At 38.7% G+C, this 144,179-nt stretch overlaps 1 protein-coding gene across 7 annotated transcripts; it reads left to right on the top strand.

Moving 5' to 3' along the window:
* Nucleotides 1-76,594: 76,594 nt before the first annotated feature.
* Nucleotides 76,595-138,513, top strand: LOC120806894 (ephrin type-A receptor 5). 7 transcript variants are annotated; one of them, XM_040158429.1, is made up of 19 exons: nucleotides 76,595-76,896; nucleotides 83,405-83,469; nucleotides 92,475-93,195; nucleotides 107,812-107,967; nucleotides 108,099-108,437; nucleotides 117,648-117,772; nucleotides 118,704-118,793; nucleotides 119,079-119,148; nucleotides 119,328-119,430; nucleotides 122,784-122,851; nucleotides 124,163-124,288; nucleotides 125,164-125,349; nucleotides 126,668-126,729; nucleotides 130,145-130,212; nucleotides 130,304-130,445; nucleotides 131,890-132,039; nucleotides 134,898-135,091; nucleotides 136,379-136,543; nucleotides 137,205-138,513. In XM_040158429.1, the coding sequence occupies exons 1-19, from the start codon at nucleotides 76,797-76,799 to the stop codon at nucleotides 137,314-137,316; spliced, it is 3,042 nt and encodes a 1,013-aa protein (XP_040014363.1). In that variant the 5' UTR covers nucleotides 76,595-76,796; the 3' UTR covers nucleotides 137,317-138,513. The 7 variants fall into 7 exon arrangements, with proteins under 7 accessions (XP_040014363.1, XP_040014365.1, XP_040014368.1 ...); XM_040158431.1 differs by lacking the exons at nucleotides 107,812-107,967; nucleotides 108,099-108,437; nucleotides 117,648-117,772; ... (11 more) ...; nucleotides 136,379-136,543; nucleotides 137,205-138,513 and adding exons at nucleotides 101,249-101,352; nucleotides 101,460-101,727; XM_040158434.1 differs by lacking the exons at nucleotides 107,812-107,967; nucleotides 108,099-108,437; nucleotides 117,648-117,772; ... (11 more) ...; nucleotides 136,379-136,543; nucleotides 137,205-138,513 and adding an exon at nucleotides 105,546-105,828.
* The last annotated feature ends 5,666 nt before the right edge of the window (nucleotides 138,514-144,179 follow it).

Genomic DNA, 144,179 nt, shown 5'->3' with positions numbered 1-144,179 from the left:
TTGAATGTTTCAGCACCTTGGAGAGAGACAGAGAGAGACTGGGTTTGAATGTTTCAGCACCATGGACAGAGATATGTGGTTTTCATTTTCTATTTACGTATATCAAGCTTAGATTCCAGACATATTCTGGGATTTTGTTCAAACCCACCAGTAAAAGTCTCATATGCTGCCCTTTCTTTGACCATCTTATCCTCTTTTTTGCTAGCACACTGTCGGACCCCCCCCCCCTCTACTTTTACTCTTGAAGGCACCACACCAGAACTCTCCTCTCACCCCTTTTCAACTCTGGTCTGCTATGTTTTCCTATTCACCCCGTTTCCTTTTCTTTGCTTTCCCGTTTTTCCTTGCTGAGATTCCCAAGTGACCCTACTTGTCAGGATGCTGATTCACGACTCCTTTCAAGTAAGATGTCTTTGTCATTCTCCCCTTTCACATCCTCGCTTTTTACTTTCTCTTTCTTTCTGACAGACATCCAATCTCAGAAGGCCTTTTGCCATCCTTCCCCTTTTCTCCTCTTCTTCTCCTCTGTCCTCTTCTTTTGTGTTATTTGAAAAACCTCTTTTGGGTGCTCTCATCCCTCTTATTCTATCAAGAAATCTCAGATCAAGAGCAGTCAAATATAAGCACAGAGCTATGTTGTAACTCATCCAGACAAAGAAAGATTGCACAAAAATATACAGTACACATCCACATTTTTCCTTTCTTGTAATTTTTAATAGTATTTTTATTGTTATTCTTGTTACTGGAAACATGAGTACCATGGTGAAATTCAGTGAAGAATTCATGAAAAACGAAGAGATTAAAAAGATTACAGGATTTTTTCCCTGCATATAAATATTGAATTTTAAATACAGAGGAAATCTATTTAATCAAATTCTCACTAAGAAGTGTTATTAAAATGTTGTTTTTAGGAAAGAGTTCTCTGATTCTGCAAACTTTTTTACCTGCCCATGTAGTCATCAAACTGACATCTCACTTGGTTCAAGAGGGTTCAGAAACACTCAAGAGGGGATCAAAAATTCAGTTCTGCCATTTCAAATTTTAACGTTCCTGTTGATGGAGCACACAGGGCAGCAACAGCTGAGCTGCCCTTGACAAGCTCTTCTTGTCTGGCACAGTCATTTTTAGACCCTTTGGTCTCCTCTGCCTCATGACAGGATTTGCTTTTAACTTAAACAAGAGTATGCGCAATAGCATTATTGAAATAATCCTCAATCATATATCTGTTCAATATGGTTGAAGTACAAACACATTGTAACAAAGATGAACAACACAATAACCTACTGACCTCGGATGGCATGTAGTAGACCGCATACCTCCGCCAAGGTGAAAAATGCAGCAAAAAATCAAAATTCATAGTAAATGATCCAGATTTGCCTCAAAATTGAATAGGTTCTTCCCTGACCCATGCCCCATCCCTCCACCAAGTTTGGCGCACATCAGTTTAGTTCTTTTCGCATAATCTTGCTGACAAGTAAACAAACAAACCAACAAACAGACATGGGTGAAAATATAACCTCCATGGTGGAGGTAATAATGGGAACATGTCACAATCCCATTGAAAGGAAGACATCATGATCAAATGATTGTAATTTAAGTATTCATACAATGCAGCTGGCCATAATTATCCAGCTGCATTCATTCTCCCTTCCCCCTGGACCCCAAACAATGATGAGGGCTACTGGATAACCTGGGTAACAAAGAGCCCGATTGCTAGCTCTAACAAAGAGCTAGTTTACCCAATCAGTGGCAACTCTTTATTTTGCAGCTGGTGGTTTGAAAAATAAGGAGTGGATGGAATATCATGGTACATAGCATGTAGTATTTTGTTATTCTTGCCTTAAATTAGGCAGTTTACAGCATTTTGTGGTTGTTCAAATCCCTAAGGCCAGAGCTTCATTTTAGTTGACATCTAGCGGCCATGTGAATTATGATTTTTGAACAAGGGTAAGAACAAGAATGGGATTAGTGTGACATTATTAGTGCCACAAATCTCTCTGAGATTGGGGTAAATGGAGCAAACAAAGCTTGTGACTTTGACATGGGAGAGTGCTGTTTGTTTCCCATTTCACACCAACAGTCAACATTCCTTTCAACTATGACAACAATCTCTCCCTAACCTTGACTAGATACCATGTGTTTCTTTCAGCCAAGATGAAATTTGTTCCTTAACTTTAACCAATGATTTTTTTTAACCCCAACCATGATCTTTCCCAAACCTTAACAAAGTAAGTTTTGTGTCTAAACGTCACCACACCGTAACCATAGATTTGAAAATGATCATGTGAATATTTTTTGTAGAGAATGTGGGAATGGCACTGACATATGTTATCTTCTGCCAAAACAAGCATCACATAATTATCATATGTGTAGTTTTTTTTTAAGGTACTGAAAACAATCTTTTTTGTTGTTTTCATGGGAGGAGTTGTTGACACATACAGTACAAGCTTTATTATCTAAGTAAGGGATATTACTTAGGGGCACTTGCCAACAAAAGTAAAATGTAATTAAATTAAAAATATCATCACTTTATTTACTTATATAACAAATTTTAAACTCACTTTCCTGGTTTAAATATCATAAAATATAATTCCTGGGCCTCAGATTTCCTGCTATTTGCATTGCTAGGTGCGATGGACATATCCACACTTTAGTTGTAAATTATTTAATAGATAGACTATTTTGTCCTGTTTCATTTTAAATACAGTGGAGTTGTTAGTGTTTAGCTTTTATGTTACCCCTTTGTTTCAAAATGGTCTGCTGGTCCCTTCTTTTTTCAGTCAGTACAGTCTGTTCAGTTATATTCAGTTTTTGATAAGTTAATATTGCCTGAGTCGAGTTTTGTTTAGTTGACCTCTTTTATAGGCCCAGATCATTAATGTATATTTTGTAAATAGTTAATTTATTAATTTTGGGTAAATAAAATCCTCTTTTTTTGAAAATCCACGTGACTACTGTTGCCTGCCAGCTCGCTCTCTCACACTACGCAACATCTAGGTAAATAGGAAGAGGTTCACAAAGCTGATAGAATAGTGAATAGTATTTAATTCTGCTACACAATATACTTGAAATAGAGCCTGTCTCTCTCTGCCCTCCTCTGCTATCCACTATCTGTCACAGACACACGCAGAGGCGTTAGCTCGCTGTCCATCATTCCCTGTCAGTGTCTTACCTGAGACTTTGCCTGAACTCTTTTTTTTTCTGTTCAGTTTTGGTTCATTTTTCCGCTCTCTTTTACCCTGAAGCTGTTCCTCAGACCTATGGGATGCAGCTTCACCTCAGTTCCTTCCTTCCTTTACCGCGGGTTTATTTGGATGTACAGTTTCCAGATTCATGACTGAAAACACATTTCCAGTTATATTTGTGAGGTTTTTAATGAGAAGCTATTTAGAGCTGCAAACAAACACCTGCATCATATGTGTGCTGTTACTAAATGTTAATCCACACCTTCCACCAACTGAGAATTCATAGGCCATGGTGTAAAGTGGAGTATACCAACTTGATTGTTTTATGCTAAGTCTAAATGTGTGTTATACACTCACCATCCACTTCATTAGGAACACCTGTACGCCTGCTTATTCATGCAAGTATCCTATCAGCCAATCATGTGGCAGCAGTGCAATGCATAAAATCATGCCCATACACGTAAGGACCTTCAGTTAATGTTCACATCAAATATCAGAATGGGGAAAAAATGCGATCTCAGTGACTTTGACCATGGCATGACTGTTGGTGCCAGACAGGCTGGATTGAGTATTTCTGAAACTGCTGATTTACTCAGGATGGTGCCAAAAGCAAAAAACATCCAGTGAGCAGCAGTTCTGCAGACAGAAATGCCTTGTTGATGAGAGAGGTCAGAGGAGACTGGCCAGCATGTTTGGAGCTCACAGAAAGGTTACGGTAACTCAAATAACCGCACTTTACAACTGTGATGAGCAGAAAATAGTCTCGGAATGGTAAAACACCAGGATACAATGTCAGGTTCCACTCCTTTCAGCCATGAACAGAGAACTGAGGTTGCAGTGGGCACTGGCTCACCAAAACTGGACAGTTGAAGACTGGAAAAGCGTAGCCTGGTCTGAAGAATCTGGATTTCTGCTGAGGTACACAGTTGGTAGGGTCAGAATTTGGCATCAACAGTATGAATCCATGGACCCAACCTGCCTTGTGTCAACATTCCAGGCTGGTGGCGGTGGTGTAATGGTGTGGGAAATGTTTTCTGGGCACACTTTGAGCCTCTTAATACCAGTCAATGATGGTTTGAATGCCACAGCCTATCTTAGTGTTGTTGGTGACCATGTGAGTCCCTTTATGGCACCAATTTACCATCTTCTAATGGCCACTTCCAGCGAGATAATGCACCTTGCCACAAAGCAAATATCGTCTCAAACTGGTTTCATAGACATGACAATGAGTTCAGTGTACTTCAGTGGCCTGCCCAGTCGCCAGATCTGAATCCAATAGAACAACCTTGGGATGTAGTAGAACGGGAGATTGTCAGCATGAATGTAGAGCTGACAAATTTGCAAAAATGATGTGCTGCAGTCATGTCAACATGGACCAGAATCTCAAAGGAAAGTTTCAAACATCTTGTGGAATCCAGGCCATGAAGAACTGGGGCTGTTTTATGAGCAAAAGGAGGCCCTACCCAGTATTAGTATGGTCTTCCTAATAAAGTGCTCAGTGAGTGTATTCTGCTGCAGTGGTGTCACCTGAATATTGTGTCTTGCATTAGCTGCAATTCAGTAACATAATGGAACAGAGTGATCATCTGTGCCTGACCCTGTGTAGTGAGATGTAGGACCAGAAGGTTATGCCTAAAACAGCTCAAAAGTTCAAAGTTTAATTCATCTAGATAATCTTACTTGAACATACTGTTGAAAAAAAGAACTGAACTGCCCACAGCTGTTTTCAACCAGTATTCTGAATAAACCCATGTGCAAGCAAAGCCAATCCTAAAATTCTCAATGTACACATAAAATTGGCCATGTCTGAATGAGAACAGATCAACTGTGCCCATCAAATTCTGCATAGGACCTACATAACACATCCCAAATCAAGTGCTACAATTAAGGTGTTTGATTTAAAGTTTAAAGACCACTTTAATTATTTCAACTTTCATTAAGGATGCAAAAAAAAAAAAAAAAAAAAAAATGTTTATACAGATGTCAGGCCACAATGGCAGATTGAAGAAGATAAACCCCTGCATTCTCTTTCTCTGCATGAAAGCTTGTCTCACAGAAAATCGGTTGTTTTCTTTGCTTATTTTAAAAGAGCCATCTTCACTTATATATACTGTGTGTTTAACATCTTTTTCCATAGTAAAAACCTTTGGTCTCACATTATAGCTCTACCTATATCAAGATCTATGTTTCTCTTCATTTTAGGAATTGTACTGAAATTTAAAATAAAAAGAAATGCTGTAATCTTTGCTGAATAAATCTTTTTTTTCCCTTTATATAGTAAAGGGAAAAATACTATACTATACTTGAAATACAGCATTTCATTTAAAGCTTGCAGAATAACTGATTTAAGAAAACAGTTAGATTTCATGCAGCCTTAAAGGGAAATGCTAAATCTACTCGCACTTAATTTATTTTTTAAGATTAGCAGGGGAACATCTCCTTTGCATTCATACAGCCAACCAATTAATTTATGTTGGAAGGTTTTTACTTGAGCAGAAAAAACAAAATAAAAAATTGACTATGCACTATACTATCTCTAATGCAAATGTCTAATAAGCTCACTGGAATGCTGTATCAACACAAAACTCAACCCTATTTACTAGAAATTAAGTTTCTATACAACTTAACTGCAAAAACAAATACGTTTTTTTAGGAAACATATTCATTGGCTTGATTATCTTCAAAGGCAATAATTTTTTTTGAATGACTGAAGTGCTACATTTATTAACCACTGCAGAGGTTGTTGGGGTAGATGGGGGATGTACAAAGTGCACAACTGCCACACCAGAGACTGGGGTTTGCATCCAGAGTTGTCTGTGGTTAGGTTTAGGCAACAAAAGCACTTTGGGTATTTTGACAAAAAACAAATCCGTTATCTGTGAATATTTTACTGATATGTATCAGTGTCAAGGTGTTTGCGACTTGCCACATTAATAACATGTCCTCATTACGTTAACAGAAAATGTAATCTGGTCCCAAGTGTTCTACAAACATATTTGCTGTTGCATATTATTTAGATAATTAGATTATTTTTTTTTTACTAACAGTGGGCAGAATAGATTTATTCAATAAGATATATTGGAAAGCACTGTCATGGTGATAGGCTGCTTTGCTGTTGGCATTTGATTTGGCAGTGGACTTGATGAAAAAAAGCTAGATATCTTTTAAAGATTTAAAGGCTCAGGCACACACGCGCACGCACACACACACACAAACACACTGCAGTCTAGCTCCTATCAAACACACTTATTGTAAGTAAGGGGCCTGCATGGCTGTGGGTGCACTTTTCACACTTTCGTATAAATTACCAGCTACATGGCACACGCACAAACAAACACACGTACACACTATAGTCAACGCTCTTCTCTTCAAACCTACGTATTAGACAGGCACTTTGCTATTGGCTGTCAATATCTGTTTCGGCAAACTCTCGCAATACTTTGTCCACAACCAGGCCCGTGCCCTCTGGCATTAAAAGTCCCACAGACAGCAGTTTGCGTCCCCAGCCGAGCCCAGCATATTAGGGCTTAACACAGGTTCAGAACGTGTCCAGAGAGGAAGGAGAAATACTGAGCCGGACCACTGAGACAGGAGATTCATGACTTGACCAGACCTGTTATATTACCGGTTGCTTTTATTGTCTTATGTAATAGACCTCTGCCAAGTATGGAATTCATACAATTCTAGCACGAAGCACATCTGTGCTTTCTCTCAATTACGCCCCCCCAATTTTTCTCCCAATTCCAAATGACCCTGTACACCACAGTTGTTGTCTCTGTTTAACTCCCACTGTTGTTCCGTGGCAGCGTTTGGACAGCTACATGTCTCCCCAGATAAACACAGAGTTGACAGCTACTTCTTTTCACCTGGCAGAGTGGAGCTTCCCTGGGAGGATGTGACGCACACAGAAAGCTCATGCTGTCCCCTTAGATCCTGTCACTTTTCCCACAGGTGCTCCAGCCAAGCAGTTGAAGCCGCTAGCGCAGTGACAAGAACATGATCCTTCACCAGTCTCCCACCACTGTCAGTTACATTTAATGGATCACTAACTTGATGGACCAAAGCATTTTCTTTTAAATAATTTGTGTAATTAAAAGACTTTGTCAGAGATGCCTTTCCATCATATTCTCGCAGATGTTGGTATAATTGGTGGTTGACAGTTCTTAACTTGAGTCTCACGTGTTTTATTCATGGTGTTCTTAAAGTGATCCATAAGAGTATTACTTTAATGATAGGTTGCTGTTCAGAGGCCATTGCTGTAAAGTTTTCCCACTGTCCTTCTCAGAGATCACTTAACAATCACCATAATCAAGAGTTGGGGCAGGATGCAGTAGCGAATTAGGAGGGTCGAGTATTTTAACAGGAACACATGTGCACAGATGTTACTAATATCAGTAATGATTGCTCTGTTCCTTTTTGATGTCCCAGTAAGCTGTATCAGTGGCATGGCATGAACAGTGTCTGGGGTCTGGAACTGACACACCTAAACGGAAACGCAGCCATATTTAAAGTTATTACACCTGTGTTTGACAAGTCAAACGGTCCACTGTGACAAAGGTCCATCATTTGCAACATTATACCCTGTCTACACAGGAGGCGTAGTATGAACTGCATGTTAGCAGAGCAGTAACAGCAGCTTCAGTGCGCCGTATGTGTTCACACAGGATGTGTCCTGGCACAGCACTGAGTTAAGTCACCTGCGTTTCAGCATCATTAACAGTTCAATGTACACGCATTGTAGCCGCAGGCTACAATACGATCCAGAAAATAGATCCAAATCGTAAAAATACACTTTGGGGTTGCTTTGACTTGTGTATGGCATGAGTGAGCCTGTGTAGAAAGACGGATTATTTAAAATAGGGTTTATCTGTTCCGTCAGATGCTTGTGAGATGGAGGATTGAAGAACACGGCTGAAACATTCTCTGCGTAGACACACTGTACAAGCGACCAAAAGCAAGCCACATTAACATTGGTCCTTACGGATGGAAGAAAAGCTTGACAAAAAGTTACCAAGGGCTCTAAAGATTTTTAACTTTAGACACAAAGTTGTTAAGTCAGCAGAAGTGGGTTCATCCCCTGTGTACAGTAATGTTTGTTTAAAAGGTATGTTCTTGTGGCTAAACTCACTTAGATTTAATTCAACCAGTGAGATAATTAATGCCTCAGTAGCAGCTCATGCTTTAAAAAATGTTTCTACAAGCCTAGTTAAATTTGTGTATTGGGAAGTGCGTTTATCTGTCACACTAGTGGTTCTGCTGTGTATTGGTTTATTTGTTCTCCCATTTTTCTGTCTTTGTGTCTTTCACCCTGTCATCCTGTCTGCAAGACCGTCTATAACTCTGAGACTTTCAAATGACATCTTCTGGTCCAAAAGTCAGAACCTTGCCCTTACAGTTCAGTGGACTTAGGTTTGTAGAGCCCCCGAGCTAGATGGATTTGTGTGTGTTTGTGTGTGTGAGTATGTGGCTGTGTTATAGTCTAGGGGCAGGGGGAGGTTGGAAAGGGTCACTCTTGGTGATAGCTGTAATCATAAAAGGGCTTTGATGGGTGAAATCTCATTAGTGCTAATACATGATAACATGAATCTGCTGTGCACACATTCCTCACGGTGTCTTCTCAATTACGAGCACACAAGTACACACACATACACACACAAACACACATATATGCATGCCACTTTTAATGAGCTCATAATGACAGAGTGTGCTAATATGATTTACGTTTAGGATTAAAAGGACCCACTGTAATAACCAAAACAAAGATAATTCTAGGAGTTCCTGGCCTATTTGGGTTCAAGATGTTAGGCTTATGTAGGCAGATTATGAACTTGTATTCCTGGTTTATAACTTACCAGTCTGCCCATATTTGTTGCCACAGCATGTGGTCAAAGTTAAATGACAAAAATACATTGTTTTAATAAACCACCAGACTGTAAAAATATAAGCGTTTTCAGATCTGGGAAACATCAAAGTTAAAAGAAACCAAACAGGCTTCTCATAGGAAACAGGACATGAACAGCAATCCCCCTGTTTCAAAGTCTAACATTTTGTTGACCCGTCCAACCACCCCAACCTCTTTCCTTTGTGGCCCTGTTACAACTTTACATTCTTTGCTCCTGACGGACAAAAGTAAAGGTTCCTATGGCCGCTAATGGCCTTGTCATTTGAACATTAACACATGCTGTTTTTGAGTCTTAGCTGAAATGCTGAAATATGACCTCTGCACACATAAACAGATCTATACTAAGGCCCACATGTAGCAACACACCATTGCAAATACACCACCCTAACAATGTATGAAATTTGCTTATAAACAGGGATAACACAAAGCACAACAAGCAAACAAGGCTACAACACTCACACAGTCTGCGCCGAACTTTGATTGGGAGGCTGATCAGTTTTTGATTGTCAAAGTTCCTCCACCCTTATTTGTCTATAGAAGAGCCTAAACTACTGTATACTCAAACTTTGCTTTTATTACATAAGTAGATGGATTGACTTCCATTGGGACTCATTAATACATCTGACTGCAGTTCTAAAAACACAAGCAACTTTGACCCTGCCCCTCAGCACAACTGTCTGACAAACCTGGCTTTCCGTCGAAGATATAAGCTTGTTGGACAGGTACTATATGTGAAGAAAGATGGAGGACATTGACAAGTACAAAACAAAGCCTTTTCTTTTCAGACTCTGGCATGTTTTGTTTCTTTTCACAGAGCATACTGTCAACTGCTGTTCCAGAAAACTGATTTATATCCTTGTCGCATCTTTTTTATGCTGGTTTGGATGCCTGTTGTGATAAATCTTGTATCATTTCCATTTGATTCTCGCTATCTCTTTGCCATATAGTACAGACAAAAGTCCCACTGAAGGACATGTTTTTACACCTGTGACAAAAAGATTAAATCAAATGGATTTAACGTAAATTCCAATGTTGGTTATTGTCACAGTATAATTCCTGGCACAGTTACACTCATTCACTTCTGCTTTCCATTACTTATTATGTTATCTCACCTTACTAAGGGCTGGTTACATCTTTCTGCTTTGAACACATGCACACGTTTTTGTTTTTTCTTTCTTTTTTCTCATTTCACTCCAAGACTTAAATCTGTTAGAGACTATATATTCTTTCACAGATATATTTATATGCATATACTGTATGCTTTAGAAATGTATATTAAAAAACAGAAAATATATGAGGAACAAATGAATGAACTGAACTGCCCTACTTTTTACTTGTTCTTTCAAGTTGAAACTAGGTGATTGTTTTTCTTGTCCTGTAATTTGTAAACCAACAAAAAGATTGTTGAGATTGTAGAGATTATGAGTTGATGTGCTTTATTTAAAGGGGCACTCCAGCTGCCTCTTTCCTAATTATTGCACTTCCATAAAGTCATGGGACTTGCAAAGGTCAGATTTTTTTAAAAAGAAAAATCAAAATCAAGGCAGCAGAGGCTTGGATATACAAAACTTTTGCTTTGTAATATAAGTCAACATCAGACACACTGGGTCCAAAATATCCCCTATACCCATATCCAAATTCAAGTGCATTATTCATTGGACTGCTCCCTCCCCGTTAAATGGCCTAATCTTTCAAACTTATTCATACCCTCAGTTTAGAATGCACCATAAAAGTGTCATTAAGTGACTTAAATGCGTAGGGTTATATGGGTAGAAAGTTCTTCTGTGTTCCACCGCCACTTTGTAATTTAGGCTGATGAGACCAGAGCATTTTTACAAAGAAATCTCTGATTTGTATTAGAGTGCATAGGAGCCTGCGGCTAAAACAACATTAGATTGAAGGAGAAACTATTTGTGGAAACCGAGGAACATGAATGGATGGGACAAGGAAGTAAAACTGCAGGAACTTGGGTCAAGCCCAGTACATGCTGAGATATTGAGAGAAGTTACTAGAAGGAAAGTATTATAAATTTTTTTCTGAGTTCACCTTTTAAAAAAAGGTAAGGTGAACTTTTTCTATTTCCTTTTAGATAAAAATATTTCAGCTTTTATAATTTAATTCAACAATGTTATTGCTTACTAAATTGATTTGGGAAGGCACAGTGGCTACCAGCCAGCTAATGCCCACTGGTTGTTCTTGGCGTTTGGTCAAATACCCAGTGGATCAATTGACAACTGTCCCCTGCATCCATCCAAAACGTGTCATGGCAGCGGATTAAAGAAGGAGAAAAACAAGTCTGAACTCTAAACAGTCCGACAACTGCTTCAGATATGGCAAACATTTTCTTTCATTTTCCCCATCTCCTGCTTTTAATTCTGCTTTTTTTTTTCTCTTGCTTCTCTCTGAGTTTTAAGTCCGTGAAAGAGCAGGTGACACCACAGCACAGCAGGACTTTGTATTTTTAATATCTTTTCTCTTGAAATGGGGAATTTTTGAGGAAGGTTCAGTTCTGGCGAATCCACGACTGTCCTGAAATTCTGAATTTTCCAGTCTGCTGTAAGACAATGTGTGTGTGAGGGAAGGAGTTGGGCGTGTTATTGTGAAGCAAATATCTGCATCATATCAGTGTCAGCATGGAGATCAGTGAGTAAAAGAGCCCAGACAAAAAAATTCACACATATAAATATATATATAATATATATATATATAAATGATATATATAAATGACCATGTATAAAGACAGCGAAACGCAGCTCTGCCTAAAAAGAAAAAGAATAGGGAGACGATAGAGCTTCTTTGACAGTATCTTAAATTGGCTTGATGGCTACAATGAATCTTGTGTTGAGATACATTACAGAGGCCGCATGAGATAAATAAGTGTGTGTGTGTGTGCGTGTGTGTGTGTGTGTGTGCACAAAATGGCTATTTGATGTTTTATTTTTGTCTGGTTGTTTGTTTGTTTTTTGGTATTCTTATTTGCTGAGAAAACACAGTTTTATTCTGGCCTCTAATAGGATATCTTGTTCCAGTACATTCATGAAGTACACTTGCAGCAGTCATAGACAGCCGGTGCACCTATCATTGCAGTGTGCTTGAACGTTCCAGAGTTCTTGTGCACTATGCACACATTACTTAATACTCATCTCTATAATATAGCTATCAAAAATGCCATTGATCATTTTTGTTAAATTAATCTTCAAATATTTGTAAATGTTGCCAGTGTATATACATAAGTACTTGCTGTCTAAGGAGGCAACACACTCAGAATACATGCTTTAAAATTAAAATATTTTGGGAAAAAAGTCAGTCCAACAGCACTCAGAAAAATTAACAACGCAACTATCGTCCCCACAGTGTATACCCATAATGCTGTGTGTTTTTATGATCATATCACCACAATTTTCCACTTTAGATTGACATTCCCCTGTTACACTAAGGTTGGCCAAGTTGTTGGAAACACTGAACCTGTGGTTGAGCCAGTGGTATATGTTTTAACCACCTCTGAAAATATTTGGCTCTCCAATTACCACCATTAGGGCCAAGGTAAAAAATACAGTAGTATAGTCCTACCCTATTCAGCTTCGCACAGTTCGCGTAGGAGGCAAATTTATTCCTAAAAAGAATATTATGTGTTGTTGACTGTTGTCAGCCACAGTTGCTTATGCTGTATGCAATCACACTATTGTCCTTCCATTCTTATTATTCTCCCTGTTTTTAGGTGCTGCTTCTCCTCCTACAGTTTTTGAGATTTTGTTTCCAAACCAACTTAATCACGTTCAGCTTGTTCCCAAATAGTGCGCTTGTCCACAGCTTTTTTTGAAATGTCATGCGTTCTTCAGTAACGGCTATTTATGTGCCAGAAATGTGCACATTGAAAAGCAAAGGATTTCCAGTCATTTAATCACCAGCTATAACCGGACCAGAGTGGCCTTTCGGTTGGACGTTTGGCAATTATTTGTCCATGTTTTGACTCCAGGTGTTTTTTCTCTAGCAAGAAGTCAGCAAGTATTAATTGAAAATGCGTCCAGTTGATTTCCACACGTATGTGGAAATGTCATATAGTTATTTCATACATCTCATGGCTAAGGTATTTTCATTAGTTGTAATATTTTTATGTATTATATGTTTTTTATATGTTGTATTTGCTGTATAATTGCTTTTCAATCTGACTTGCCTAAGCGTATACCTGCTGTTCTGTCAGCCCTGTTTCCTATTTAAAAGCCCATAAGGCTGTCTTTCTACCTGCACGTCTTCGACTGTCTTGTCTGCTCTGCTGCCTGCATTCCTTCTGGTGGCTGGTCATCTCGTTTCGCCTGCTTTAGCTGACCGGTTGTCCATGTATAGTAATGTTTAAGTATTCCAGCTGTGCACTGGAGGAAACTGATATATGAGGCGCAGTTAGTGCTGTTCTCTGCCTTCTGGGGCAGTTAATCAAAGATAGTGACTTTTTTTATGCCCTCACTTTACAGCGTAAGGTTTCTGCACTTGCACTGTTATGAGAGTTTCATCATGTGATCATCAGTGTTTGAGTAAGTGAGAGGGAGAAAAAGAGATTTAGTTTTGACTCCTTTTTTCCCTTTGTAGAAGTAATTTAGAATCATTTAGTTTTATCTAAGTGTGACTTCGGGTTGTTCTGTTTGGTGTGATTTTTACCTTCGGCCTGCAATGCTACTTTAATAAATGTGATAAGAAATGATGTATGGCAATAGTGGGGGAAAAAATGGGCCCTATGGAGTTTGCTGTGAGCATAGAGCAAGATCCACAACACAGGGATAAACATGGGTACTACAGGAAGCTATATATTAAACAGTCATGAAACTGTCGCTGCAAATTAATTGCATGTGATTTATGAAGATAGAATATGAACCAGAAACAGAGTCTCTCTTGTCTTTATATTCTTCTATTTTTTCTTCCTCTCTTTTTTTTAATCATTATTTGTAATAGCAATAGAGTAGCAGTAACATGTGCTGTAATACTGTGACAGCTGATGTCTTTCAGAAACTGCCTTGGGATTTGTGATTCCACAACTGAGTTGTAAAACTGAGTATGAGGTTGTTGGAGGGTGAGAGACATAGAGAAAGAGTGACAGAGAGAGAGAGAGGGAGAGAGAGAGAGAGAGAGGCAGTGAGTGTGTCCGTGTCAGTGCAGGTGTGCGTGTCCCTGACAGTGAGCATAAATCTGGGAAATATATGCGTGCTGACACAACACTAAGGCTTCTGCCCACACACAAGCATATGATGAAACACACATACATACGCGCTCGCACACGTTACCCCAACCTCGGCACATACGCACACTCAAGCACATATACACCAATGATCCATCCTATGCAGTCAGTCTACCACTAGACCCCTTTTAAGCTAATTGGTTCTACAGCGGTGATGGAGGCAAAGCTCATTACAGGCCATCTGACACAATCACTTTTTGAAACATAAGTCTCTGTTCCTTAGGTATGGCACAGCCAAAAAAAAAAAAAAAAAATGTACATAACCTGCACATATAGTAAAGTCATTTTGTATCACTATATTTTACATACTATCAGTCAATCAATATTATACTATTATGGTATATACTGTATTATAGCTAATCTGTTATGCAGAATAACTTCATTTCATCCTTCACCCAAAAGATGAATCTATCACAGCATCTTTCCATTGACCCAAAATGATTAATTGACTGCAGTATTTTTTATGTTTACGTAATGTTTAAGCATGTAGTATCTCCTAAGGTGACCATCACTGTGTAATTTGTGTAGTAGTAATTTCAAATTGTACATTATTTACTATGCAGCAATAGTAATGCCATAGTGTATTCATCTAAATCATGCTGACATCCTGTTATAGAAAGCACAAAAATGTAACGCAGTCCAAAAAAGAGAAAATCAAAATTTATGTCCATTTATATAAAAAGGTATACTTTTTAAAAAAAGCTATAGCTTTTAAGGAGATGTCCATTTCTGACAAAAGCAGACAGCTACTTAAGCAGTCCAACGTTCTGAATTCTCCAAAACAACTGATTCTACTAAAAGTTGTCAGTCTCCTCAAAAAGTGACTTATAATAACCAAAGGTTACTTTTTTGGCATTTTGTAGATCATTATGTTAGTATCGTCTTTTGTTTGTTTGTTTGTTTGTTTTTTTTAAAAAGGAGGTTGACATGAAAGCACCCAGTCTGCAACTGCTGTCTTAGACAGACATCAAGTCCCTCACTGTGATTGATTTTCATTGATTCTCTGATCATTGCCTCCATTACTTCATGCTTTGCAGAGAACTGAACTATGATCATTGGTTAGGTTTTCTTTCCATATAAATAGCATCAATATTTCAACTGTCAAGATAAACTTAGATCAGCGCTCCTAGTTTAAGATCGTTAATCCACTTCTCCTCCTCATTCTCATGTTCACTCATCTGATCTTTTAGGTTTCCTCTCATACAACCATTTTCTATGAAGCACTTTCCCTGTTTTCCCCATTCTCAACTGCTTTTACTTTTGTTCTTAACCCCGACCCTAACTCCTGACCCTGTCCTTCAGAAACATGACATTTCTAAAAGTGGACAAAGTGGAAAAATAGTGTTATCAAAATGCTGTGAAATTCAGCAGCTCATTTTAGCTGCTGGTTTGAAGGGCCATCACTGCCTGACAGTCTGTTTCTGAATTATGCAAAGTTTCAGGATATGATAAAACAAATCTAAAATAGGCAGCCTTCAGCAGGAGTCTTTTACATAAGTATGTGGATAAGAAAAGTAAAACATAATGCACAACACATTAAGGGCATGTGAGCCATACTCCTGAATGAGTTAAACTGTGTATGAACTGTATGGCAGAGATTTGAGACACTAAATGTAACAAATAAAAATACTAGTCCCTCCAAAGCTGGAGATGTGTAAGAGTAGACATCCTTTCATTCTCCTGTGTATCCTCCTCTGTCTGACATCTCCTCTTATTTCCTCTTACCTTTCCTTTACACATCTTGTTTGCTCTTTTTCTTCTCTCCTTATCCAGTTTTATTTCACTCATGTCAGCACTTTCCCTCACTTCCCTCCCCCTTTTCCAGCCCTAGTCTCCTTCCAGTCTTTTTTTCTCCTTCCTCCTTCTCCTCTTCTCCCCTGCTCGCTTCACTGTGTGTCTACCTTCGTGTCAAAACATTTGCCCCTTTCCTGCTGTCTCCATCGCCCCCTTCCTTCACTCCTTGTCTCTTGTCTTTCAATTGACATATAAGTTTAGAGGTTTACAGCCGACATCCTTGTCAAGATTAGACCTTTCTAACTGTCACTCTGACTGCCCACACCTCCAGCAGAGGATGCAAGGAAAAGCTGACAGGCTGACAGTGTGTGTGCATACAGTGCTGCATTAATAGTGCTGACAACCTCTTGAAGACTTAGACTAGGAATTAGATATGAAAACATTTAGAGTGGTTCACATTTTTACTGTACATAAAACAGACATGAAGACATGATATCTGGTTTTTAGTCATGTTTTTAGGGATGGCAATGTCACTTTGTCACTTTGTTCCAAATTGAAATACTATCACAACAACTACTGGATGGGTTGCCATGCAATTTTGTACAGACATTCATGGTTCACAGAGGATGAACACTAATGACTTTGGTGGTCCCCTGACTTTTCTCGAATACCACCAAGAAGTTGACATTTTTGTTTTCTGGAGATATTTTCACTATTGGATGGATTGCCGTGGAATTTGGTACATACCCATGGTGCCCAAAGAATTAACCCCAATGACCTTTGTAATCCTCTGACTTTTAATCGTACTGCCACCATAAGGTTTTCATTTGTGGTTTGGAAGGGAATGTTCCTTCAAATATTGGATGGTTTTGCATGAAATTTGGTACAGAGGCTCATTTTCCTCTCAGGAAAAAAACATTAAAAAAAAAATCCATCTTTTGACTTTGTCCAGTACTTTGGTTTATGGCCAGATCTAATAACCTTCACATTAACCTCAGCTCTAGTTTGTGCTTAGTGCTCATTAACAAACGTCAGCATGTAGACACGCTAAACTAAGATGGTGAATATAGTAAACATTACACCTGCCAAACATCAGTATGTTAAATGTCATTATGAGCATGTTACCATGCCATTCACATTAGCGCTTTGCTCAAAACACTGCTGTTCCTAAGCAGAGCTTCACAGAGATGCCTAGCATGGCTGGAGACTTTTAGTGTTGTTGAACAAATAAACTGCATTTCATGTTGTCCGTGTGTTGCAAAACCACTTATGCAAAGAAACGTTACTCATTGTCCTGGAGCTAAGCAGTCACTAAAGCCGTATTACAAATGGTACAGAGGCAGGTTGTTAAGACATTATCAACCAGATAAGAAAAGTCGGACGTTATTGGTGATTCACGATTCTTTCAGGTCATCATAGAGCAATAAAAGAGGGGGTGGGTGTTGATGTATATGTGCATGACGACGCTGTCTGCCTCTTACATAAATCAGCATTTACTTAAATGAGCATTGTCAACACAACAGTATATCAAACTAAACTGCTCCTTCCTACGCTAATTCTGTTTTGTCTTTTGTTCTAATGACCTCTAGCTGCGTTATGCTAATAGTGTTAGTGGCCCCTCTATACAAGAGCAGACTAATATTGTTATAGCCTTTGTATCTAATTAGCATAGCTGCGACTGTGAAAGGGCTGTATTGACAGAAATCAAAGAGAAAACCCGATTAGAGGAGTGCCCTTAGACTGCGCACAGATGTCTGTGCTTTGTACTGGCTTGCATTTGCATTTGAGCGCATGTGTGTGTTTCTTTGCGCTCCTGTGTATGTCTGAGTGTGGATATGTGGGCTGAGGGAAAGGTCATTAGATACTACTGCATTTTCTATCTGTCAGGCAGTCATCAGCTCAATCCCAGCTTAATCACATAATGGCTTAAAAGGCTGGCAGAGTGAGAGGGAGAGAATGGATAAGAGAGCTGCATGCTTAATTGCCCTAAGAGTAAGACATTATCATCGTATCACTGCCCCATCTGGATCACAAATACATTCAATATTCAACCAGTCTCCACAGAAAATTGGTATTTCATAATCACATTTATTCCTTTCAAAGTGAGAGACTGTAGTCTTCATAAATTATCATTTCATCCAGTAGTTGTGAAAAACCCCAGCCAAATTTCGCCACAAGGCAAAATTGTGGTTGCAGAATTCAAAATATACTGTAATTTTCAGTCTGGAAAGTGTTTCAATTTTAGGAAAGGTTTAGGTTTTAGAGAAAGGTCTAAGGTTGTGTTCAGATTGACACTTCCGGAAAAAAACACAGCTCCTCATTTCAATCTTACTGCCAGACAAGAAATTCAGTATTGGACAGTTCTGCAAAACACTAAATTATGTTCAATGCCAAATACATTTTTTTCCCATGTCCAGTACCCATGCTTTTAAAATCCTTGCTTTCTGCAATATTTGCTAATGACAGAATAGGAAGGCGAAGGTTGGGGAAAGATTGTGTTTATGGCATATAAAATATGGTAAACATATGTTTAGGGTTTGAAAACTGAAGGACTTGGTTAAGGTTAGAGAAAAATCATGATTATATTCAATAAAAACGCAAAAATTAATCTGTCTGTGACAGGAGATGAACTCTGGTTTCCTGCATTTAAGTCAAACTTGCTACATGCCATTCCCACAGCCCAACCTCCAGTGCATAGTGTTATGTATGTAATGTTGTAATGTTTCTGTGGGGAAAACATGTCTAGTTAAATAGCTCTAGGTTACTGTAAATTATGTAAATTTTAACCATGGATATTTCTTTTTAGAAGACTGCTTCTGTCTGCAGTGTTGTGTAAATTGCCCTTAATTAACCCCAACACCAAGTCCCGATGGCAAACAGGGCGACAATAGAGATACTAATTAATGAGTTATCATTAATTGATGTGGGGTGGGAGGTTGGATTTGTTTAGAGGTGGGAAAAAATTATCAGCCAGCTACTTATCAGTAGATTCTCTGAATTATAGAGTACACCAAGCTGCCTTCATTAATAACACAGGCACAATTACAATAATTTAACAGGGGGCGGCTTTTAGCAAAGTGTACTGAACAACTGGTTCCTCTGATGATTTCCAACCAAGCAGCAACCACAGATTTTTGGTGATTCTAAGAATGATTGTTTGTAAAGAGAAATATTTTCTAGGGTTATGTTTGCCTTGATTGACAAGCTATCACATGCACCCGTGGTTGGTTGTTGCTGGTTCAGTCTCCACCATATTGCCCAGATTTTGTGCGGTTTATTTGAAGGTTGGTTGAGACTTTGGAGAAATGGGGCAGTGGACCTGTGTTCTTCCTCAGATAGTGCACAATTTATTATTTATGTGTGCTAATGTGTTTTTTGGACATCTCAGGAGAAACAGAACTGGCAATAAGCTTCCTCTGAGTTGCTCTGTGGCACTGAGCCAAATGACACATACTGAGAACTTTGCAATGTCTCTCTAAGTCTGTCTAAGTGTCAGTGTCATAAAAGTATTTTCCTTTTTAAAGAAGAGGTCAAGGGACAAAAAAGTTGATCAAGTCTGATGTCAGGTTCATGAATTTGTCAAGACCAGGCCTTCCTGCTGACAGTGCATATTTCATATATATGATATACTTTATACTGTATGTCTTGAAGCCCTGAGCTTGTGATTTAGCTCTACTATTGCGTTGTATCAGTCCAATAAAAAAATAAACAAATAATAAATTCAGTGTTTCCCCACCAAAATGTTATTTCTGGCACCGTGGAGAAGACTTTGAAATAGCATTTAAATCCTTGTGTAGGGAAATTAAATTTTCAGAATGATGAAATGAACAGCTAACTGAATGAACAAAATAAGAAAAAAATCAAATCATTAAAGTTTAGTGTTCTTTTTCCTTCTGGTCAATATTGCATTGAATTACTATTCGGTGTGTGTCCATGTAGATGCATGTGTGTGACTGGGTGATGGGGACAGATGATGCAGATCCCTCCCTCACAGCCTGTCTTGTCCAAGGACAGTCTATTCTCACCGGATCGGTGTTTTTCAATCCGTCATTACCCTTTTACTGTCAGCAGCATTACAATCACTAATTCTGCTTTCTGCTTAAAGGTGTGTATGGCACTCTCATACTCTCCCACACACAGATACACACACACTGTTTATTTAGTTTCTTGAAACCTGTCTTTTCCTGGCTGTCAATGTGACCTTGTCTGTTCTCTAATCCTTACAATTCCTTCTCTGTGTTTAATGGGATTATTGCCATTTATTTCCTGCAACACACATTGTCATTTATCTTCATTAGTGTTAGAATATCCCCTAAGCATAAACTGATTAAGGTTGATTGTAAATGATAATTATTCAATATAACCATTGATTTCATTAAGTCTGTTAACTGTGGACATCATGAAATTGAACTCACTGGATAAATATATTTCAGCTATTATTATGGCCAGATCTACTATCAGGGCATCCTTGGTATGCACCCAGGGGTCCAACATGCCAGTGGGAAATGTAGAGGAGTAAATGAAGAAAAGTCATTTTAAAAATGTTTACATCCCTATTACTGACTTGGGCATAAACACTCATCTTTACTATATTTTTATTGGTGTAAAATGTAAATAAATAAATGGCAGGATTTTTTTTACACAGACCCAGGGTCAGTATTTTGTACCCTATGAAGAGGACGTTTTATGGAGATATAGGTTTTGAAGAAGAATATAACGTTAAATATTATAATAAACAAAACAGTGAGAAATCTCCACTTAAAAAGGCTTCAAAACATAATTATCCTTTCACGAACAGCTTGTTTGTTTAAGGTATTGTTAGGCTGGGGAGTTTGACAACACCAAGGGACCCATTAAGCCTTAATCCAGTCATAGTGTTTAGATATTAATCCTGATGCAGACACATGGGGAGGAAGAAGGCTGATTGGATAAAGTAACAGAGATAATATGAGATATAAAGAGGTGCAATGATTATAAAAGTTATGATGATTTTACTCTGAAGCAACAGCAAATGGTAAACCTCCATTTGAAGTTGAATTAAAAGGGTCAGCACAGGGTATCCTACCTTACCAAAGGGTGAACAAAGGGTGTTATTCCTTGGCAGTATGTTAACAACTTTGGACAACACAAATGTTTTTTAGATGGTATATTTGGACATAAAACATGTTAAGATTGAATACATTAATATGAGACTGTTATTATACCAAAGCAAAGAAACAAAAATGAGAATACACCAAGGACGGAACAGGCCAAAGTTTTTAAAAGCGAAGGCCAGAATAAAAGGGATGAAGATAGAAAAAGGGAGAGATAAATGATCAGGTGGATAGGAAATAAAAACTCAGGCGAAAGTAGTTGAAGGGCAACTTTTTAAAGTTTTAAGGACATCATTATTAATTACCTTTGACCCTCTACTCCATAAATAAAAATGTAAATAACAAGTCCTCAAACCTGAACGACCTATATGGCCGTTTGTCCCTACCCTCTGAGATGAACCATAGGAGCCTCAATTTCTTGAATTAGCAGCCCTATGGTTGCAGGAAATATGCAACCAATAAACTGTTAAAAATGAAGAACTAACCTTTTTATGATGTGACAATGTTGTGGTAAAGGTATGTTTAAATTTAGGCACAAAAACAACTTGGTCAGGTTTAGGGAAAGTAAAATAAGTACTTTGTTAAGGTTAGAGGACCATCATCATCATGGTTACAATAATAAACACACAGTTTAAGTTATAGTACCTTTAAAAGAACATTGGTTATAGGAAAAAAATGTTGACAGTTTGAAATTGGAAAACGAAGAGCAGCCTCCCATGTTAAAGTCCAATGTTTTGTCCTACCCATTCACCCTGACTTCTCAGTAGCAACGTCACCTGACTTCCTCCTTTGTAAGTACTGCAGCTGCTAGAGGGCTCTGTCACTTAAATGTAAACATGTCCTTTTGCAGCATTTGCTGAAAAGCCTGAAGCTGTCCAACATGACTAACAATAAAATGTAACTATGGGTTGTAATAAACTGCTTGGATAAGCAACCACTGAGTATTTTTTTATGGGGGGAAAGTCTTATCTATAGAGCTGCAGCAGCGACAGGTAGAGATTGATTGAAATAAAACATTTATTCAAAATAAAACAATACAGTGTATTTTGAATGTTATGTTTCTGTGACATTAACTGTGGAGTTTGTATTGCATTGCTGCCTGAATTTTAAGATGTTTTAGGTAAGTTGCTGTGGGACAGCAGGTATTCTATGACTTCCTCGAGGTGCCTCAAGTAGTACTGTCAAGTCTGGACTTTTCAGCCCAATCAAAGGCAGACAGAGGGAAACACACACACACACACACAGCATTATAGAATTATAACAACACAGCTAATGGAGTAAACATGAGAATTAGTTTTAGGGCGTAACCTGTAATGAGTGATACTGAGAAAAGGATGTGTCATACTTCGGTTTCCTCCTTTTTGGATGGGCCAGTACCCTAACAGTGGACACAGACCCATTCAGTCGTCCACCAGTGCAGCATCTAGGGTGCAGAATGTAGTGCTCCACATTCCTGTAACTCGGCTTTGTCAAATTCTATGAACATTCAAAACTCAGTAGTGATGAAATATTTATCATCGGGGATTATGGAAACATTTACATCCGATTGAATTAATTTTAATTAAATTACTTATATTAATTTCATAAGAGGCCAAGCCTACAGTTTTTACATGACAGATTCAGATAAGCCGTATGCAGTGCTATAATATGACATATACACTAATATCACTATGCTATATAGCTTTTCATCTGACAGCTGACAGCCAGCTGACAAAGTCAAAAACAAAGAAACAAAGACACACACAAAAACAGTTGACCGGCCCAGTTTTAGACCATTTTATCCCAACGCCTACAGTGTAATCTTTATTTGGTAAAATAATCCAAAATATAGAGCACACTTTGTTATGCGAAAACATGAAAGGCACAGGTGTAACCAATAACATTAGCGAAGCATGCATTTCATTAAGGTTTTCCAGTTTTCAGGGCTCTGATATTGTGCTTGCTGGCTTACTGGACTTAGACACTGAGAGCTGAGCGACCGTTAATGTTGTTAGTTACACCTGTGATTTTCCATCTTTGAAAAGTCAAATGTGTGCTTTTTAAAGGGTTCAGCCAGGACAAGGCAAACAAAGAGGGCAAGTAGAAGGAGTCTAAGTGCAGACAATGGGCAGGTGGGGTAAGGCATGTGGCAGGGTCCTTCAGAGGACGTGAAGGCTCGGCTGAATCTGTGGCTGCTCCAGAAATGAGATGGTCTAGCCTCACACAGACCTAAATTAGTGGTGCACTTGTGCAACGCCTTCTAATATCAAACATTTCCAAGTTCATCACTAGAGAGCTGCCTTTAAAAGTAAATGCTGGGAAACTGCAAAATATCATGAAATCCTAGTTTAAAGCACTGGGGTACCAGTCAGCGATAATTTAGACCAAGCAGTGGCTTTTTTATTGTTCTTTCTCAGGTGATATATTTCGATACCTGTCTGCAAATACCTGGTAAACACAACATTGGAAGTTATTATTTCCAAACTTTACAAGTTGATGAGGATCACCAGAATGGTCTGCTAAGGATGGACCGTTTCTGTCCTCCAAATGAGGCTACATTTTTGAGAGAAAACAAACCTTGGCAACACGTTATGACATATTCTGTCTGCAAATTTGGAATTTGAAACATCCCGCCCTTGAAAAGGGACACAGTAAGAGATTAATTAGATGACCTAGAGGCAGAGGAGATGGAACACCTGTCGCCACGACACATTGTTCACATGGGTGGCCTCATTTGGGATTGAAGCTCTAACCCTGCAGGATTATTGACAGTCTCTACCCATTGAAAAATACTAGCAATTCATTTGATAATGCAGTTTTTGGGCCACTGATTTCTTAAAAATATGATCTCCAGTATTCCAAGGCGTTAGATGCAGAATATGCAGATCTTGGACTGGTTAATCAGCCCTCACATTTATGAATTACACTGTAAGTCACACCTAACCGTAGGTAAATTGAAAACTGATCCTGCAAATGTGCAGAAAAACACTGTAGCTGTGTGTGACTAAACTGATGTGTTGAGTCGTGCAATATTGTGCATTGCAGTGCAATCTATTTAAGTGTGTAGTGTGTGTGGATGATGTGGATTTGTGTGTGTGCCTCTGTGTATATGCATGAATATATTTGCGTGTTATTTACCAGCCTGGAACAGCTGCTCAAAATGACTGACAAATGACACATCAATGACAATCCTGGGACAGGAAGAGAGTTGAGAAACAGTGCTGAGAAGTGAGGTAAAGACTGGAGTGGGGAGAGGAATAAAAGCAGCAAGGAAGGAATTCGCTACGAGGGTCAGAAAGGGAAAAGGGAGCTAAAACAAGTGCTGTAATCCATTGATGAAATTAGTGTAATCTGGTGAGTTTACAGGAACAGGCATTTGTCCTGGTATCAAGTCTGAAGTCTCACCCAGATTCCTAATGGCCAACTGATGTTTATATCACCCTGAAGGCAAGAGGAAGGGATGTGGAAAGATAGATGGAGAAGGTGTGGGGGAAGGATGAAAAGAGGAAATTCAAAGAGTAGGTGGGAGCGATAGAGAGATTGGATGTGTGAAGAAGAGTAAAGATGAAAGGTTATGGTATAGGGAGAGACAGAAAGAGGACAACACTAGAGGGGGAAACAGATAAAAAAAAACTGCAGAAAGGAGGATTGGAGAAAGGGAGGGTGGTAGATGGAAAAAAGGAGGGAAAAGAGTTAGAGAAGGGGAAATGGTTGATACAAATGAGGGAGACTGATCCCACAGGAAATAAAAAGCCAGGAGAAAATCATCATCTCTTACTTACTACTGATGCATTTCTTTCTCACTCTCTCTCTCTCTCTCTCTCTCTCTCTCTCTCTCTCTCTCTCTCTCTCTCTCTCTCTCTCTCCTTCTCTCTTTCTCTCTCACACACACACACACACACACACACACACTGACACACAATACAACACACACAGAGACAGATAATAAACACATGAACCAGACTGTAGATAATTGCCTCATGGGAGAAAGAGAACCTCGGCTCTGGATTGACAGGTGGACTGGTGTGCAGAGCAGCAGAATGAGGAATGATTTAGATAGCAGAGCATACACACGCAAGCACAAGCAAACTCATAGAAATATATAAAAGCCCATCATGCAAACTTATACACAAACACAGCTAAATGAGTGCAAGTGAGTAACCTTTTATGTAAGCTTAGTTAGATTTACACATTTGGCCATGCAAGAATCTCAGTATTGACAGTATCAGTATCAGTTTGTCAGAGTGCATATACGCGGCTCATCAAAGTGTCATTACTCTGCAAACGTGAAACCCATGCAGCAGTTTGTTAAATATTTCATTCGTTTAGGGTCAGACTGCCAAATTATGAATTCACCAGGGATTGTAAATAAGAGTCACATGGAGTCACAAGCAGCTTGTTCATTGGACAGTTTTGGTGACAGGTAATCAAAAAATTTCTAATAAGGTATGATTACACACCTTATTAGATATTTTTGTCTGCATTTTTTCCCAAAATTTTGATATTTTGGAGCCATTTCAATTCATCTTGTCTAAACGTATACCCTAGCTAGTCTTAAAAGTATGATTTACTGCTTGTTCTTACGTGTCAACATCTTTCTTCCTCAACATACACACTCAGTGTCATTAAGTCATTTCGTGTAGTTGGATTGGATCCTATTCTACTCCTAACACAACATTTTAAGTCATGTGGTTGCTTTCACACCTTAGGTTTGGTTCATTTGGCCATTTTTGCCATTATGAACGGAGTAGGACAGAAGCACGATACACTTCTGTTTTAACTCCTTTTCGCGCTCTGATTTATAAGGGAAAAACTCATGTGGTGGCTTGCATGCATGTTACCAAGGATACCAAATCATCCAAGCTTTCAAATTCATGTTGAAATCACATACTACTTTAATACCAGTTTAAATGAACCTTACCACACTGGCAAATGTACCAGAGATCACTTGAACAGCACCAAACAAGTTAAGTGTGAAAGCACCTTTGAGGGACAGACATACACATTTTTTGGCATTTCAATCCTGTTATATAATACCACATAATTCAGCTTCACTCTGTCGTGAACAAACTAATCATAGTGACGTTAATAAATGCTTTCTAGTTCATTTGAAGTACGCAGTCGACACCCGGGATCCTTGCTCTTGGAGAATGGGGGTCAGGCAGTAACCCCTTATGCAAATGTGGTTAACTTTTATATAAATAGTAACATCAACATCAAAGAAAATTACTGTCACAGCAAAATACCAAATTGACCCCAATTTAAATTTTAAACATATAATTAAAAACACGCACAGTTTATCTGTCTTGGCACTGTTGGGTCTAATAATGGGGCTGCCACCTAGTCTTGTTCAAATAGTGTATGCTTCATGCCAACCATTCCACATAGACCTGTCTGTCTAGTTTTCCCACGGATGTGACTTCATTTTGCAGACCATGCTTCTGTATGGTTGATGCAAAATACCTAAGCACAATTATTCAAACTTTCCTTCCCCCTATTTGAAAAACTGCAGTTTCCTATAGCTAATTCACATCGCGATCTCGTTTCTAACAAAGCATTTTGATCTTGTTTAGATATTTCTCCTGCAACAATTTCAGTGCCATTCTTTGGTCCCACTGCGGTTCAAATAGTATATTTCTCAGCTGGTCGGGCAAACTGATCAAAAGGAGGAAACGGTAAAGAGTTCAGAAACTGTTCATTCCAGTGTGAACACATCTTAGGAGTCACCAGGGAGGTTTACTTGGACAACACATTAGACAGGAACTGACATTATTATTTAATTTAAAAAAATATATATATATATCTGTCATCACAAACAACTTCAAAAATTGGTTAAAGCACAGAGAAAGAGACTCACAAAGAATTAGAGAAAGGAAACATCATCAGAAAGAATGAAACCGACAGAGGCGTATACAGAGAAACAAAAAAGAAAGGGTAAAACAGAACAGGAAAGAGATGCAGAAACGCTCTGAGACAGAAGTTTAGAAAGAGTAGGAGTGAAATAAACAGTGAACGTAAGACAAATAAAGAGAGAAAGAGCTGTTAAATACTGGTAGTTTTAATGTCTAAAAAGATGTGTGGTAGCTTACACTGTAACATAATATTGTTTATTTGCCCTAAAAAAAACTAATTGTTGGAGTTTTAGACCAGAAAAAAACACAGATCAGTTTTTTTTGAATGGTAATATTGGTCATTGCACTGACTGTCTAGCTGTTTTTGTTATTTCAGTAAAAGGATTCATTGGACATTTACCTCATCTTTTCTCAAAGGACTATAGATGAAAATGGGTCAATCTTGACTAACTGGGGCACATTTACATTTTTCTTAATATTGAATCATTTGCACCGTTCCTGATTAATAAATAAATAGAAATAGAACATAGCAGTCGATAAAGAGAAAATGAATTCACTTCATTTGTGCTTCATCTATTAATTATTATCAAATGAATAACATGCAGGTAAGCACCCTAAGGGGAGGAAAAAACACAAAGGTTGGTGTAGGTTGAGCAGTGGAAACATACAGTGTGTGATGGGCTCTTCACTGCTCATTGTCAAAATCTTCCACTGCTGGCCAGGATTCCTGAACTGAAACTCAAACATTTCTTCAGTCATTCTGTCCGGAACGAACACAGATTTTCTAAGCGTCACTCCTGTATGCACTGCAGTACCTGCCACATAAGAGGAGAAGCACAGCTGTCATAGAAAAACATGTTCCAATAGCCTGGATACAGATGGAAACACACCTGAGCCCCTGCTGCTGGTACAGGCCAATGTCACATTTCAAAAATGCTCATATGTGTCATACAAACTCAAATACGGTGGAAACCGCTTATAGTCTTCATCGTTACAGTGGTCAGCCACTTATATGGATCAAAAAGCTTGGGACAGGATCATTCCTATACATTTTCTGTTTAAATAATATGCTTATAGTAGTAAAGTAGTCCACTTACAGACTTCAATATGGGTCTTTTTCTACATGAAAAGATGTGGAAAAAGAATTTAAAATTGTTGTAGTCTACGACTGCAAGCTGTCATATGCTTAGGCTCTCTTCTAACTTATTTGTACGAGGTGTATAACTACTTTCCCAGCCTGCTCTCTCAACATAAATTCACTGTGTGTGAGTGTGTATGTGTACTTGTGCTTGCTGTGTGCGCTTGCGTGCCATCTGATATTTTCTTCTAATTACAACACCATGGTTCAGTGACTTATTTCGCCCTCTGGTTACTGCTCTGCTTGCATTTTGGTACTTTTACAGTGTGTAATTATCGTCCCCACTCTCTCACAGCAGCAGGTACGTTACATTACATTACTTTATTTTCATGCAATAAATATAAAAATGTCAATTAGATGGCAATCTGCATTAGAAATAAAAAAAGGAAAAAATTGGTTATAATAATCATCTGCCTATAGTGATCAATTTGACCTGAACAGATGTGATCACTATAAGCGGTTTCCACTGTAGTTTTATTCAAGTTTTTATTTTTTCATTACGTAAGTGGTGTATTGAAATACTTCCACTACAATGGGCATGAGCAATTGTAATGATTATCGTATTAACCTTGGGCAAAGCTGCTAAAATATTGCATGGAAGGATTGCTTTCCAATTTTCAATTTACCTGGAAATTTCCTATCAAAATAAAATGAATGAGACTGTCCTCTTAAAAAACAACAACAACAACAAAAAACAACCCCATAGGTAGTCTGTGCAACTATTTGAACCCATAGTTAGGGTTTGTTGTTAGGCAACCTCTAAGAGCCATAGTAATTATAAGGGGGAAGTCTGGTGACACAGAATAGAGAGAGACAAAGTCCATGTTAAGAGTATGTTGGGGTGGATGAATGGATCAACAAAACACAGGATTTCGACAAAGGAGACTGCTGTTTGTTTGTTTCCTGTTTGAAACCAATAATCAATGTTCCTTTCAACCATGACCGTTCACAACCTTAACTGTATGATTATTATTGTAACCGTGACGATGAAGATCCTTTAACCTTAAGGAGGTGCTTATTTTAAACCCAAACCAAGATCATTTCCTAAGCTTAACCAGGTAGTTTTTGTGCCTAAACCTATTCAAAATTTGTCTGTTAATTGCAAAAGTGTCACACCCCGGTGTAATGTAGACAGGGATCCTCCATTTCTCTGATCCACATGGGTCAGCCCTGTGTTTGGAAATGGAAAAAAGGTGGTGTAAAGGGGGTACAAGAGAGAGACAAACACACAGGAAAAGTAGACGGATGGAATGATAGAGAATTTAAATAAGGATCCATTTATCTTGACCATGATTCATTCTTGATCTTGAAAATAGTAGTTTGACCAAAACACAACAGCAACAAAAAGAATTCTTTTGAGTAGCTATAAAATGCATTCTCAATCAGTGGATGGATTTGATTCAGCTGTCATGGACATAGTTTGGTTGACATTAGGTCAGGTGATGAGAACTATCACCATGGCAATCAAGCAATCTCTATCTGTTGTACACCGTGAGATACGATTGAAAGCTCCTAAAAAAGGTGTAAGTGGACATTGAGAAAGTTTTTTTCTCATCAAACATTTTATCCTATTTACTTCTAGACTCAGCCTTTAACTTGCTGTTTTTCAATAATCAGAGAACAAACTCAAACAAAACCAAAAACACGACATCATAATGGAAAAATTGAAAAAAATAACAATAGAGAGAAGGTGAAGAGTGATGAGGACAGAATAGTGTTAGTTTTCAAAGAGAGAGGTATCACATCACCAGCAAAAATAAACAACTGACCACCGGTCAGCATGAAAAATAAACAGGTGGAAAAGATGTCTGCCGTTCAAACATTCAAACAATTACACTTCTGTCATCACACACACACACACGCACACACACATATGATGCTTTCATTGATGAACTCAGACAGAAAAAATTGAGTAAAGGTATAATCAAGGTAACTAGAACCCACATGTGCATGCACACACACAAACACATCGTGAACATAAGTTGGTATGGACAAGGCACTGGCAAATGCAAACACATGCACACACAAGTCACCTCAGTGAGGAACTTGTTTCTTCTGCTGACGCACCTGAAGTGTAATTCCAGATTAATTACTGTCATATGAGGCCATTCACAGTCAAGCACATCTGGATACTGTAAACTCACATACTTACAGTTTAGTAAAAAGGCAGACTCACTCAAATGCAAAAACAAAATGTAATGAACCTCAGTACTCAGAAGTGCTGCGTTTTCAATGTTCTGTAATCTGAAATATTGCAACCGTTAACTCGGCTGACATTTTTTCATGTTGAGACGCTCAATAAGTGTTGAGACAGGAGCAGAGCACTGTTTAAATATTAATATCTCAAGAGAAATATGATTAGTAGGACTCACTAAAACCTCTGCACACAAGTATTTGTATTCGAGGAGTGCGGGTATATGTGTGTGTACAAGGTGCATGAGCCTTTTCAGCTCTATCTATCCACCCCTCTCTGCATCTGTTTCCCTCTGTTACACACACTCTCTGTAAATATGCATTACGGCTCTTTGTAAAACTTAGATCAGCTCTCCTCCCCTCACTGCCTGCACCCTGAACACTGCTGCATGTGTGGTACGTGCTGATGAAGCCGCCTTTGTTTCAGGAAAGCTTTGATACGCCGTTTGGGATACTGTTGATATATTTCTTTATTCCGCAGAGTTTGACAATAATATTGGAAGTCAGGCTCAGTTATACAGTAATCGTTCTTTCTTTCTTCCCTTTCTGTGTTCCTTTGAGTGTGAGGCACTTGAACACGTGCAGTCCCTCGATATGTGGTATTCCAAAGGTTGTTCTGAGTCACTCATCAAACTCAAACGAAGTGTGTTTACTTCAGGGTTCGTTAGTTGTCATAAGGTAACATCTCAGTCTCTGCTACCCTCTGCTACCCTCTGCTACCCTGCCCCCCTCTTCCAAATTCCTCTTCTTCCCCTGCTACGGGGACATTTCAATTATATGACGCATTTAAACTCTTATTGGGCGCTATGCATACATTTCCTCGTGTAAGTGTGTAATTGGATGTGTGAACACAAATACTGTATTATGTACTGAGGAAATCATTTGGGTTTTAACTCTACTTGTCATATAATTTTTGTTTCATTAAAAACTAGTTGAAATTTCTATTTTAAAAGATAAAGTGAATACAAAAGCTTGTCAAAAGCACATAAAATATACTGCACAGCGTTGGGCAGTAAAGCAGTACTTAGTACGCATTACAGTAATGTGATTAATTTTTTCATTAACAAGTAGTAAAAAGGATTACAATTTGACATTCAGTAATTACATATATTACACAGACATTAATCCGAGTAAAACAGGTGGCTTCAACAATTCAGGGGTCAGCTTATTTGCCGTCTTACAAAGACATTGACTAAGGGGTTGATATTGATTCCATCTCTGTGTGTTCAGTGTCAGCAGGCTGGACTGGGACATGTTAGCCTGGTGCTGGGGTTGTGGGGTGGGAGGCGGTTAGCCTCTACCAAAAGAGGAGAAGAAAGGCTTCTATATGAAACTTTAAAGTTGTTTGATTTACATGTTGGGTCCTCTTGCCAGAAAATCATTTAGCTGATTCAAATGTCTTTATTCAGTACAGTTGAAGGATTTGTAGTTTTCTACTATGTGGTTTATTCACTTGTTTTTTAGGCTAAGTGAACATAATCACCATTCGTAATGCGGCAACATTCAGTGCTCATTCAAGCTATCTTCTGTTTGGCTCAACCTGTTGTGTTCAGTTCAGTACAAAACCAGGCGTATACAAGCACTGTTCGTAAGGTTAATATCTCAGCAGGCCACTATTTGCAACAGAGTTATCACGACATGATAGTTTATCTTATTGTTTCATAGGTTACAGCAAATATGTACATTTTATATTTCACTTATATATTTAGCAATTTAAATGATTTACCTTGAACTCTTTTCTATTTTTAGTTGCAGTTTGTTATGTGTGAATGCATCGTCAGGATTGCTACTCAGTTTCGTTGTATTCGGCAAGGACAATAAAGGAATCTATCTATGAAAAAAAAAAAGTTTTTAAAAGGAAAATACTTTGAATCATGGCTGAGCTGACAACAGTACCTTCAGTCACAAGTGAGGGGACCTCCACAGATTTGGTCAGTGACAATGGTGATTCAGTATTGTCAGTTCAGTTTAAAGATTCAGTGTTAAAGGTTAAAGATTTGACCTTACATGCGCTGAACACCTTTACTTAGCTGGCTTGTTAACATTAGCCACTTGTAAGTCATTCAGGCATCTCCTGGCTGTTGTTCACAGTTTAAGGTTACAACTTCACTGTGAAGGCTGGACTTCTGGAGTGCTGAATGCACTCAACGGGGCTAATGTTAAGCTAGCTGCTGTGTAAGTATCTCCATACCATAGGTTGTTTGTTAAACCAAATGTCTCATTCTTTTTCAACACCTGAATACAAAAGATGCATTACTTAAGTAATTAATGAGTAGTAACCGGCCTAATATTGAATAAATATTCTGTATCTTAACTGTCAATATTTTTTTTCTTCTTTTTTAAGTTATTTATTGCTTATTTTGAAGAACTGTTATGGATAATCAGCAGCTTTTGTGATATTTCTCTTAAATAGACATTATCTCACGCATTTTGCTGAGCTGTCAGTGTCACAGGAGAGCGTTATTTACCAAAAATGAGGACATACACAGATAAAATACATTTGTGATGCAAGAGAGCTGAGCAGGAAATGCAATGAAACATGCTGATTGGTGTTGTAATATGTCATGTTTGCTTGATTAAATGCAGAATGCATAGCTTGAGAATAATTGATTTCTATGATAAAATGAGTAATGTCATCAAGTATTCTGCATCATATGACGTCATGCCTCCTTGACCTGTAAGACCTGCCAATGACAGAAAGTGAGAGAGGCAGCAAAAAGGAGCAAGGCAGCATGAGATTAAAGTGGAAACATATTTTTTTTCCAAAATGAATAATCTACATTCCACAGGAAATGATAACCTCTCTTACACTGGGATTGATAGCATGACTTAAAACAAATGATTAATTAAAATAAATAGTGTACCTTTAATTGCCAATGTAACAGTTTCACAGATAAATACCTCAATCTTTTAAGATACTGAAATTTCAAGTAAGGTCTGATGCATGCCACATTGGAGATCAATCATTTGAAAACTAAATTATTCTGATTTTTCTTTCAAAAAGGATAAGGCTCTTAGTACACTAGCTCATCACCATCTGTGTAAATCAGTTAGTGGTTTGGCTTCTGCAGCCATTACCAGCTGGTGACTGATGGATCTAGTATGCTGGTTAATGAGGATTGACTTCTCACTGAAGAAACTGTTGCACTGGGGTAGCCATATGTGTATTTTTTTGAGCCTGAACCTGCGGATGTTTGAGAGTTTGCTTGTAAAAGTGCAATTCTGTGTGTGCTCTAGTTGGAACACAGGGTCGGTCAGGTAGTACAGCACCCCTGGGGAAAATAAAGATTTACCTCTTCAAATTCTTTGGATGTTTTGGTGAGTCTATCATTAGATTACAAATGTGAACAAGCATTTTTTTTTTCATTCACACTGGAATGTATTTGCAATTCTGGTATTACCAATGTTTCCAAAGATACTGTACCCATCATTGTGAGTCATGCTGAGTACTGGGAAATGTATGCAAAAATTATGCACAATAGATCTGAAATTTTCCATTAGGTTTAGCAGACCAGCCAAAAAAGCCTTTTCAAAGAAATTTCGTAGAAAAATGGATTGCAGCATCATTCTTAACCGTATGAAGTCTACACACTCCTCGAATACAAATGTAAAAATCACATTTAAGCTCCAACAAGAACATAGATTATGATATAAACCTTGTGATTCCTATATCTAGTTTATATAGCATACAGCCCTTCAAGAACCCTGCTATAATAACATGGTATTTTCTCATTCGCCAGAATCAATACTCATGGTTGCTCTCAGATTGTTTGTTTCCAAAATAGTTCTAAATGATTTTTCTGAATATCTTAGTGTTTTGAGAAAAATGCTTTGCTCTTTTCCACGCTTTCCTTTCTCTGTTTTTTTCCCTCCTCTCTTAAAATCCGTATGTTTTACTGCATTCCATCAACTCTCCCTGTCTTTGTTTCCTTCCTTACTCATTTTGTGATGCTCCTGGTAGCTTTCACATTCTCCACAAGTCCACAAGTGCTATATAACTGACCAACATAATCCCTTACATGTGAAACCCTCAAGATTTAATCCCACCAGGGACCCCTCTCCAATGCATGCAAATACACAAATTGCCTTTGCACACGTGTAATCAAAACCATATTGTGTATTTTGTGCCAGCCAAGCACAGTTACACTGAGAAATTAACATGAATATATACCAAATTGAATGGAAGGAATAAATTGGTTTCTTGAAGAGAATTGGGTGACATGAATAATGACTTAGCCTGGACTAGTCCTTGAAGTCCCTGTTGGAAACCAGGCCAATGTTTATTCTCCCCAGCATAGTTAATAGATTGGCTGGTTATGACATCTAGTGGTGAATTTAGCAATTGCAATGTGGTGTCTGCTGTGCTTTATAGGTAGTTAGACAATGAACACAGTAATGGGTTGAATGAATGACAAAAAATGGATGGATAAATTAATATTTGAATGGATGGATGAATGCAGAGCTGTCATGTAGGAAAAGAAAAAGAAAAGAAAAACCGCCTTTGTTCTGTTGGGATATTCATACTATACTATACTATACTATAAATTAAAAACTGACCTCATGGCCCAGTGTCATACCGCAAAAACAACTACACTGCAAATTTGAAATCCAATGAAACATTATTACTGTGTTGTATTAATTAGCAAATTCTCCTAACCTGAAGTCATACTGGCCCCTTCTTTTATTAGGGATCAAGTTTAGTTTTAGAAGTGGTGCATGGGGTTCAGCAGTTAGTGGTCCGGGGAATGGCTACATTCTTAGAGGGGCTGACTAGAACTACAGTTCTAGATTTGCTTTTAGTCTGACCCATCACCTCAGACCAATTTATCTTCGGTGACCCTACCAGGAACTGTTGCCCTCAGTAGCAACACTTTCTAGTGTCATGGAGATATACATACTCCTCGACCGCTTATTAAGGTGGTGATGGAGGAGGTTGAGGTGGTTTCGGTATCTGATTAGGTATCCCAGGTATGTCCAGCTGTGAAGAGACCATGTGGCAGACCCAGAACATGCTGGAAGGACTACATATCCTATCTGGTCTGGGATTGGCCCCCGCCAGGAAGAGATTGGGAAATATGTATGTAAATATGTATGTATGTATATAATATAAAGATGAACACAGGACCTGTATTCGGATAAACAATGGATGGATGGGACTTTGAGCTCAAAGTACATCATTGATTCCACAAGCCCTTTAAGAATTGTTCAGAAAAGAACCTTGAACTTGTTCTACATTTGGTATGTTGTCTATAATACTGGTTCTGAAAGGTCCCTCTATTTATTTTGGAGTGTGATAGGAAAATCTCTTTTTTTTATTTTCAAAGTTGCACTTTGATTCCTTTTTATAGGTTTGTAGGTTCCTTTTAAACATTCAACTTGAGCACTTTCAAGCTCCTATTTCAACAGTTTTGTTGAGATTTGATTGTTTCATTATGAACTGTGAACATAAAAAGTGGAGAGAGAGTGGAGACGAGCCAAATGGATCAGAATGCCGTTGTAGATCTTTTGGAACCTTACTTTAAATGCAGGGGGAAGCCAAAGAAGGAATCCTAATCTCCAGGGACTAGAGAACTATGCAAATGAGTTAGATAGTGGATAGCCACAGTACATTGAAGTCTCCTGCTCAGTAAAAGTTCCCATAGGTCCTGATATGTTAAATAGTATCAAAAAAATAAACACGGCTTAAAGAGAATGTGCCCATTATAGTTGACAGCCAGGCAGGCTCAAAAGAGTTTCCTCCTCTGCATAATTGGGTAACAATGAATTAGTGTCATAATACTTTGACATGAACTGAATTTATTTAGTATGCCTTTTTAAGCCTGGCAGCAGAGCCACATAAAATACATCACCGTATCTCACCAGAGAGGGCAGCAATTAAAGATGGAAGCTTATAGGGGTACTGAAACAAAAATGATAGAAGGTCCTCTTTAGAGGGGAATCGAGTTAAAAAAATAAAAAATAAAAAGTCACAAGGGAATTAAAAGACTGGGGACAATAAACCCCAAGCATGTGAGTGATGGGAAAGACATTATATCTGATTACAGAGGGCAGTGATGCATATCAACAGCTGTTGGTAATGTGCCATAAAGTTATATAGCCCTAGGATGGACTGTGTTCTGATTACACAATATTTTATAGTTTAAAAAATATATATTAAAACATGTCAAAGGCATGTCAGTGCTATCAGGTGTTGTATTTGTTAGTTCTTCTTATGTGCTTGCATGCACTTATGTACAGTGCAGTTTTAGCTTGGCTGCTATTAATTTGTTTTAAGTGTCAAGTATCCTCTTTAGAACTAGGCTCACATATTTACCTATTTTGAAGATAAAAATGTGTATATTTGGTAAATATAACCTGGAGTATTGAACATGTGAAACCTCATAGAGTTCCAGCAGAATCATAAATGTTAATAAAAAGCACATGAAAAGTATAATATCAGTCTACTATAGCATATCTACAATTTCTCACTGACTGCCAGAATAAGCTTTCACTATACTTACAATACATGTAATGTACAATATGTAAAAGACAGTAAGGCCCTTTGTAGTGCAAAACAATGGTGCAGTACATAAAATAGACACTAAATAGCATTGCCTATAATGTACTTTCCATATGACAAAATGACAAGGATCAACAAAAGAACTGCATCTTCATTTGTCATATGGCACAGTGCTACAGTTAACTATGTAACATGTGTCATCTTACCAGAAGGGGGGGTAGTTGCATGTACTTTAATGACCTAGCTCCTTACAGGCATTTTACTCTGCCTGTTCAGGCTCATTAAATGTACAATAGATATACAAATGTGTATTTTCTAAAAATCAGTTTCACTAATGAATGGTTATCACACTGCACACCAATTTATCTATGTTCAGGTGCAGAGTTTATTAGCAAGAAGACTTCCAAATCCTGCGCTAATCTGTCTCCCGCTTGACACTACGATCACCCTCTGCCATTAACCTTCCTGCTGTCATATTGCTCAGCAATCACTGACTTATTGTATCTGCATTAAGTCAAATATTGCACTTAAAGTATGTTTTAACAAAGCTGATTAACGCCCTACTTGCTCTTTGTCACATGAGCAAAAATACCAATTACAACCAGTTGCTGCTGATTTTTGATATGTTTTCTCTTGTTAAATCACTCTTATGACTTTTTCTAAAACTTGAAGAAGACCATTTGTGGTTGACATGTCCATGGAGAATTAAAGAAGAACTGTTAACAAGATGGCAGTATGCAGGTATTTTTTCTCTTATTTGCTCTTTCCAGTGCCTCCCACCACTCAACAACTACTATCATCATGACCACAGGTTTGATCACAGCCTTTTTATTAGGAGAAAAGTATTGGTAAGCAGCCACTTTGAATTTATTATATTATATTATATTATATTATATTATATTATATTATATTATATTATATTATATTATATTATATTATATTATATTATATTATATTATATTATATTACTTTGACTTGACCATTCTGACTCATAGTAATTAGCCTTTAATATAAGAAAATCATCCCAGACTAATGTACATTGGTCTAAAATGAGACATATATGACACATATGTCCAACACTCTAGAAATACCATTTCATCGCCATGAATCTCACTGGACTGGGCTAATTAATGGCTCTAATTAGTATTTTATGGTTGAAAGCAGGTCAGTGGCTGATCTTCTCAACAATTGACATGGACAATGATCAGCATCATAGTAATGTTCTCAAGAGATCTGTTCTTATTGCACATGATATCATATAATGGTTATATAATTATAAAATTATATTTAAATCTCAGAAGAACTTTATATGAATAAAACATATGGCCAAAGCCCACAAGGTTTCACGTGGAATCCAACAACTCATAAAGTAATTTTTATAATCTTTCAAGACATTGAAAGATTATAATATGTGCAAGTCATTTTGAATCGGTGTTAACATAGTGACTGCATCTGTGATTTAAATATTTTTTGCTCTGAGCTTAAAGGCCCAATACATCCATGATACACTTAGGTGGCGTCGCCAATATTTTACCTGATTAGACCTTTTCTGGACTCGATGTGTACAGATCATGATGGATTTAAATCTCTCTTACTTACTTACTTACTTACCAGTTGAGGCCGGACAACTTACATTTTTATCATTTTTATTGGTTTGGCAACTGGGGCAGAGGTCTCATCAGCTGTACCTGAAAACACCAATGTGGGTGTGCAGGCCCTTTAAAAATGGCCCCAGGAGTAAAAATTAGTCAGGTAGCTAACATTACTTTTTAAATTCAAATTCTATAAATACAGCACTGACATCTGCTTTCCTGTGGTTCACAAACATGTCATTGTAAACACATTGACACTACAGACTGAATATATCTCACTCTATAACTAGACTGGCAATTCTTGTGGTTGATTTAAAGGTGCATGCCTGTCTTTGTTCTGTAATCTTATCTTGGTTTTAGTTGGTTCAAGTTTTATTGCTAGTGTAAACTATTAGCTGTGCCAGTTTCACAGCAGCTTAAATGATATTCAAATTGTTGCATTATTAATTAAACAGTGCTTTTAAATAATAGTCACATGGGCCCCTAAAACGTTCGTATAAAAAAATGGCTGTCACTGTGGTCTCAAAGATATTCTACTCATTGGCTGTGCATTGATGGTGTGTTTTTGTTTATGTGTGTGTGTGTGTTTCTGTGAGTGACAGTGTGTCCGTGTGTTTACGGTTTCAAGTGGCAGTTAAAAGGCCCAGTGAAGAGCTCCATCTGGATGAATGACATATGAGCCAGCATTTCCTTTCCTTTGTGTGTGTGTTTTATAAATATGATTAAACATGCCAATTACCCAGTCTCAGTGTCTTCAACACATAGATATTGCAAACTGAGAATTATAGGAATCTATGTCCTCAGACATTTACATCTGTCTTTCTTCTCTGCAACATTGATTATCTCACCTTCCAAGTTGGAAGAAGAAAAAGAAAAAAGAAAACAGGGCATTCATCATGAGCCTGGAGACATGGGATAGGGACTTAGACACAGGTGAGCTCTGGAGACATAGATGGATGATAAATGAAGAAAACCTGTTATAATATCTACCTATTAATATACCTTGAATATGATATGTTCCTACGTGTTCCTCCATCCGACAATCCTGAGGGGTTAGAAGATAATTATGCCTTTACTGATGGACAATGTGATTGGGAGTGGGGATCGCACAGTGGATGAAAGAATGGGAAGAGAGGTAGAGAAAGAGAAATCCAACCTTTTGGGTATCAGGACATTAATAACCGTGGTCACACAGAGCCAGATATCGCTCGAATATAATATATTCTACCTGGACACGAATGCACTTATCAGACTTTGGTCACATCATCAGTTGATGAGCCAATCAGTCTGAACTGTTAATGGAGTTGACCCAGAAATGAAGAAATCTTTGTAGAATATCCTTAAGAGTGGATGGACTAAGTTTTCTTCACTGGAGTTTAGTTCAGTTTCAGACTTGTAGTTCTTAGCTTCTTTCCTTCATGTGACACATTATTCATGCCCTTAAGATATTGTATGACAGTTTTTTATGGTAATGACCAGTGCATTGGCCACTCACAGTGGTGTAACTGTTACACAGAGAACCAGCACAATTGCAGGAATGTCTCACATTATTATCTTTTCCACAACAGCAGCACTGGGTGAAGCCTGTAGGCCAATATTCTATTTGTTTGGTGTTCCGTTGGTCATTCCACCACTTTGGTCCAGACTGAAATATCTCAATAACTATTAGATGGATTACCATAACATTTTGTAAAAACCATTGTGGTCCCCAGAGGATGAATCTTAATGACTTTGATGATCTCCTTACTTTTCCTCATGCATTGCCATGAGGTTCACCTTCAATGTTTTGAGTGAAATGTCCAACCCTAACCCTAACTATTGGATGGATTGCCATGAAATTTGTTTGTAATCATTCATGTCCTTAAGCTGTATATCCTAATATCAAATTCTCACCTTGGTTATATTATATGATATTCACTTAAATGCTAGCTTCAGCCATGGAGTTATTCAAAGTCCAAAATGGGATTATCCCTGTGGAAGCATGAACATGCTCATGAAAGTTAATGACAATCTGCCCATTAGATTATTAGATATGTGCAAAGTTGATTCTTTGGCTTGAGGACCATAAATATACTATACTTAACGAATTTTATGCACATCCCGCCATTTGTTTTTGTCGAAATGTCAAGAGGTACTCCCAAGTCATTAAAAATTATCCTCTGAGGGTCAAACATATACCACATATATGAAATTCATGACAGCCGTGCTTGTACTAGACTGAGAGATTCAAAAGCATCACCATTGTTAAGCACTAACCCAAGCAACAAAAATTACTTTTGTGACAGTAATCACAGTATCAGTATTTGTGACTCTAATAACATGAAAAGTGGCTCATTGATTGCTATAATTTTTTCAATATCTATCTACAAACACACAATGTTTGGTGCTATCCACAATATTTGGATCTGCAGACTTGCATTAGCCTTAATTAGACGGTTTGACTCATCACCCTGACAACCACACCACAATGTGATATCATCAGTCATCACTATCCAAGTCTTTGCTGTCGTCTAGGAAATGCTTCTTGTGTCTTCGTGGAATGATGGAGCTGTGTACAGAGACAATAGGCCCAAGATGAGGCATAACATCAATTACGCACATTGTTAATTCAATGCTTTCAGAAAATAACAAAAAAGTCTGTTAGTTTGTCGTTGAAATATGTTTTTTTAGATCACAACATAATTATTTTTTAATACAAGAGATCAGTTTTCATTACTTCATTATCTTCACATAAGATGCTTGTTTTGTTGAAATAGAACTAATTGTATTAAAATAATAAGTATTTGGTGACTTAACTGTAAGGAAACAAACAATAAATGAAAAGCAATTACATGGGTGGATTCAGCCTTCCATAGGTAGCATTCTTAAGAAAGAAAAAAACAAAAAACAAACAAAGAACAAGCAGAAACAAACAGCCAACAATTGGTACACTGTGAATGAGCATCTGTTATGGGAAATACAGGCCTATTTAATGAACACTGATCAGTGTCCAGAAGCAATTAACATGCTCCCAGAGAGACACAGAGAGCTTTACAAAGGAAAGGGAAAGTGAGAGCTCACAGGCAATTGCCAAGCCTGCAGAAGGAGACAACACTCACCTGAGACCCAGCACAACATACTGTGGAGGAAATTCATAGTTCACACTCTTCTCAGATGACAGGAAATGAGGAAACGAGGGTAAAGAAACAGAGGAAGTTAGGGGCTGAAACAAAAAGCAGATCGAGAGACAGGGAAAGGGAGAAGAGAAGGATGAAACACAAGGAGGAGAAAATGTCCCCAGATGGCAGGGCATACGGTGAGATGTGTTGCAGACAAAGCTGGCAGGCTGATATGATTTGGAGAGGAATAAAGGGACAGGGATTGTGTGTGTGTGTGTGTGTGTGTGTGTGTGTGTGTGTGTGTGTGTGTGTGTGTGTGTGAGTGCCCGTGCATGTGTGAGTGCATGTGTTGAGGTCTTTGATCATTCCTCAGAGAAGCATCATTCTCCATTCCCTAATCTCTAATGAAGATCTCCATAGAAAAATGAAAATCATATACAGTAACACAATGCCTAAATAATGCTTATAAATCCTGCCGTACAGTATATATCATATAATACACTGTATTTATTTTGGAATTAAAAGTTACTAACTTCTATCTATGTGTTGTTTTTATTAGCCTGCAGAGGGCAATGAAACACTACACTCTTCACATAGTTCGTTTTAGCTTAATCATTCTTTCAACAGGACTTACTTACACTCAGAAAGAATCTGTGTTATTTATTTGCAATAATCTGTGTGTACGTTTGGGCACATAGAAGCGCAAAGGCATTGTTGGTTAAGTATGGATGTGTTACAGTTATTGACAATAGTAACATTTGTCCTACAACTCTTGACATCCACAAGTTTCTCTGCAACAAGGTGCGGTATAAACCATTTGTTAAAAGCAATGCAGACAAAAATTAAAATTTATTTCCTTTATTTTTTCTGTTTCTCTCTTATTTCTCTCCATCCATCAAACCCTTTTCTTGATATTTGTCTGGGGTATATTTACCAGCTTGGTCTGACTGCCTGCTGTACCGTAAAAACAGAACCTTTAATTGATCCAACACTGACTGACTGCTGGCTAATTAATAATAGATCAGGTTGACTCATCTTCTTTGCTCTTATGTGCTCTGGTTAGCCCAGCTGAAAACAGAACTCAAGACCTGAGTTGAGAGTGGAGTATTTTTCATCACCAGACACCCTATTTACCTGGGTTACACCAGATTTATATCAATTTAGGTCAGATGTATGTTAAAAGAATCTACTAATGTCTACAAGTCTAAATGTGTCAGTGATTTTTTTTTTTTCACAAGTTCAGTTATTATAACTATTACTATTCAATTACTATAACTTCAATTTGTCAAGATGAATCCTATTCAGGTAAGATTATGTACAAATATAACAGCATTTAAGATTTCCTTTTTGAACGTGGAGGTGATGTAGTTAGCTATCTCTTGGCATATAAATAGATATTATGGCTATGCCACAAGTGTGACAATACATGGAAACAAGATGAAAGATGGGTTAAGAATTCCTTTGGAATCAATCTGAGCTGCATGGATGAGCCCCTGGAAATTAAAAGAACCCTGTGGAGTAGCACTATGGAGCAATGTTTTTATGAGTGGGTCCCTGTTTTGTTTGTATTGTGCATGAGGACGCACATCTATGCACAAAGAGATGCATGTGCACATTTATATGCTGCCATTAGTATTCTGCTGATCAACAGTTGATGGCAGTGATGCTGCAAAAAAAGTAGCTATATGCCAACAAAGGCATTGACGAGGAGGACTGCTAGCAAACATGTTTGTAAACATTCGACAATTTAAAGTATTTTTAAAAAACTCGCCTTTGCAAATGCTTTATGACAAATGAAATGCATTCCACACTTTAAGGATACATCAAGGATACACACAAAGTATTGTGTTGAATATTAATATTAACATAATTTTTTTGTTTACAAGAAACGCCACAGGGCATTTTTAATTTGGAACCAAACAAACAACAGGCAGCTGAGAAAGAACTACAGTGTCTAATACGTCGTATCTTAATATCAACACTGTGATTGATCATCAGATTTAAGTGCCACAAATTGGGTCGAGATTTACCCATTTCAAAATTCACTAGTTTTTGTAACTTTATTAGCCTACCTTTTAGGTGATGGTAAAAGAACTTTTCAGGTAGAGTTTTTTTCTTTTTTGTGGACTGTCTTGTCTGACTCCGCACTGAGATGAAAGGTCAAGTGGTGTCAAAGAGGCCAGGAAGTGGTGAAACCGAAGGCAATTATTGACTAAGCCAGTGTATTGATATGGATACAAACACTCCAGACGGCTCAAGGACTGGGTTTATGTCATGTATATAAAGAAGGGAAGAGAGAATAGTTGTTTTTCATTCTTCAGTTTTTGGTTTTTTTTTTGTCAGTGTGTCCACTGGATTGTTGATCTAATGTCTGGTATATGTATTTTGTTCTCGTTAAAATGTACAAATTCATTGTATTCAACATGTAATTTGATAATGAACTATATGTCAACATTCATGCCAATAAAGCTTAAATTAAGCTTTTATTTGACATTGTTATTGAACACAGCACAGTGAGCAAATGTCTGTGTCCTTTCTAGAACTTGAGGTCTATTTTTTTAATGACTCTCCACACCAGATGGAGGATCATGCAAATCACAGTGTTAACTATGAGTCTTTATAGCCCCTGCCTTTGCAGCCATATAGTCTAAGTGCATAGCAGCAAGACAGTCCAGCCTCAGTGTCATCCTTAGTGGAAATGAGCCTACAAATGTGGAACACGATGGAAATTCTTGAAATACCCTCTTGAAATCTCCAACCTCTATCCCTTCCAGTAATTATGCTTGGAAGTAATTTGAATGCTATTGAGATTCTGAGCTGCTGTGCTTGCTAACTGACATAAAGCTAATATTTTTTGATAAATCCAGATGGTTTTGCACCTGTCTCTGCAAGCATAACCGGTTGTATTATCATGCAGTGTCATAAATTTTCATCAACAACACATTTTAATAGTAATGTTGACAGTAAACAAATTTGAAATACAAGGTTTGTTTTTGGTATCAAGTGATACAGTTGTGATTTGGTTGATTGTATGCAGTTGAAAATGAAGTAATCATATAAGATATACTGCACACATGATGCAGCAAGAGGCTTATATTTCAACATGTTTCCATAGGCAGAAAATTGAGGCGTATGATGCCAAACTGAGCAGCTGTGAACGTCATGCAAACCATGCAACGACATTTAGGAATCATGAAGAAGATCAGTATGTGAACAAACATGTTGGCCAGGGGGTTCAAGGGTGTGCTTGTGTGTTTCTGATGAATTCATGAGACATCTGGCAACCCTGAACCCCCTACCCTCTTACCCAACATACACACACACACACCCACACACACATACATACACATACACACCAAGACCTGAATAATGAGGTGTCATGTCTCTCTCACACCCTGGGACCTCCATTCAAGCCTCATCCATTCACGTCATCTTCCAAATCCATCTCTTGTGCTGTAACTCACCCGTGTTTCTCTCCCTATCACACGGTAACACACAGAAAGGCGTCAGGATGGAGGTCAGGTCATGGTGCTAAGAGATGAGACTTCTATTGAGAATAATTACAGTTGAGGATTGGCTGCTCCCTGGCCTCTTCAGTATAAACAGCTCCTATTGGTTAGGTTGGCTCATGTCTGGCCTACCAGCTGCCCTGTCTGTCTCAGGTGGTAAAGGCTATTATTATGATTAATGAATATATTATTTATCATAGCAGATAATTTGACAGCAGAGCTGGCTCTAGCTGCTTTGCTACAATAGCTCCCTTTGTTAAGGTTCTCATAATTAATCTACTCTGCATCTGTCTTGCATTCTTTTGTGAAAATCACAAAACTTCGAGGTTTTATGAGAGAATTTTCAAAAGCATTTTTGAAAAAGGAAACATCTGCTAGTTTGGTGCTTGGTTATTCAGCTTATTTAGGTAACCCATTGCTCCATCTATTTTTACTTAGTGCTGCATTTCAAGACAGCGCCCAAGAAAGGACACAGTAGACAGCTCTCTTACAAAAGTGCAACTATGCCCTGGACTATCTTAATATAAAAAAGACCCATGGTCACTGCATCCTTAAAATTCCAGACAACAGTGACATGAGACCAGCCGCCACAGTCTTGTCTGTGGACTGGTCAACGATGCTTTTGTATTTATCAAGGATGTAATTTTAACATTACTTTGTAAGGATTTATGTTTTCAGTACACAATTCAATAACAATTGAATTGCGTGCTTTACAGGTTTATACAGTACATACAGTATTGAATATGAATTAATATGTAATTTCTGTTTACTGCACATCTCCAGAATCACAATCTCCAATAACTGCACATAAGTCAGTATTATTACAATAAATTGCAGTCTTTACTATTGTATAATAAGCTTTCTTTTTTAGAGTAGTAAAGTAGACACTTATTTATCATAAGAGTATAATTTCCAATTTAACTGTCACATGATATGCCATTGGTTCTTGCACAAACCCAATGACTATCAACTGAAGAAACATTTAAACAAAGCTGTTTGTGAGATAATATTTGCTAATAATGTTGCTACATGCTTCCAGAGTGGGCTTGTAACTTTTTTAAGTGTAGCACATATCTATCCACTCAGAGTCAGAGCGTGTACCTTATTAAAGAAATACAGTGTCATCGAAAATTGAGCCACAGAACTGCTTTGAATCACTTCTCATAGTTACCTTCATTGTTTAAATATTCAGGCTTTTCAACATCAAAAATTCACAAAGGAAGCACAAATAATACATCAAAACTATGTCAACACTGACTGTGAGGCCATTAGAAGATGTGTGTTCTTCCGTCAAAGCTTGGGAAGTTTTTCATTTTTTTTTTTGAGCATCAAAAACTGTTTCCCTTTAAAAGTATCCCTCTGGCTAATGGAGTGGCCATGAAATGATCTCAGTTCCTGTGCATGTGTGTGTCCTTAGCTTTAGAGCCATCAATAACAGCTCAGTGATTTGGTAAGTAAAGATGACAAGGACACGTACACATTACACACACATTCATGTGAACATTCACTTCCCGTTCTGTAACCCCGATTAACTACTGGTTGTGTCTTGCTGATGACAGCTTTATAACAGTGCTGAGACAGGGCAAAACTCTCAACATTCGGTGTGTGTGTCTGTACACGTGTTGATTTGAGTGCATGGGTATAGTTGTGCCTAAAATGACGAGGAGACAACAAAAATTAATGAGTGGTTAGACTAATTCAATTAATTCCTATTTTTCTCCCATTCCTTTTAGTTGGGCAGCTCAAATATTGGGACCAAACAAAGACGGAGAAAGTGATAATAAATAAAAGAGCAAACAAGTGAGGATGGACAGGAGGAGATGTGAGGTACAGATAGAGGGAAGGAGGTAGCAGACTCAGGTGTAGGAGGGTTATGAGAAAGGATTGGAGCAGGATAATTTATTCAGCCAGTATGTAAATACTGTGAAGTATAATGCTATTAGCTGTGATTACATTAGGCAGCTATTTCAGGAAAGAATCTGCATCCAGCTGCTATCACAGATGTTAGCGGAGAGGAGAGAAGAAGAGAGGAGAGAAGAGATTCATGAAACTTCCCATCAATGAAACTAAAGGATTTATTTAAGTCAGAGAAGCCATATACAGTATGTATGGGTATGAATGTTATTTATCACGTCTGTGCTCATATATAAAAAGCATCTATTTAAAACAAGATGCTCTCCTTGAGGGTAAGTGCATGTGTGCTTGAATTCCTGATTGTGTGCGGTTGTGTGTGTGTGTGTGTGTGTGTGTGTGTGTGTGTGTGTGTGTGTGTGTGTGTGTGTGTGTGTGTGTGTCTGTACTTTCTGCATATGTACGTTTTTCTGTAAAATCACGTATTCACACACAAGTCAGCTGATCCAGCATCTGTGTGCGTTTGTGCCTGTGTGTTTGTGCTCCCTTGCCACTACTTCCAAGCACCCCCCCGTTCCTATGTTGAGGTATCCTTGTTCTCTGTATTGTGATGTTTTTATCTGTGTGTGATTGCTACAGTTCCCCTCAGCCAAAACACACAGCTCTCTAAAGGCACACACAGTGCCAGCTTTAGCTGCCCTCTGAGGAGTATACGTCAATAAAATATGAACCCCGGCATACACACAGCCTAACAAACACTCACGCGAACCCACACATTTACACTCACACTGAGGCCTGCCTCGGCTTCTGCATTTACACTGCTGTGAACATCAACACTAAGTGGAAGTTTGCACGCAAACATGGCGGCCACGGGAGTTACCTCAGGCCAGCTGCTCTGTCATCCGGTGAATCAAGCGCACCCCTGTATTCCCTGCCCATCATCACTTAAGCTGATTTGACTGTTGGGTATGTTTACTTAATAAGCACCATTTGTCCTTTTAAATCCTGGCCCAATCTTTCAAGACCTTCCCATCACTCCTACCCCCAACAAAGAAGGCAAAGAAGAAGACTGAGGAAGAGTGACACGTGTTAGAGAGAGAACAAGAGAGTGGTTCCCACATGGGAATGTGCGTGTTGGTTTAGTGTAGTAACTGTTGGTACAGCAAGCTTGTTTGTTGGTGCATCAAATGACAGCAACAAACTTCATGTGAGAGTTCTTTGGGCTGAAAGGCTTTAAGTGGGCATCTCAGCACAGCAAGGGATCAGAGAGATGAGCGGGCATACGTGGCATTCACAAACACACAAACACACACACCTAGTTCATGTACACGTATATTGCAGCTACTGACTATTTGAACCTGAAAAGAAATACTATAGAAAAATATAACAAGCTAGACTTTGCCATTGTACTGTAGATACTACCAAAGAGTTGTCACAAGATAAAAGCTGAACCAAATTATTTTACCAGCTTTGGTTGGAAAAATTGGTGAGATCACACCAACCAATGACTTTTCAATTTTCATGCTAAAAGCATTGGTACTGATTGGATATGATAAAGTTTAGGCTCAAAGCAAGTCTAAAGCATCTTTTTAAATAGCTGTTGAACACCACCTTTGTGTTGTTTTTTGATTACTTTTATTTTTTGGCTGGGTAGACGTAAATGTCTGTCACTGACTGACTGACTGACTGAGTGATGAAATTACATCAATGGTCAGCCGAATTCCACGTGAGTGAATGATGTAATTACACCTTTGGTTGGCCAGTCAAGTGTTGGAATTTCCCCACTGGTCCTTGCTCTTTTCAAAATGAAGAAAACAGTTTCAATTACATCATCAGGGGGGCATTTACAGCAAGTCTTGCAAACTTAGCAACTTTTATGCTAGGTTTACTGAGTTTTCCCCTTTAGCATCTGTTTTTCAAAAAAGCAGCTAGCGACAAATCTAGCAACTTTTTGGACAAACCTTAGGCCTTTTGACCTAGTCTTGTTCACATAGCTCTCTGACCCTATCTTTTATTTCCATTTCCTTGCCAATGATTCCTTTTCCTCATTCTTTAACCCTCAATTAGGCTTTGAAGATGCCTCCTTAATGTCCAACTGACTGTCTGCGTCCTGCCTTAAGTGGGAATTCAATAAACTAGTCCTGTAAATGCTCATTTACTTCACATCGAGCTTGAAGCTGAATTCTAATGGATTGGACCACCTGGAACAGTCCATGCCAGAACTGGACCCTAGCGAATAATCTCCAAGTGTCACCAGATGTGTTCGCCTTGAGCTCCTTTCTTTCACTCATTTTGAAGTCCTGGAGCATGAATTTCAGAGGATCCCAGATAGAGTGACAATCATTTTGGCAACAATACCATGACTCCCAGAACAACTCGACGGCCATCAGGTTCATTTTCCTCTCAATTTACCAAATGCTCCATGTTAGGGGTCCATTTTTGGGCTGCTTACACCATTGGTAGGTTTAGGAGACAGCAGTGTGTCCCCTCTGTAAGACAGCCCATTTCCTCTATGCACAAACCCTGACAAGTTGCAAGTACAGTGACAAGTACATTATCTCTCAATGACTTCCCACACAGTCGGTCGTGTTTTGTTGGAACACATGATCCAGTCGGAGGTACTGCTGCTGGCAATATGAGTTTGTTTCCCCTGCTCCACCCATGTCTCCGACTTACATTCATTTGTAGGAGGTTTTGAGAACCTATCTTCATTACCAGTTAGTCAGTTGTCAGTTACACCCTGTCTACACTCGACATGTTCCAGTCACAGTTTCAATTTTCCATCTCACATTTGTCTAACACCAATTTGCTTAAGTTTTAATCAGCACTGCTGTGCCATGTTAACAGCTTTTGCATCACATGTGTAACTGTGAAGTATCATTTTAGGTTTCGAGTCTATTTTCTGCCAACTTACACTAACTGTGTGTTGGAGTATGAGCTTTGTCAAAACACCTGTGCAGTGTATAGTATATACAGTAGTAAAAGTATAAACATATACAATATATAGGCAACACACCCAACTCAACAAACTTTGGACCCTTTTAGCCACAGAAATTCTTTGCCTTGCTCAAGTTTAAAGCTCTGTGCCCTGTAACAGTTCTGTCAAACTTTGCTAATTAGTATTGACAATGAGAATTGGATTTATATTAATGAATGTGTTATCATTTTAGATCCAGACTATTGGGGTATTTCATGGTCTGGCTGGGGGGACATCAAGCGTGGATTGACGTTTGCAGACCTTTATGAGCTGGATGCTAAGACACAAATTAAGCCACAGAGATTGAGTACAGAGACAGTTTCCCTACCATAATTCAAGTTTAGTCAGACACTGAACATTTTAGGTCATCAAGATGATTAATAGTCATCTTATTAATAAATTGTGAAATTACATTTTGATGCGTGGAATATGACTTGTAAACCACAATATTTTACTTTTGTTAACTGTCTAAAAACTATTCTCATAACTGTTTTCTCTCATCTCTGTATTTCACTCTGACCCCCCCCCCATACTTTCCTCTCCTTTCCCTTTCTACCCATTTGTCTTCTCCTTTCATTCTTTCTCACCTCTCTGTGAATGGACAGGTGTGCTTATTAAAGCCATCCTTTATCATTTAATGAGGCCATTGGATTAGAGGTGATGTGTTGACCAGTCAAAGGGGAGAAGTGAGGAGAGGCATTTGGAGCAGGTAGGAGGTGAAGGAAATCAGCTGCTGGTAGCACCAAGTGAAAATGTATTTGATCGATACTAAGAAGTCTTTACAAAATAACACCTTAATTTATTTAGTTGCGGCATGGAGACAAAGCTATGATTAAATGCAATTGTTTATTTTTTACTTGTCATAAGAAAGAAAAATAATATTTCTATAGTAGAAATTTTGTACTTTTATGAGTTCAGGAAAAGACATTCTATTCCGATCTCACACAGATACATACACTTTCTACATTATTTTAGTCTGAATGTTTGATCTAAGTTATAAGAATATATTTCTTTCTGTGAGAAAAAATCTTTATATGTATCTTTATATATCTTTAAATCTCTATATGTGAAGGGCATGATTTAAAATGTTCATGTCTTTTCTTCTGCCAAAAATACATTTAAACGTATAATTTCAATATATTGCAGTATATCTGAATTACTCTTAAAATGTAAATTCAACTTCAATCGTTAGTTTTCCAAAACTTTAGTATAATACTAATAAATACAAAAAAGGTATTCTTCAAGAAATATACTTGAGTATTCTTTGTTTAAACTTCAAAACACAACCCCCTTCCTAATATTGCTGTTCATTCTCCAAAACTTAAGTGTAGAAAGTCCAATTTCAGCAAACTGAAAGTTAAGCATTAAAAAATGACAAACTTTTTTCTGTGACTCTGGTTGCTTGTAAGGAGGAGCAGTAAAGAGCAGATATTGAATCTGATCTTCATATTCAGACCACGTAAGAAAAAGTTTTGATATTCAGTTTGAAGAAGAGTAGGACTTCTAGCATTGTCCTGATGTCAATCCTTGGGGGGGATAGAAACATCAGTGAGGTGTTGGAGCTTTTAAGTGTGGATGCGGCCTGTGTTTGTATCCTCCTGACTCCATCCAAGGAGACTGTACTGTGCGCAGCTAGCTGTGTCAATATTGAGATATCTCTCAATATCTTAAAAAGACAAAGAGAGGAGGCAGGCCCATCTTGCTCTGTTCTTTTCCATCTATATTGCTTTTGAAGTCTCTTTTCTTTTTTCCCACCTTGTGCTTCTTTTACTTCTTCTTCTTTCTTTCTGTATTGCTACTTTCTCACTTGTTGCTTTTTCCATCTGTCTCACTGTCACTTACCTTTATCGCCCTGCACTCATTCTTACATTCTATACCTGGCCCTGTCCCTGTTTCTTTTTTTACCATCCTTCTGTCTCCCATTCTGATTTGTCAGTGTTTGTCTTGTTCAATTCTGTCGTGATGGACAACCCACTTCCTTTCTTGTGTGCTCTCTCTTTGTTTGGCCATTTCTTTTTTTTCCTTTCTTCTTTTGTTCTTCTTTTTTTTCTACAGCGGAAAGCACGAGTTGAATGTCATCATATCCCAAGTCAAGGGGAGGACGGCAAACTGAGCCCAATCAGTCAGCTGACACCAGCAGGTGTCTGAACCTCCTGTTACTGAAAATCAGGGAAACAGTGAGGCTGAAGACACTGAATATAGCAATTTGTCTATGTTTCAATGCAGTGAGTTATACAAGCTGATTTGGGAGAGCTGATTATCGCAGAACACTCATTGTTCTCCAGAAGTTAGTGGTTTTAGACATTCTGAAGCAGAAAGAGTAAGTTACTATTTTAATTAATAAGTGTAAAAACCAGAAAACAGAAAAGAATATGAAAATATATAAGTAACGCAAAAATTATTTCTTGTCACCTAAATTTGACAACTGTAAATTAGACACCAACATAGGTAAGGTGAAGTGGGACCTACGTGGTCATTGATCAACTTCTTAAAATGCATAAATTAAGCCAGGATCAGACTACATAATATCATCCCGGTAATAAACCAATCCAACGGCATTCATGTGTCAGGAGAAGAATGAGAATAGTGTGTCCTTGTCACCACGTCACACCTCAAAAGGTCCTTCCTAACATTCTCTCGCCTAGTTTGAAAATACTATGATGAGCTCTGTAACACTTTGGACCCCAAGGTTGTTCACATTCAGGATCCCGAAAGTCTCTGTCTTGGCCCGATCATCTTTGCATGTCCTACAGCTTTTGAAAAATTGCAAGCTATGATTAGTTGGGGTTCAGTCTGTAGTGTTAAGTGATACTGCATGTCTCCCTTTTCAGTGAGACATGCAGCATCACACTAGTAAGCAGAAATTTAAGGTGCTGTGATAACTGAATCTGATGTAGTGACCATCTTGAAAGACATAAATGTCATGCAGTGTGATTAAATTCTGACATTAGTTGATTAGGATGCAGTAGCTTTTCTGTATTTTTGGGCACTAGAGGAGACTTTGCCTACACATAGGATTCACTCAGATTCAAAGGCCTGCAAAAACCGAGGATGGAGAACCTAGTTCTGTCAGAGGGGGTCTGAGACTGCGGCTGCAGGGATTCCTGGGCCCTTTGGTGACAGTTAAAATGATCTAATGCAGTGCATGAAGTCATGCGTAAAGAAAAGATGACTCAACAGTAAGTCTTCCCTAGCATACTTTTGCTCTATGAGCACCACGCTGCCAGCTGTTTGAACCAGAGCACCTGCTAGTGGGCAAACTGGACTTACACATGATCCTTTGGAACATTAATGGTACAGTCTTGATTCTATAATGTTGGGAGATGGTATGGAACGAAAGATTTTAAGACTTTATAACCCGGAAAATTAGTCATATCCTGGACAGAAGGTCAAGATTTGCGACTGCTGCCTGCCGCACTTTTGATTAACCTAGATAATTATAGGGTGTGTGCTGCCAGGTGCTTCCACAGTGCAATCATGGGCAATTGTCCTTTCTGTTCATTATAAGCAAAAATGTGTCACTTCCTGTGCAGCTCCACTGCACCTACCTCATACACCACAGATGAAAAAGCCAAATACTTTGTTACATCCTGTACAAGTCAACTACAGCATTGATAGAAATTACAAGTTAATACCATACAACGAAAACTGTAATCATAAAGATATTTCAATCCCTATTTTCTAATAATTTATTTTATTCTTCTTCATTTTTGTGTGGGATGAGGTGTAGTAAATGCTAATCCTAACCTATGTGCTAATGTCCAAAAAAGTGAAAAATTATTCATGTAAATTCTATTTAAATTTTAAATTCTCTCTCTATTCTCTCTCTCCATTTCCCTCACTTCCTTTCCTGTCTTTCCCCCCTCTCTTCTCTCCACTTTCTGCTCACCTTCCCCCTCTTCTCCTTTTTTCCCACTCTTTTTTCCCCCATCCTGATCCTATTCTCTTCTGTTCCTCCTTCCTTCATGTTTCTCTCCCTCAGTCGCCTCCTCTCTCTCTCTTCCATCTCTCTCTCCCCCCGAGTCTTTCCGCCCCTCTCTCTCTCTCTCTCTTCCTCTCTCACCCCCCAACCCCCACCCTATAGGGATAGAGACTCAATAGAATTACCATCCTCTTGATCTATAATTACCGCACAACTCTCTCTACCCTTGGCTCTCTTTTTCCTTGCTTGCTTGCCAGCCAGTCTCAGAATGTACACAGGCTACATACATTATCATTTAAACATTTTTTTCTGATAATAGCAACATCCTGCTTGTGTGAAAGAATACAAGAATCACTGGGATATTCAATGGAGGATGTTGGACACATACTGTATGACAAATGCATGATGGTATGAGTTATGGTATGAGCCATTCAGCTATCTCAGATGTATTTCATGTCAGCTAACAACTAAATTTTTACGGATACACATGATCCTCTCTCTTTTACGCTGGTTCATTGTCCAATCCCGACATAGTCAGTTATTAACCTCTTAAAAAAGTGTACAAAGCATGTATTTGCCTCTCTTGCCCAGATTTGTAAGAGTGGGTATTATAGTAGTGCACAGTCATACATATCTGGGGTAAGCGAGAGATATTTTTTGCTGAAGTTGAAACATTGGGTTAAGTATGCACTTCTTAGAGTGCATCTTCTTCAGTTTTGTCCTTTCTCAGTTCACATCTTTTTTTTTCGGTGTTTCAGGGCAGAGTTGAAGGGGAAGCGTAGTGGTTTAGAACATCAGAGTCTGTTAACATGTGTTTGGGAGTACTACTGCCCTTGTAAAAAAAAGTTGTCTAATGCCCTTTTTGGCTTTAGAGGGAGCTGTGCAAAATCTGATAAATCACTTGAGGCTCAAGCTACAAGTTTGAAAATTAAAAAATCTGGGGTGTGGAGTTAAAAGGAAATGAACTTATCAGAACTCTGTCGCCCGCTCCTCATCTCTGCTGGAGGCTAGTAGCTAGAGGCAACATTAGCCACTACTAGAATAAAACATCTGAATCTCCGGCCAAACTTCAGTGGATGAGTTGCATTGTGGGTAAAGTATGCACCAGATTTTCACCAAGAAGAAGAATGCATGGAATAAAAAAGACGGTGTCCCTGGTTCTGCTGCATCAATTTTGTGTCTGTCCAGTGTGAGTCTAACTGTGTTACAGGGTTAGTGCAATGCTGAACCGGTTGACTTCTCTTTTAAACTCTTGGGTATACACTATCAACTGAAATACTGTAGGAGCCGGTAGATTGCAGCCTGATAAGTTCTGTAGGAACACAGTATCTTTCACCCTATGTCACACAGTGACAAAATAAGTAATATCGTAAAAGTAGCGTGGCCACTAATAGCAGCTCAATATCTTTATATCCACATTGGACGACTCTGTAGTACCAACATTCAGTGCCAATGCAGGAAGTAGTGTGCAGGGAGGCAGAATTAAAGAGTGTGGTTGGGGTGGTGGATGGGCATGAAGAACATCAGACTTTCATGTAGAGGAGCGGAAGTTGTATCCAGTCACAGTTACAAAGGCAGTTAACATTTGTCTTTGTAAATGCAGTTTTTCCCCAGCCTTAACCAAGTGTTTTAGTTACCGAAACATAATGACACCTGAACCACAGTTTTTTTGTCATGACCACAATCTTTACCACAAACATGTGCATATATAGTAGATATTGTCTAACACTGAGGTTCTTGTTAAGTTGCACTCATAAGAAAATCGGTTTGTTTCATTTTTTTATTTCACATATGGTTGAAAAAATGTCTTCTCTTGCAGTGAATTGCTCAGAAGCTATAAACTATAAGCAGGTAATCAAGAAAGAACAAGTCACTTAATGACATATATCACTGCATTTATATAGCACTTTAATCCAAAGCGCTTTACAGTTTATCTGTCGATCAACGATTCACGCACCACCAAACATTTTCATCCACGGAGACTGTGGGTGAGTGCTCTTAACTACGCATTGCTAACAACTTGGTCATTCAGTCAGTTAGTCACCCTTTAAAGAGCAGCAGAGAGTGTAAAACATGGCTTTTAATCTAGAGCACTTTGACCTATCATCTACTGTTAAATCTGGAAAACTGTGTACGGGAGGGAGGACAGGATTTTCTCACATAATAGTGCTGATTTTGGGAAACTGCGAGCGACATTTTTTCATGGGTTAGAATCTTAATAAAGTCAGTCAGTGTTTTGTATGCATGATGAATGATGTATGATGATGTATGTATGATGAAATCAATAAAGTCGAATGAGGCAGTGATCCAGTTTACTGTACTTACACGTCTATGGCAGATTTGAGACAACAGTGGATTCCTGTTTTTAACTAGTGTGCTGCTTGATAAGATCAGTCAGTCAGTCATTTGTTTAACTATGATGAAATTAATAAGGCAGTAGATGAGGCAGTGAGAGTAAACACAGTTTGTAACCTACACTTCTATTCTCCTCAACATCTATTATTCATCGGCCAAGATGATTCTTTCATGAGGCAAGCGAGTTGCACATAATTCATAACGCAGGCTGTGGAAACTAGGACAGAGTGAGATACAGGCAGAGAACGGGGAAGGGAGAGGAAGTATGAGAGGGCTGAGTGAGAAACAGGGTGACAAAAAGAATGGAGACAGAGAGAGTGTCAGGATGAGAAGGTGAGAGAGAAGAAGAGGAGAGAGGCAACAGGATTTGGGTTAAAGGAAATGCAGTAGAATGAGGGGGAACTTGCTGCAGAGTTCACCACAGAGAGAGAAAGATGGGAATTGGTAGATTAAAGGCATGAGAAAGAGAGATGGAGGAGAGAGAGAAATGCTGAAGAATATAGGAGCGAAAGTGCAAGAAAGATGGGAAGAGGGAGGGAAAGAGACCGAGAGAGAGTTTAAGACAGGGGAGGGGGGTTGCGTCTAGCTGATGTGACAGACATCTCTATCAGGCAGTGGGGGGGAGGAGTCTGCAGTAAAGAGAGAATTTTATCATTGGTCCTTTGTTTTACCAAAGAAAGAGGAGAATACATTTCAAGCTTAACTGTGCTGCCTTGTGAGGAGACAAATGGTTTCCCTGCATGTTTTTCCCAGACTGTATAGCAAGCAGAATCCATCTTAAAAAATGCCCTAGCAACAAAAGCATTCTAAATGACCTCCTTGATTCTGTATCAGACTTTTTTGGGGAAATTCTCCTAAAAGAAATTGTGTTTTGATTTTCTTCAGAAGTACAGCTTGCGTGGCTCATTTAAAATATCTGTTTAGTCTGAAACTTTTCAGTCCCTTCCACCTGTGACTAACGCTGCCAAAGCCTGAGAGAAAGAGAGAGTGAAGAGAGATTTAAATAAGGAAAGAGACAGCGGTAACACTCTGGTTGAAGAGGTGAGACACGGAGACAAAAGATTGAACCACTTTTCTCTGTTCTGGTCCTCGGAGCAAAAAGATCAAAATTCAAACATCATTCAGCGGCGGTGTGTGTTTGTGTGTGTGTGTGTGTGTGTGTGAGTGTGTTTGAGAGAGTGAGAGGGACAGACAGACAGAAAGAGAAGAGAGAGAGATCACAGAGAGAGTGTGCACTTTCTCCCCTGCTATATACTATAGCTCTGGGCCATGTAAACAGCAGAAAGGCACGACCCCAAAGTACAGTACATGGTCTGAATTCCAATTACTTTTTGACTGAGATACAGCTTTTGTGAGTGTGTGTGTGTGTGTGTGTGTGTGTGTGTGTGTGTGTGTGTGTGTGTGTGTGTGTGTGTGTGTGTGTGTGTGTGTGTGTGTGTGCGTGTGTGTGTGTGTGTGTGATGGTAGGAGGATGGGTGGGTGTAAGCGTATGGGGGACAGTATTCCTTTGGGAGCTGAGAGGAGAAAAAAATGTAATGCTGAATTGTGACAATGACACACTACCCTGGTGCGCACACAAACACACACTCGCGCGCACACACACACACACACACACAGCAACCACCCTTGGAAGAGGTGCGAGTGTAGGGCAGGACAAGGTGACCACAAACAGAGTTGGAACAAGGCTAAGCATCTTGGCACCTGCTTCCATAAAGTCATGCCAGTGTACTGGAAAACAAAGAGCTTAAAAGAAAAGCTGTAAAAAAGGAAGACACATCACTGACCTAGACATCCACCAATGTCTGTTTTCAAATATGACACTTCACCTTGAAGAGAGGGTCAAACAAATATGGCATTAACTGGCAAAGGTATTTTGACACTCATCAGCTCATTTCTTGTATCCTGTTACTTGAAAAAGGAAAAGTACACTGAGATCTTGAAATGCACTTGCAAAAGTAGCATATGGAATTTTAACATGTGATGTACCTACAAACATATCCTACCAGGTCCATCACGTTTTTTTATACCTGACCACTGGCTCTCTCTGGAGGGTTAGGTGTCAAAAGTGATAAAAAGTTAAAAGCGGTCCAAAAGTTAAGTTAAAAGCCCACTGTACATTCTGATTAAAAAAAAAGAAAAAAGATGGCATATCATATAAACAAAAGATGTCCTCAAACAAAGTGATGTGATTTTTTTTATCTTTTGTGTAAAGAACTAAAGAGCTGTAGATAGGATTATACGACAACTAGTTTGAAAAATTTACTTTTTCCTCCTCTTGATTGCGTGAAGCAAACACAGACAAAAATACTCTGTGGAGCAATTTCTAAATGCATAGTAATTACATCATGCTATAGTTTATTTTCTTCACTTAGATACATTACATCATTTATTTAGTTTTTTTCATTTCACCAAGATTTGCTTAGTAAGAGTCCATGACATTAAAAAACCCATAAGCACATTTTTGTGGTTTGCAAAAGCTTCCTGATTGATCGGTTTATATTTCAGTTTTCTTCTCTCCCCATCTCCTTCTCATTTTGCATAAATTTATGTGTATGTGTACATTTTTATATTATTGACTTTATCCTCAGTGTTGTATTTTGTACGACTGCATGTGCATACATGTGTGCTTATATAGCAATATCTATGCAAGTAAAGCTTCAATCCATCTGAAACTTTTTGTATTTTTGTATTTTTCACTGTAACTGTATTTTCATATCAATGTGTGTCTGAGAGACACTGAAGGACTTAGGGAAAGAGCACTGTGTTTGTCTCTCATATTACAGTGTGAGTTACATGTAATAGTCCTAAGCAGTTCTCAGACTGTCTCTGATGGCTTCTCTGAATGCTAATGTCATTATAGCACTGCAAAAACAAGAATAACTGTGATCAATAAGCCTGCTAGGCACTTAAATAATCTCTGATGCATACAGTAAATTGGAAGACATATATGCTATAGATTTTAATATCCAGCGAATTTGTCGCTATCTCGTATTTCATTTTGAAACTGTAGCTTTCTTAAATGAAGGATGGTATCTGCCAGAGGGGTGATATCATTTCTGTTGGCGCACTGTCAGCTTATTATCAATGATAAGTTTTGATAAGATCATTCTTCAAGTCAGTGTTTAGAAACTATCTTGCCAACAATATCACAAAATGTGAAATCTTACAGAAAATAACCATTACATGGTGTCGCTGAAAAGAATCTTGTGCTTCACATAATTAGAGTACTGTTGTTCACAAGTATACACAGTTGATTTAATGTTAGTGTTGATGAATTCAGAATCGCATCAAAAGCCAGCCACTATGTGGGAGATTTTATAGACAGCTGACAGTGTTTTTTTTGTCCCATGGATTTGATCAATAAGTCCTTCAACCTAAACAACCCTATAGGTCGTTTGTCCCTACCCTCTGATAGGACCCGTAGGGGCGTCTCCTGAATTAGTGCTCTGATAGGAGATATGCCACCAGTATTTTGGTTAGATTTGGGCACAAAAACAACTTGGTTAGATTTAGGGAAAGATCAGAGTTTAGGTTAAAATAAGTGCTTAAAAAGCAGCTCAAGACCTACTTGTTTCTTTTGTGTAGTTTTTCTCTATATTCTGCTTTTTTATCATGCTTTGTGTCTGTATGTATGACTCTGTTTTATCTCCTCTGTTACGCACTTTGTGACGCTTCTGCTCTTGGAAGGTGCTATGAAAATAAAGTACTTACTTACTCACTTCGTTACGGTTAGACCTTCATCGTGGTTATAATAATAAACAAATGGTTAGGGTTACTGAACGATTGTGGTCATGGTTAAAAGAAACAATGCTTTGAAACGGGAACCCATCCACTCCAAACCTCTTCCCTACACTGACTTTGTTGCTACATAACAATGTCACCTTACTTCCTGCTTTGCTCTCAGCTTTTTCACTTGAATGTAAACATATTTTTTGGGGGTTTTTTCTGAAACGACAGAGGCTGTCTAACATGACCTCTAGATGTCCCTTAACAATAATTATGGGTCATAATAACCTACTTGCGCTTCAACCTATAGGGCTGTTTTTTTATGGGAGGAGAGTTTCAATTTGATTTATTAAAGTCTAAAAGCAATATGGGCCACAATGGCTTACATTGACTGTTACTTCTGGTAAAAAAAAAAAAGTGCTTTCCTCAGTCCTTCATGGTAAAATATGAGATTCTGTCAATAAATCCACAAAAAACTTACAGTAAAACTTAAAGTACAGTATGTTATCTCTAAGAGAGGCAGAGGGGGTCGTCATGGGTCAGGAATTTTTAGAAAGTTCACATAGTGAAACAGAGGGCACACAAGGCCACAAGTGAAGCTCCAACTTTCATTTAATTTATCTGATTTTATTTTAGAAGCACTGTTTCTTCCATACTTTACTTAAAATCCTGAGATATTTCACTCAGCTGAAACTTTAGAGGATCCTTTGGCTACCAGCACAGCCATTTAAAATCAATAGCAGGAGACACTGCCCCTTTAAAGATCAATAGTGGCACCTAATGAAGGGTTTTGGTGAGGTCTTCTTTTAAATTGAGCTGTCCACTCCTTTTGTTGTATTTTTTTAATTTGTCAGCAAGTACAGCGAATAAAGAAATAACATCTCAGTTTAAATTTCAGCAGGTAAAAATGATTCAAGCACCTTCTATGCCCAGTAAAATATGAACTGGAAAATGTGAATAACAGTAATTACATGGGTTGTAAAATGTAAAATGAGTTGGCAATCCTCCAAACTCTGCTGCAGTGTCTTACCCCAGCAGGGCATGTCTTGCACTTAATAGACAGTGAGAAAACAGCTTTAATGTAATACACTTTGTAAAGGGGAGGTTATTCCAGAAACCTTGGTCAGTTTTATCTAAAAAGATCTGCTGTTGAAACATTGCAGAGTATACAGCATATTTAACCACTAAGGTCTCTTGGAGGGGAGCGTTTAGGGGCAACCCTGTCTCCTAGCAATTACGTTTATATACAACTAAACGCCAAATGTTTTGTAGGAAACATAATTGCGATCGGATCAATGTTTTCTATTAACATAATGAGGATTATGTTGTTAATGTTCGTATTTGACAAGTCACAAATATATTGATACTGACAGACACCAGATGTCAGCTCCTATAAACTTAATGTATTTATTTTGGCATGTACTACCTGTTATCCGTTATTTCATACAGACTGCACTCCTTGAACTGACATGTTCAATAATTCATTGTAAACACTGAAACAAGGCACTGCTAAGACAAGGTAACAATCATAGCTTTATGATACGCAAATAACTTTATCACCACATTTCCCCAACATGCCTGATTGTGTGTAGTCAATATGTGTCAAAAAAACAAAAACACGATTTGAGATTTCACTTTTGGTGCAACAAATAGGATGTGTGTCGCTCTCCCATCAACTGATGAGATCTTTGAGAGAATTGATTGGTTACCACTAGAAAGTCAAACATAGCTAAAAAAAAAAAATCTCTGTTTAAAAAACTTACCTCTTCACATCACTGCACAGTTGCCTTGAAAAATCTCATCACGCCTAGTTTATGCCTACAGCTATTAAGCGATGGTTTAGAATTCATCTGACAGGTTGGAGTTTCTGCTGGCTGCATTATCGGCTTGGTTTCTCCGTCTTTGTTTTTGCCCTCTCTCTGTTTCCAGTTCTTTTTTCCCTGATCCCTGTGTAGATGTAGGTTGACACTACCTCGGAGAAAACTTCATGTAGCAATTTAAGTGATAACTCAGTCATCAGATATACCTCTCTGCCTCTCTGTGTTCGCCTGGTACCATGTGCACTGGCGCCATGCCCGTGTCATTGGGAGTGCGAATGTATGTGTGTGTCTAAGCACACTAATTGTAGTTAGTTGTTTCCTGTATCTGTCTGTTTGTAATTTGAAGCACAGGCTCTGCCAAGTGCCCCGAGGGTTTTTGTGCACTTGTATGTGTGTGCATGTGTGTCTGTGTGTGACTCTGGTGGCTCTTTGTTTATATTGGGGTCAGCTGACATCACACTTCCTTTGCACCAGTATTCCCTGTCTGTCAGTGTGCATATGTGTGTGTTTGTGTGCATATTACCATTGGCAGAGTGATGAGTGTACACTCACAGAGCCCTTAGTAAAGCTGTCACCAAACCCAGTGACTTTTTTTTCTTCCTCCCTCCATCTCTGTTGTACCACTCCTTTATCTCTTCTTTCTCTTGAAATGAGTCACAATACTGAAATCTATTTCTTTCCCTCTTTCCCTGCTCTGCATGTCCCCATCATCAACCATGGTCTGTTCCACTTCCTTTGTTATCCCTCCATCTTTTTTTTAATCTATTTTGACCTCACAGCTATGTTTCCTTTTTTCCCCTTTTCTTCATTTACCCACTTTTCCTCTGTGTCTTGTTCTTCCTTTCTTTCCACTTTGTTTCTTTTTGGCTCCTATTCTCACCCCTTTAATTTTGTTTAAACCCTCATTTTCAGTGTGTTTCATTTCCTTTCTTACTTTCTCTTCTTCCTCTTTCTCCCCGTTCTTCCATCCTCTTTTCATATCCCTCTCTCTCTCTCTCTTGCTTTCCTTCCCTCTGCCTGATGCTCTGTCTCTCTCCCTCTCCTCCCTTTAGAAATGGAGGGATTATGGAGATGAGAATGTGTATTGTTAGGGACAAGCCCCGTCTGTGATCCTCTGGTAAAAAAGTCTCAATGCCCCCAACTGAAGAGAGCTGCATCGCCAGGATAAACAGTATGTGGCTGTCAGACACAGACATATATACCTACCATCATGCTGCTGTAAATGTATCCACATTCACACAAAGAAATAAGCACTGAAATGTATGCACATACGCAGGTATAGGTATGCACCAAGACAAAAAACATGCACAGAATTCATATACATAATCAGACAATGAAATATACACTAAAACAGATGTGAAACACATCTAAAAGGAAAAAGATGTGAAACACATCTATTTTACATAAACAAACACCAGCAGAAAAACGCAGAAACACCTAACAAAACTGTCATGGTGTCACAACTAACCAGATGTGGCAACCACCAGGGAGTCATTAGACCATAGAAGGGGGGTTTCTCTCTCTTTTTCTATCTCTCACCGCATTTACCCCTTTGAAGTTTTAATTTCCCTCTCCTCGTGTTTGTTGGTTGTATATACTGTATGTGGGAGAGGAAGAGAGGAGGGTAGACAGACGGTGAGACTGAACGTAGTGTGATTCATTTTGTGACCGTCTGAGCCTGCACTCACATTTCATATTATGATAATAAAATGTAGGATGTGTCATGGTATGTACTTATCATATCTGTCTGGATAATTAATGGGGCAACACTGAACATGAATATATAACCTTTGTAATTAGGCCATGAAACTGATTGTGATTATGCCTGAGCAACAAACCGTATTTACAAAAAATATGGTATACATACCTCCATAATAGAATTAAGCTGGAAGTTATTAAAATTCATTTCATCTGCATCGTTTTCTACATTTTATAGTAGATTCCTAATACATTTACCCTAAATTTGAGCGAGTAAGAAAAAATACAAAATAACATCTTGTACATGAATGAATCAAATGATAAAAAAAGTTTTGTGTTTTGAGTGGAAAAAAAGTCATATTGTTTTATATTTCTCCCATGTGAAAATGAAGTTCGTGTGAAGTGTCTCAGATAAAAAAAACTGTCAAACTGTCAAAAAAGAACTGTCAAAATCGCTCATTGGATCATATAGCCTAACTAACAAAAAGAGGTTCAGCAAACTTAAAGTTTGTCTGAAGTTTGGTTGAAAAACAAATAGAAAATTATTCACAAAAAACTTTTGAGACAGTCCCTAACTTCAGCTAATCATCAATCTTCTGTGAAGTCACACACAGTGTCAGGCTTCAGTGTCCGACCTGAGGTAAAGATACAACCTGCGAAAAATCCGTCAACAATTCCCTGCACTGCACAACTAATCTGGTACAAACTGATGAATAGTTATTGAAGATGAACCTCGCTGGAAATCTGAATATTGAACATAAACTTATCGAGACCTCCATGTTTTTAGCCTATGGCTTGTTTGTTCACATTTTGGCAAATCTGAATCATGAAAATTCATGTTGCTTTCGCTACTGGCAGTTTGTGTTCTTACGGCACAGACAACATCAGACAATAAAACCCTGAATATGATGATTATGAGACAACCTCCTCATATGATATCGAATCAGATTTAAGGACGTTCATCAGAGACCTGATAATTGGTAATCCTCTCATATTTAGGATTTAAGAGTTGTTTAAACTGTGATTAAAAAAAGAAAAAAATAGAATAAAGGTAAATGCATAGATAAAATCCACAATATTCCAGGTAGCTAATATCAATGTTATGATCAGAGCACAGGCAGATGAGTCATTTAGGCTCGACAGCCTCAGGACTTACACATTCTTAGGCTCGTAGACTACATAATGTCTTCATCTTTTTTAATCAAATACTCATCCCCAGTAGGCTTGAAAGGTGGTCACCTTTGATTCATATCAGTTATGATGTACATCTTTGGCGACCCAATTTCAAAGCAAAGCAAAGGTACCAAAATGTCTCAAACCACTCCTGCAGTACATTCCACTCACTGTGTTCCAAACACACGATATCTTTCTAAAATGTGTCAAAATATGGATGGCTAAATATTTTTCCATTCCATTCGTTGCATTTGAGTATATCACCTTTCAGATCGATTTTGTTTGTATTGTTTAAGGTACATAATAACACACCAGACGTCAACAATTTGTATGTCCACATTTTATTTCACAACTGCCCAATTTGGATTGAGACCATAATGATATGAGTATTGTCCTTACAACATTTATTGTAATTGTTTATAATACTGATTAAAGGTCCCTTGCCTGTCCACAGGTCTTTGTGCTACAGGGACAGCACAGAAGATTGGTTTCTTCATGATATACTGGTTTTATGACAGAATTTTGAAGTTGCCATGCAGAAAACATTTGTCACACAAGACAAAATCAGATGGTCCAAACTGTTGTGAATTGCTGAAGAGGCATTTAATCCTCTTTTACTCTCTTTCTATGACAATGCGGGGAAGTTAGTACAAAATTAAATTTTCCATTGGTTTACATATAAGGGTCTATAATGGAGTGCTGACATGCTCAGAGTGGTCTTTTGTCATCTGTCCAATTTATGCTGGGATAGGCTCCAATCTAATCCAACATGAACACTGAATTAGAATAAGTGGGTCTATCCATCCGTCCATTTTCTAAACTACTTATCCTGTTCATGACGGACACACACACACACGAGTGCGCGCGCACACACACACACACACACACACACACACACACGCACACACACACACACACACACACACACACACACACACGCACACACGCACACAAACACACAAACACATAAACACTTATGCATACAGAATGAAAATCACCGTGTTTATGTCCTGTTTGGTCCTTTGTTGTTTTTGTTATTATCAAAATATTGGATGGTAAATTGGAGGGAGAGCTCATCAGCCACCTCTTTTATACCAGCATTGGTAAACACAGATCCCTCAAGAGGTTACATCCAGGGGATTGGAATAAACTGAGAGAGGAATGTGGACTCTTGTAGCTTTTAAACTATATTCTTTTATACGTCTTTCCATCCCCTGTGCATTCCTAATACTGCTAATAATATTTTTAAAAAAGGCCCCTTTTTTACAAACTGCATCTGACTGCATCATTGCACATAGTACAAGGGCAAGAAACTTTCCAAAGTAGATGTAGGTCAATGAGCTCTCATTTGTAGTTGTTGTTGTCCTCATTTTTAGAGATTTTTCTTAATGTAACTTCTCAAAGTTAAGTTGCTTTGTGCCTGAAATAACTGCTGTTGTCTTTACCAGGACTCCTACAAAATTCAGTTCATCTCGTGTGGGTCAATGAAGGTTTTTGAATGAAAACCCCTGACTGAAATCAGTGGTTTCAACATGTTTGGCTTCAGTGTCTCTCAGCACATTAAAGAAACATAAAGCCATACGGCCTTTTTATGTCTCTTTTCATTACTGTCCTATATGTCTGGCTGCAAGCTGTTGTCCCAGCACCACTGCAGTCTGACCAGCTGTGCTGCTGCTCCCCTGGCAGGTAAATGATGAGGCCTGATGAGACGAGATAGCATCGTAACGTCAGCTTTTTAAGTAAAAATTTGTTTTGCATCCCAAGTGGCTGCATTTAACATAAAATATGGGTAAATGTAATGTGTTATGGCATATGGCAAATAGACAACATCTGAAACATGAAAATTATTACCACGTTGACCTTCAGGCATTCTTGGCATTGTCAATAAAGCAGCTATTCAAAGCAATGGGTTTCATTGTTTTCCCCTGAGGAGAGACTCCTGAACCAGCTTAAAATTTGATATATTAAGTTTAGTTATCAAGTTTGGTGAATGTGATTTCCTTGCCATATATAACCAGATCTCTTTAAATGATACATAACAGTTTTTTTGACTCATTGTAGAGCAGCTGAATGCCAAAAGATGTAAATGTGAGTAAAGTCATGAATGACCTATCGAGCACAAGAGTCTTAATTTTTCAGTGATATGCTGGGAGCATCCAGTGAGCCCATACACAAGCTGTTATTAGACAGCCTATGCAGAGTCTACCAGCTGTGCCAGCTCTCTTCTGGCAGGCGGCATACAGTCACAAAACCATCTGTGTCTGTGGGCACCAGGCAGCGACACCAGCACAGTATATATGTCCTCTTTTAAAATGGCATTGTACCACTGCCTCCTCCACAGCTACGAAGATAGATCAAATGATTTTTTTAAAAGCTGCTCAGAAAATTAGACACTGATGTACTGGCTTGCATACATCTGTATCTCCTAGTCCCATTTTAGTTCAAGAACAGGTTTAATATTTTCAAATCACTTAAACAAATTGAATGCAGGCTACCTGAGTGGTGAACTACTAAGCTGGATGTCTGCGGCCCTCTTATTTCTTGCAATGTAAGGTAGATTTAAATAATAAAGCTGCTAAGCAAAAAAGCTTAATCATATAATACATGAAAGAAAAAGAAAAGAAAAACGTTTCAAAAGCAATATAAGAAGTGAATCTGCTGAAAAAGGTAGCCCCTGACCTGGCTATAGTGGCATTAATTACTGGCACATTTTTGCTATACAGTAGCGTGATGAATCAATTTTGCAAAGTACAGAAAAATATTGGTCCCTTGTGGAACTGACAGACAATGCTGCACATAAGACCACAGTTAAATCCCAGACTGTGGCAAATCTGTTGTACTCAGGTGGCTCATTGTATGACATGAACCGCATGTACATCGAGCTTGGCAAATTCGCCTTTTGAGGGAAATTTCATAGGTTCTTCTCTAATTTTTCAGTAAGGTTTGGTGTGTGAAGTCTTATGCAATTTTTGGTTTCGAGTTTTGTTTTTTATAAGACAAATAGGTGATGCGATATCATATTTTGCATCGTATTAATGGAAAAAATACAACATGGACAGTGTAATATGCATGTTCATGACTGAAGGACAGTTTTGGTTTCATTTTTAGGAGAGCTACGGCCTGTCTAATTTACTTTTCCCAACCAGACTTTCTGTCCCAGACAACTGAAGATTTGATTTGATGACCTCTGCCCAACACGCCCAAATTTCCACCCATTTATGATTCCTCCTGGCTCAAACCTCAAATACACTTTGCAGATTCCAAATGTTCCTCCCTCCTTCTCTTCCCAGTCCTTCGTTTCTCTTCACTGTAGATTTAATAAAGTCTGGTCTTAAAAAACAAGCTCAGTGTCTTGATATGCAAATAACATGCACCATTGACAAAAAGGTTAACATGGAGGAGACGCAAGTTAAAGCAGGTAGTACTTCACTTTTGACAATAAATGGTGGGAAACGGGAAAACTTGGGAAACTTTTGCTTTCAATTGCAATGGCCAAGGTTCCACTCCAAAAAGTTGTAATTTCAGAAAGCATGCCACTACTTACCTTCTTTACGTCGGCTGGTTACAAAAGAACCAGCTGACACATCATCTCCAGGTCATTGGATTCCACTATTGTGCATTTCAAAAGAAAAAAAAAATAGATGTGAGACAGTTCTGTTAAGAAAATGTCTTTTAGGTACAAATCTAATAAAATCACAACAATAGGTAGGTTTTTTTTCTGTTGCCTGTGTCATTTGCAATTCAGGCAACTAACTAAACAAGAATTTAATAATACAAGCATCAGCATAATATTATAAAAGTGTTACAAATGTCTTCAGTGGTGTCTGTGAAATGATTACGGAGAAGCTGTGAGGATGCCTTTGGCTTATGATGGAAGGTGTAACAAGAAGGTAAGTATTATAGAACTTCTATCCATATCCTCCCTCCTTCATACCCATCAACACACCAACACACACACACACACACACACACACACACATCCAGTCTATTATTGCTCTATAGGGACCCATTCATTTTCACATGTAACTTTCAAAGTAAGCAGCACAAGCATTTGTGGGTAGGGGGATTGCACATATACTGTAAATGGAAGTATGAATGAGACTACGGCAGGAGTTTGAGCTTCCTGAACAATTAATACATGTGACTGACACTGGCTGGAAGGAATACATTGATTTCACTCATTATACATCATCAGCATATTGACTTCTGATTCGTCAATGAACCCGCTCTGTGGTTAAATTAGGAAAATTACTCCAGGCAGTTACTCTGCCATTGTTGGTCATGAGCACAGTGAAAATATCCATATATCTTTAATTACTAAAATGTAACATTGTCATTAGCATTATTAGCTGGGTTTTTTTTATTTTCATTTTACTGTTTTAATTTAGCACTTGAATACTACCTGCAGACGTCTCTATTGTTACATTATCTGCATAGTACTCAGTTGATGATATTGACATGGTTACAGTTCCACAGCCTATGGATTTTTTTGTATTTCCTCTTGGTGCACGTACTATACTCCTGTTGAACTGGATTGATAAATGAAGCTGCTAAGCCAAATTGGCTTGTAAAGAAAATCTTTACAAGCCAATATTTTGTGTCTGAAATAGCTATTGTTAGAAGCCCTGCTGCTAATAAGTATTCAGATTTACTGCAAAGTGGTTTGTCCCTTCAAGGCTTTGTTTTGCAGCCACCCCTTCACTCAACCTCTTGAAGCTCATTTGGGGATGATTCCCACTCTTTGTCACTTACAAACTGTAAGTGTGAGTGTTACAACTTAAGGGTCAGCTGTAGTGGAATTGCCTACATACAGTAGAGCTTAATAGAATTTACTTTGCACACTACCAAGACAGTAGTATATCCATGCATTCTCCTAAGACCATACCTGATAGGCCTTTTGGCTACTCACGGTTTGAAAAATTATGTCAGGGTTTAGCTTGTTGGATAGACTGTACCGACTTGTTTGCATATTGGTGTATCCCTCAGCTCAGTTATTAGATACAATACTATTGGTACTGTAATAGTGTGTATCATGCAATGTGCTCTGCTTAGCCCTTTGACTTCATATCGTTGTAATTATACGGAAAGCACTGAAAACTGCACACAGCTATTACAGTAATGCAGCTCATATATTCTTGCATTATTTTGCTGTCCACGTGTATGACCATACTTCGATATATAAATTTGCTATTCTGCGTGGTCTTGTGTTTATCACCATACCTTGAAACATGAAGCTCAGTAAACATACTGCAGATGTGTCTTTAAGATTTTCCTATAAAAAATTGTGTAGGCTGTATTTTGGTGAGAAGGTAAGTTTTTTTTGTCACTGATTTGCCCAGAGAGAGATATAGACAGGAAATAATGGACAGAAATTGGAAAAAGAGAGATAGATGCCAGCATTTTTGTTAACACCATTGAGCTGGACAAACAATTGATTGAATTGCCCTGAACCCCCAGGGTGTGTGGGTTTGTGTGTAGCCAACATGATGTGGAAGTTGTAGGTTAATATTGGAAAATACAGGGTTTTAGCGATGTGAGGGTGTGTGTGCGTGTGCATGTGCGTGTGTGTTTGTGTGTGTTTGTGTGCATGTGTGTGCGGGTGGTTGGATGAGTGCACTTCTATACTTCTATTGGCCAACTGTCCTGACAGAGCTCAAATAGTGAGGCATGTTCTCCAAGCGATTTCATTTTTACAACTCTCACAACTCACATTCAGAAGTTAGCTTTAATGGAATTTCAGATTACTTATAACTTTGGTCTAATTTTCATTGTTGTTATCAGCTTTATTAAACAGCTTGTTTGCAGACAAATAGATGTTTAGCAACACTGGTAGACGCAGCTGTACAGCAGAATCATTGGAGCAATACAACTGTGAATTTTGAAGTAAAATACATGTAAGAAAATACATGTAAGATTGGAGGCGGAGGAGTACAGGTGGTGGTTAGTGCCAGAGATAAAAAAAAAAAAATGGGAAGAAAGAGAACAAGAATGTACTGCATGTCTTACCAGAGAAAAAGCTGAGGGGGAGAAAAAGCGAAATGACAGAGAAGTGCAAGGATGGATACTGGGGAAGGCTTGCGGAGAAGCGGGGGGGAGAGGAGGGGGTAGATTGGAGAAGACAAAAAGGATGAAACTGATAAAAACGATGGGGGAGCAGGGCATGCCTTCGGGAAATGGAAGCAATCGATAGAAAAAGATGCCAAAGTGTAGGGGGGAAAGGAGGGGGTTTTGTGTTATATAACTCCAAAATGGCAGCCCTGAATTGCAGGATGATCAGAATTCTGTAGCACCCCCATCTCTTCTCCAAGTTGACTTCTTTGTAATCGGACCACAGACACTGTCTCCTGTGAATGGAGTTGCATGAACCTAAAGGAAAGCCGAAGCATAGTTTATGCATCCCAATATGTCAAAAAGCACAGCTGACAAGTCAACACTGCTGCACTTTGGGATTTCTAAATGGTAAATATTAAGCGATGAGGACTCAGAAGCATCTCTAATAGGATCAGTTTAATCCCACTTGTCCAACAGCTAAGTAGTGGGAATGAGTATAAAATCAGATTTTTGTTTGTTTGTTTGTTTCCATTAAAATCCAGCTCAGGAGATTTGTTTTTGTGTATATTTTTCTCTACATTGTTTATAATATGTTATTTTTTAAACTGAGCAAACAAAATTCAGAATAATTTTCTGCCCACACATCTTTTATGGAAGGTAATGAATGGTGTACCACCAATTCTGATTGTTCTGGAGGACCTGTACTCACAACCATTTACTTAATGTACTATGATTTTAGTGCATTATAATCTAATGTACTATAACCTTACATTATTTACACTTTCATATGTATACTTGTAATAAATTAAATTGAAAACCAAATAAAAGCCACATTGACAAAAACAAACATGAATTAATTGATGATGGTAAGAAACAAAAATCTGTGTTTTATTTCTTTGCTCTATAATTGTCTTTATACTTTTTCAGTCCATATAGCTGATATCCTTGTCTACTTTTGTGTACTGTTATGTTTCAAACATGGATGATTACATGTTGGTAACATTACAGAGACTGAAAAAAAAAAAATTAAATGTTTCTTTGGCTGCATAAAGATGGAATCTAAATCAAAGCACTTTGTTTTTGAGTGTTTCCTCTATGGCTCATTTTAGATCCTCAGGAAATGTTTTTCTCCATGGACTGCACTTATAATAAGTTATCTCTCAGCCCCTACACACTATTTTTCATACAAAGTCTATATTCTGTAGGTCCTGAGTTGGGAGATAAAATGTGTGAAAAGAGAGCAGTAGGATTTGGAGCAGCATGCAGAGGGGAGCAGCCAAAATAGAGAGAGAATATCAGCAGCACTGCCTGCCAGCCTCACTGAGCTGCTAAGCAGGGCTTAACGATGCCCAGGGGGTTGTGTATGTGTATGTATGTGTGTGTGTGAGCGTGTGAGTGTATCTCTGTGTGCTTTCCTTCTTTATAAGCCCAAAACAAGAGCTCCATGTTTTGGGGTCAAATAAAGGCCAGAGAATCTGAAAAGCAGAACTTTGTTTAAGAGTTGATAACTTGTCAAGTAGTTAGCAAACTGTCAAAGCAGATGCAGGTTGTTTTAATCAGAGCAAGGTTACGGAAAAGAGGACAAACTTGTTTTATGTGTCTTTTCTACCTGCATGGGAGTCCATTTGTGGTGGTCTCTAGTCACACAATAGTTGATACACTTAGCTGTGTCTTTTAGACAGTATGGTGCTATAAGAGTCCTGCTATAACACCTCTCAAAGCAGCGGATTCTTGCTGCGGAGTCATGATAGACTGACAAGGAAGAGTTTTGCCTTATCTTAACAGATAGTGAGGTTCACTCTATCTCCTAGATCCCCTCTCTTCTCCTCAATGAATAGCCAATCCGACCAACCAGTAGGGGTTGCCAGTGCATCTATCTGGACAATGATCTATTCCCATCTGAGAGCCCTGCAATTAGAACTTCATCATGGCTTACTTGTTAGAAAAGGCAGGTGTAACTAATAACATTAATGATGGCTCTTATTCATTTCAGTGTTCCAGTAAGCCATGCCAGTGAGCCAGTGTGCACAATAGCAGGGCCCTGGAATTGGGACATCTAAATGGAATGAAGCCATCATTCATGTCAGTAATTAGACACATGTTTTTCCTGCTGTGAAGTGCCAAAATGTCTACCATAGAAAGGGTCCATCATCCTTTTTGTATCACCTCAGATCAGTTTTGTAAATGTTTTTTTTTATTATTATTATATTCCACCCAAACATAAGTCACTCTGGTTCAAAGTGGTACAGCAGGGTTAGATTCAGCTTGTTTCCAATTAATTTATCTCACAATGTAAATTAAAATGTAAATTCTCTCTGAATATTGACAGCTGTTTTTAGGACAAAAAGTTGCTATATCCACCAAATTAAAAAATAATGGAGAAGATTAAGGCATGATTAGCAAAATGAACTACAGTTTTACAGCTTGAACCCCTCATGTTGATGTGTTCTGGAGCCCCATCTAAGGAATTACTGTTAATGTTGCTCTGGAGGTCTAATGTGTTGCGACGTCTCACCACTTTCTGCCATGGCATTCCGGAAAATCCCAAAGTTCCTTGCATCAGAGGCCAGCTGGTCAAGCCCCAAAGCTGATTATTTTGGGAATGGGGGTGAAGCGTGTACATGTGTGTGTGTGTGTGTGTGTGTGTGTGTGTGTGTGTGTGTGTGTGTGTGTGTGTGTGTGTGTGTGTGGGTGGGGGGCGGGTCTCCATTATATCTCAAGGCCTATTTCTCCCCAGGGCCAGTCTGACCAATTGGAAGGAATCGTAAACTGACGAAGTACTTGAGAAATGTCATGTTTGTGTAAATCCCCTACTTTTTCTGTATTTTTGTATTTTCCGTCAGCAAAGTTCTAATTAACTAAATGGCATCGGCAAACATTACAGATCGTTTTGCAACAAAGAACATGCATTGTTGAAAACATTTGAGTTGCTTTAAAAAGAATTTATGTTTTCTTTAGCAGTAGGTGTTCTTCCTTGAACCAACCAACATGGACAACCAACACTACATGTCTTTAACACCAGAGCGTGAATGGATAGTAGGGATTAAGGAAAGAGAATTAAATAAAAGATCAATTTAACAAAGCAAATGTAACTGTCACTAATATTTAAGTGTATTATTGTGAAAATGTATCAGCACTGGTTCACATACACATTGAAAATGTTTTAGAGACATACTTTAAAAACTGACAAATTCAAAATGCATTTTTCAAGGCACTTGCAATGTAAAATAAAATTTTACATTGCAAAATTTTTAACACACACAACTGTGAAGTGCGATTTTTGTCAGTTGGAGGACTGAGTCACTTTTGACTTGCTACTTCTGCAACAGACAAAGGTGTCTTTACTGTTCCAACAAGGTACTCCCTGCCTTAAATGGGTGTGCGTGCGTGTGCTCCACTGACCCTCCATGACCCTGCTTTCCCCTTCCCTCCCCTACTGTCATGAGTGGGCAGACACAAAATCACAGCTGACTGTTGAGCCCTCAAGGTACCATCACCTCTGATTGCACCAAACCACTGGTTTTCGAAAATGTTTTAATATGGTGCTGCATTCAGTAGTGAAAGGAGAGGTTCTAAAACCAAAGAAAGGGAGAAAACGGTTCCTAAATTCTCTTGAAGGACTGACATTTTTCATCAGATTGTTGGTGGTGGTTTCAGTTTGTTGTGCATTTACCACTGTACATGATGTATTGTCACTAACCTTAATGCTACTTTGATTGAAGAAACCTTTAGAAAGAGGTCTGGGTAGTAAATGGGGACATATTTATATATATGTGTGTGTGTGTGTGTGTGTGTGTGCGTGTGTGTGTGTAAACCTACACCTATCAGTCACAACATTAAAAACGGTGACTGGTTTTAATGTTGATCCGTGCACATCACCATGGCTGATTGTTGGGGGGTGGTTTGAGGTTTTGGGGGTGGATTTTTCCTGCACTTTCCTCCACAGACATATTATAGAATTAAGCTGATGACACCTCCGGCAGACAACAACAGTTTCTGGCATCCCAGAACCACCTCCACACCCGCTGTCAGTGCTGATCAGACCCCTACACATCTACCATACACCACCGCCACCAGCCCAGCATTACACCTACATTTATTATTGCGCTTGGCAAACAGTTTTCATCTTTTACTGTAAAAGAGGTTATATTTCAAATGTAGCACTAAAAGTTGTGACAGAAATAGGAGGTAGGGATTAGTGCATCTATTGTGGTCGACAAGGAAGGTCGCAGTAGGGTCACTGAAGGTCTGAATGTGTGTTTCTAATTTAGGTGAGCGATGAATGAATCCGTGCAGGTATGTATGGATGCCTTTATGTATGTGTGTGTCTTTGTGTGTACACAAGGAGCGTGGGAGGTGTCAGCAGGGTAAGCCACAGACATATCACCCAGACTCAAAGAATCTAATTGCACCATGGAGAGTGAAAAAGATGGGAAAAAATAGAAAGGCAGACACCGCAAACTGTGACAATGACACAAAGACAAATATAGAGAAGAAGTAGAGATACAAGAGGTACAGAGAAAAGAGGGAGAAGCAGAGTATGCCTTTGCCCAAATATGTATAGGTAACAGTGAGAAACGTGAAAGCAACCGAGTTAGATGGTGAGACATGAGAGAAAAGGGAGGATTGAAGAGAAACGGACCAAGATACCATTACAAAATCATCAAATGACATCTTACAGTTTTATGATCCGATAAATATAAACCAATTTAACACACCTTGAAGAATCATGATGATTGAACAGTGATTTACAGATTTAACTGTACTGAGGAGCCTTATGGGAAAGAATCTATGGGAGGAATGTTTTATTATAAAACACAATTAACTAGAAAGCAGATAAAGAACTGTCATTCACAGCTAAAGCGGGAAGAGTTGGCAGAGGGTATGTGTATGTGTTTGTGCAGTGGTACACCTACACTGTTCTGAGGGTTCTTAGTAAAGGGGCCTTCAAGGACACATTTAAAAGAAAACTGTTACTGTTCAACCGTCTCTGTCTAGACTTTTCCAGTTTGCCCTGGTGCACTGAATTAACTGACGGTGATAATCCCATGACCATAGAACCATAGTGCACACCTTGTTGTAAAGAATGATTTGGTTCACTGCACACCAGCAAAGGTCATCTTCGATTTTAGATTTTAGCCCTCACTGGTAAGGTTTATAGTACAGGTACAATTATTGAGAGTTGGAATTTCAAACACTTTCTCACCAACTGAAGAGTTATAAAAACTGAATTTGAAATATCCAGTTATATATTCACATGTAAAATTGTGTAATTAAAAATAATTATTCTGAGTTGGCGGCGGGGGGGTCCAGACATTCCTGTTGGTAAAATCCTTGTTACTTTGTTTAAACTAGCAATTTCAAACTATGGTCCACTTAGCCAGGACCACGAAAACCTTGGTCACCACCAGTTTTGAATAGAGAGGGGTTGTCCAGGTGACCTTGTGAAATAAGACTTAACCGTCTGTATCTCTACTGTCATTATTAAGTGAAGATAAAAAGCCCCCTAAAACCAGACAAAGAAAGAGGATGTCACATTTTCTATCCAACAGCACAGTACAGAGTACATGAAAAATTTCACAGTGAGTCAAGACTACGCCCCAAGTTCACGCCTTGTGTTATCATGGAGCCTGAAGGCGCCAATAAACCCCACAGCTAATAATATGAGTAAGACACAGGCGCCATCCTCAATTCATTTTGGTTGCGTGTAGCAGGAAGCGGCGTATAAAGTGTAACTGCAATGGTTTGTAATGACTGAGCCCACGATAATAAGCTTAATATGTAACATCGCGCATCCACTTATGTTTTCTCATTCATGCAAAAAATGGGGTGCGGGTTAATAGGCACCATAAATGAATGATGTTACATGCGAAAGTGGTAACGAGCGAAGAGTGATTGATTGTCATTTGTTGAAAGGAGTCCAGCAGCATTAGGGTTCACCTGTGGAGGGTCGGTGATTGGAGAGGCTTTGCCATGTACTCCGCCCCCCCTCCGCCCCCCCGGCGCGCCGCCCTCCTCCCCAAACCCAGAGCGCACACAGCTCCTCAGTACCTTCCCTTACCCCCAGCATAACATGAACTCCCATCTCTCCGAGCGGCCGACGGACGACACAGATGGTCTCATTACGGTGTCCCGACTTGTGCTGACTGAAGCCGCCGTTGTTTAGGAAAAAAGATCCCCCCCCCCCTCCCTCTGACACCGGTTGTGTTTTTCGGATGCGCCATGCAATCTCGTTGGTGGAGTTGTGGCATTCGGCTGGTGGCATGGACATGGCTTTGGAGTCTGGCATCGCTCGGAGCGTGGTGCATCCCCGCAAATGAAGGTAAAACACGCGCAGAGACACGCACGGGTTCATGACACCGCCTGGCTGACCGGTTGAAAGTCTGCTGTGCGCCTTCGGTGGCTCAGACCGGTGGCCCCCCTCAAGCTGGCCATGCAGAAAAGGAGGTCGCCTGTAAAATTCAATTGAGCAGCTCGTGTTTACGACAACAGTGTCGCCCCGAGTCAGTAATGACCGTGTGCTCCGAATCGGGAAAAGCAAACTAAAAAAGGACCTTTGAACAGAACATGCGTTTCTCCAGATAAGCGGTCCTTTGAGGTCTCGGCAGTCCCTCCTGACCCACAGTGCGCTGCGAAAATCTCTGTATTCATCTTAAACATTTCCCTGCGCAGCGTCGAAGATCTTCACCTTATTGTCGAGTTCACAGCGAGCGGGACGCATTTTATGGCGTTTAAAGACAGTAGAGGAAAAAAAAGAATCACGATAAGAATTCTCATTTCCTTTGCTTGGCTCATGTTTAGTGAGTTTTAATTGACCTAGTAGTTTTTTTCACCTCTTCTAATAATGGGGGTTTTGACGCTGTATTTCTCCTCCATTTGCTTTTAATCTTATTTTAGCTTTAGTCTAATCTGGCATTCTGTCTTTAAAGATGTGGACTGAATCATTTAAACCTCTGAATTCTGGTAACATGCCTGCCAGCCAATAAGTCCAGTAGTCGCTGTAGTGATGTTACTTGTCCGACATTAACAGTTTCATGTGTCACCACGCAGAGTTTGGCGCAGTTATTTCCATATGCGTGCAGTCGGTTGCAAACTGTTAACAAATCAGTTTTTCATCTCAGCTGAACTAACGCTCGTCTGCATTTCCCCTAAGTCAAATATGGAGATTTGCAATAGAATTTACAAATGAGAAAAGACAAGAAAAGTGAAAAGTATGGAAGAGCGTGTCAGATATTGTTCCCACGCTATTGTCCGCAGACTGAGCAGCATTTTAATAGCTCGAAATGAATGCCATTGTTTGGGGCTATTAGACAGCATTATCCGGGAAGGAGGGAACATTCATCAACCTCCTCATTCTTCAAATGGCAGATTTATATGGTCAAAGTTTAGATCTGCAAAAGTAGCTCCCATGGGGAACACGCATGGGCCCTCCAGTGGTTTGCAGGGCATCCTTTGGCAGCATATAAAATAGTTAAACTTCATCTAGAATGTGTAGGTTTCCTCTTTTTTTTTATTAGTGTCCGACCACGTGAGGGTTTTGGTTGTTCAACTTATGTATTTGCGCTTAATAGGATAAAGTAAACTTTATATGGGTGTAAACTGGACCATAAGTTCAAAAAAAAGAGTGAAAACTTTACCACTTAACCAAAATCCCCTTGAAAGGAGTATTTCACTTAAAAAAATCTATCCATATTATTCACACAGGAGGTTTGTTTTCTTTAGTGCCAATGTCAATACATGCAAAATACTTGAACTCCCATTTTGTTAAATCGTAGACTTGTTAAAGCCAAGATTCAGGCTGTGAGAATATTATGAATCAGCATCAGACTGGATCATAGGTCTGTGTTTTTACTTGTTAATAAAGGGAGAGAGGGAACTCCTCAAAAACATCCACATTGGGATTTTTCACATTTTAAATTCAGACATTTGCTGTCTTCATTTATCAAGCCTCTCCTTTGTTTTGCTCTAAAACAGCACATCGTTAAAAACCTGTTAAATTTTCTTAAAAGTGCTCTCTCTCAAATTTGAATAGAAAAGCCAAGAACTTCTACTTAACAGAACACATAAAATAAACCCGTTAAACACCTTACCCATCAAGAATCATTTGCCAGAGGCTTCCATTCAATGCAAATTGATTAATTTGGCACATATTTGAATTTCAGTGGATAATCATACCATTGCATGCATAATTGGGGAGGAGAGAGAAGCCCATGTTTAAATAGCTGCTATTCTCTCATTGGGTCAATTTATTGTAATTGAAAAAGTAAGATTAAAACATTTTTTCAGCCTTCTTTAGACATCTTCGCGGAATCATTGGGGATTTTGGCCATTTCCCCATCTCAATTTTTTGTTTTAATATGAGAGGAACATCTTATGAGGCGACATGCTGAGGTTCTGCAGTGTAACGTGTCCTCAGGTTACAGAGCAGACTTACCTCATTCAACTGTCTTTTTAAAACTGAAGTTCACCTTTAATTGAATTGAGTTGAATTTGCAGCTATAAACCAACTTTGTTTTCTGATCGGTGACTAATTAAAGGAGGAAAAAATAGAACAGAGAAAAATCCAGACCCCCCCTTTTGTTATATTGATATTTTTCTAGCACATTGGGGATAGTTTTCCTGCAGTGGTGCTTCACCACTGGTGAATGATGTTGAAGAAAACTGTACACACTGTGCCAAGCTGATTAATTTCCTCTCTTGAAGCTAATCCATTCTTATTTAAATTGATCAATTTCTGAGAGCATCTTGGCGCAGAGCCAGATGCCTCACATCTTTGTCAGAGATTATTGTGTTTGATTAATAATAAAGTCTGACTAATGAGGATAATCTGGGGTGTGTGAACCTACACATTAGGAAGTTTAAAACCCATTACTTTGCTTTTTGTTGGTAATGGTCTTGATCAAAATGAGGATGGTAAATTTGGGTAAATTACAGTAAATGACTTGAAAGAAGTACATGTTTATCTTGCCCATGTATCTGTGTGAAAGCAAGAAGGTAGGCCATTAAGCCAAGAGCAATCCTTGTTAGTATTTAAATGCCACAATCAAACATCATGAGACACAGATGGGTTTTATACTTTAAACATTGGTTTTAGAAATAGGAGACGGGGTTCAGACAAGATTGTACCAAGGATCTCTGAGGTCAATTTGGCACTTAAGCCCATCACCTCTAAGAGTGCCAAAAATGTGCAATTGAAAATCCCCTGGCAGCCTTGTGCCTCAAAGATCAAATATTCAGTTGTCATTTCAAGGAGAATTTTATCAGTAATCCCCAAGCTGAAAATCCACTTATTCTTCAATATATCTGAAATACTTGGAGTATCCTAGAAGTAATGTCACTACAAGACTTTAAATCCCTTCAGTCATTCAGTGGTGCTGACTTTTAATAATAAATTCTGTAGATCATTGTCACAGCTGAGCTGTAACTTAGGTGGTTTGATCCTTAGAGAGAGTGAAAGAGGTAACATATCCCTTATGATCTAGTTCAGCATCACTTATCTCTTCTTTATGGCCTAATTAGATGTCTAATCGCCTCCTAAGGACATCTTTTATTATCCTCCATAGTGCAGTGGAGACAGTAGGACTAGATTATGTGTCTGTGTGTGTGTGTATGTGTGTGTGTGTGTGTGTGTGTGTATGCATTTTTGTTACCTCTTTGGGATCTTTTCCTGGGCATAAACACTGACCTTGTCAGGACCAAAGCGTGGTCCTAATGAGGCAAAACTTCTTTTTTAGCTCCTGGTCAAGGTTAAGGTTAGTGTTTGGGTTGGGCTGGCCACAATGAATGGAAGTCAATGCAATGTCCTAACAAGGATAGCTGCACAAACTAGTGTGTTTGTGTGTGTTTACATGTATTTTTATGGTTGTGTGGCTACATTTTGGTTTCAAACCATCATTTAGGGGAAATGAGGACATAGAATTAGGTTAGAGTTGGGGTTAGGCATTTAGTCGTGATGTTAAAGGTTAGAGTAAGGGGCTAGGGATTGCATTATGTCAATGAGTGTCCTAACAAAGACAGAAGTACAAGTTTGTGTGTGTGTGTTTGGAGGAGTTGCAGACCAAGTCCTCTCGTTTTTATATTTTGTTCTGCTTACACCACTTTGTCATGGTGCATGTCTCTCCGTTTGCTGACACTGGGGCAGGATCGGAGGATTTACAACGTGGCTTATCGCAGAACCTTTGACTGGAAAGATTATACTCAACAGCTGGTTTAAGACCTGAAGGATACTATTAACACTATTTGTGTTAATAGTGTTATTAGTGTTTGTATTAATGTTAATGTAGAGAACATCTGTAGTTGGTATCTCGAAACAAAAAACAGCAGGAAGTACTGTAACACTTTGAAATATTTTAACTTCAGTACCCAGAAATTTTGCAGAGTTAAGTCAACAAGATACTCTTGTTCCGTTTTACCAACCTGGCTGGTCTCTGATAGTTTACTAAACCCAAGGAAAGAGAGACGTAAAAGATCTAATAATCTTGAGTCCACTTTCCCCTAGATTTAGCACTCCATCACATTTCATTTTAATTTTGTCTTGTCCTGTGGGGAAAGAATTGACATATCCAATCCAATTTAATTGAGTAAATAGTGTGAAATCTGTAATGTTATATAAAAATTGACTTTATGTGAAAATAAAAGCATTACACTAATGGGGGAAATGTTTGCATATAAAATGTATTGAATCTGCATATAACAGTATTTGTGATTGTTGGGGGTCTTTTTTGTGAGTTTTTTACTTTTTTTTTGCGAGATTCGCTTGGCAGACCAAGTGAGGTAGATAGCTGTTAACTGCAAAGAAGATGGAATATTTTTTCAGTTTAAATTGGAAAATTGGCTAAAAACTTAATACTCAAGTCAGGGAAATGTATGACTGAACCCTGCCCCTCATTTTAATATTCCAGTAGAGGAACAAGTTATACTGAAGCAAGTAACCATCTAAAATGTGTGAATCTAAGAAGCTGTTAAATTTTTATTGAAGCACTCAGAATATTTTTATTCTTGTTGGACATTGTGTGGTTAATCATCGAATGAAAAATTCAGAGTTAAGGTATATTGTGATCTGCAACAAAGGTAGACTAATTTTAGAATTTTACAAGGGCTGATATCCTGCCAAATCTGGGCTGTAATTCGGGAGGTTAAGGATGTCTGATAATTCACTTACACACTGAACAATCTGGCTGTTGGACGATCAGTTTGATTTTTTTATTTTTTTTTTATGTTTAGAAATCAGCTTTGGTTCTACAAAATGAATAAGAATGCACGGTCGCTACCCAACTTTAGACTAGCTGGCATGGAGCAGATACTACTTGGTTTCTACTAGTTGAATGCTCAAATGTTTACCTCTTAATCTTCTCCCATTTCATGGCAACTGAAAAGCTTTGGTAGCATGAAAGAGGATCCTTCAGTTGGACTTAACCTTTTATTGTTTGAGTACACAGTGTCACAGAGACCGAACGAACTGAACATTATCATAGATGAGATAAAGAAAACTGAACTCCGGCCTGAAAAACAACTGAGTCCTGCTTATGACTGTACATATCATGTCAAACTCATACGAGTTTTGAAGCTGTTGCGAGACAGCCTAAAATGAGGTACATCATATGTTCACTTTTGGGATTTACTGTATTCAGTTTATGTAACATGCTGTAAAGTCATGACCAGGCTACTAGCTAAAAAACCCTCAAGCTGAGCTCTATGTTGATGCTGTAGGACTCATCCATGCCATGTCATCCTCAAGATTTACTCCGATTGAAAAACCAGACTCTGAAGCTGTTGTAAGACACAGAACCACTAAAGAAAAAGTTGCAGCTTGAAGACATATTCACTGCTGTGACTTTTGTAAAGTGCCTCAAAATGTATCCAGAAATGTCTCTGTGAGCTCAAAGTTGCCTCTTTTAACAAGAACCTTCCTTAATTTTTTTTGTCAAAGAAGCAGTTGGACACACTGATGGGCAAGATAAGACAGAATTCACAAGACTACACTGTCGCCGGTGCTGCATAAGAGAAGATAGAATCATGTTGTGAAGAGTGCAGTGGTCAAGTAATTGCACTTGACAGCTTTCAGCTGACAAGCTGCGCCCCGTAGGCAGAGAGAACTTCTTGGATTGGCATCAGACTTGTAACACGACAGTAAAATAATAATGATAATAATAATGATGCAAATACACCTCAGAAACCAGGAGGTGGGGTTGCTGCAGCACCCTCAGCACCGCTGCTTCTCACAGATCTGGCTGAGTAACGTCTCGATGTGGAATCAGCACCAGCTGTGTCTTACGTGTATGGTAGCTAGCGGTGAAAACTTCCCTAATTACTCCCAATGGGAGACACAATAATTTTTAATCTTTTTTTTGTGGCTCTTTTCTTTTTTTTTTTTTTTTTTTTAACATGAAAAAATTATTATTATTATTATTTTTTTTTGAAGTAGAGGGTCAGTCTAATGGGGGGGCATGCAAGGCGCCATGGGTGGGCGCCTTGCAAGCCCCCCCCCCCAGATGTGTTGCATACTGAATTGTTTCATCCCAGGTATAAAGTTGGGCAGCAGTTTTTGGTCAACAAGATGGACAATGTTTAAACACTGGTGAAGTGAATTAAACAAATGGAAACTGCTCCTTATTCTTCTCTTCTATACAATGGAAGAGAGAGACAAATACAAGAAATGACAATTCAAAACCGAGACTAGGATTATTAGATTTCAAATTGGAAATTTGTTTTATAAAATGCTCACAAATAGACATCCTGTTACTTGTGCTAAGATTTAGTCTGGGGAACGATCTGGAGTGAATTTTTGATTAGTTGTTTGTATATACTGACTGTGTTTTTACCTTTAACAGTGAACCTGCTGGATTCTCGCTCTGTGATGGGAGACCTAGGATGGGTGGCCTACCCTAAGAATGGGGTGAGTATGACCAATGCTCAGATTTATAAAATTGTTTTCATTTTTTTTAACTTAATCATGAGGTTGTCAGTGATCATACTGTCTTTGTTATTGAGGGTTGTGTTTTTAGAGGCACATGGTTTCTCTGGTTGCATAGAGGTACTTAGATGTGTTGTCTTCATGGCTTTTGAAAACATTAATATTCCTTATGACATGAAAGTACATCAACACTGTGCAGTTCAGATATCCTTGTAGTGTTTTGAAACATTCCTTACACCCAGTTACCCATCAGCAATGATCAAAATTATTGAATAACCAAAGAATGATCAAAAATGTATTTGACCATATTGGAAAAAATAAACTAGTGTCAATTTAAAACAAATCTGCAGCTTGTAAGCAAACAGTAAAGTGCCAACCTCTAAGATTTTCATTTAAATGATTGTCTGTTAATTCAGTACCTATGGCCCACTGATGAAAGTTTTGCAATATATATATATATATATATATATATATATATATATTTGCAGAATTTTGAACTGGGTGTCTGTGGCAACATTCTTTCGAAAAAGTGCAGCATGAAGGTACTGCTAATGCAAACCAAACATTTCCTACTGTTGCAGCTTCACATTAAAAGCATTTAACTGGCCAAACAGGAGCTGACTTTTATTATGAAATAGTCACGGGAAATGCACTGTGTTTGTCAGTGAGTGTAGCACTTAGCCGCTATCGTTCATCAAAAATGCAAAACAAGAGCAGAGCCATTTTGGGCATTTTTGAACAGTGGATCATAGATTGCAGGGAGTAGTGGAACAGCAAGGACCAGCCACAGTGAGCTGTTAGATGAAGAGCTGCAGGTGACAGGCTGCACACCTCTAACTTCTCAGGCAGCTAACCTATTCCTTTCACTGTGCCTTGCTGTTCGCAGACACAAGCTGTAAAATAAGATAGCCGAATCTACTAGGAATGAAATCTTTGAGACTGCCACTTAAATTTCTTTCTGGGTATGACGAAAGACATCTGTAACTTATGATTTTACACTTAAGTGCAGGCACATCATTTGTTTTATCGAGGATAACATCATTTAATTTCCAAGAACTCTCAGTTCATTATCAGGGTAAATTGAATTCATGAATAAGATATTGAAAGTCACCATGGAATATATTATTCTCAAGCCAGGAATTGAATTTCCATTTCCAAGTATTCCCAGGGCGATGGCTAATTAGAGAATGACTTACAAGAGTTGGAAAATATTTATTTCATGGTATTTTATTGTGTTTTTTAATGAAAAAGAAGTGGTGTTTAAAAACATTTAATAATGTATCCTAGAGTTTCAGGAATACCCCGACTTATGAGACAGTAGTTCACACCCCAATCTGTCACCTTTCTTTGGAAAAATGTAATTCCCTAACACCAAGGGTGTTGATGGTACTGTGGTTGGTTTAAACAGGAATTCATTTGTGCATCCATTTGATCCACATGGAAAATCTCTCATATAGTCACAACTCTTGTTGGCAAATATGCAGCTATACACGCCGGACCAATAGTGCTGACCTTAGCGCTTTCTCACTCTGGGTATTCAAATCATGGCCCACTCTGTGGCTGTATTTAGATGGGAGAGATAGTGCTGACAAAAGCAGCCGTATGTGCAATCATATTAAGGAAGATGTGATTTTGGTGTGTGGTTTTGACAATGCAACTGCATAAATAACTGCACTCAGGGTAGACGGAGGGAGAGAAAATTAAAGATGGGATAAGACAACGTTAGAATCTCATTATAATGTTCTCTCTTATTAGCTGTTATGTTCTTATTCAGCTACAGTTCAAGGTGATTGAAATGTCATTTTTTTTCTATTTAACTTTTTGTCTGACATTGAATTGACAAACGTGTCAGACAAAATGAATAATCCTTTCCTTGTTTGGCATTTTAAATAACAGACGTTATAGTCAACAATTGTAATTCTTATCATGTTCACTATTTCTATGACGGTGCCCAATCTGCAGCATACTCTCGCACATTCTCCACACACAGATATGCATTCACACTTTGGAGCAGCAGTCTGCTGTGGCTAAATAGGATATTGAGGAGGCATGGCTGTTTTTGTTTGTTTGGTTTTTTTTTTAAGTCTCATGTTCCAGATGATTTGTCTCACCTCGTTTTCTCCTCCTCCCTTCAATCACCATCATCGGCTCTCTTCTAATCTTTCATGTTTTTTTCTGGTTCAGCTCTCATCCCTCTTTCTCACATCCATGTTTGTCCCCAAACATTTGTTTGACTCCATATCCCCATTTTCTCTTACTCTCGTCATCCACTTGTCTTTTTTTTAAATCTCATCATCCTCCCCCCATTCCTTTCAGCTTTCCATCTCCAAAGCTTCCATATGCTTTGAAATTTTATGAAACATGCATTTAAGCTAAAAGGAGATGGGGTGAAATAATAGCTTTAAAAATGTTTAAAATTTGATAAATGTTTGGACACAATTCAATGAAGTCCATAACACTGATAAAGTAGCTTGAATTGTATGATTGTTGATTGTGAAACATGGAGAGTTACAGTTTTCATTAAATTCTTTTCCCATGTATGATAAACCTTAATGTTTAGAGGTGAGGCTGTTTCTCTTCTTTATACACAAGCACTATATAAACTGAAATGATAAAGGCCTTAAGAAGCACCTTTTTTTTATTTTAAAAAAAAATCTAATCTAAAGTCTGTCTTGAAGACATCATAACTAGCTGGGGACCAAAGTAAAAATTTGCCTTTAGGCCCCTTGGCAGGTTAATCTGGCAATGTAGAGACAGATGTGGTGTTAGACAGAGGGTGGCGAGAATTAGAGAGAGATGGAGAGCCGCAGACAGTCAGACCGTGACAGCTTGAGACAGACAAGTAGTGTAAGAGAGGAGAAACCAGGCTTACAGTGACCTCAAGAATATAAGTCCTCTGTCTCCTCCTGTTTTTGAAGTAGAGGAGTGAAAATCACTCCTGGCGGTATAAAAAGAAGTGGGCATATGTGGAGTCAAGATGACAAAGATAAAACTGGAGAAAGGAGAGTGTGTGGCATTTTAAGTGTCTTTTGAGCAGAATGACTTTTTTGTCCACTCCCCATATCTCATTGTGGATGTCTGACAGCATCAGAGCAGATGAGGCTGATGAGGGTTTTAGATGGAGACAAAAGAAAGGAGTGAAAAAGCTGTAGACAGATTTTAAAGCAAATAATTAACAGGAGACATGGACATTATTCAAAGGTTTTTGCTAACACAGAAAACAGGATAATTAGGAAGAAAACAACCACCAAAGTCCAATAAAGTAATTTGAAACTCCACATTGGAGCTAAATTACAAACATTTAGCTGGTATTTAAAAATGTCATAATTGGAATTTCAGTTGTTCAATGAAAGTTTGATTCCTTAACATTAGGTGTAGTATAGTGTTTTACATAAAAGGGGACAAAAGACATGAAGATGCAGGCAAGAAAAAAAAAACATGGAGGAATTTTGGTTCCCTGTCCTTTGGGACTATTTGGCTGTCAACCCTTTGTCATCTAATACCTCCATTACTTCCTGTTCCCATTGTATTGGAGGAGTGCTGGTGGGTGGGCTGCCGATCATATGACATTAGGTGGATGCTTTTATCTGCTCCAACTTCAAGCATCATGAAGGGACAAGAATAAAGTATTTTGCTGTCAAATCCATCTGTCTCCATTACCTCCCATCAGTCTGCCAAATCCAAGAGCCTTTTTACTCTGTCCTTATCTGAACATTAGTAGGCGATGGTTACTGGGTCTGTAAAGGCCCTGAACCATCAAGCCAAGCGAGCACTGACTGACTGATGAAAACCTCTGCTTCACTTTGCATCACCTCAGTTCTTTTGCTAAAACTTAAATCAGAATAAACAAGACTGTAGCTGACGGCTGACATGCACCTCATTCTGACCCTGTGCAGGAGCAAAAAGTAAGTGGAAAACCCCATTACTTGGCATTGCAGGAAGACGCCAAACTAGCCCACCATTTTCACAACACTGAATCTGTTTAAATGGCCTTGATACATGCTCAGAATACGAACTTAGAATATGTCTGTCAAAAATTGCAACTAGCACTCTGAAGTATTGTTTTTGTTTTTTTTTTTTGCGTTTGTCTGATCAATTTAAAGCAGAAATACTGTATCTAATCATGGTTATTATAATGAAATTGTGATTTGACTTATTATTTTCTATATATTGAAGCATGTAGTTGTGGTCTACAGAGAAAAGACAACTTCCAAGCAACACTGGTGACTATTCTTCAGAAAAATTGACCATTTTTTCAATTAAGATATTTGTGGTATACTTGAGATTATTCAATTATGTTCAAATATAATTGATACACTCAAAAACAGTCACATAGTTGGCCAGTAATTATGGGTTGTTGGGTTTGGAAAAGTGTGTTTTGTGTAGGTTGTTTTATGACATAATAAACTAAGCTTTAAAAAAAGGTAATGTCCAACAACATTTAGATATCAGACTGACATGATACAGCTGACAGCTCTGCACTTATAGCTCCTGATTCAGATCTTTTCGGATGATAAGCTTGAACAACAACACTCGAGAGTGCTTAAAGGTGTAACTGAGAGTTTCCACAAACTCTGTCCACCGGCAATCTGTCTTTCAAACTCAGTGTGAAATGATGTGAGGCGATCAACCCTACTTTGACAAAAGTCTTTTGCTTGGGCAAAAAGAAGAAAAAAATAGGAGGTAAAACCACACTAAATTGGTTTAATCACTAATTTTCCAGCCTGAGCAGCCAGTTTGAGAGATCTCTTTCATTGACTGCCTCTCTGATTCAGCATGCTCACCTGACCAAAGATAAGGGCAAGCTAGCATCAAAGTTGATGAACACACTGCAGAAATACAGAAGCTCAACGATGGCCCAGTGACAGCTAACAGTTGGCTTGATGTGTCAGGCTTTAAACTAAGGGGGAGCAGCTATTTGAACAGTTCAAGGAGTGTTTGCTTAGATATTTGTTGTGCTGCAGCTCTTATGCTGTTCAACAGATTCTTTCTTTTTCCCTTGGCACATTACACTACCATGAAGGAGTTAAGATGAGAGATAGAGAAAGAATAAGAAAGATAAGAGAATGGGGGAGATTAAATGGAAGAAGGGTGACAGGAGGGAGGGAAGGGGGAGAGAAGTTTAAGAATGGAAAGGGAGACTAGCAGAAAACAGGGACAAGGAGAAGACAAGAAGTCAGAAGCTACAAGTGGAGGGGGGTGAGATGGGAGAAGTGGGGGAAGTTTTCGAACAGTGTTTCTGGGTTAGACTTAAGATTGGATAATTAAAGGAAGAATAGAGGACATGTAGAGGGAAAATGATGATGGACATGGATGACATGAAAAGGCAGAGGAATCAGCATGAGAAAAGGGGTGTTAGAATGGATGAGATGAAGACAGAAATAGAGATAAAAAGGGGAGGTTGGGATTAGGGTTGGGGGCGATTCTTGAATGGGTAAGGGGTGAGAAGGACAGATCTATTATAGTGTCATGACAGTCAGTGGTAATAGGGAGTAATAATAAGTTGAGGACAGCGTCATAGACTTAGAACCAGGAGGGCACTAAGCACAGCCATAGGGGGTCTGCTCACCGATGTGACAGGTGGATGTACAAGCAAACCCACACACATAATAGTCAACAAAACAAACACACAGTAATGAGGAGCTAGAGGGATGCCTATAAGGACCATTCAGTGTCAGGAGCAAAGTAGAGAAGGCCAGAAGGTAGAGAAGAAATGATGCAGAAGTGAAAGAGAGGTAAGGGCTGCATCAGAGGGTCTTAAAGGACTGAAATTAAGAACCTCACGTTATTGGGCCCATTTACCATCATTTAGGCCCAAAACTCTCAGTCTGTTGGCTTTGCAATTGTTCACAATAAAGCGTCAATAACTTACGTCTTACTGCTAGTGGTATCTAGAAATGCAGATAGTTTTGGTTCTATGTGTCAAGTTTTTGATATACAGTGGGGTCCAAAAGTCTGAGACCACTTTCCCATTCAAGTGAATGGGAAACTGTATATGCCTATGAAAGTGAAAGTGCACGAATACTTTGGAAAACAAGAGACATTTCTTTTTGGAAGCAATGTCCTGGTTATCCTGGATATTTCAGTCTTTGCTGTCAACCATTCCTCTGGAAACAAAATCTTTGGAAGGAGTGGTTCCAATATACGGTAAACTGCACACAGCAAGCTTTGGATTTTCTGAGTAACAGGTATGTTGTTTTAAGGAAAGACACAACAGAAATCTCTGAAACCGATCTGAAAACTTGAGCAGGTAATTATGAAAGTATCTATATGGCTAGATACCACAAGGGATAAGTGGAAAAATGTCTCTTTCTTTGACTTTGAGTGGACTGACCCTGTAAGAAGAGGTTGTGTGAATTTCATGAAAGGTGAGCTGGGTGCATTGAAGATTATAATATCAAATTTTTGAAACAAAGGGGCAGTGAATTGCTTTACAGAATCATTAAAAGATGAAGAGGCAAAGCAGAAATAGATCTACCATAAAACAAACATACAAACACTAATGAGATTTCAAACATGTTTCTGTTTCTCAAGCAACTCATATTGTCAGCATGCGGGGTCCTGACCTTGTGGTGTTAGTGTGTTGCTCTATGTACCAACTTTTGTGTTTGGCCTCTGAGGACCCTACCCACCTAATCCCATGTACTGTAGTCTTTAAAGATCCAATGAAAGAAGCACTTGAACTTCCTAGAAAACAGCTGCTTCCTGGAAAACCATGCAGGCTCAGTGGTCAGATCATGGTGCACTAGTGAGTGTTGCTAAAAAGTCCTACTGTAAAGTCTTTGTCTCCATAAATAAAAGCCCTTTATTTTATACTTGAGCTACATCCCTCCTATTTTAAAAGGAAATACATCACATCAAGGAAGTAAGGACACCATTTCATGGAAAGTAACAGTATGAACCCCGCTAACCTTTATTTGATGTGTCAGTTTCTAAGCTCATTTCATACAGGGTATTTATTTGCAAACTAATGGCTCATGTTAAATCATTGTTTGTTGACTCAGTTTAAAGAGTAAGCCTATGCAAGTGTCGTGTCCTATTTCCATTAGTAATCAAACACTATTAAAACAGTCGAGCTGCAGAGTGGGAAAATTTCCAGTGGTAACAATGGCAGCCATGCTTTTTCAGATACTGAACCCATTTGGTTCCAAGCAAAACCGGAGAAGGTCATCTGTTCAACTCCCTGCTGGGCTACCAATAATGGTGTGTGTGTGCGTGTATGTGTGCGTGTGTATGTGTTAAGCTGTGTAAAGCTCAGAGCAAGCTGGTGGATCTGTGTGATCTAACCAGTAAGAGGCTTAATGTCTGCACTGGGACTGACTGGGCTAGAGTCTGGGAGAGATAGTGACTCAGTCACACGCAATCATACACAGATATGTTTGTGCATCTGTACTTGTGAGGACTCTCATCAACATAATGCATTTATATAACAATGCCCTTAACCTTATCCTAAATCTAACCTTAACTCTTAAGCCATGTCTGAACTCTTAAACAGCCCTTCAAGGAATTGATGACATTCAAAATAATTCTTCACTTTTCAAAAATGTCCTCACTCCTAAGGTCTAAATCTGAAATTGGTCATCACAAAGATAGAAGTACAAGAGTACAAGAGTACACACACACGATAAGCATATCAACATAAAGGCATTTATATTTACCAACACACTTACTATTAACACTTGGCAATACCTGCATTCATTCACAAAAGTTCGGGAACTACATGATTAAAAACCATAAAACAAAAGAGAGAGACTAAAGCAGGGAGGGATAAAAACTAGATTGTGAAAAAAAACAGATGGTGAACAAGACAGAGAAAAGAGAGAGAAAAGACAAAGACAGAAGGCTGTACACAACAGCTACAGCAAGGATTGATTAATATGGGCTATTAAGCTATAACATCAGATCATAGTCTGGTCCCTCTGGCCATATTACAGTGACATGATGAAGCGCCTGTATTAGCCATGGGAGAGTGCTAGTGATGCTGATAATAGCCAGCTCCCAGGAGACCTGAGGAGGGAATTAATGCTGCTGTCTGACACACAAACGGGCATGGATGCAGATGCTCACATACACACAAGCTTTGAATACTGACAGTATCATTTACATATATGCACGCACACACACAGGAATGGACAAACACACACACACACACACAATACTGTACATATCCCTTTTGCAGTAGGAGGCAATGAGGTGGAAGGGATGAAGATGATTCTTCTATATATACCTACACACTTGCTGTATGATTTGAATTTTTGATACCAAAACTATACTTGTTTTGATTCCTTACTTTGAGGGCTATAACCATCTTTTTCCACAAAACCCTTATAACAAAAGGAAGCAAAGTTCTCAAACGTTAATCTTGTCGATCAGTAGTAGTGGAAAGTAAGTAAATCCATTTACTCAGGTACAGTCCTCAAGTGCAATTTTGAACATTTCCATTTTATGCCACTTTATACTTCTACTTCAGATTGGAATATTGTACTTTGCGCTCAGCTACATTTATCTAACATTTACTAGTTATCTTTCAGATTAGGATTTTACATAAACAAAACATACAAAAAGCTTATAAAATACAATGCATAGCTAAGTCTAAAACCAGTGTTTGTGAGCAGTTGAAGAAAGCTCCCCTCTAAACTTCTCAAAATGTTTCATTTAAATAATTGTAAATAAATAAAAGGCTCAGGAATGTAAAATTAACCAATATTTAACAAATAATGAAAAAAAATTTAAAAATTAGGTATACATTTGTGTTTGTTACTATTTTCCTTTTCCATAAATCATCTCCAGACCCCTCGGATTTATCTTGGGACCCTTTTCGAGGGGCCAGACCCCTAGGTTGGGAACCATTTGACTAAATAGCACCGAAAAAGTACTAAGCTTCAATACCCAGCTCTACGTTCCAGGTATCAAAGGGAAATTTTGTTTTACCTTTCCCCTCGTTTTCCCCTCTCACTCCATTAATCTCCTTCTTTTCTCTACCTCAGTGGGAGGAGATCGGTGAGGTAGACGAGGACTACGCCCCCATCCACACCTACCAAGTGTGCCGTGTCATGGAGCAGAACCAGAACAACTGGCTCCACACCAACTGGATCCTGACCGAGGGCGCCCAGCGGGTCTTCATCGAGCTCAAGTTCACCCTAAGAGACTGCAACAGCCTGCCCGGTGGGGTCGGGACCTGCAAGGAGACCTTTAACATGTATTACTACGAAACGGATGGGGACGAGGAGGAAATGGAGGACGGGGAGATGAGAGATGGAACGGGGATGACGGAGGAGGAAGACAGGGTGATGAAGGAAAGCAGATACATCAAAATTGACACCATAGCAGCTGATGAGAGCTTCACAGAGCTGGACCTGGGGGACCGCGTGATGAAGCTCAACACTGAAGTCCGCGATTTAGGTCCTTTGACCCGGAAAGGCTTCTACCTGGCATTTCAGGATTTGGGGGCCTGCATTGCTTTAGTCTCAGTGCGGGTTTTCTATAAACGCTGCCCATTTCTAGTGAAGAGTCTGGCCGAGTTCCCCGACACCATCCCAGGCTCGGAGGCTTCGCAGCTTGTAGCGGTAGTGGGCCGCTGCGTTAATAACTCCCTGCCTTTATATGAGCCTCCCAGGATGCATTGCAGCACAGAGGGAGAATGGCTGGTGCCTATCGGGAAGTGTGTATGCCAGCCAGGGTTTGAGGAAATCAGCGGATCTTGTCACGGTGAGAGGGGAAAGTTTGGGTGTGAAATAATGCTGAAGTAGTTCCTGATTCCAGTTTTTTAGAAGTGAGAATTAAATGCCTTTTTACTTTTCATATCATTGTCCAGAGTTACCTTTTTTTATTTTTTTAGGTTTGTGAATTCTTGTTTTGGGTTACTATCTTAGATTTGTGTGTTTATTTTTATATCCATGCACATGTTTGTTTTTAGTATTGTGTGCTTAACTGTGTGAATGGATCTGTTTATTCTTTTACTAAGGGTGTTTCTTGCTGTGAGTGGGCGTGTGTCTGTTAGTGTGTTTCTCCCCAGCTTAGAGCAGGGTATTCCACTGAGCCCAGCAGCACTTTGCTGCTCTCATGCAGACGCTGTTCTGCTCCGACTTGAGCCCAAACATTCACACCACTGACCTTAACTGCCATTTCCACAGGCACCCAGGGCCTCTACAGTTTTTCTCTCCCTCACTCCTCTCCAATCTTCCTCTGTGCTGTCTTTAAATTACTCAATTTTCAGACTTGCACACTAGACTTTACTTGTGAAACCAAGAGCAGTTCTGAGTGGCATGGCAAAATTTCAGAACAATCCCAGAGAACAGTTATTGTAGTGGCATGAAGCTATATGCTACAGAAAATTGAAATGTGATTATCTGGTCGCTCGACTGTTTCATCTCTTCACACAATGTTCTACCAATCAAGTGTCAGTCTAAAGCAGAACTAACTTTTTACTTTTCTAATTTACACGTTTTTGTGAGTGTGTATGTGGAGTATATGAAATCTGAGTTATATAAACCCACTCCATAGCAGAAATGTTGGTTTTTAGCTTAAAACCATGTCCAACTTGGCATGGCATAAGTACTAATACACCAGATATACAGTATTATTCCTGTCCCACAAAGCTCCAGTGATACATAATTGGAAAACTGGCTTGAACATTCAAGAAAGGTGTTTAGTGGTGTGCATGGCAGCTGTGGATTCAGGGAGCACTTCCTTAACACGAGTCTGAATTACTATTGAAGTCATTACACAATGCCTCCAGAAGATCCAACTGTAAATTCTCCTCTTTTAGATATTATCAGTTCATTATAATCAAATGGTAGAACATAGTAGCTATGTAACAAACCGTCTCTAGCTTTAATTTGTCAGGCATGGACTGATCATTAGGAAATGGCTGTCAGTAGGCCACTGGCCTGCCTGGAGTCAGACTGTAGCAGGCTGGGCCGTTACCCAGACTGTTACAGATTTGTAGCTGACAAGTCTATAAAAGCATTCTGGTGTTCAGAAGTAATACCTGAGAGCTCATTCTGTACTGTATCAACAAAATGTGAGTTCAGAAAAGGATCATCTTGGAGGATATTATGTACTGCACATGAGTGTACCACTGCATGAACACTGTACTCGAAAGGGACAGACATTGGCAGCAAATAAAGATGTATGAACATCTGACTAATACTGTGATTACCACTCATTAGCTTGCTGCCCAGTTATGGCACAGCTAATTATGCTTTACAGACTTGTGCCTTTTGACTAATCTGGTGTGACCAGTCGCGTCTGCTGAAACCTGCTGGAGAATATTCAGAAGCGATCTGCATGTACAGTAGTTTCATCCAAAACTAACGCAACTTGTGGCTTTTCTGTTCCATGTTAGCATCTTTTGCATGTAATCTGTTTCTCAAATCTGTTGCTCTAGAACTTGTATCTTTACACATTATTGGCAATGTGCAGATCTCTTAGTTTTACTTGTGTTTCAGTTGATGTTGTCTTAGTGTACACAAAATATTGTAGACTGCAGCTTTGTTTTCTCCAAAACTAGCATGGCTCTGGGGATGGTGATGCCGGTAGATCAGTTGGTCTGTCCACACACCACTTTGGTCCAGACAGAAACATTTTAGCAACTATTAGATGGATTGCCATTCCATTTTGTACAGACATTAATCCCTACTGGATGAATCCTACTGCCCTTGGTGACCTTCTGACTTTTCCTTTAGCGCCACCATTACTTTGACATTTGTTGTTCAGACTGAATGATCTCAATAACTACTGGATGGAACATCATATAACTTGGTACAGATGGTCTCCCTCTGGTTGAATAACTTTGGTGAGACCTTAACCTTTCAACTTGTGCCATCATCTGGACAAAATTTTTATTTGTCCAATATTTACCTGATAAACTTAAGCATCTTACTTTTGTTATTGTGATTTTTTTTCTTTTTTTTTTTTTTTTGCATGCTGACTTTAGCATTTAGCTCAAAGCACCACTGTGCCTAAAAGTACAGCATCAAAGAGGTGCTAGCGTGGCTGTGGACTCTAAGTCATGTTATTCTTAAGAGTAATTTCTTCTTCTTTGAAGTTAACGGAACATACTTTTATGGTGATGACAGTAATGCATAATTTAACGTACATTACCTGCATTGCTCTCGCTGCTATGTCAGTTGCATGTGCAAGACCTCTGTTTATGTACACTATGGTAGGTTTAAAACTTGTGCATATTAAAAAATGTAAATCAAGCTCCTAACCTAAAAGGCAAACTAAAATGCATACTTGATTAAAAAATAATATATTTATTAGTTTTCCCTTTATCACCTGTATACTGCACATACGGTATTCATGTGTCATTCAAATGAAACCAAAACCAACATGGAAAGAAAACCATTTTCCCCTTTTCAAGTGAACAGACGCCAGTGTGCTAAAATACTGTTATTCACAAGGTTTAGAAGTCTATATAGGTAATTTGAAATGTGTTTCCGCATTTCCAAAGACTTGGTCAAAAAGACTTGGTAAGCGTGTAACAGAGACGTGGTTTGTAACTGCATGGAGCTGTGGGGACAGCAGCAAAGATTAAAACTGTATTTTTGTTCCATGAGACATGGTGTAAACTGAGCTTTAAGGAAATAGCCAAAAAGTAGCATTTCCTTTGTACCCCTATTCACAAAGGGGTGTGAGGGTGTTATATGACACTGTAATAAAATATGACCCTGCTACCATTTCTAGTAAGAAGCTGACAGTATGTCTGATGCCGTGTTTTCACAGTCTTGTTGCAGCAGAACAAAGTTTCAGGGTTGCAGAACTGATTTTCATTTTAATGAGTTTCAGAGTATTTTGTATTCCAGGAAGATGAACTTGTGTGATATGCAAATTTTTGCTACTGGTTAAGCATTTTAGAGTGAAAACATCTCCAGTGCTTGCAGTAATATTGGTGGTTGTTGTTGTTTTGTTTTTTGTTTTGTTTTTTTTAATCATGGTCATACGCACAGCAAAATGAAGTAAACATACTTACATACATACAACAGTAAGCTGTCAGAGTAGAACATACTCCTTGCAATAGATGAAGCTACAGGAGGATTTTTTTTCTTGCAGTTTCATATGCAGATGAGACTGTTAAACTGACAGCCTTTGAAACTGTCTACAGAGAGAAACATGGCAGGGTTTCCTCTCTCTCAGCTTTTTAACCATATGTGTTCTCTGCCTCAGCAAACACTATTTCATGTGCATTTCGGTCCCTCACATTGGAGTGTGAAGTGTTGAATTCTGTTTTTGAGACATTGAAAGTGTGCCTGGACTACATTCTGCGAGGTGATATGTATTCAGTGTCTTCCTTTTTAGGATGGTTTCTGTTTTCCTTTCAGAAGTGGAAGTTCTGAACATCTGCTATGCTGGATTGGAGAACCTGTACTGGATGTAGTGGTTTAATTTTCTCTCCATTATGTCTATTTTGCCCCCTCTTTTGTGAATGTCAGTGTATTTTTAAAAAGGGTAGAGCTGTTTTTAAAGGAGATGGAGCATTGGTACTAACCAGATTTTATTTGATAGCCTGTTAAACCTTTTCAGTTAATGTTTTAAGCATGCATGTCTCATAGTAGAATGTGAATCAGTGGGTTGCAGGTCAGAATACAGTACATTGTGTGTATATGAGGGGAAACGTGTAAGTCTGTGTGGATCCTGGCTGTATTGGCTGCTTGTGCTGCCTAGCAGAGCATGATTTAATGCAGCCTTTGTGAATGTAGGACAGAACACGGTATGGACACCTCTTTCTCCTCCTCTTTGTCTTTTTCTTCCTCTCTCTCTGCTGCTCTATCTCAGTCTCACATCTCTGCAGCTTTCTCCTTCTCAGTCCTTTGCTCTCTGTCTCTTTGTCAATACCTCGGTTTCTCCATTCCCCATTTTGCATCTCTTTCCTTTTTCCTCTCTTTCTCTCATTTTATCTTTCCCTGACTGCCTATCATTTATTGTCCATCCATCTCCCTCCCTCCTTCTCTTCATCTTTATTGCTGCCAACTACATTGCCACTCTTCTGTCTTTTACACTCTGGCCAGTGCCTCTCACTCCACTTCCATCTCCTTCTTCCCTATAAAAATCTCTCCATCAACAATCCAGCTCCTGTCTTTTTTACCCTGCCCCTCCTTCTCTTGTGCACGCACATACACATCTCTCTCAAAAGTATATCTCTATTTTATGGCAAACATTTAGCCACAATACAACAGCACAGTGTGAGTGGTTTGCACTGTGGGGAAATACCAAAGAATGTTTGACAAAACTGTACAGTATCGTCTGTATGCGAATGCACTGTTGGATAGACATTTGTGTTATTCATTGCTCTGTTCTGCTATTGTCCTATTTATTTTTATTTTTATTTTTTTGCGGCATAGCTAACATTATCTTGTTTCAAATGTCAGCACAGCAAGTGAAAGATGCCTAGAAAGTAAGTATATTTACATTTAAAGCGTGTGTTGATCCTGTCTTGTTATACCAGGTATAATATTGTGTCAGATGAGATCTAAAGATACTGTATGTGATTGTGTTAGATTTATAGTTGTAGGCACAACTTTTGCTGGGATAATTGGTTATAGCCTGCAGCACTGTCAGTCCAGCAAGCTTGAGGAGAGGAGATAGATGAGTAGATAGACGGAAGGATGGGAGTAGTACAGAGAGGAGAACTGATGGCTAAACAAGGGGACACAAGATAAATTGAACATTTCACACTACAGGATGTGATGGCAGAGAGACATAGAGATGGATGAGTGTTGTTTCAGGGGTGATTGCAATAGAGGAGGGATAACTGAGGATAGATGTTGGCAAATGGCTGAAGAGATGAGGAGATGGGGGGGGTTGTAGATTGCATTCAGCCTCACAGATGTGAGGTAGGAATAATGGCTGAATGGAGCATTGGAATAATGTTTGAGTTGAATGTTGGGTTTATGGAAGACCTGAGTGGGGTGTCAGAATGACTACAAAACTTAGTTTTGTTGTTTATCCTAGTTTGAACCTGGTTATTTATATCCTTTTATAGGTTATTAGGATAAACCCAGTTTGTAGACTGGTTGTCAAGACTTTGCTGAGGTAGTATGAATATATCATCCCATTTTTTTTTTAATTCATATTTTATCTGTTTCGTTTTGTTTTATTTTATTCTGACTCCAAAGCAACTTGGTTGAGAACGAACATGCATTCACAGCCAAGACCTATTAGACATATTATGTTGAAACCAGAATATGATGTTGCATGTGCAAATACATAAAAAAGGATACAACCAGAATACTCTTGTTCATGTAAAGACATTTAATGAGAGAATAGCTGAATGAGTGGGAATGTTGTAGTAGTGGAATAAAGGCTAAAAGGATTGTTTGAATGAAGGGATTTTAGGATGAAATAACATTTCTTTTAATGGAATAAGGGCTAAATTAATAGTTGAAATGATAGATTAAAGGCTGAATGGAGAGTTTGGTGAAATAAGAGTTCCTCGAATGTTGGAATAAGGATATATGAGCTGGGTGAAATGTTGTAATGATAGTGAAAGAGCTCAATGACATACTGGAATGATTGAATAATGGAAGAAGGGATGGATTCAATGTTGGAATAATGAAATAAGGGCTAAACTGGATGTTGGACTGACAGGATAATTGCCGAATGCCATGTTGAGAAGATGAAATAAAGGTTGAATGGAATGCTGAAATTGACAGCTGTCAGGCAAGATTCAGGCTGCACTGAATTCATGTGACAAAAGAAAAAAGATTTAGATGGCAAGGTACAAGATGGGCAGCAAAGTCAGGGGAAGAGAGGAGGGGGAGTAGACAGACCACAGGAAAAAGAATGACTGGAGATGAGGAATACAAATGAAAACGAGGACAACTGTTGGTATCAATTAAAAGAAAAGCTTGGAATGATTACGTGCTGCCTACTAGTAGGACAATAAAACCGCAGAGCTTTTCGTTGAGCGAGTGTCATCTAAGTGTGTCATGGGTGGTGCTGGATTTCCCTTGACGATACTTTGTTTCAGTGCCAGGGCTCCCCTGATGTTACTCTTTGTTTGCCTGCCTGTCAGACGTCACTGCAGCCTATGTCAAACTCAATCTGGTCACGGTGGTGGTGCTGCCATCAGAAACTGACTCAGTGGAGTAGTAATGTGAGGCAGCTTCCTGCCTTCTGGCTCCAGGGAATTTTGGAACAAGCGGCTTGCACTTTCAGCGTGGGGCTTGTGGTTGATGGTGTTCTGACAAGGGTATTACAGTCACTTGCATAACACAGATATACACATATGATCAAACTGAAATCAGCCATTTCATGTTATCCACATGTGCCGATAAGGGTCTTAGTTCCAACACCACCTTGGTTTTGGTTGTATTTCTTAATTCATTACATTAGTTTAGTTAACTTGTATTTTTATGACATGGCAAACACTTGACCCATCTCGCAAGGGATTTACAAGACACTGTTATAAGTAAGACATAAAAAAAAGAAGACATCATCCACTAACACATATTCAAAACCAAAAGAAAACCTAAAGAAATCATAATGTTAAATTTTTATCTACAAACTTTGAAATGAAATGTCCTGATTTCACAAACATTATGCCCACCACATATACTTACAAACCCAGGTTTGTAACAACTTTTTTGTCATGATAACGGGTTTTTTTATCATCTCCAAAGCCTTCTACAGATAGCTAATTTTGAGCATAAATAGCCAACTCGTTATCTGTGCATCATCACTGTATTAAAAAAAAATTTCTTTTTTACCTTACCAAAGAAAATGTTATTTTAGCAAAAAGGTCATTTCATTTTCTGTGTCATGGAGGTGACGCATTGAAAAAAAATCATATTTTTTCTTGCCGTATTTATTCTTCTCTTTATTTTATATTAAGTGGCTGTATTTATTAAAATTACAGTTAGCTATACAATATTAGCCATGCATGCTTCTTTAGCTGAACATTTAGTGGCCAAACCTTGTGGATTCTAAATTTTCCTCATATCTTACTGGACCTAATAGAGCCAATGAAATCACAAGTCACATATTTCCTCCCCTGTATCTATTATAATGTGTCTTTTAACTTTTTACCATTTGAGTTAAACAGTATTTAGTTACACTTACAAATAGAGTAGTTCTGTCATCCCTAAATTGCTCTGGAAACAGAACAACATGCAGAATGATGGCATAGAAATCTGCAAGTGGCAGGAAGCCTTTCTGATTCCATCATCTCCTGAAATATGAATCAACTGGATTTATCGTGGAAAAAGCCACCATTCATCTTTTTAGATCTTGTTCAATTGGAAACTGCTACAGGCTTCTTCCTCTACACTCTCACTTTGTACTCCCCCCTGCATCCTTCTCTCTCTCCTTCATCTTTCTCCCCACCCCCTCTCCATCACCCCATCATCTCAACGTAGTTATGCTGTCATGACAACTAAAGTGCTTCTTGAGTGCTTGTTGGGTAAACTGACTTTCCCAGAAGTGCTTCCTCCATTTTACCCTTCCCCCTGCTAATGTGCACACACATTCACATTTTTTTCTATACTAGTGGGGACCCTAAGTGACACAGTGCAACGCCTGACCCCTAACTCCAGCCGTTAGCATAATAAGTAGATTCATAACCCCATTTCTTGCCCTAACCAGAACTTAAATCTGATTCTGTCTTTAACTCTAAAACCAGGGGTTAACCCTCAAATCCCTCTTTGAAGAAATGTGGGCCTGCCACAAAGTCCTCACAGAGATATAAGTACTAGAGCACACAGACACAGACACACACAATCCTGCAGTTGGTGAAATATTTATAATATGTTTCATTCAGCAGAGCCAGTGTCTTTCCATGAAAGCCTGTTCGTCTCCAGTGGCCCAGTCAGCGGTGGCTCGTAGGACTGGTTAGACTGGTAGTTATGGACACTTCTAATGCATGTAGGTCAGCTGATGAGCTTCCCATTTGATACAGGTTACAAAACAATTAGTTTTAAAACAGGTACACACTGTTGACGTTTTTTTTTCTCGTACTTTCTCTGAAAAAGGGTGGTGGTGAAGATGAAATTCACTGAGATCAGAGTGGGATGGATCAGAATCTTTGTATCTCCATGTTGTCTCTAATCCCACAGATACTAAGATTAGCAAAACTGCACATATATGCATTACACATATTTTGTAGCCCTGAATCGCACCTTTTTTCATTTTAGAAAAATAGCTGTTTGAACTTCTGCCGCCATACGTTTACAGACTCAAACTTTGACTTTCACGGCCATTGTGCATTTATCCTGGCTATACAATGCAGATGAGCCCTGGTAAAAAAAAACTGTGATGTCAAACCTGTAAATGTCTCTAAATTACCTAATTGCCTGATAATTTCTTGTAACCTCTGACTGATTTTTAAAACCTTTAAAAAATAAATAAATAAATAAAAAGATTTTTTTTTCCTGCGAATGGAATCAAAGTTCTTACAGAAGCGCATCAACTTGCATCCGGGTAATTTAATAGCTCATGCATCGGCAAACGTGTGTCTAGAGTTACATGAATGTGCACACAGACCCAAGAATGTACCGCATGCATGCATTTAAATGGGTCAGAAGAAATGTTAGTAGATTGACAACCAATTTCATGCACAATCAATGCATGTCACCCCTCCACCTTTTGCTGAGATCACATGTCTTGGGATTTTTGTAGTACCATTGAGATCCTGACCCTTGCACACCTAATTTATGAGTGCTTGCAATTTTGTTCATAATTGTTGGTCCATTGCTTAGGAACTCAATTTTTTTCAAGTCAAGCGAGTGTCAACTAAATGCTGAAATAGTAATATATAAAATGTAGTCTAGTGTCATAGTTAATCACTCAGTTGAATTATTGTACAACACACATTGTCAACATAATTTGAGACCTGATTTATCATTATGATGTATTGATAATGTTTAATCTTTCCCTCTCGACTGTCACTGGTCCAATAAATTGATTTATGAAGGACTGCTATCGTGACCTTCTTGACCTGTTGGTTTCTGCTTGTGGTCTGATTGTGAGAATAAATGGGTGCTAAACAATGACCTCCTCTGTCATCCTGCAGACAGGAAAACCCCATTGACTTGATTGTATATTATTATGGTATTATTATCTGACTTTGTTTGTGTTCACACACAGGCATGCACAAATATGAGCATGCATCAGCACATGCAGATGCATGCACACAAACACTGTAATACAAAAATTATACATGAAGGTATGAAACCCTCATACATGCACACACACAAATAGGCACACACACACTATGTTTATGTTCCTTAGGCCAGAAGCTCGCTGTGGGACAAATACAGGAAGAGGATATTTACTGTGTTTCCTTGGCTGGTTTATTAGTTCACAATAGTATCTGTTAACAACATAGGCATAGTATTGAAATTCAGCCTTACCATTTTTTGTGTTTCTTCTCTAAAAGTTTACTTTTATGTCAACCCTGCTGAATCTGTGTACAGTTGGAGTAGTGACAGGAAAGATGAATATATAAGTGGATGTCACGTACAACAAATGGTGTGAGACATTTGGCTTGAGTTCTTATTTAGTCTGAATTGTTTAGTTCTGTTTGACATTGTGTGGTGGAACATAACTACAGTAATAATGCGTATATTCAATAGCTGGAGTACATTTTTGCGGGAAATGCGTCTGTACTTTAAAAGCATGACTTTAATTTAAAAAATTGAGTATTTTTACCTCTTGGTATAGTTACATTTGATTAAGTTTTTGTTTAACTTTTCCATCACGATTTCTAGGTTTTAGTGTCTGCAAGCTAAAGCACAGCTGACACATCAGTTGGCCAACTAACCAATGGGTATGAATCTCTCCCTCTGCCTTAATCCCTTGCTCCCTTTAATCCCACCAAATGACAGCCAGTCACATAAATCAACATGTTTACAGTGAAATGTTTCCAATTAAAGAGGACGCTCATTAAGAAGCATCAGCGGACACCGCTGGATCCTTAATTGCCCGGGATGCCAGTGTGTGATGCATATTAATTACGTATTAACCTCACACATCAACACACACAAACGATTGCATATAGGCACATTAGTGTGTATTGCATATTAATTACCTTTTACCCTTTGTGCTGTTCATTAAGAGCTGTGTGGCATCAGAAAGACAGCTTGCCCAAGGGCAACACACACACACACACACACACACTCACACACACATACATCCAAACACCACCAACGCCGTCTATTCAAGTTGCATTCACAATGAGAAATGAGCCATTTCAGTCAACCAGCCATGACCATAACTAATCTCACGACAGAAAGTGTTGGTGTATCTGTGTGTAATGGTTGCTGCAGACATTTCTTTGGAGAGCATCTAACGAGACAAATGATAAAGAATAATTGTTCAATTAAATGAAGAACATAGTGACTGAGTAAATTTATTATTTTAAATTTTAACATAACTTATATTGATATCATTAAGCTAGCAATCTCTGTGCGGGCTTGAAAGTTATGACGTATGGTACTGGCCATACTCCAGACCTGATTAATGGTTAGACTCCATTGCAAATGTTTTTATTACATTTCACATTTCACATTATTAAAAACCTGAACATGAATATCTTGCATGAACCAAAGTTGGAAGTTGTCCACCCAGAGCACTTGTTTGACTATATTTGCTCTTTATGTTTTTGGGAAGAAAAGGTTACATTACATTCATTCTTTAATCCTTAAACAAGTCTAAGAGTCTATCGCCTTCTTAGCGGCTCTGTTAGACTGGCCTTAGGCCCAGCAGTGTTTTTAGCTAAATGCTAACATCAGCATGCTAACATATTTACAGTTACAATTCTACCATGCAGATGTTTAGCAGGTAATAGTTCCCATGTTCACCTCTTGGTTTAGCATGGTAGCATGCTAAAATTTTCTAATTAAACACAAAGTACGGCTGAGGCTAATGGGAATGTAATTAGATTTGCAGGCACTGGACAAATCACCACCAGGGATCCCCATCAGTAGAGCCATACCCCAGGAATGGCTAAAATATACAAAAAATGTGCCTGTTTTATATGTAAAATATCTAGTTTCTTCATTTCACTGTGGTAATAAACCAGGTAGTTTGTACAGTTTAAAAAAAGCAATACTCACTAAGTCCCTTGTACATAATCCAGCTGGCATTTAAATGGCATTCAGTAAACTTGCGTGTTTTTTTGCTCTTTTCATGACAGCCACACCATGGACTTTAAGGCTGCCCTTCAGCTGTGGTTTACCATTCAATTCCACACTGAATATACATGTTCTTATTTACACTCTGTGGCATTTTAATCGCTTTATCCCAGTTTCAGCCTTAAGCTGGCTGCCCTGACCTTCATGCCCCCTTTTGCATGCATGTGGTAAATCCTTGGACACATAATTAGGCTAAAACAGTCAAAAGTGAAAAATTATATAACTATGATGTCATTTGCACTCATGTCATGTCTAACGATACATGTATGTAGTTAATTTCCACACATGTTCTGTGTTCGTTTTTCCTGTAGGGTATGGATAATCTATTTACCCTAAATGGAAATGAGCTACAATTAATGATAATAAATACCTTACTATCTACTCTGTTGGTGCTTAGTAGTCAACTGGAATTGAGTTCCATTAAAGTGTCATGCAATGGATTTTTTTTGTTCACACCAATTTGCACATTTTAATTGCAAATGTTCATATAATTCTCATAATCATTTGCAACTTCCAGAGGAAAGACATTTCCATGCATTATTTTAATTTATTCAAAGCACATCATCTAATCTTTGACACCACATCATCAGCAAATGTCTATGTGTCTATGCAAATGTCTGTGTCTATCTGGCTTGCTGGCTGTCTATCTTTCTATCTATTTTACAGGTACATTTTTTTCAGCAAATAAATACAGTTTTACTTTGCATATGCTAAATATCGAAGTTTATATGTTTTCTGTTCCCTTGAATAAGAGCTTTGTAACTCTGGATCATCTAGTGAACATTATATATGTGTTCCTAGTGTGTGTGGAATAAATAGAAAAACTAAGTAGTTATCTTCAGCAGTGACAGCTGGAAGCAGACTATGGCCAATGGGAAAATAAAACAGAATAAAATCTACACAAACTCAAAACTTGATCAACAGGAAATCTAAGGAAGGAGCCATTCTAGTACCACACTGTGCTCTCACCATACTGTTGGATTGACAGATGATCACTGGGGAGTGGAGCACAGACACACCAGGCAGTGAGAACTAAGCACCAAAAATAAAAAGATAAATAGATGAATACAAGTAATCATTGTTATACTGGCATGATATCTGAATGTACTGTCTGAAATTATCAACATACCCAAAGCTGTGTTTTATTCGCCACTATTTTTTCTTGCTCTCCACTCTACTCCTCCCCACTATACTTCATTCTGTGCATGTGGGTCTGTGTGTCTGTATATGTGAAATGAGCTGCCACAATTTTTATTGATTTGGCCATGGGGGTTTGGCGGATGAAGTCAAGGAGAGCTAGACACCAGACTCTGGCAATAAATCTGTATACAACCATAAGTGTGTGTGTGTGTGTGTGTGAGAGTGTGTGAGAGAGACAACAGGCTGAGACAGACAAAGGATCAGGTGTGTCCTACTGCCCTGAATGCCGAACCCACGTTGTTATCGGCCGCAACGGGTAAAATGAATTAACTGGAAATTCATTACAAATCATACATTTAGTAGGCAACCACCAATACAGTATGTGTGGCCCCCTATTTTCTACGTTTATACCCTTAAAACAAAAACAAACAAAAAAATTAAACAGTGAAAAAAAGCATTCATACCATCTTTTCACTTCTGAATAAAATGAACCCTAAAGGCATACATTAGCGTCTGTGCTCTGCTGAGCATGAATTATGTCATCAGATGTATTACTCTGCTCAGTCAAAACTAGGCCAGCTTCATGAATGCCTCAAAAGCAACGTCTTGAGCCTCAGCTCATAATTAGGGTATGTGTGGCCTCTTACATACCAAACACTTTTATGAAAGGCTTCCTGTTTGTGTGTGTGAAACAGAGGTGAGACATAGAGGCGATCCAGGGCAGAGGGAGAATTTTTCAGGCCTAATGTTCCATGACAGCAGGCCAAGGTTCCGTCAAGGTGAATCAGAGCCACCGCCGCCTAACGCCTGAAAAACACACACAAAAACACACACACACTCCACTCCTTTGTTTCATCTTCCCTCCCCATCTCCCCTCGTAAACTTTGCTTTGTTACTCCTTTTCTCCCTTCCCATCGTTCCCTTTCCCCATCTTATCTCCCTTTTACCTTCCCGTATTTTCTCCTTTCCTGTTCTTTTTCCCCGTCCTCTTACCTTGAGTTTAATTACGTAGTTCTTAATCACAGTTGCAGTCTGAATGGGCTTCACCACAGCCATATTAAGAAACAATTGGTGAAAACAACAGCGTCAAACCTTAGAGCCCTTAGAGGACAAACACAGATATAACACATCTCCTCTCTTTTCTCCTATAATCCTCTCTCTGGTATCCTCACCTCTCTTCTCTTAGCCATTATTTCTCTCCTCTCCTCTCCCTAACAATAAATCAAACAGAAATTTGTCATTGACTATGCAGTATCTTTGGAATCGAAATCTATGGAATTATCAAAACACCAATATGCCATTAATATGTCATCCCCTATTGCATGTGTCTATTTGTATCTATCTGAGTGCAACAGTAAAATCAGGACGAAAATGATGCTGTGATAAGTAAGTGATTGTTTGGTTCGGGGGTGCAGCCATGGCGACAAAGGTTGTTGATGTATGTAACATTCTGTGTGTCTCACCCTCATGTCAACCTGCCCCACTTAGATCAGCCGTCTGAGTGTAAAAAGAGACTTTGTCTGTGTTTGTTTGCATATGTGGCACATATAGGACTAGGTGGGTACAATATTGTGCAGCAGATGCAAGTGCAAATTCTTAATCAGGTGGTAGTTACAGATCACTGCAGTGAAGACTGACTATGAATAAGAAGGAAATCCTTACAACAGGAAAAAAGTAAGCTTTTTTTGGTTAATATAAAGAAACATGATGAAAAGAGCAGGATTGTACAGGTTGGATAAAAGAAATAATCCCTAGAGGAATATAAGAAGAAATCAGACTTCAGAAGAAAACAGAAAAAATACGAATGTGCAAAAAAAACTAAGTGACAGTAGTAACTGACTAACTACATAATACAAAACAACCACAACCACCCAGGGAAATTTTTCTCCTGCTGAGATGCTGACCTCCTTTTTTTTTAAGGAACTAACCGTGCTGCCCTGCTTTTTCTCTCCCCCACCCCCTCCCCCCACCCCACCTTTCCTGTCCGTACATGTACTCTTATCAACCCCAAACACCCCACTTCATCCGCACCCTCCTCCTCTTCTTTCAGTCTGCAAAGTGGGGTTTTACCGCTCGATGCTGGAGTCTTTGGCCTGCAGTAAATGTCCACCTCACAGTGTGGCCAGGCACACAGGAGCCACTGCTTGTAGCTGTGAGGATGGATACTATAAGATTGACTCTGACCCTCCCAATATGGCCTGCACACGTGAGGATACAATACCTTTATTAATCAAAATTAAATCAAATTCACCAGATTCATCAAGTTCATCAAGATGCTGTGTGATATGACTGCATGTGTTTGTTTCTCTTCGTCTAACCCCTGTCCATCTCTCTCAGGCCCACCTTCTGCGCCACGTAACGCCATCTCCAATGTCAATGAGACCAGCGTCTTCTTGGAGTGGTCTGTTCCCATGGAGACGGGTGGCAGGAAGGATGTGTGCTACAACATCCTGTGCAGACAGGTCTTGCCAGATGGAAGGGGCTTGGAAGAATGTGGCCCCAACGTGCGTTTTCTGCCACGTCGTGTCGGCCTGTCAAACACCTCGGTTATGGTGGCCGACCTGCAGTCACACACGAACTACAGCTTCCTGCTGGAGGCTGTCAACGGGGTGTCAGAGCTGGCCAAAGACTACGCGAAGCAATATGTGTCACTTAACATGACAACCAATCAGGCAGGTATGTTGCACCAGATCTGTCACAACTGTCGATAGGAGCTTTTCCGCAATCACAGCCTTCCCATGAGTGCTCCAATCAGCATCACAGCTGTCCTGTCATAGCTGTCCTGCCCCCCCCCCCTTTCCCCCAGTAGTCAAACTTATTCTGAATTTCCCAATAGAAATCATCACCATTTTGTCAGGACTCATTTTTTCTTCCCTCCTTGTTGAAACTTCCACAGACCAACCTGCTTGTTGGATACCAGGCATGTATATTTGGGTTTGATAACGAAGACAGCAGATGATCAAACCATCACAGTATTTGTCCACCAAATCTGTCGCTGTATTAATTTTCACTCATGCGCCATCCCTGCAGTGAATAAGTGAACATTGCTCAGTGGAAAGCCTTTTTTATTTTTGCCTTTGCATCCAGATATGTCATTGAAAAAGCAGCTTGGTCCCCTCAATTAGGCAGTACACTTCATCAACAACATTTCCGTGAATCTGTGGCATAACGAAAGCCCTTCATTTGCAGGCTGTTTGTGTATCAGGCGTCTTGTGTGGTAGCAGGTGTTATTCTGCATGACTATCAACGATGATGAATCAGTCTGAAGACTTGCAAGTTCACAAGTTAATTTTAGGCTTTTATGCTTGAGCAACTCACTAAACCAGCAACGCTAAAGTGAGCAGCACCCTGGTCAAACATAAACAACCACTCTAATGTTGGTCAATGAAAGAGCCCTACTACACACCATAGTTGTGAATATAGGATGCTTAGTTAACTTCTCTTTAAATGCAGATTAGAATTCACATCTGCTTTGGGAACCTATTTTTATATTTATGGGAGATATTTGCTTGTGTAGTTTATTTTATTCGCTTGTAATGAAATTGGTAGCACACAGTGTAATGAAATTAGAAAAATATGAGATTAATGCTCTCCTCCCCAAGGCTTCCATCTGGAGGGAAAGATAGAGAAAAAAACGTTTTGAAGGAGCATGTTTGTTCCATTTTGTTGAACAGATGGTTTATTGGCAGTCAGGGAAAAATAGGAAATAGTAGGAGGTAGTAGTAGTAGTAGTAACAGCAGCAGCAGTAGAGTAGTAGTAGTAGTAACAGCAGTAGTAGTCGTAGTAACAGTAGTAGTGGTCGTAGTAACAGTAACAGTAGTAGTAGTAGCAGTAGTAAGAAGGGTGCAGTTTGTGTAGGAGAGAGAAAGGCAGACAGAGAGAGAGAGAGGCAGATGGTTGTCTGAGAGTTGAGAGTACTCGAGGTCCTTTAACTGTGTTGTCACTGTGGCTGTCATCAGACTGAGTGGATTACACCAGACTACAAAACTCACATTCAGTATATTGAAGTTGTAGCTGGATTAAAATTAGCCAGTCACTGGACCAAATGGAGATTAGGGATTACGATAGATTACACATGGATGGCAGAGTTACAGGCAGATAAAATTTTGCTGCTCTTTGGCATGGATGTGAATACAGGCTATGCTAGGGTGTGATTTTATTTTACCTTGGAAATACAATACGTGCAGTCACTGGCACAGTGCACAAAAATCAAGAAATCGGCAGATCAACAAGCACTCAAGCATTTTGAGTTTGCTATTCATAATAGGCATCTGCTGATATGAACCATGTTTCACAAAAAGAGTTTTAGTAGACTTATAATCAAAGATTGTTGATTTGAATCAAGCTGGAAAGAAAAAAAAAACTGATCTCAAAGGTTTTAGATATTCATCAGTCCACAGTCAGACAAACTGTCTATAAATGGAGATGATTTAGCATTGTGGCTACTCTCCCTAGAAGTGGGCGCCCAGCTAACATGGTTTCCATGAAGACTATGATCCAGAAGTAACCAAACAAACAGGAAATGAGCCAAATGACCTTCTCTCCACCACCAGTATTAAAACAGACATAATTGAAGAGAACACATCAACTCAGTGAAAACATTTTTACGGGGTAACAAACACGAAGTATTAAAAGATTTACATGTAACAGTAGTGGTTAGCTGTTCAGTATGTTTGGAGTACAGCTTGCATAATGTGCAAACTTGAGTGTTCACATGCAAATGTGTAGTATTAACCAAATTACAGTAATTTTTCAATTTACAGTGAACTCTAAATACCATGTTTTGTCAAGTACAGACAGTAAAATAGTTCATAGGAATTACAACTGCAAGACTGTAAAGCTCTTATCTGTAGTATTATCGGTTCAAGTGAAAGAGGGTACTGAAACTTTCCCAAATCTAATGTAAACTCCCTATGATGTAACTTCAATTAAATTAATTATATTGGGAAAAACCCATCATAGTCATTGTTGTCTAATTTTTTCACAAATCTTGCTTTCTTTCTCTTGTGCAGTACCAGATAGTTTTACCTCTTTAGGCTTTAAAGAAAACAATCTGAGAAGAAGAAATCACTCTGCTCAACACTACTGACATATGCAACATGTGATGAGTAGTCCTAAGGCAAACAGGTTGGGAACCAGTTTTAAGAGGCCTGATCTGTTGCTTCTTGATGCAATGTTTACTAACCACTATGTATTTAATGTGGCACTTAAACTATAATAAATTTACTTGATCTGACTTCTGATCATGGCAACTGTTTCTCCCATCATGTTGTGTTCACTGCAGCATGGTTGAGAACTTCAACCACTGTGGGTTATACGTGTAAATTGACTTACCAAAGTAATGAGAACCATCATTTAAACATTAATCCTGAAGCCATAATTTTAATGAACAGCTTAACATGCTATGATCAAGCCTCGCCTCTGTATTGCAGATGTAATTACCCTATGAGGACTTTGATCAGCGTTTTAAGTGTCTGCGTTTTGCCTTTTTGTGTTATGCTTGCATGTGGCTTTGTATTGTGATCGAGCTCCTGCTTGTGAAGGTATTAAGGCAAAACCAAGTTACTGAAACAAAAGTACAGAGAGACGGGGGCAAGAGGGAGACTCAGATAGATAGGGACAGAGAGAAAGTCAGAAGATCTGCAGTTTGGTGTGTGGGAAGTGTCACACTTGATAAGGGATCCGTGAAAAAGGTGATTTCACAGTGTCCCTGTGAAGCCATGCTGAATAATAAAGTGTTGGTACTCATGAAGAAGAGATGTGAAAGGCGAGAAGGAGGAATAAGAAACACAGAAAAACAGGACAGAGGTACAAACCGTGGAAGAGAAAATGATGGCAAGGTGGTGGTAAGGAAAGAAAAAGTGAGACTGAGAGAGAGGGTAGACATTAACTACTTTTAGGCATTCAAAAACGCTCAGAGGTCTGGTGCAGCTAAACAGTTTTAAAAAGGCAAGTCATGTATTTTGCACTGCTTTGATGTTGGCTTTCCCACCAATACATATAATTTTTATGAGGCAGCTAGCTAGAAACCACTATTAAGTTGAATAAATTAATTAAAGAAGGAAAAATAAATCACCAAACTGACTAGAGAACTATCCCTTCAACCCAATGATATTTTGAGGCATCTACATTTTAAGTATATGCTCATGTACTACTGTGATGGCTTGAATTGGCTATTAATGGTCAATAAACACACAATGTTCAGTCCCAGCGTTATGATTATATGTTTATTAAACGAGTTTCTGTGGTAGCTTAGCTCTATTATGTGTTCATTTCTGGTCATTTGTTTTTTTGTTGTTCACAGTGTGGGATCACTACTTTGTAACTGGACACTAAATGCTCCCATACATTTTTTTTGCTGTTGTTGGCTATTAATCAAAGGAATGGTGATACATTACCTTGTGGGTGGTAAATTGCAAAGCCTGGCACTCCGACCATACGTCTTGTTTTTATTTTAGGCACAGATATTGTATAAAAGCAGTGGTGTTGCTGGAGTGTTTGCTCTGAACTTGAACAGAACTGAACTTGGAGAACAAGAGGATTAAAGAAGAGAGACAAGACATTTAGGAGATCAGAGCAGAGAGGATACGAGAACAAAGGAGGCGTTGGGGAGAAGCTGGCAATGGGGCGCACAATGGCAGGATGCTGGTTGCTTCACTTCTGGGTTCGGTGGCAGCTTATATTTTGAGTATGGCTGTCAGTTGCCTTGATTTAAGACTGTTGATATACCACAGTCCTGGATGGCTATCAAAACAAACCTGAACATTTCAAACTCAGGGATTCATGAATGTTCGAGATACATGTCAATCATAGTGACTTAAAATTAAGTTTTAAAGTAACAAAAAACACGATTTACTCATAGAACAAAGGAAATAAAAGATGGCACTGGATTTTTCTTCCTCATTCCCAACTGGAGCAGCCGTCAACTCAGTGCTGCCCCTGGTGGCCAGAAGCAATATGGAGGGAGCGTAAAGAGAGGAAGAATGGAATAAATCATACAACACCATTGATTTTACAGAGTTTTCCCCGTGACTTCCATGGAATTTCACCTCTCACTATACATGTCTGACATCTTTTTTCCACTTAACAATAATATGATATTAAAAGAAGACTGCCTTCTACTCTACTTTTCATTTTAGTTTTTTATTTTATTTTTATGAATTGCATGCCTCTAGCAGTCAGACAACAGTGGAGAGATGACAGGATGACAAAGATCCCCAGCTGGACATGAACTGTGGATGTTGCAGTTCCTAGTCAACACCCTAACCCCTTAGGCCATGGAGACACCCTGTACTTTCTAGATTCTCCCTGATACAACTTTTATGAACTCCTGAGTGACTGAAATATGTATTTTTCAACTGAAAGAAAGCAATCCATTTTACTTTGGTCCTTGATCAGGATACGCTGCCAAATGGCTCAGTGTTGTAAATGAACAAATAAATTGAGAATGAAATATAATAGAGTTGGTAGGTGGGATGTTAAGTTGCAAACAAAAGAAATGGGAGCAGCTTTGGTACTTTGCAACCTTAATAAAGCAATCTCTCGGTCTGCCTCCTGCAGTCCTGGTGAAAATTATTGGAATTTCAAGTACATAATTCAGAATATCGTCAGAAATACAGGCCTTTCGGCTGGCACCCCTGAATTTTAATTACAAAATTTAGAATATCTTCAGAATTAAATGCAAATAACCAATTTTGTATAATCAAAATATTTTTATGAAATGTCCAAGGTTATGAACAGAGAAAATCAAAAAACAAAACTTGCATAATAGTGAAGAAATACAAACACAAAAGGTACCCCAGACACAATTATTGGCACCCTTTACTAATATTTGTTTGCAGAACCATTGGCAACAATGAAAGCCTCTTAACGTTTCTAGTAGCCATCTAGAAGTTTCTTGCACCCGTCTGCTGGTAGTTTATGCCACTCTTCCATTGCTATGCATTCAGGCTCTTTTAAAGTTGCAGGAGTCCTCCTTGTGATGGCAGATTTCAGCTCTCTCCAAAGGTTTTCAATGGGATTTAGGTCCAGACTCATTGCTGGCTGGTTTAAAACAGTCCATCTTTTCCTTTTCAACCTTTTTTGTGCTGTTGGATGTGTGCTTTGGGTCGTTGTCCTGCTGAGAGACCCAAGACCTTCACCTCAAATCTAGTTTTCTGACACTGGGTAACACATTTCGCTCTAAAATGCCTTGGTAATCTTCTGATTTCATCACTAGAGGCAGCAAAGCAGTCCCACAGGATGACATAACCTCCACCATGCTTTACTGTACATAGGGTGTTCTTTTCCTTATGGACTTCATTTCGTCGCCTATAAACAAACCGAGGATCTGCATTTCCAAACAGCTCTACTTAGGTTTCATCTTTCCATAGAACATCATCCCAGAAAGACTGTGGCTTATCTATGAAAGTTTTTGCAAACATTAGTCTTGCCTTTTTGTGCCTTTCTTTCAATAGTGGTGTTCTCCTTGCCATTGTAGCCCCTTGGAATTGTTATGTTTTTCGATAATAGCATTTCTGATGCTCTCAGGCAGCGCTCATGTCTTCAAACAACCCAATTTTATGCTTTAAAACCATCTTTCATTGGTTAATTCAGGTCATGTGAACACTGAAAATTAAGCACAGGTGATTGTTAATATTTTTTTATTTTGTTGGAAGAACTAATTTTAATTAATCAAAAAGAGCCAATACTCGTGTGTGGTTATACAAAATTGGTTCATCTGCATTTATTTCTGAAGATATTCTGAATTATGTATATGAAATTAAGGGATGCCAATATTTTTTTTACCATGACTGAACCTCTCTCTCCCTCACTTTCATTCTGTCTCCCAGTCTATCTTTCTGTCATTCTCTGAGGGTAGTTAAAGGATAATAAACCAGAAAGTTGAAGGCATGTATTGATTTTGGTGATGGTGCAGACAGATAGCGGTCTGAGAAGCTTATGTTCTACACTGAGATAACGTTGCTCTTATCTGAGGCCAGAGTTGTTACACTGAAGGGCTGCACTCGTCCACTGAATAACTTTTACACCCTTTTCTGACCTCTCTCTTCATGAAATAGAAGATGTCTCACAGCTACAGATTGATGGACAAAACAGACAATGGCCACACAAATGTAAAAAAATGGCAAAACATCAGGAGGTGCTCGTTAGCAGATTTAACACGTACTGGAAGTGTTTAAACCAGGAGCTGTGATTCCACTGTCTTCCCTGTTGCTAAAATGAAAGTGTTGCTGGGGCCCTGTCTGCACTCTTTTCACCATGTCTCCCCAAAGGTGGGTTTTCCATTTTTGTCAACCCACTTGCTTGTCTTCCATCCCCTCCTCCTCCTTCAGCACCCGTTCCCTCTCTTCCATCACCTCCCAATCTCTCTCAGCATTAGCGTTTCTCAGATCTGTCAGATTTTAAAAGACTTGTTTGATTAGTCTCAGCAGTTGAGTTGTGGCATTAAAAGTTGTCACATTGTTTAGAAGGGTGTTTCTGTTGACTATAACATGCTGCTTTGGGTGTTATATATATATATGGATGTTTTGTGAATGTGGTGTTTGGTATGTGTTGAAAAGAAAGGGTCAAGGCTGAAAAGGAACAGGCGGAAATTACCTGATGACTAGATCAGCCTGTCAGCAATTGTTGTGTTAAATATGCTCCTTATAGACTGAATTTACTCATGTGTAAAATGTATGAAAAACGGCAGAGTCATAGTAGAATTCCAAAATCCTTAACAGTTGCTACTTTCAGCTTCTCAAATATGAGGATTTGCTGGTTTTCTCTATTGTTATTAATCATTGTAAAACAAATACAATTGGGCTTTTGACTGTCAACCATATAAAACAAGCAATTTGAAGTTATCAGCTTGGCTCTGGGAAATTATGATCAGTGGGTTTTTTTTTCTCAATTTTCTGACATTTTATTGACTGAATGATTATTTGTAAAAAAAAAAAAAAAAAAAAAAAAGATGAATTATTTAAAAGAAAATATTTGATAGTCTCAGCCCTAGTTCAAAATTATAACCAAAAGCATTAGTTCATATACTAGAGGGTTTTATAATCTGTAGACCCTCATATGACACCCTCTAGTCAAAACTTTTGATTAAATAATAGCATGGCAAACAGCTTCCATTTTTGGAGGATTTAAACTTAGATTTTGGTGTATTGTTACCCGTTAAGCTGCTGGGAAAAGAGGCCCTCTCTCTCATCATGGTATCCCAGCCTTTACACCATTTAAGCATTGAGTGTGTCTGTCTGATTCAGTGTCTGGTTTCAGGCTTTTAAGATGTTGCAGATAACACTTCTGTGCAACCATCTACTCGGGCTACAGTTACTCTGTTTGTAGCGATGATTTATTCCCTGTGGAGTTCTGCTGAGGCTATTGAAACCTAAACGGTGTTTAGCATTTGCAGTAGAGGCTTACACACACACATAGACAGAAACACTATTAGGATGTTGCCTGAGGGAGCGTTTTGCCTGGTTAAAAGCTCTTTATGTGTCAGAGACTCTCCAACTGTCCCTCTGAGAGATGGACCAAAAGCTCAGGTTTCAACAGGATTGTTCGATGATTGATGCAGACTCACACAATAGAGCTCACTTGACTTCAGGACTTACAGAATAAATTACAAAAAAAAAATGAATACTATAATGAAACTGGAAACTTTACCAAGAGCCAAAACCAGACAGAATAAACACCCTAAGACCAAAGAATGTTTTCTTCTTTGATAATATTACAACTTAAGATATCTGCTAATATTTCAGACATAAAGCAAAATATGAAAGATTGAAGGGTAGGGGGAGGTTAAGAAGAATGGTGCTTGTTCTCCCAGGTTTTAACATGTATAACCACGCTACAGTAATCAAGATGAGTTTTGAGATTTGTAGAAGAGAATGTACACCCAAGTCCAGTTTAAAAAACAAATGGTATAAGACCACGAAAATTTACGAGACTTTTATCCGACTATATCAACAATGGAGTTTACAGTAGTATAGCTGTGTATAAGTATCTTGAATTTAACATGCAAGACATAATCTATGTGGAACTTCAGCTTTTTTGTTGGTAGTTTTGTCACAACATTAGAACAGTTTTATAATGTGTGTTGTATCCTTTGCAGGCTGCCAGAGTTGGTACTCTAAACATTCAAAGCAGGATGTGAAGAGTCATAGTTGACTTCACGGGCTTCTCTGCAAGCATGTACTGAATAGCAAGATATAAAAGGATACTTTAATTAGGTACAGGTGCACCTTACGGCCAGATTTCATACATCTTTTCAGAGGCAGAGCTGCTTTGGAATCAAAAATAGTCTCACTTGTTGAGTTAAAGCTCAATGGACTGAGCTAAACAACCTCAGAGGACCTTTGATAACAAACAAACTTGAATTCCAAGCAAGAAACCCTGGGGCAAATATGACAAAAAAATCAGTCAGTTTTTTTTTGTTGTTTTTTTTAACCCAGCATTACAGAAATAACTCAACAGCAAAGACAAACGTACATAAAAGTGCAAATTCTAATATGGTAAACCGCCTCTCCTCATTGCCATCTTTAAAACCATTTTTGGTCTTTTTTTGTGATTTTGTTTCCTTGATGTTTCATCTCTACTTTAATATTTCATAACATACAGCAATCACAGCAAGCATTACAATTAGCTCCGCACATGTAAACCTCAAAAGATGATGTTTCAAAAGAGGATGGTACGCGGATGGTACCCAACAGATTTTACAACTTTGGCACGGCACTATTTCTCCTGTGTTTAATCACATTTTATGCCAGTCGTGTTAAATACTGCAATTAAAGAGACGCACTGGATTGCATCATATTAAACTGCTGGATTTTTACTTTTCAAGCAAATTAATGTTGGTGCTTGAAACTGTACTGTCTTTATATCTTTGTGTGTGTGTCCAGCACCCTCCCCAGTGAGTGTGGTGAGGAAGGGTCGTACAGGGAAGAGCAGCATTGCCCTTTCGTGGGCAGAACCCGATCGCCCCAACGGTATCATCCTCGAGTATGAGATCAAGTATTTTGAAAAGGTAAAAAAAAAAAAAACAATAACATGATTTGCAATTTGTGATTTTGAAGATTGTGATTACTGGGCAATGGTATTAATTTAAAAAATTCTGCATATAAAACCTTTTATTATAATGCCTCTGTTACTGCTTTGCAGTAAAACCATTACTACAGGGCTTATATTTAGTGCTCTGTGAAGTTACCTGGTTGAAAGTGAACTTTCAAAGATGCTGAAAAGTTGCTGAAAATCTACATTTCCTCAATGGACTACCGCCACCAGTAGACTCCAGCTCTTGGCTCCACATATTTAATGTAATGCATTTGCAGAAACATTTAGACCAACACTGCTCAAATTGGCCCTCAGAGATATGGCTGAATATACATTCAGTTTGCTTTTAAGAATTTTTTTCCACTGAAGTGGCCTTTTAAATCAGGTCCAGTATATCAAAATTACTCTTTCATGTGACAGTGCTATAGCCTGGTTGTTGTTTTTCAAAGTTGGAACTGGGTAGATACAGCAATTTAATGCTTGTACTTAGATCATTGTTCCCATGCCTTTCCCCTTTTCTGCCGTTCATCTTTCAATGTCTTCTTTTCTGGGAAGGTCAGAATAAAGGTATACAGGAGAGCCAAGCAGGGTTTGTGGTCAGCGGTTAGCTAATGGCTTCTGGCTAATGGAGGGGGGCATTTAGCTGTGTTTAAACCTGATGTGGTTGCAGTTGGGAAACTGATCCTTACACACATGCACTTACATACACTCAAGCTCACACACTTACTACAGGTAGCTTAGCCATAGAAATGTGCACACACAGATGCAGGCAAGAGGACGCACACGTACAAAATTTGGCAGAATGATTACTGTAGCGACAAATCTACTCTAATCAAGGCAACAAAAATAAATATAAATCTTGTGAATGAACTGCAGGAAACCTGTTTCCTTTTCTCTCACTACAGGAGCAGGACTCCAGTTACACTATAATAAAATCAAAGGAGACCGAGATGGTGGTGGAGGGTCTGAAGCCCTCCTCAGTCTACATCTTCCAGGTTAGACATGGGGTCAAAAAATGGAAAAAAAAAAAAAAAAAACACACTGATAATAATGAGAATAATAATGGGACTAAAAAAATGGAAAAATATCCAAACATGTAGGAATGATAAACACCCTTGTGTGGTCTGGTTTTAAAACAGGTAAAAAGCAATTACAAAAAATGTTTAGAATAAATGTCTTGTGTAACATATATGAATATATTTAAACATATGATGTGATATTCATTGTATGTGTGATATATAAATATATACATACATATATATGAATATGATGCATTACAGGTGCGAGCCAGGACGTCAGCAGGCTATGGCGCATTTAGCCGGCGCTTTGAATTCCAGACCAGCCCTTACTGTGAGTACACCTGAGAGAGAGAGAGAGAGAGAGAGAGAGCGAGCATGACAGTACAATGAAGTTCCGCTTGTACATGACTCCCACCTGCTTTCAGCAACAGATGCCAGGTTTGATTTGTGTGCGTGCATGTATACTATGTGTGTGTTTATAACTCTTTATTTATCCATTTTCTTTGGCAGTAACTGCTACCAGTGAGCGTGCTCAGGCTTCGATAGTAGCAGTAGCCATCACATTGGCGCTGGTCTTACTGGCAGTGGTAGCTGGATTCCTGCTCAGCGGACGGTAAGAAACGAATACACACCTGAGGAAACATTAACACAACCAGAAAAGAATGTACAGTTTATTGATACGTATACAGGTCCATACTGTATGCCTACATACATCTCCTGTGGATATCTGGTATCTACAGTACATTAAATGCTACCGACTATGCCAGCATAAAGTAAAAATGGGAGTATGAGTGAGCACACTCATTATGACCTCAGGAAGTCTTTCAAAAGTACTAATGCAATTCTTATGATGTTGCATTGTAAGTGTTATTGGAATCATTAAAGGAGATTAATCAGTACAGAGTTACTGGAAGACACTTATGTGTGAATTGTGACATCCCTCATCTTTTCATGATTGGGGTAAGTAATGTTATTATTTGACTGTGAGATTAAAGTTTAATGAGTTTAATTGCTCAATCAAGGGAATAACAACAACCTACATTTTAAAAAGACAGGACATCCATACATCATTTATTTAGGAACCATTGTATCCATGCGTTTCTGAAGGAAAAGGATGCTCAGTGTGTGAAACTGAGTTTTTATTTTATTTTTAAATCCAGTTATTATCATTTTGTGAAGCACACCAGTCGTGTACATGTGTGGAGTCAGAGGGAATCCCTTTATCCCTCCCTGACCTGTTGCTGACTAACAAAAAGGACAAATATCAAATCTCCTTTCTGACCCATATATTCCTGTGTTGTTGAGCAGCATTATTAGATTTGAGGTTAGAATTTTGTAATAGGTCAGGATTAAGGGTTGCTTTTTTAGATTATAGCTTTAGGTCAGTGGATTTTCCTTAAGCCTGGTGACACAACCTTGCTCTGTTACACACCGGCATTTAGCACGCTGTCCTCCATACATTATACACTACACAAATGTTGTATTTGTATGCCTATGGGCTCATATAACCTTCACTTGAGCTTGTGTGGTAATTGGTGCAACCAATTTTCTGATATCATTTTGACACATGCACACACACAGCCACACACAAATGTAAATATACGGTAAAGACAGAATTCAAATACATGCAAAACTGGCCAATAGTAACATATGCTAGACTCTTGTTGACAAGCATTCAGTCTCTTGTCCTTACATGATTTTTTTGTCCTTCAAACTCTTTTATTTGTCTGTAACAGTTTCTCAAACTCTTGAACTGATGACCTGATTTCCACCTTGGTAATCACTTTTTCCTGTGAAATGTATCTAATTAAGTTAATGACGGGCTATATACAGTATGTCCCTGTCCTTTTACTGAACCATAATTAACAAAGCTGGGGGATGATTCATAAAGCTCAGCGTGTGAATTCAGATTCAAAACCATGTTCTGATTATTCCGTTCCTTCTTCCCACTCTCCGTTCACACATTTGTAATAATGATCTATCGCACAGCCATATATCCATGGATCTGTCATCAATCATCTTCATTCATCCATACACACATTTTGTTGCTTCTCCATTCAGTCAACTCTCCATCCCTTCAGCTATTAGGTCATAATTTAGTAAGTTACTTCATCCTTATTTGAAAAAGGTATTCACAAAGATGGTGAATATGTAGTTCTTTGACAGATGATCACATGAATAGACATGGGGTGCACTGGTGAGGTTTAAGGACTAAAAAGCAAATTAGAGAGACACAGTAGTGATTTTGGTTGAACCAAACAGGGATGAGGACTGAGGATCGTTCTGGTTTTGTGTGGGGGAGGAAAGATGGAGGAATGCCAAATTTTCCGGTGGTCGATTTGGGACACAAGCACCACAACCCCCACCATCCACTGTTTTCCCACCTCCCCTCCTCCTGTATTACCCTCCAGACTACACAAGCATGCATAGACATCCAAGAACAGCACACGCGTAGACACACACACTCATACGCACTGATGCATGTATGCATGAGTTAACAGACACAGATGCAAACACGCAGGAAGTTGGAAGGGCCGGCCGGGAACTGAGTGTGCTCAAACCCCTTGACTCAACAGATCCGGCAAACTAAACACCCTCAGGCAGACACGCATGTACAAAATACACACACACACAGACTCCCCTCCCCCTGACTATCCAGCTGCCCATACCAAACCCCTCAAGCCAACGCCGAGCCTGGCTCTCCTACAGGGAGCCGTGATGGGAAAGACTTGGACATGACCCCTGTGCATGTATACGTGTGTTCATGTGCTCATGCACTTTTTGTCTTCAAGAATTGAAAAACATTTTATTGACTTCTGGTTTTACAGATTCAATAGAGTAACTCAGTGTATTTATTAAACATAGTAATTTGAATGTGTGTCTCTGTGTCTGTTCTGTCTGTGTATATGTGTGAGTGGTGTGCTTACATAGAGGATCAAGTTTAAAATCAATTCTCCTGTTCAATCTGGGTTATCTCTGATATGCCTTTTCTAAATATTGACATACATAAGCTTTTTGAGCCCATACACATACAGACGCACACCATGACGTATACTCACACACATCCACACAACATACAGCTTAATACATATTTTGGCCATCAGGGGAAACGTAAACATGCTTGCTCAGATGCACAAAAGTGAAAAGGATATGATGCTGATGTAGACAAAAGCCTGTAGTTTAAATAATTTCTCTTAAATGTCCTTTTTGACAAAAAATTTTCATTTTGGATACGGCCTTTTTCAGAAAGTGCAAGACTGTTCTCTCCCGTGTCATAGTCAGAGTTGATCTGTTGAGACGGTCTTTCTTGGAAAATGATACTGTTTGTAAACTGCACTCCTTTGCTTTCCTCTTAAAGCCTGGTATTTCTCAGCATTTTCAGCAATATTTTTGAAAACCTTGAAATGTAAGTTAGCAGATCCTACGAGGAAATAAAAAGCTTATCTCGCACTTAGATCCAAGGGTGATTATGTCTTGTGCTGGCCAGGGCTTGCTTTACTGTGTCTAGGTCAATCTATGGTATCTCTACCATGATCTCTGTCTGTCACCCTTTCTTGTCTCTCTTTGTAAATGTCACTGCTTGCTTCTTTTTAGATAACTGTATATAAAATGCATGAGGCCATACAATGTTTTGTGCTACTTTGTACAAGACATTGGGAAATGATGTACAATCATTGTTAAATAATGCTAAATAGACAATCTGAAACACAATTTACCTCTCAAACTGAATTAAGTTAAAAAATAATAATAAGGGTGCTGATAACCAGAACTGTGCAATTGCTGTAAAAAATCTGACATTCAGCCTAATTTGTCCCACATTTTTAGCCGTGAAAGTCGTCAGTTTGTGTCATTGATACGAAGTGTAGTTGTGAGATGTTTTGCAATAATAAAAACACTAGTCAATGCTTTTACATGTGCACATGGCGTGACATTGATAGTAATGTGTCTGGGTCTCCTCCCTCTCAGGCGGTGTGGCTATAGCAAAGCAAAACAGGATCCTGAAGAGGAGAAGATGCACTTTCACAACGGTCACAGTAAGTTAAGAAAGCCCAAACATATTATGTATAAGAGAGTGTGTGTGTGTGTGTGTGTGTGTGTGTGTGTGTGTGTGTGTGTGTGTGTGTGTGCGTGTGCGTGTGTGTGTGTGTGCGCGCATCCAAAGTGTACCCTACATGTACAGCAGAGGGTTCAGACAGCGGTCATGTCTGTAGGAGTTTGTTCATCCCCGTAGGCCCACGCGTATGTTTTGTGCTAGGAGCTATCCATTGAACGAAACCTGCTCGGCGGCAGCCATGTTGACACAAAAAGCTCTGACGATTTCTAGGCCGTGACATGACGTGACGTGATTTATATTTGGCCATGAACGAAACATCAGCTCCAGAGAAATCAGCAGAAATACCAAGTGTGCCAATATGAGTGGTATTCTGCCATATTGATTCATACCATGGATGGAGATATTTTAAAATTAATTGTTTTTAATGTTACTTATGCACAGAAAGAGGGAAATGGCGTCTTTTTTGGGGGATAATTAAAGCTATGAATCATCACATTTTGTTCGTAACATGCAGTAGTTTTGGTAAGTATTTTCACAAGAAATTCAGCAATCACAAGAAATTGAGTGACAATAAGAAAAATGACATAATTAACAACTGTAATGGCAGTTCTGTCAGTATAAAAATTTAGAAATAATATTGATTCGGGCTAGCAAATTTGAATAAAATCTTCTTAATCATGGTATATATAATTTTGTGTACATACAGTTTCTTCTAATAGTATTATGGCCCTTTTATTTTTTGCACACTTAATTATTTTGTAGATTTAATTTTACATGGATAAAATTGCCATTTTTGCCAATCAATCAAAGATTTCAGTTTTTATTTTAAATAAATTAGCAAAATTTCTAAAAACATGTTTTCACTTTGTCATTATGGGTTATTGAGTGTAGATACACCCATTTACAATTATATCTACAACACAATAAATTGTGCAAATGTTGAATGGGTCTAAACACCTTCTAGGGCCACTGTATATCATTATACAGAAAGATTTTTGGAAATGTACTTGAAAAGATGTTTGATGACCGGATGATTGATCCAGGTATTTTATCACACTGATGGAAAATAATCCTGTAAATTCAGTAGAAAAACAGTAGAAATCAGACCAAATTTCCGTTGTCTCAGGAATGATCAAATATACCATAGCAAAGTCTGTAACATTTCCAGGTATAGAGAATGTTGTCAAGTGGTTTTGTATGCATACATTACCCTGTGGATACAAGACTGACGACATGCTAATATGTTAAATGACATGTAAATGGTAATGATGTCACAAATGTGCCTCCGCAGTTAAGTTCCCCGGGGTGCGTACCTACATTGACCCCCTCACCTATGAAGATCCCAACCAGGCGGTGCATGAATTTGCCCAGGAGATTGACGTCTCGTTCATCTCCATAGAGAGGATCATTGGAGCTGGTGAGTCCCCTCGCTGTGCCTGCCTGTATGTGTGCACCTTATAGATAAAGTCATCCTTATTCTGAGCATCAGCCTGGGGCTGATTTGACCCGAATAATGTGTCAAAGGCTACATTATTGTTCGCTCTGAACCACCAAAGTGAACCTGTGCAGTCAAGCATGCATGCATGTAACAGCTTAATATAAAACAATACTTTATGAAAACACACTTGTAGTACAAGTACAGTAATAACAGTAATGAGTTTAGCCTAATTCTGTCATGTTGTATAGAATTTAACTATGTTCTCATTACCATAGGCCTCATATTTCATTCAACCTGCATAAATCTGTCACATTCATAATTGCACGTCATTGTAGAGACACACAGGTACACACAGTCAATTAAGCCAAACACTGCTCGAAGATGACATTTTACACGGCTATAAATGGTGTTTGTGCTCTGTTGACAAACATGTTGATTTGCAGCATTTGTTAGTCTCACAAGCTCTCTAGCTTTCCAGCAATGAAATAGGCCCTCCAATCGAACACCTTTTTTTGGTTTGTAGGTACTTATCTATTGTGATAATGAGTGAATATGGAGTTGAGTGGTGCTTTCCCAGTATTTATACATAAAAGATTGCCATGCAACACTGAGCCCCAAAAGCAAAAGAAATAGATTCAAAGGACTGTAGGTGTTGAAAGTAAAACTAGACTCTGTGATATAAGACTAAGTCTAGAAGAACAACATAGAGCAACACTTACTGTGGTTGTATGTCTTTAACTTTCACATTTAACTAACATACAAAAATTATCTACTCAGGGTTGTTTTATTATTGGACAAGAATTTGGCAGGTCAACGTGTTGAGGCCACACTCAGGCTCTGTCTTTCCGCCTCAGGGGAGTTTGGAGAGGTGTGCAGCGGACCACTGAGGCTGCCTGGGAAAAGAGAGATCCAGGTTGCCATTAAGACCTTGAAAGCAGGCTACACGGAGCAGCAGAGACGTGACTTCCTTTGGGAAGCGTCAATCATGGGCCAGTTTAACCATCCGAACATCATCCGTCTGGAGGGCGTGGTCACCAAGAGTGAGTCATCAGCATGTCTGTTTCTAGTCAGATTTAACACTGTGTTCTAGGTTTTTGGGTCGTGAGTCCAACATGCACCCTGCAGGATTTGTAACATACTTTATTTCGTAATGCAGATTACTGGGACTACTCATATGGCAGTTGAGATATTTAAGAATCTTAAGCTCATCTCTCAGGTTCCAGTCTACTTGTCAGACTCTACTCTGATTTTTTTTCAGTCTAAAAGCTGTACTTTGTCAGGGTTTTTTCAACATCCATCATACTCAGCTATACGCCATCAATCAGTTTCAGATGTTCTTTGACAGCTTCAGCCGAAGTTTATCAAGCTCTCTTCTACTTTGAATTGTACTGTGACTTTTTCCTGACTCGCACATACAGCTGATGTCATCGTTCATGTGCTAGAGTAGCAGGAGATTTCATACATTTCAGAAATCTCCAATATGCTTAATTTGGCAGCTAACATTTTATACAGAAGTGTCTGAGAAGCCTGCAACAGCCTCACATCAACCAGGTTCATCATTCCAAATAACTCAATCCTAAGGTAGTGCTGTTTTAATTGGTATTTTATAGCCACATTACTAACTCTGCCTATCAGGAGTGGTAATGAGAACAAAATAAATACTGACATATGCTCAGTTCCGAGTTTATTAGGTGCACCAGCTAAAACTCATACAAACTAATACAACTGCGCTGTAATAAATGCTACATTTTGTAGGGTTATAATGCTCATTTTTGTTGATTGTATAGAAAATGATTCAACTATTTATTTGTATTGCAACATTCCGAAAGATGTTTCTCTCAGTTCGCTATTAAATATTCAAACAAACATCAAACAAACATGAAAGCATCACTTTGTGCTCTGGGAAATTGTTATAGACATTTTTACTATTTTTTTATAGACCAAACTATCGATTCACTAAATAATCATCAGATCTGATTCTTAGAGTAGTATGGTTTAGAGTGGTGAAAACAAGACTTAGTTTGAAAAGATGAACTAAAGAAGGTGATTTGGCTCTAAATTCTATGGTAGCATTGGATTTTTTTCTCTCTGATTATCCAGTGTTGCATATAGATCACACTACTTCATTCTAGTCAGTATTATAGTGTAAACAAATTTTGTATTGATTTGAAGGTTTGTTTAAATTAAGTCGTTTGAAAAACTGAGTCTTGAGTACCTACTTTTAGTCTGCATAGGTAGTGTAAAATCAAAATTATGGTTAAACATGTTCTTCAGATTTGTTTATTAATGTGTATTTCTTCTACTCTATAGTTTTTGTAGTGTTCGTTTTTAAGTGTGTTCTTGTATTTTGTTTCTCAGGCAAGCCAGTGATGATAATCACTGAATACATGGAGAATGGATCATTGGACACATTCCTTAAGGTAGGACAGGAGGGGTACAAGGATTCAAATGAGTGGTGAAGGGTTGGGAGGATGGTAAAGAAGAGGATGAGACAGATGAGGGTTATAATTATAAGAAGCAGACAGTGAATAAAGACAAGGAAGTGGTGTGTAATGTGGAGTAAAAGAGAAAAAAATCAATCAAAAGAAAATGTTTAAACAGCATATTTTTTTGAGAGCTGTTTGTAATGGAGATTCATGAAAGTCATCACTATCATTATTCCAATTCAATAGCTAATCAATCTACACATTCAAGCAGAAATTAGCTTAAAAACAACATGTGATAGATATGAGTGTTTATGTAAAATCTTGGCTGGTGTTACACTGACATCTTTCAAGAGGAAAGCAAAGTTACTGAATTCATAAGATAAAATTTTTAAGGAGAACAGCAATAAATAGTACAGAGTAATCAAAAGAACTCATTCCTGACTGTGTCTACGTGGTACAGATTCTAAACTTTCAAATTTTGAAATTTTGAGTAACTCAGGCTATGAGACAGATCGTTTGGCAGAAAATATGAAAGACGTGAGCACTGAGGGCTTGAATCGTGTCTGCACTGTCTAGACAATCTGGATTTCACTGAGTGGAAACAGTTGACTATAATGAAGAGGCAGGCTGGCAAATCTGTGAATTCAGTGATCCCTCTTCATTCTGTTCACTGGTTACAATGGCATAATGCTCAGTTGGCAGACAAGGCTAATTCCTGCATGAAAAAAGGGGTAAACTCCTGCTGCTGATGGCTAATGGAGAGATGGAGGAAATAAGGTCAAACTGTTGGAAAATGATAAAGGCATATTTCAGAGAAGAAGTTACAGAAATTTGGGGAAGGTGAGAACAATATGGAAGTGTTTAGAGGTAAAGGCATGCTTGAAAGGCAGTGCAGACTGGTAAGATCAAAAACTTGCACAGGATGTTCTCACCCAGACTGTGTGGAATGAGAGGATGCTGTGAGACAAAAGACAAAGGAAGGAGGGAGGAAATATGCTCTACGGTCAGTGAAAACTGCTGACATGACTGTCCTCTGCGCTTCGGGGAGTAATCCTGGATGGCAAAGGGGAGGCAGAGGAGCTGGGGGACCATCAGACAGAGCAGCACAGAAAACCCTGTGAAGTAATTACATGGATGGCTGGCGTACTGAGGCGGGTATAAATGACACAGCCATTAGAAAACCAGGGACTGGACTGGCTCCTGGATTAAGTTTCACAGCTATGGACAATGCACCGTAAGGCTTATAACGCACATCTTTGGCTTAACATCTCATTTCACATGTAAGTGGGATGTTCTGCTGTGGATGGATACGAAAAGTAGTTGTAGTACTGATGGAAACTGAGTTTGAAACCATGAGGGGAAAAGAAGTGTACAGCTATAGCTACAGTACATGTCTTCCTGTGGAAATATGGAGAAAGGATGAAAGGAAGATTGGATAGTTTACACTTGGGCTGGAAGGAGCTGAGGCTTAAACTACGAGTGAGAGCTGTCATCAGGAGAAATTAAAAGGGACGCTGGTGGAAGGGTTTTCAATAGGAGGGAAAGAGCAGTCACTCTAATTTACTATTTTCATCAACACTGTACAAAGATAGTTTCTGTTGTGAGTTGAGAGCACCTTCTTCTTTTTAAAAGCCAGCCTTTGGTAGCTGTTTATGCACCACAAAAACAATGGTATGCATAATCCCTATCAACCAAACCGAACACTAATATCGGACGATTATGGAAATACCTGGATTACGTTAAATGGCAATGTCTTTTCCTGTATTTGTTTAATTTTTACATTTGCAGATGGCAACTACAGTATGGTTACGGTCTGGTTTAAGGTGGGGGAAATCATGGTTTCAGCAAATGAACTATGGTTAATGTGTGTTTATGGAACTAATATACTTGTTTAATTTTTGGAAAAGATTGAGTCACGTTTTTTTTCTTAAATTGTTGGTCTGCAACGTGATGCAAACTCCAGTGTGCAGGGTGAAAGTCAGAGAAGGCCTATCCATCACCACAGCCTCTACATCCTATCTTCCCACCCTGCTACAAAGCGTACACTACTTTCTGCATTGGCACCAAACGTTGGCTTTGGATAAAAATTGTACACCGTGGGCCGGTTGTTCAGTGCTGTGACTTGAATCAAGTTTGGCAGCTTTTTCAAGGGACTACCTCCTGATCAGCATGCACTAGTGGAGAGAAACCAGATTCTGTCCTTGGCAAAGTACCTTTGCTCTAACATCTTTTTTTTTTTTGTTTGATATTGAAAGACATAATTAATAATATAGGGGTATGAAAATTTGAAGGTTCCACAAGAGGAAAGTAAAGCCAGGGCTAGAAGTGAAGAATAAGAAAGTGGCTGGGACTTGCTCGAGGGAGTAATGGCTGTGCTGGAGTCTGTAGCAGAGACAGTGGTTTAAAAAAACATGGTTTGATTCAGAGCAGCAATGAGCCCTGGGCAGGATTAGAAGAATCCTTAATCTTGGTTTGGGTCTGTCCATAGAGCAGGAGATTTACTTAGAGGAACCCCTGTGGATGCATGGGAGGAATGCGCTGAGGTACATAGTGCATAGTGCATAGTTGATACAAGACAAGGGAGAACAATAGTTGATACAAGACAAGGGAGAACAATGATTGGATGACCATCACCCCTTAAATAAGATGGAGGAAAGAGTCATCATAAGAGATAGCTTACCTGGAAATTATATTGCCAGCAATTGGACGTACATGAGAGTAAGATGCAATATTGTGCTAACCCTCAAAATCCACCGCTGACACAAAACTGAGATAAAGTTGGGCATGCACCGTAATTGGCTTTTTGGCTATCAGTGGCTCTGTAGTTTTCATGCTACAGGGCAACTTTTAAGCAGCCGTTAGCAGAATGCTTAGTTATTGTTTTTCATTGCCGAGATCGTTCATATGTTCTCTCTTTTGTTCTCTTTCTATATAATCTTGCAAGCTGACCAAGGTTAGCAGTGATTACGACTGAACCACATTTCAGTAAAAATTTTCAAGACAGTTTTTATCATTACAGAATTACTGCATACATAATGCAGAATTATAATGCAGTAGAGACACTAAGGGGAAGCACTGCACTGACTATATGCTACATAACTGCAGGTGTATATAGGGCATCCTGGATCAACAGCAATCACATTGGGGGCTATTGGCAGGCAATGAACCAAAGCAGATTAAGATCCTATGATAAATAAGGGAAAACTTATAATTATTGTATCTTGTGTAATCATATATGATTTTATATTTTATTATTATATAATTTTTTCTCTGATATGCGATATTATTTCTGCCTTCATCCTCCTATTTTCACTGTTTGCATCAACTGTCTAAAGATGCTTAACTAAAGATATCAGAAACAAGTATCAACAAAAATGTCTTTTTTCTTATTCATTTCTTTTTTTTTCAGAAAAATGATGGTCAGTTCACTGTAATTCAGCTGGTTGGTATGCTGCGTGGCATCGCATCTGGCATGAGGTATTATAGGTCCTCACAAACACACAATGTATTACTGAACACATCATTCAGACAAACCGTTTAATCCTCTACTTTGTACTGATAAATTCAGGTACCTGTCCGACATGGGCTACGTCCACCGTGATCTAGCAGCTCGCAACATCCTGGTCAACAGTAACCTTGTGTGTAAAGTGTCTGATTTCGGCTTGTCCCGAGTCCTGGAGGATGACCCAGAGGCTGCGTACACCACAAGGGTAAGACTGTGCATTTTTGTGTGTGTGATAGGGCTGCAAGTAAGGATCATTTCTATTGTCATTTGATCTGTTGACTATTATTTGAATTATTCAAGTCTAAAATGCATGTCACAGTTTCCCAGAGCCTAAAGTGATGTCTTCAGATCACTTGTTTTGTCTGACCAGCAGTTCAGAACCCAAAGATATTCAATTTACAATTATATAAAAACAGAGGAAATCAGCAAAATCCTCATATTTAGAAGCTTGAACTAGCAAATTTGGCAGATTTTTCTTAATAAATGACATAAATTATTAATCAATTGCGGTCAGTTGTCTGCCAATCAACTATAATCGATTAATCAACTAATTGTTTCAGGATTGGAGTGAGAGGTACAGAGGAAGGGACATCTAGAGGGTAGACTGTTGTGTCTTTGAAGACATTTATATTTAGTACAGTGTGTATCTTTGTGTGCGCAGCACTGGTGGTATTTTAAACTTTGAATTAAGTGGAAGACTCTTGCACAGCTGAGTCTTGCTCAAACCGAATACACACACACATTCTTGCATGCGCGCACACACACACACACACACACACACACACACACACACACACAAACACACACACACAGCAGCAGGTTTTAAATTGAGCTGTGTGTCCCAAGCTGTGTGGCGTCCTGTCAACCAGAGACGGGCTGCTTCCTGCAGGAGGAGGGCCAATTAGTACTTAGCTCAGTCTCCGCAACACTCAATTAGCACTGAGTCTTGCTGCCTTACCACCAAATATCCTGTCATTCACCTCTCACTGCCAGGCTACATCGCTTCTTGTTCTCTCTCTCTCCCTCTCTGTCGCTGTCTGGCTTTCTTTCCCTGACAGAGCAGTGAGAATAACATAATTCACACCCTTCAAATAATCAGACCCTGAGATATCCTGCTGCTATGTTCATCAATACTGTATCAAGCTAATTTCCCTACTCATCAGTTGAAAACACATTTTCCTATGGAACTCAGCAGTTATCCCGTGAACTTTCCTGTCTTTGCAATGAAAGCGCAATGATGAAGACGAGGAAAAGGTGCGGAGGAATCTCAGGCCCCCCGACAGTTTGGCCAGGAAATTTGTAAAAGAAAGTGAAACTTGGTATAATTGGCATTCATTAGTGTAACTGTTGGTTGGCCCACATGTGGCAGAAGTATCTCAATTAAGGTCTGTTCTTTGTTTCCATCTTTGTGTTACAAGAAGTAAAAATTTTGAATGACTGCAGCTGTATTTATAATCCAGACGTTCATTTGCACAAGTGTGGCGCTAAACTGTTGTCAAAGTAAACATATCAAGGTTATTTATATCAAATCTGCTCAACATATGGAAAGAATTTCAGGCCTCACAGAGCTTACGTTTTCTGTGCCGAATTCCCTTGAATCCACTGTGGTATATGGATCATCCGGTAAATGTTCTTTTATTTTGTCACAGGGTGGAAAGATTCCTATTCGCTGGACAGCTCCAGAGGCAATCGCATACAGGAAGTTCACATCAGCCAGCGATGTGTGGAGTTACGGGATTGTCATGTGGGAAGTGATGTCATATGGAGAAAGGCCCTACTGGGAGATGTCCAATCAAGATGTAAGTTTAATGTGACCTTGTAATGGAAATTCAATTACCAAGTGGAATTGTTTTTTCACCCTTTTGGTGGTGCACACAAAGTAAGCAAGGTGCGTTTCGTAGCATGCGGAGCCTGATCATTTCCAATGATTATCATCAGCAATCGGAGTTTGCCCAGTTGTCATGGAATTGTAGATTTTTTTAGTTTCCTTTTTTTCTCAATGATTAAAAAAAAAAGACAGTTCAAAAAGACAGCAAATTAATGTTTTTATACTTTAATGCAGTTTTTTATTTTTTTGTTTTTGTAAGGATTAAATAAATGAGAGATAACGTAGTAATTAGTGAGTTTTAGAGGTGCTGATAGGCAGATTTTCTCCTTGTGGGCAGAGCCAGGCTAACTGTTTCCCCCTATTTACAGTCTTTGTGCTAAGCTAAGCTACCTGGCTACTGGCTTCATTTTTAACAGACAGATGCTTTATGTGAGTGGTATTGATCTTCTGCCAGGATGCAAATAAGTCTATTTCCCATAATGTCGAACTTATTGTTTAAGGACCTTGGAAACTGCTGCTGAGCTGTTGAAACAGCACTTTTACTCGAGTGCAATTTTCTAGAATGAACTTTACACCTCAGCTATGACAATGTCTTCCAGCCTTGGGCTTGAGACCAAACATGGGGTTGCTTCAATCAGTATGTTAACACAGGTCATGATAGATTTCTGGTTACAGGTATGTTATTATTTGTTTCATTTTAAAGATATTCTGTGTATTCTACTGTTTTTGAAACTTCCCTGCGTGGAGGTGCAGTGCTAAGCAGAAGAATGTGGCCGGGGAAATAGCCAAATTGCTTAGACTATAGATCACCCCGTAAGTGTTTAAGGTTTTTAGATCACTTGTGAACAAAATGCAGACATTTACTTCCCAGTTACAGCATAGTTCATATAATATTTGAAATATTTGGCCAAATGCAAAATTGTAAACTTGTAAATGAGTGATTGTGGAGTGATAGATGAGTGGTAGCGAGTTAGCTTTACTCAGCAAGTACCTAAATGACCTGCATTTGTCTGTTCATCAGAGAGGAGATGAAGAAAAGTGAGTCAGAGAAGAAGAGGGTGATGAAAAGAGCAGAGGGTAGCACCTATTTTATCGTGCGGCCCAGAGGTCATTTTAATGGGAGATCTGCCATCGTGTCACATGGCGATGAGTGAGAATATAGCATTTGATTCTGTCACCACTCACATGCACTCGCTTCCCACCCACAGACACACACACATACACACATACACACACACACACACACACACACACACACACACACACACACACACACACACACACACACACACACACACACACACACACACAAACACAAACACACACAAGCCACATATGCACGCACAGCCCTCCAGTGACCTCTTCTGTTTCAAACCCCTCCTTCCTCTATTTGGTTATTAGGCTGACTGTCTAGAGAAGTGTAGAGACGGGGAGTGGAGAGGAAAGGAGGATGAGAGGAGAGGAGAAGACGTTTGATGTTTAATTGAAAGCGTTATGCTGGATTTTCTCTGATCTGTGCAAGAAAGTGCAGGCTCTCAGTCTCTTTCTCTAAGCTCTTTCCTTCTGTTTCCCATTTCTCTCCCTTTCCTTCTCACTTCTTTCTCTCGTCCTTTCTTTTGTCACTCAAAAATGCAATCTCTGTATTCTTTCTTGCCTCTCGTCTGCCTTTTCTTTCTTTTTGCCACTTTGGTCTCTCGTTTTTCTTCCCTTGATCTTTCCTCCCTGCCAGTCATCCATGTGTAGTTCTTCTCCCTCTCAGCGCGCAGCAATGATTTGATGCTGCGCTTCTCTCTTTGGTGTGAGTACGTGTGCTTTCCTGCACGCATGTGCATTGGAGTCTTTTGTGTGAATTTGACACAAGTAAAGGCTGTCATGAACTCAACAAATCAATTCCCTCGAGTGTCTTGCACTGGCAGAACTAGGCTGAAAACTCCAGCCTGCTTTCGACTGCAGGGTCCAAAAGAGAGAGCCAAGGTTTATTTATTATTCATCAATTCCCTCAAAAAACATTTCTGTGATACAGTGCTGCATCTATGTACTTGCGGAAATGATTAACTGGGCTATGCAGAATATCAAATAAACAAATAATGCTTTTATGGTGTGTTACTTTGTTGATCCTTACAGGGGGTTAGTTTTTACTTGCTAAATTCATGGAAGTTTTGAGTCTGGGTCAGATAGAGAGCAGGAGCATCCCTGGAGCGAGTATCAGAAATCAGGATCTCACTCTGGAGAAATCAAATTGGAAGTAACGTTGCGTGTGTCATGGTGTGTCATGGTGCTGTTGTGGAAAGGTTATCATATGTTCAGGTGTCAAAACAAGTTGTATCCTTTCCACACCCTATTTCATTATCGCTTTCACACTTTGGCCATCCAGTAGATTTTCTTGGATTTGCCATCTCTCTTTCTCTAACCGTCATTCTGTTGTTGTCAAATCAGATGCCCAGTCTTTAACAGACATCTTGTATTACCTCATTGCCCCCTATTAAAATACACAGACAGGAAATCATGTCAGTTCCTCTCTGAAGCCCAGAATTTCTTGGACAAAATTTAAAAGCTGATCATTCTGCATTTATCAAGACTCAGACTGAGGACTGAGATTAACATACGAGGTTTCACTGCTCTGGCTGGTCTCCAGCTGCTAACCCTAACCCTTTCATATTGCCAATCCAGATTTGGCATTGCTCTGTCACTCTTCCCCTCGATATCCCTCCTTTTCTCTACTCCTAAATGAAGGAAAGTCATTTGTTTTTAGATCCTTTGGACTGTCCCGAGTTATTGTACCAACTCATGGCTTTTTACAAATTTAACCTCCCCCTCGTCTATCCGCAGGTAATAAAAGCAATAGAGGAGAGCTATCGGTTGCCGGGTCCTATGGACTGTCCCGAGGCTCTGTACCACCTAATGATGGACTGCTGGCAGCGAGAACGCAGCAACCGCCCCAAGTTCGATGAGATTGTCTGCCTACTAGACAAACTCATTCGCAACCCCAGCTCATTAAAAAAACTGGTCAACTCCTCACACAGGTGAGACCTCACACCACAGAGCAAACAACAAATTTTTTTGGACTGCTTGAGTACACATGGCAAACTTTTTAAACTTTTTTTTTTTTTGACATAAATTTACTTCAGGAATTGACTAACTTGGATTTTGAAGACCAAAACAGAAACTGTTTTTTTTTTTTTCTTATTTAAGCATTACACAGACAATAGTTTCACAGATATATAAATATGAACATTTCCTTAAATTTATTTTGTTTTCATTTCTTCAAGGAGACATTTATGTATGTTGGCCAAAGACATGACACTTTCAGCAACATTTTTTTTCAATGTTCAAAATGCATATGTTTTAAATGACCTATTCTTTCTTCAGTGAATTAAACCCAGCACTGCAAACTGATAGACCCATCGTTGTTCAGATGAAATTGAATAGAGTGTCTACTGAAGTATTGTGTAGGTGCCTAATTAAATCAAGATGGACATAGTGTCTGACTGCTGCATGCCAGCAAAGAAGAGCAAAGAAGTAAATGAAAGTGGTTTTCTGAAAACTACTCATCTGGGTGAATTGTATCCAGTGGGGTGTCCTTTGATTATCATAACATCTGAACATTCAATTAGTATTTCCCTACATCTATATGCATTTCATTAGTGTATAATGACATGAAATTGATATAAGTGCTCTGAAGCGGACATTTAGTTAGATATCCTCATTACCTTATTATCTTTGCACGGATAATGAAATAATGTGAGATATTTTGTTCTCTCTTTTCCACTAACACACACACAAACACACACAGAAACCGTTTAATAAATCAATGCCATATCTAACAGCCAATGCAATAACATATGACAGTTAGCCAGATTAAAGGCAAAGCAACAGGGCTTGTTCCACATGTCAATTCATTCGAGCTTTAGCGTGGAGAATATTGTTAGCTAGCATGAACAATTCTGTTTGATAGCAAGGACAGCTTTTTTTAATTTTTTAATCATGAAGAGTGAGCTGAATGACAAAGAGTTTTGAGTGGACAACATTTTAAGCTATGCATGATGGTGCATAACTAATATTATAAAGCCTCACTGGTATCCATCAGGAGGTGAGCAGTGGGCTTCAAATTGCAGTTGATTGCACAGTGAATCCCACTCCCTTTATGACAATGATGTGAAATAGAGCTAGTGCCAATAAAGGCCATTAATCTACTTTTAAAACATCCTGACAACCAGGGATACTCTTTGAGAAAATACATGTATAATCTTGTGCATTAATGTGATTACTGCCTCACACTTTCTTTTACTGTATCTCTTACCATGCACCAGGGTTTCCAACCTGTTAGTGGAGCATGCCAGCGTAGAAGGGGACTGTAGCACTCGGACCCAGACTGTAGGGGAATGGCTCGACTCCATCAAGATGGGCCGTTACACTGAGCTCTTCATGGAAGGAGGTTACTCTTCACTGGAAACAGTGGCTCAAATGACGTCAGAGTAAGGCCAGTTAAACATATGCAAAATTTTGTTTGTAGGGTTTACAGCGGTGAAAAATTACATTAAAAATTTCAAAAGCAAAATCCCCCCATTACTTTGGATAAGCCAGAGACCTCACTGTCAGCACTTTTATATGGACCATTTCTTGAGTAGAATGTAGTCCTTGCAAAAACTTTGGGTGGACTGACCTGTTAAGGTTCAAAATTTAGTGAAATAACATGACCCAGACTAGAATTGCAACAAATGTGCAATGCCGTTTTAATGACACTCCCTGTAGCACATACAAAACGGAATGCAGGATCTATTGCAGGGTTGCAGTCCTGTGAAAAAAGTTCAAAAAACCAGTACCCTTTATGGAACTGAGAGGCTCTATAAAGACAGAGATAGCGGAAAAAAATCTGTATGACAACAATTTTGAATTGCTTTAATCAGGCTGTCTAAAAGAGCTGAGCCTTGTAAGGATATTGTATACTGATCCTCTTACTTAAGCTGTGCTAAAACATCAATAAAAATGGCAGCAAAATGCTAGTTGTCTAAAACATTACAAATAAACTTTGTATAAAAACATCTTTAAAAAAGTTTAAGTGCAGTCATACATTTGTTTAATTGGTAACTGACTGCTTGATAAATACGGGCCTGTTGTTTGTGTGCTGTTTTTCAGGGATTTGCGGAGAGTAGGCGTGAATCTGGCTGGGCATCAGAAAAAAATCATCACTAGCATTCAGGAGATGAGAGTCCATATGAACAACACCAACTCTACTGTAAACATCTGATGCATATGTACAGGCACACACGCACACACACATACAGACACACACACACACACACACACACACACACACACACACACACACACACACACACACACACACACAGACTTATATATACACATGCACACAATATACGGACCTAGTATGTGACGAAAGGACTCAGATTTGCTGTTGGACCTAGAGCGGCTTAGCACTTTCTACGGGCAAGGAAACCCAGTGTTCATGGAGCTAAACTGGAGGATCCACATTTTTGTGGTTAATATGTGTGGAGTTTGCCTGCGGTGTCACTGGGGATATTTGACATTGCAGCGCTAAAACCAAACTGAACTGAATTGAGTACTGCTACATGAAGGGAAGATGATGATGAGATAAATTAACTGAACTGCATTAAACTCAAGTGACAACTTTTCATTCCAATTATTCCATTTATGTGAATCTTGGGGATTCTGATATCATGTGCACTGTTTGGATTCTCTCAGATCAGGCATGAAACATAGACTGCAGATCTGGCTCTGAGAGCAACCAGCACTTTTTGGCTGTATCACAAACATGGGAGTTTCATGCAGCGGGCTCAAACTGATATTTTTCAGCCTGTCTCAGGTGATCTGAGCCCAGCAGATCTGAACAGCACTGGCTTATTCTCTGGCAGTTTTCTCTGGAAGTACAGTTCCGTCAGGCGTCATTGAATTGAACCCCATTCTCAGGCAGTGTAAACATGTAATAATGGATCAAGAGCAAAATCTTCATTAGTTTCAACTTTTGCTTTGCCATTTTGATGTGCTTTGGTCTTTGTTTTCCTGTCTTAGGCAGGTCTTCATGCCACAAGACTGCAGTTGTATTCCAGCTGTGCAAGTCATGGAAGGTCCAGACTCATTCAGCATCCCATATTTCATTATCTTCTGAAGCAATGCAAAACAAGAGTTCATAATGCAACCCTCATTGTTTAAAGAGGCTGAAATTTTAAATTGGGTCTTATTGAGCCGGAAAAGAGTGAAATGATTCAAGGCTTTAGGGTCTAGGATACTCTCTATATATGTTCTTCTGGCTGAATGTATAGCACTACACAGAACACAATGCTCAGTTGCAGCATCAATGTGTTATGGTTTGATATGTAATATATGTCATTTATGGATAGAATGTGGCAACAGAACCATTCTGGTCCTTAAAACCAGCTTCTGAATGAAGCTGCAGATTGTACAAGAGATTCAGCTGGCTTTCTGTCATTTTTGCTCTAAAAATCTGTAAGAATCTCCACTAAGATCTTGATGAGTTCACTGTCACTCTGATGCAGGTTCTAGCACCATCTCAAATCACACAGCTTGGCTGAGAGCCTAGCAGAATTGTTAACTGAGATTCGACTGGAACCTTTTTTCAGACATTATTGCATCCATCACCCAGATTCTGGCTAACCTTCAATTCAGATTCTGATGAACCGTCACCAGGGTTCCCACGGCAACATTGGACATTCATATTGAACGGTCACACAGCTTCTAACGGAAATATCATGTTCAAATATTATGTTCAAAGGCACATTTAGTAGGATCCAGTGAAATATCCAATCCAATGGAAGTTTCGTTTATGGAAATTCATGGAGGGTTCAGTTTATCCTGATGGAACATTTGTTCAATGTAATAATTGAACTGCTGTTCAGATTCTCATGGAAAGGATTGCCCGGTTCTAGTGGGACTGTTCACTGATATTCTAATGGAACCTTCACTCAGATTCTAAAGGAACCTTTACTTAGGATTCCAATGCAGCCTTCACTCAAGAGCGCACTCGGATTTTCATGGAGCCTTCACTTAGAACCAACAACCTTCAGGTACCGCAGAAAACCCTCAGCAATCTGTTCAGTTCACCATGTCGCAGAGTATGTCAGCCCCACGCATCTGCCACACCACAGTAAACCTCACTCTAACAGGACTGCTGAAAATAAGGAGGCAATATTGATCAACTTGATAATCGTTTATTTATTTATACTTGTTTAAAGGAATGAGCAAAAATTATGTAGACAGTTTGTGTTTCATCATAATACTCTCTTGAACTACTGAGCAGCTCTGCCTACACATCTTTCATGTATATAATGTATTATATATTTAAAGCAGGGAGCATCGTTCTTCTGTCTACCGTCACGTGGACAAGTTGGTATTGATCAAGCATCTCAGAGTAGTATACATTAGTAAATAGTGACAAATATTCTAAATCAGCATTCCTGCTACTTAGACATGGGCCACTGTCAGGTGGGGGCAACCAGCACATCTGTTTCTAACTATGAAGGCCCAATTAAGTATGCAGACAGATCAAATATTCATATTATGTTGTTGGTGATTGTGTTTCTTTCCAATTTTTTGTGCAAGACCTAGGAATATTTTCAATGGGCATCTGTTGTCTCTAAAAGCAGGAGAAGTATGCAGATGGATTGATATATGAACCTCTGGTGAATGGTATGGTTTAAAGTAATACAATGATGTCAATCATCAAGCCCTTGCTTTACTTCTCTTTGGTATGGTATGTTATACGTTACTATTCAGTGCTTTATTGCTAAATTTGACCCTTTTCACCATTATTTTCACCTAAAGCAGGAACTGAGTTCTGGCAGTAGATATATATATCCTCTTTGCAGATGACATGCTAATATTTTTTTCTTGGTTATACACAGTGTACTGATAGTGCTGTGGCCTAAGAGTGGAAATGAAATGAGATTGTAAAGTTAGTTTTATAAGAGTTGGTATCACCTGACTGAAGCACACAAGAAGAATGTAAGGTTTTAAAGGGGTATTACACTTTTTTTTTAAGAGAACATTTGTCTTTTAAACACTCAGACCTCCCTCTGAATTCAAGTAGAGTCAAAGTAAAAGGCCTGGTTAACTGGTGGTAGAAGGTCATCTCACTTGTGGCGCTCAAGCTTTTCCACATGGTGTCAAGATCAATATCATACTTCTTGAGAATGCAGGCGGGGAATTGTCACAATTGATATTCTACATGGGTATGTGTTTTTAAAAGTCGAGATGTTCTGCCAGAATGAAAGTTCGTTTGACAGATAAATATCTGCATAGTCTCTCTAGTCTACATGTATCACTGGAGTTTTGGCTCTAGCTTGTACATTAATACTCTATATTGTAATTTTAATGGTGGGGAACAGTTGCCATTTTGCAACATTAGATCTGTGGTTTTGTACCTGTTTTTAAACCACAGCGTACTTTTTTTTATTCAAGCAGTTCTTATTTATATCCTCGAAAATGCAACCAGTTTTTTGGCAGTAAAACATATATATGTGGACTATTGTAGCTATGCAGATCTTTTATTTTTTTTTCGGGGGGGGGCAGTGGGGGGTGCACCAGTAATATGGTGCACTTTTTATAGTAGGTAATTTAAGGCATGTAAAGTGAAAGTAATTAGACTGGGTGATTTTCATTTACTACCCAGCATGTTTTCATTTTGTTTCCTCAGTCATATGAATACCACAGGCATTTGATGAAGTTTCACAGTGTTTTGATCCCTCCCAAATTTCATGTTATTGGCTTTGTACAACCACCCTTTTCAGTTTAATGTTTAACCTAAAATCTATGCCTGGGGCATGAACAATTGGTGAATAGTACACCCTTATAAGTGCCTCTCATCTTTCGAGCACCATTATTTCCTCCCCCACCAAAATGCTATGCCCCAGTTGTGCCCCAATTTTCTACAGTTTACTTTTTTGCCAACAATATCTACAGGCAATAAGAAGAATGTCAGACAATGTGTATGTTGGAACTAATTTAATTTGCACTTTATGAGAAATCTGTTGCCCTTTTATTTGACTAAAATGTCTATACGTGACTGACTTTTTAGCGTCAAAGTTTTTCTTAATAATTTACTATGTAATTACTATAATTACTGTGCTCCCTGATGCTGATTATATCACTACATATTCTCAATACTTCCCATGGTGAAAAAATTGACAGTTAAGCACAAGGCATTGGTAATATTTTTAAAAACAAATCAAAGCTATATATATGGAAATCTAAAGCATCACTAATGAAGAGCACCATTTCCTCATGTACGGCACAACTATACACCTTCAAAACTTAAGCACAGGGTTATACAGGAGTCTTTTAGGACAGCGAGCAGATGATATCATTTTGTACAAGAGGTCAATAGCACTAGCCCTTGATATTAACAAACTTTAGTCGGACATTTTGTCTTGACAGTATTTGTGGCATTTCTGCATTACTACTGATTAGTACAAAAGTTTGAAAACAGGTATTGAGTTGTTGTCACTGCAAACAACAATAAATATACAGTTTAGTTGATAGGTGTTGCTGCGCAAAATGTCTTCATTAATTTAAATGATTTATTCTCAGCACTTTCGCAATGGCATGATTTTATACTGGCTGTGTCTTATGACGCAATTCTCATTTAGCAGGAAGAAACAAAGCACAGCAACCAGCAAAGACTTGTAAAGATTTATTGATGTGTTGTTATAATGCAATGACTGTCAGCTGGAACTCCATCAACCATGCAGTGGAGTGTGTATGCAGGAACCAATTTTGTTATGTCAAATTAAATGACATAGCACATTTGGTGTGACTTATGAACCAACAACTTTGTTCTTTGAAATGGACTTCCAGAAGAAGCTTATCGTATTTATTTTAATCAATATACACAGAAAGTTCTTGCATTTGTTCACACTGGGGTTTGTTGGAATTGGCTCCATAATAAAAGCACTGCATAAACCATTGGTTTGACTGAATTCTAGCAAATGTACAAAAGCAATACCTAATACCTGATATTATTAGCAAAAAATCATATTTGAATTTACAAATGCATGGGGATATAACAACAATAAAAGGTTGCACTGACATCTGAACAGTTTTAAGACAATTTATCGTGATGAAAAACACATTTTGGTGTCTTTGAAAACCTCAAATACAGCAGAGAAGTGGGCAAGGTTATATCTAGGGCCAGAGTTCAAATAGTCCTAATATTTTCCTTAGTCGGTGATTTTTTTTTATTTATTTTTTTTGTCCGTTGAATCATCAACTCAAAAAAAGAGCAATTTGCGGATAAGGTCAATGCTCCAAGACTGTGTAAATCAAGAGTCTTGTGCCTGGTTACCAGGATGTTTGGAAAAAGCTTGAACTGATTTCACATCTCTAGCTGGCATCTTTGTCATAGCTACCACTAATGAGGCGTGTGGGTATTGTAGTTGATTGTAGTTTGACAAACCGCATTGAGAAAAATAAACAATTTCTCAAAAGCTACCGTGAGTTGAAAGATTTATAACCAATAGTATAGGATCAGAGACTCAAGTGTTTATGTGTTGAGTAACATTGAGAAATTTGTTAAAAGTAAACTTTCAAAAGCAAATTTGCAGTGGGAAAAATACTTCTGTTACCAATGACCCCGCCCTCTTTTCAACTGTGTAGTTAACTTCTCAGGAAGTGGAAAATAGGTACATTCATTGGGACATGACACTTGGTCTTATTGAAAAATGTGCGGCTTTCACTCAAAGTGTTAACATTAAAATGCAGGTATGCAGTTATGAGTTTTTCCCCGGGTGAAAGACAATGATCATGTTATCGGTAACACACATAAAGTTTTAAATAACTGAATAACTGTTTTGTGATTAATTGAAAGCACAGTAAAAATACTTAGCTATTGATGTGCTATTGGTTTGTCTTTGAGACTGTCATGTATTATGTTTGTGTTGATGTTTTTGTAGTGTGTTATCAAATTCTATATTTTTGTAATAAAACTTTAAAAAATCAAACCCTGATGCTGCTTTTTGTCTAATTACCCAGCTAGCAGTGCCAATGCATGACACAGTATATTCCCAGGTAGGGGTTTAATTAGTTGTTAGTTATGTGTAGAGTATGGCACCAGCAATTCCATGAAAAGTAAAAATCTGTGCAGTCATGTTTTACTACCTATTGAACAAAATGACCCACTACATGATATATTTAGTCATTTTTTTAATGTTAGCAGTATGCCTCTAGCAATCATAATGTCACCGTGTTGGTGGTTATTCCACCTCTTTGGTGCAGATAGAAACAACTAATGGATGGATTGCCGTTAAAATTTGTACACACATTCATGGTCATCAGTGGTTGAATCCCTGTCTTTGGTGATTCCTTGACTTTTCATCTTGCATCTCATTGAGGCTGACATTTCCACAACTGTTGAAAGGGTTACCATAAAAGTTAGTCCAAACATTCATGTTTCCTCAGGATGAACTGTAATATGTTTGGTGATGTCCTGATTTTTTGGTGTAGTGCAATTATCAGGTCAAATTTTTAATTTGTCAGATATTTTGATTTATTACTTTTATAAATCTGTGGGTATATGCATGCATTTATTTATTGACAAAACAACATTCCTATCAACGGCAGCTGCACTTTGGTGCTAGTACTGCAGGCCAAAAATTAACAAGGCAGTCTTATCTTCTGATACTTTTCCCAGTTCGTTACAAATCTAGTTTACACTGGTAAGTACTGCCTCCAGGAAACCTGCACTCTGCAGTGCGACATTACAAAAGCTCTTGCCTTCTCCTACCTACTGGGCTTTTATATGTTACCAAACTAACTGCCTGGCGTATAAACGGAATTATATACAACCTAAAATAGTGTTACAAACTCACTTGAGTACTGTGTGATAAAGTTTAGCTTGCCTTGAGCAGTGCAAGTGGTGAATGACTGATACATGTTTTGCCCTCAGGGGTTACCTTAGCTGTGTGGTGAGACCTTTCAGTACTTCAAGGTGATATAAACATATACAAACTTGACTCGACTTGGCTGCTGTTGATACCCACTCTCGTACAGACTGGCTGCCCTCAATCACTCCCCAAAACAACACTCAAAACTCCTGATATTAGTGCTAATTAGCAAATG

This window comes from Xiphias gladius, chromosome 20 (genome assembly GCF_016859285.1).
Source record: "Xiphias gladius isolate SHS-SW01 ecotype Sanya breed wild chromosome 20, ASM1685928v1, whole genome shotgun sequence".
Classification (NCBI taxonomy): domain Eukaryota; kingdom Metazoa; phylum Chordata; class Actinopteri; order Istiophoriformes; family Xiphiidae; genus Xiphias; species Xiphias gladius.
Note: the sequence above shows the minus strand (reverse complement) of the source record. Positions and strands in the feature narration are given on the sequence as shown.

Bases quoted from the DNA above. Each gene is read 5' to 3' on its own strand.
- LOC120806894 (XM_040158429.1), top strand. From the start codon at position 76,797: ATGCAATCTCGTTGGTGGAGTTGTGGCATTCGGCTGGTGGCATGGACA. The intron at 93,196-107,811 runs GTGAGAGGGGAA...CTCTTCTTTCAG, and splicing joins AATCAGCGGATCTTGTCACG to TCTGCAAAGTGGGGTTTTAC. The intron at 130,446-131,889 runs GTAAGACTGTGC...ATTTTGTCACAG, and splicing joins AGGCTGCGTACACCACAAGG to GGTGGAAAGATTCCTATTCG.